This window comes from Mustela erminea, chromosome X (assembly GCF_009829155.1).
Source record: "Mustela erminea isolate mMusErm1 chromosome X, mMusErm1.Pri, whole genome shotgun sequence".
Lineage (NCBI taxonomy): Eukaryota > Metazoa > Chordata > Mammalia > Carnivora > Mustelidae > Mustela > Mustela erminea.
The window spans coordinates 17,410,094-17,522,357 of NC_045635.1; the positions used below are offsets into that span (position 1 = coordinate 17,410,094).

The 112,264-nt window shown below is 40.1% G+C and overlaps 1 protein-coding gene and 1 pseudogene across 5 annotated transcripts; both read left to right on the forward strand.

The window, feature by feature from the left end:
* Nucleotides 1-300: 300 nt before the first annotated feature.
* LOC116583510 lies at nucleotides 301-1,938 on the forward strand (annotated as a pseudogene).
* Nucleotides 1,939-16,512: 14,574 nt separating this feature from the next.
* On the forward strand, nucleotides 16,513-95,298 carry MBTPS2 (membrane bound transcription factor peptidase, site 2). 5 transcript variants are annotated; one of them, XR_004282497.1, is made up of 16 exons: nucleotides 16,517-16,739; nucleotides 19,804-19,952; nucleotides 23,155-23,389; nucleotides 29,680-29,783; nucleotides 32,329-32,456; nucleotides 40,644-40,762; nucleotides 41,657-41,837; nucleotides 50,307-50,401; nucleotides 50,745-50,940; nucleotides 52,325-52,400; nucleotides 53,948-54,166; nucleotides 62,988-63,085; nucleotides 74,088-74,231; nucleotides 85,959-86,062; nucleotides 88,251-88,326; nucleotides 95,183-95,298. XR_004282497.1 is itself a non-coding variant. In XM_032330370.1 (12 exons), exons 1-12 carry the CDS (start codon nucleotides 16,665-16,667, stop codon nucleotides 63,037-63,039), a joined length of 1,629 nt encoding a protein of 542 aa, XP_032186261.1. In that variant the 5' UTR covers nucleotides 16,517-16,664; the 3' UTR covers nucleotides 63,040-63,159. The 5 variants fall into 5 exon arrangements, 4 of the variants coding, with proteins under 4 accessions (XP_032186260.1, XP_032186261.1, XP_032186262.1 ...); XM_032330370.1 differs by lacking the exons at nucleotides 74,088-74,231; nucleotides 85,959-86,062; nucleotides 88,251-88,326; nucleotides 95,183-95,298 and having other exon boundaries at nucleotides 62,988-63,159; XM_032330371.1 differs by lacking the exons at nucleotides 62,988-63,085; nucleotides 74,088-74,231; nucleotides 85,959-86,062; nucleotides 88,251-88,326; nucleotides 95,183-95,298 and adding an exon at nucleotides 54,876-56,865.
* Nucleotides 95,299-112,264: the final 16,966 nt, after the last annotated feature.

Sequence of the window (112,264 nt, forward strand, 5' to 3'; positions counted from 1 at the left end):
GGTTGAGCATCTGCCTTCGGTCCAGGTCATGATCTCAGGTTTCTGCGATCGAGCCCCACATCAGGCTCCCTATTCAGTGGGGAGTCTGTTTCTCCCTCTGACTGCTGCTCTCCCTGCTTGTGCTCTCTCTTTCTGACAAATAAATAAATAAATAAAATCTCAAAATAAAATATTAAAAAAAGGAAACTGCACTGGCTCTTACATTTAAAAAATTAAAAAGTCCCCACATAGAAGCAGCTTCTTATGTCCTTCTCGAACCTCTCTCAGGTTTGCCTACTCGCCTCCACTCTAGCCTCCACCATGTCCATCAGGGTGACCCAGAAGTCCTACAAGGTGTCCACTTGCAGCCCCTGGAGCCTTCAACAGTCACAAGTACACAAGTGCACCTGGCAACCACATCAGCTCTTCAGCCTTGTCCCATGTGGGCTGGGCACTGGCGTGAGGATGGTCCGGAGCCACCGTGTGGCCAGGGGTGTGAGGGGCCTCACTGCTAGCTCAGTGCCTGCTGAGTCCCCTTAAGCTGGAGGTGGACCTCAGCATCTAGGCTGGATGGACCCGATCTAAGCTGGTGGACCCCAGGAGAAGGAGCAGTTGGAAACCCTTGACAAGTTTGCCTCCTTCATCAACAAGGTATGGCACCTGGAGCAGCAGAACAAAATTCTAGAGACCAAGTGGAGCCTCGTGCAGCAGCAGTGAACAGCTTGGAGCAACAATGACCACATGCTTGAGAGCTATCACGACAACCTTTGGTGGCAGCTAGACCCCCTGGGCCAGGAGAAGCTGACGCTGGAAGTGGAACTTGGCAACATGCAGGGACTGGTGGAGGATTCAAAAATAAGTAGGAGGAGGAGATCAAAGAGCATGCAGACATGGAGTATGAATGTGTCCTAATCAAGCAGGAGGTGGATGAAACTTACATGAACAAGGTAGAGCTGCAGTCTCACCTCAAAGGACGGACCAACAAGATCAGCTTCTTTTTTTTTTTAAGATTTTATTTATTTATCAGACAGAGGGAGGGGGAGAGAGCAAGCAAGCACAGGCAGACAGAATGGCAGGCAGAGGCAGAGGGAGAAGCAGGCTCCCTGCCGAGCAAGGAGCCCGATGTGGGACTCGATCTCAGGACGCTGGGATCATGACCTGAGCCGAAGGCAGCTGCTTAACCAACTGAGCCACCCAGGCGTCCCAAGATCAGCTTCTTAAGGCAGCTGTATGAAGAGGTCAGTGAGACACCGACTCAGATCTCAGACACATTCGTGGTTCTGACCGTAGACAACAGCTCCTCCATGGATCTGGACAGCCTCATTGCCAAGGTCAAGGTCCAGTACAGGGACATCACCAACCATAGCCAGGCTGAGGCTGACACCATGTACTAGATCAAGTACAAGGAGCTGTGGATATTGACTGGAAAGCACGGGGATGGCTGCTGTCACACGAAGATGGAGATTTCCGAGATGAACAACAACATCGGCCAACTCCAGGCTGAGATGGAGGGCCTCCAAGGCCAGAGGGCTTCCCCAGAGACCACCACCACTGCTGCAGAGCAGTGTGGGGAGCTGGTTCTTAAGGATGCCAATGCCAAGCTGGCCGAGCTGGAGGCCACCCTGCAGTGAGCCAAGCAGGACATGGCATGGCAATTGCATGAGTAAGAGGAATTCGTGAACGTCAAGCTGGCCCTGGACATCCAGATCACCACTTACTGCAGCTGCTGGAGGGCAAGGAGAGCCAGCTGGAGTCTGGGATGCAGGAGGTGACTCAGGTGGACTCAGCCTACAGTGGCCTCATGAGCCCTGGCCTCAGCTACAGCCTAAGCTCCTTCCAGTCCAGCTTCAGCTGAGGGAAGGCTCCAGTTCCTTCAGCCAAGTCAGCTTCTCCAAGACCATGGTTGTGAAGCTGGTGTGCACAGTACCTGATGTGCAGTCCAGTGAACAGCCACTGTGATCCCTTCCAGCTCTCTGCTTCTGAGGCTTCCATAGAGCCTTTGGGGGAAGGAGCTGTGCAAGGTTACATCAGGAACAAGAAACATACCTGAGGCTCAGCCTCAGACCTCAGCCTACCCTTGGAGGCATCTACTGCCTTGGGTACCCCCTCTTGCCCATGCCCCCAACCAAAAGCCAATTCGAGTGTCTTTTTCCAAATAAAGCCATCTGAGGCTCAAAATTTTAAAAATTTTAAAATAAAGAAATAAACTAAAAAGCAGAAACACACAAAGAGGAAACCTACTTAAAGAATAACCTAGGATCGGGACGCCTGAGTGGCTCAGTGGGTTGAAGCCTCTGCCTTCGGCTCAGGTCGTGATCTCAGGGTCCTGGGATGGAGACCCGCGTCGGGCTTTTTGCTCAGCGGGGGGCCTGCTTCCCTTCCTCTCTCTGCCTGCCTCTCTGCCTACTTGTGATCTCTCTCTGTCAAATAAATAAAAATAAAATATAAAAAAAAGAACAACCTAGGATCATAATGTTTAATATAAAGTTTCATTGACTAGACCCCTCCAAATATATCCTAAATCCAACAAGCTGTCACTTCCACTGCCTCTCACTGGGACATCACAATCAGGGACCTCAGTGGCTCGCACAGCACAGTGTGCTCTTGGGATCAGCAGTATGGACATCACCTGGAAACTGATTAGAAATACAGATTATTGGGGCACCTGGGTGGCTCAGATGGTTGGGTGTCTGCCTTCGGCTTGGGTCATGATTTCCAGGTTCTGGGATTGAGCCCCATGTTGGGCTCCCATCTCAGTAAGGAGTCTGCTTCTCCCTTTCCCTCTGCCTCTCCTCCTTCTTGTGCTCTCTCTCTCTCTCATGAATAAATAAAATCTTTTGTTTAAAATGCAGATTCTCCACCCCTTCTGCCACCCCACACCTGATTACTCAGAAACTCTGGGGGGTGGGAGTGGTGAGCTGTGGTTTAATGAGCTGTCCGGGGGCTCTGATGCACATGCGAGTTTAACAACTGGCCTGACAGAAAGATGCATTATCCCCTCTTCTGACATTATCTCCTCTTAGCCAGTCCTTACTGAACCATCTGTCTTTTAAGAGCCATTCTTCTATCTTCTATCTTTATAGAATAAAATTTCACCTTCAAGACCACAATGATCTTCATCAGTTCTTCTCAGATATATGCTTACTTCAACAGCTCAACTGGATCTGCACAAACCCAAAACCTCAGGTCTCCCATGACCCAGATAATTTTCAAGGCTTCATGTATCTGCCTACACACAGAATTCTTTACACTCAAGCATGGAGTGACTGGGTGACTCAGCTGGTTGAGTGTCCAGCTCTTTTTTTTTTTTTTTCCAACTCTTAATTTTAGCTCAAGTCATGATCTCAGGGTCGTGGGATCCAGTCCCACATCAGGCTCCATGCTTAGGATTCTCTCCCTCTCCCTCTTCCTCTGTGCCTCCCCACCCCTGCTGGTCTCTCCCTCTCTCTAAATAAAAAAAATAAATAAAATGAATAAATAAAAATAAGAAATAAATAAAAAAGAATTCTTTATACAGAAACAGAGTTTAACAACAAAAATAGTTAAAAAGGACTTCTAATCTCTGCTTGTGCCCCTCAAAAGAACACTAACGGTGACTAAAATTAAAGAGCTGAAAATATCAAGTCCTTATATGTCAATAATATCACAACGCAGCTGGACAAAAATATTTAAATATCAAGTCCAGGCAAGGACATGGAACAACCAGAACTCTCTCACGTTGTTGGTGGGAATGTACATTGGTACATCCCCTTTGGAAAAATATTTAACAACAAATACTAAGATATAAATATATCCATTCTATGACCCAGTTATTCCACATCTGGTTATATACCTAACATAAATGAGTGATTATGTCTACAAGACATAATCTACAAGTGATTATGTCTACACACACACACACACACATACATATATACATTATGTATACATACACACACACACACACAAACAAGAATGTTCATAGCATTTATAATAGACAAACTCTGGAAATATCCAGATGTCTGTCAAGTAGACAGAAGATAATTAATTTGTGAAATACTACAAAGAACCTGTTTCTAACTTTAAAAAAATAAAGGTAACTTTTGCTATCTACCAACAGTATTGATATCTTTTTCTTTAAAGAATTTATTTATTTATTTGACAGAGAGATCACAAGTAGGCAGAGAGAGGGGGAAGCAGGCTCCCCACTGAGCAGAGAGCCTGATGTGGGGCTCGATCCCAGGACCTCAGGATCATTACCTGAGCCACCTAGGCACTCCAACAGTACTGATGTCTTACAGACGTAATGTTGAGTGAAAGCAAACAGACACAAGAGAGTATATACGGTATGATTCCATTTTTAGGAAGTTGAGAAAATAGACAAAAACTAATCTATGGTGATAGAAACTAGAAGAGTGATTACTTCTTAGGGAGCAGACTGGGAAGGGGATGAGGAAGGCATGTGGGATGCTGGTATGTTCTTTATCTTGATCTTGGTGGTGGTTACACAGGTGTAGACATATGTAAAAATTCATCAAGCTCAATCCTTAAGATTGAGCTTAATCCCAGGTTTGACTTGGCTTTTCACTAAATCTTTCCCTCTTGCTCACCACCTCTCAGGTCCAGCTTCTCCTAGGTCCATATTATTCTTCCAGTTCTGCATCCTGAAAGGTCTCCAGTAGGATGGCAAAGACAAAATTCTCTTTACCAGACAGTTATGGGGAGAGAGGTAGAGAATCCTCAGCCAGTAATGTATCATATCTTCTCATACACTCAGCTATGAAGTTAATTAAAAGGTACCACTGAGTAATTATTTCTTTTTAATGATAATGGGTACCCGTACAGACAACAGACTCCTCGCTTAAAATGCGGTAAGCTTTGATCTCGCTCTTAGCAATATCTACTAGCCCATACCAGGACCTCCATGCCTCATGGGGTTTTTTTGGCTGAAGGTTATAAAGGTAAAACTGGGAAACAGCAGGACTTCTGTAGAAGGGCAGAAAAGCCAAATTGCAATTTCCTAAAATAGGAATATTGGCAGCACATGTCAACTTTAAAAGGAACTGGTCATTGGCACAGAGCACAGAAATAATCAATAGCACTTGCCTGGTATAAGTCCCCAATGTTAAATTTATAGTCTTTGACCCTTTTTCCCTCAACCTAGGGCCTGAGAATAGCTGGGGTTCGGCAGATATATTCTTAAAGATCTGCAGTAACTTACCCCTTTAAAAGAAGTCCATAGGGGGTTAGCAGGGGCTGGGAGGAGGAAGGAATAGAAAGTTATTATTTAATGGGTTCAGAATTTCTCTTTGGGATGATGAAAAAGTTCTGGAAGTAGTGATGATGATTATATACCATTGTGACTGTACTTAACGCCACTTTGAAATGGCTGAAACTGTAATTTTTATGTTTTGTATATTTTACCACTATTTAAAAAAAAAAAACAGGTCTGCAGAGACTTCCATTTCCAGTAATATAGCATGTTAGCTATCCTGGAAAACTTCCTAGGACAAAAATGCATAAAATATTAGAAAAGTATTTTAAATATTTCATAAATGCATGGTTGAGGTAGTGGAAAGTAAGGGAAATCCTCAAAGGTTTTGGGTTTTTTTTTAAGATTTTTTACTTATTTATTTGAGGCAGAGAGAGAGAGAGCACACACATGGGGAAAGGCAGAGGGAGAGGGAGAAGCAGAGTCCCCGCCAAGCAGGAAGCCCATGTGGGGCTCGATCCCACGACCCTGAGATCATGACCTGAGCCGTGAAGGCAGACACTCAACCGACTGAGCCACCCATGCACCCTTAAAAGATTTTTTTTTTTAAATTCAGGATGAGAAAACATGAATTCAGAGAGGGGAGTAAGCTTTAAAACCAGTGGCCGCCCTGATGTCATCTGCTGACCTTAGCTATTTGAATGTGTCCTCAGTAGGAACAGAAGGTGTAGAAACTGGACCCTTGGTGAGGGAATAGAGCAGACCAACCATCCCCAGAGTGTGACATTAAAGAAGAAACTCGCCCCTCCTGGCCTTGGCTATAGATGGAAGGGGGCGGGGGGAAATGTCTCCCTTGAAATTTTCTGATTACAAACTAGCCTCCAACAGCTTTGGAGCCTGCAAGTCTCTGTAACTCCTATTGATCCCAAATGAGGCTTCTTTTCAAATAACATCTTTCTTTTAGATGTGAAAAAAAAACCATAATAGATAAACTTTTCAGGTAGAATTCACTTAATTCGTTCACCTGTTCTCCATATGACGTATTTTCCAGACCTCTCACCCCACTAACAGTCTTTCTTTGGGTACTTTCTGGTTTGTTCCAGTATCCTCTTCAGGAATGATGGCCACAAGGGGAAATAATAACATGGATTTGGCTCAACCTGAACGGAGTGGAATAGGACTGTTACTGCTGGTGATTGGTGTGATACTTATCTACTACTTGATAACAAATTACACCAAAACTGAGTCCTCACCATTCTGTGGGTCAGGAATCTGGGCACAGCTTAGCTGGGTCCCCTGGCTCAGGGTCTCTCACAAGGTGACAGTCGAGTTGTCATCTGGGCTGCAGTCATCTCAAGGTTCCGTCCGGGAAAGATCTGCTGCCAGCCCTGCTCATGAGGTTGTTGGTCTGAAGGCTTCAGTTTCTCACTAGGCGTTAGGCTGAGGCTGCACTCAGTTCCTTGCCTCTTGACAGGACAGCTTAGGAATAGTAACTTGTCTCATCAGAGTGAGCGAGTGAGAAGAGCGAGAAAGAGAGAGAGAGAATAAGGAAGACAGAAAGCACGGTCTTTTTTTTTTTTTTTAAAGATTTATTTATTTATTTATTTGACAGAGAGAGATTACAAGTAGGCCGAGAGGCAGGCAGAGAGAGGGAGGGAAAAGCAGGCTCCCCGCTGAGCCGAGAGCCCATGCGGGGCTCGATCCCAGGACCCTGGGATCATGACCCGAGCGGAAGGCAGAGGCTTTAACCCACTGAGCCACCCAGGTGCCCCAGAAGGCACAGTCTTTTATAACATAATCATGGAAGTCACACCCCATCATTTTGGCAGTATTGTATTTGTTAGAACCACGTCACTAGGTCTAGTCCACACACAAAGCAAGGGGATTACACGAGGCATAATCACCAAGAGGCAATGATCATTGGGAGCCATTTCAGAAGCAGCTTATCACAACTGGACTCCACACCTCTAATCCATCTCACTGAGACCTAAAAAATTGATGATTTAGATTTAAGTGACCCCTCAGGTTAGTGGGGTCTTTAGGTACTTTAGTAAATGTTACTCCTCTCTGGAGGAACTTACCTTAAGCTCAGGCATTAATTACTTCTACCAGATAGAATTCCAACAAACATGAGTTTGCAATAAAAAGGTAAAAAAACACACATTATCATGAGCAATAATTAGCAGAAACAAAGGATCAGAACAGCCAATATTATAGATACTGGAATCACCAGATACACAGTATATAATGAGTATGTTTAATATGTAAAATTGAAAACATGACTAAGGAACAAGAGAAAGTAAAAAAAAAAGCAGCAAATCAGATTTGAAACAAAACCAAATGTAATTTCTAGATATTAAAAATTAAATAATTAAAATTGGAAAATCAACAGACTGGTCAGAACAGCAAATAAACACAGCCAAAGTAAGAAATAATGAACTGAAAGATGGATTTCAAGAAACTACCCAGCATGCAGCATGATAAAGACATGGAAAATATTAAAGAGAGGGGAAAAAGACATGGAGGATAAAGAAACTATTATATCTAATCGGACTTCCAAATGAAAGGGGTTAAAAGAATATTCAAAGTGAGAATGGCTAAGAATTTGCCACATTTGATGAAGATGACAAATCCTAAAATTCAGCAAGCTGAATAGTGCCGGATACTCACCTAGCTTTCCGCTCCACATTGATCCTTCTGTCCCCAGCAAGGGAGCCCTGGGGTTGGATGTCTGCAAAATGCTGTCCTAGGCTCCTTTAGCAGATACCTTCCTCCTGGATTCCACCAATAAGGGGCATTGGTACCTAATCATAAGTAGAAAGAGGGTAATAGTAGGAGTTCTTCTCTCACACCTGCTCTCTTATTTTTTCTCCTTCTGGCCACAAGCCCTTGGGCACAACATCTCCTCCAATCATCCAGCCCAACAATTCCTGGGATGGTGGCCCCCCTCTCCTCGCCTCCAAGGTTCTGGTAGCATAACCTCCTCCCTTTGGTGCCTTGAGCCCTAGAGATGTAATAGCTGCTTTATGCTTTCCAATCTCCCAGCTACCTCACCTTTGTTCCTCTTTCAACCTTCCAATATATGTGTAGCCAATTCCCTTATAAAATCCTGTTTTGAAGTACCTAGCATGGTTGCCATTTTCCTGCCTGGACCCTGACCCATATCCCAACAAACTCCAAGCAAGTTAAATAAAAAGAAATGCACATCTAAACAGGCCGAAGAGGAACACCATAAAGAAGACGCATTACCTAAAACAAGAGACAATTAAACTGACAACAGACTTTTTGACAGCAGCTAGAAGCCAGAAAATAAGTAACATTCTCAAAATGTTGCATGAAAATAACTTTCAACCTAGTATTATATGCCTTATGAAACTATCATCTAAAATAAGAGGGAAATCAAGATATTTTCAGACAAGCAGGAAGAGATTATTTTAGAGCCTGCTGGATTAGATAACAGGGATGCGCTGGAGTTTTGTTTAAACCTTAGAACTTAGTATTTGTGATTTTGTTTCCCCCTGAGCCTTGTCTTAGAAGTCCAAATGGCTGCAGCAGAGCAAAATATACCACCCCAGAATATGCCTTTTTGGCATATTGATTATTTTATACTAGTTTGGTGGGGGGCTTTTTGGTGTGTTTTTTGTTTTCTTAAACAACTGACACAGAGGATGCTCTGAAAACAATACAAGTTACCCTTTGTAAGAAAGAAACATTTACAAGGGGAATCTCTCTGTGTAGGGGTGTCTCCCTCTGCACCAGAAGGAGGAGGAAGACTCTTAATCTCTAGAAACTCTTATCTGTGCAGAAGGCAACAATTTAAATCAGCTTAACAGCCTTACCCTTGTTCGTTGTGCTTTTCCTGGTCACCTCCCATAACTGGCTTCCCCCACCAACGTCTTTTGTTCTTAGCAGAAGGTATTTAAGATAGTAGCTTAGGCCATTTCAAAGAGTTACTCAGTTTTCCTGGGTCTCTCCCCTGTATACAGGATGTGTACATTGTATTAAGTTTCTGTTTGCTTTTCTCTTGTTAATCCTTTATTATGGTAGGTGAGTCTCAGCCGAGGAACTCAGAGGATAGAGGGAAAATTATTTTTCCTTCCTTATATGGCCAAATGCCTACTTCAACATAATTTCTGGAAACTCTGAAAATTTGCACAACCAGTGATCATATGACAGAGTAGATATCATCATATATAAGTAGTGAAACAATGTAAATAATATGAATAAGGTATGTCACTGAATGTACTGAAAATATTTTAATATTCTTTCAAACATACACACTTGCAGAGACTAAAATAACTTGAGGTGAAAAAAATTTTACGTGCAAAGTTTATTTATTTATGTATTTATTTAAAAGGTTTTATTTATTTGACAGAGAGAGAGTGAGAGAACACAAGCAGAGGAAGCAGAGAGACAGGGAGAAGCAGGCTCCCCACCGAGAAGGGAGCCCAAGCCTGATGGGGTTACGCGGTACTCAATCCCAGGACCCGAGGGATCCTACATGCTATTTTAAATCCATCATTTGATTAGCAAATGTATACCCATTACTGAAGAGTAAAATGCTATGATAATTATAATTTTTAAAACCATTAAGCATATGGGGCGCCTGGGTGGCTCAGTCGTTCAGCAGCTGCCTTCAGCTCAGGTCATGATCCCAGGGTCCTGGAATTGAGCCCTGCATCAGGCTCCCTGCTCAGCTGAGAGCCTGATTCTCCCTCTCCCACTGCTTGCCGCACTGCCTACTTGTGCTCTCTCTCTGTGTGTCAAATAAATAAATTAATTTTAAAAAAAACTATTAAGCTTATGTAGAGAACCAATTAAGAATATGAATTGCTTGGCCTTTGCTAGGTTATGATGTAGCAACAAATTCTAAAATAAAGAACTGTATTTAATTTTTTTCTTCACTTCCACTTAGGTTATAAGCCTTATAAGAAAAAAATCTCACTAAGGAATTATTCACATCTTGCAAGGGTAAATTAGCAACAAAATGTCAGTTTACCATGTCAAAATTTCACAAGCAGGAAAAATTCCCAAGTCCCCTTCTATAGCATCCTTGATATATATATATATCTCTTCAGTTTATACATGAAGAAAGTAAAGTAGAAGAAGAATAAAAGAAAATGCTAAAGCAAAATGAGATCTCAAAACCACATTTTATTCTCACGTGCAAATCTCTAAATAATAGACTTCTTGAGAAGGCTTTAAAAAGAGAAGTCCTAGGGAGCCTGGGGAGCTCAGTGGGTTTGGCCTCTGCCTTTGGCTCAGGTCATGATCTCAGGGTCCTGGGATCGAGCCCTACATCGGGGTCTCTGCTCAGCAGGGAGCCTGCATCCTCCTCTCTCTCTCTCTGCCTGCCTCTCTGCCTACTTGTGATCTCTCTCTCTGTCAAATAAACAAATAAAAAATCTTAAAAAAAAAAGAAGAGAAGTCCTTATAGTTCTATTAGGGAAGCTAAAAGTTAAAGAAAATCTTATCAACAATATTACTACAGATCATAGGTCAGCACGCTTTTTCTTTGAAAGGCCAGATAACATTTTAGGCATTGCCGGCCATTAGGTCACTGTCACAACTACTCAGCTCTACCGTGGTGCAAAGGTAGGTAACAGGCAAACAGAGATCATGGCTGTGTTCCAGTCATTTACACAACAGGCAGAGGGCTAGATCGGACCCTCAGGCCATAATTTGACATCTACTACATACGATGAACTATTTTCAATAGTCAAAGATGAAAGGGGGTTTTTTGGTATTTGCTGAAGCTATGAATGCTAGTTCTTAAGTTCCTTCTAGAAAATTTCTTGAATAGTGTTCTGTATGTGGAAAGGCTACAATATTGTTAAATGTGCTACTTTATCTAGGACATCAGACATTTGGATATGCAGAAACAATTACAGGTCATATTTAAGTCAGGTGATATGGTAGATTAGTAATGAATTCCACTCTGCTTCTGTTCAGTAGTTCTGACTGAAGATCTACTTGTAAGATGGAAAACCAGTTGTAAAATGTGTCACTATTATTAATAATAGAACTAACATGGTAAAGGCTAAGAGTGATTTAGGAATCATAAGTATACAATGTTTTTTTGATACACACTTCAGTACTATAATCAGAAAGCCATTATCTCTGTCTATAAGCAGAAGGATAGTGGACCATATCATCACACTTCCGTCAAAGACGAAGGTACATGATGTCCAAAGATTTGGAATTGCCTTGTCATATATTTAACAAGATGTCTAAACGTGTTTAGAAGCCATCTTGAACAAAACCAAAATTATGTGCTTTTTGGATGAAAACAATACATCTTACTAAAACTGCTTTCAGAGAAAGTACTTTGCTTGCTGGAACCTGATGAAGGAACCAAACTGGTATTTTCAGAGTACACGTACGTGTTGCATGATAGCTGCTAAAAAGATTCTCTTCTCACTCCACAAAGATGAAGACAATAATGTACACGAAGTGAAACTGAAATGCAGGTGGAAAAACCTAGATGATTGGTTTCCTGAAAGCAATTATCTTGCTCCGTTAGCACATTTTTAGAACCAAGGTTTATACGATCTTTTTAAAAAAGATTTTATTTATTTATTTGACACACAAGTAGGCAGAGAGGCAGACAGAGAGAGGGGGAAGCAGGCTCCCGGCTGAGCCGAGAGCCCTATGTAGGGCTCGATGCAGGGCTCGATCCCAGGACTCTGAGACCATGACCTGAGCTGAAGGCAGAGGCTTAACCCACTGAGCCACCCAGGCACCCCCAGGACTCTGAGACCATGACCTGAGCTGAAGGCAGAGGCTTAGCCCACTGAGCCACCCAGGCACCCCAAGGACAAACATTATCTACATGACTGTAAAGCAGCAGTTGAGGTCAAAAAGTCTATATACATTAGGAATGAAACATAAGTGAAGACAGCACTTTCAGAGGAGATTCAGAAAATATTTTCTTCAACTGGCACTAGAAACTTCCATTTGTGGGACTGCTTCAACCAAACTGTGCCATCTTCAGCAACCATACCAAGACTGGATTTAAAATGGAGAGAAGGGGCACCTGGGTGGCTCAGATGGTTAAGCCTCTGCCTTCAGCTCAGGTCATGATCTCAGGGTCCTGGGATTGATCCCCACATCGGGCTCTCTGCTCAGCAGGAAGCCTGCTTCCCCCTCTCTCTCTGCCTGCCTCTCTGTTTACTTGTGATCTCTGTCAAATAAATAAATTTTTTTAAAAAGATCTTTATTAAAAAAATGGAAAGGAGTCTTTACCTTAAGTCGGTTCCTTTTAAATGGAAAAGAAAGACTTAGTAATTGTGTGGCAGCATCAACACTAGCAATATCCCATAATCACAGCACTAACCAAACCTTTTGTGCCACCATATCCTCCCTAGGTGAGAGTGAACGGCTGTTTAGGCTGTAGATTACACTACTGTGTATTTCCAGGTGTTCTTCTCTCTTTCCAGGTGATGACACTCCATCTGCTCTTCTTTTTTAAGATTTTATTTACTTATTTGAGAGAGAGGGAGAGAGCATGAACAGGGGGAGGGAAGGGAGAAACAAACTCCCTGCTGAGCAGGAAGCCTGATGCGGGGCTCGATCTCCAGGACCCGGGGATCATGACCTGAGCGGAAGGCAGACGCTTAACTGACTGAGCCACCCAGACAACCTCTCCCTCAGCCCTTTTTGTTAAGTACAACTATTTGACCACTTTTGGCTAATGAAACATGAACAGAAGCAACATGTGCACTTTGGGGCCATAGCACTTTACTGCCAGTGGTATATACTCTAGTCTTTTCTTTCTCTGTCCCAGTAAATGCTGAACCTCATATTGAGCATAATAAAATGGTCAAGTGTCCATCAGCATGTCAAACAATGATGGATACAGAGAACAAAGAAAAAAATAATTCTTTGCTATTTTTAGCCCTTGGGATTTTTTAAAAGATTTTTTTACTTTAAATTTTAATTTACTTTAAAGATTTTTTAATTGGGAGCACCTTAAAAAAAGAAATATTTCTGCACAAAACATCAGACTTTAAAAATCTAAATACTAATATTCTTCATAATGAATTTGTAATAGTATTTTAAATTAATATCTAATGTTATATCTCAAGTTGATCTGGTATCTCAGAAGTTTATTGAATGATGTTGATATTCTGCTTCAGCCAAATATTGATTTTTAATAATGAAGCTATTTTACATTCAGCAAAAATACATATCTGATGCCCCCTCTAAAAATGATAAAATTGTATGAATAATTTTATATTAATAGAGGCTATGTGTCCTCTATTTAAAATAGTTGCCTGACAGGGGTGCCTGGTTGGCTCAGCCAATAGAACATGTGATCTTGGGGTCATGAGTTCAAGTCCCAAGTTGGGTGTAAAGCTTCCATTAATCAATTAATTAACTAATTACCGACAGAAACCTGAAGCGACTTGTAAACTAGGTCACAAATTTGTTTTTAGGAAAAATACTTTGATCTTCTGGGATTCAGGTATTTTTTTTTTGCTGCCATCTTGCATCCTCTATCTTGTCTCATCTGCTGCCACCAGCTGGCTTCCACCACTGATAAATTCCAGAAAACAGCAGGATTCAATTCAGTGTTTTGTTTTGGCTGCTGGGTCCCTGAACATCAAGTCAGCTGAATAAGTAAATTTTTAGGTTGGGAACAGAAAAACACAATCAACTCATTTCCTACATATTTAGGTAATCAGATAGCCACACAGTAGCTGGTACTTGTCCCAGCAAGGGGTCCAGACAAGGCTCCAGGCTAACAAAAAAAAAGATCTTAAGTTCATATTCTCTTCCCCAGGAAGAACAGTGTTAAAAACTGCAGTCATTATGTAAGAGTGAACAAAGACCAATTCAAACACAATAGCCTACCAACAGTGTTAGTGCAGTTTTAAGTTTTAATAACTTCAGAAGTACAAATTCCACAAACTTAAAACATCTTTTAAAAATAAAAATACTATGGCAGCTGGATGGCTCAGTTGGTTCAGTGTCTGTCTTGGGCTTCGGTCATGATCCCAGGGTCCGGGACCCAGCCAGGACTGAGCCCCAGGGTCCCCGCTCATGGGCTCATCGGGGAACCTGCTTCTCCCTCTGCCCTCTTGTGAACTCTCTCCCTCTCTCTCTCTCTCTCAAATGAATAAATAAAATCTTTTTTTAAAAAAGTAAAAAAATACCTAAATTTCTTTCATGCTTAGTCTTGAAAATTTTTAAACAGTAATGTATTTCAATTTTTTTCAACATTTATCTTCAGTTGAGACTAAAACACTTGAAATTTAAAATTATCCAAAATTCAGAACGTGAAATAAGTATAAAAGAAATTTATTTTTTTAAGGTTTTATTTATTTATTTGGCAGACAGAAATCACAAGTAGGCAGAGAGGCAAGCAGAGAGAGAGGGGGAGGCAGGCTTCCTGCTAAGCAGAAAGCCCGCTGCGGGGCTCGATCCCAGGACCTGAGATCATGACCTGAGCCAAAGGCAGAGGCTTTAACCCACTGAGCCACCCAGGTGCCCCAGTATAAAAGAAATTTAAATGAACTTTCAAGTGATGGCTTTTACAAGTTTGTAGCAACTATACTTCTGAAACTATCAAAACCTTAAAATACACTAAGACTGTTGGGGCACCTGTACATGGAAAACTGTGGGGTCACAGAGTGCTTGAATATAAACTTTTATAATTTATACCCAACTACATCCAAAATAAGTTGAAACATTTTATAACAACATATATGCACACATGTATGCAAGGAGATGTAAAACTGACTTATGAGGTCTCTTGGAGCTGGAGGGACATGGTGTTAAATTATTAAAACTTTAGGAAAAGGATGGGAGAATGAGGCAAATTAGTAGCAATATCTGTAATACAGCTTTCTGGTATTATACTGTCATTTTTCAAATTGGAAGCTGTTTATATATGAGGGTCTATTTTTATTAGGGATACTTGTTCTTAAAATAGTATTATGTTCCCTATATTAATATTGATACTATTATTGCTAATGATGCTTCTTTGGAAAAGTTGGCTTACAAAAATATGAACATTAAGAGAATGCAGAAAAACATTCCATAAATAAGGGTTTTCTTTCCCTTTAGAAGTCATTTAGTTTAGTGATTCTCAATCTCATCTACACAGTGGAATGATGTAAGGACCTTAAAAAATAGTGACTCGGGTCCCACTCTGAGCTTCTGATTCAATTAATCTAGGCTGCAAATGGACATAGGAAGTTTTAGAAGCCCCGCGATAATCCTACTGTATAGCCAAGGCTGAGAACCACTACTCCAGGTCAACACTTAATCAAATATAGGTCAGCATACAAATATGTGCAGATATTTGGAGCTCCAATTTTTAAACACATCCATTTTGTAATGGATGGGATTGCCAAAAGAACCTAACTTAATCAACAACATGGATGAATCTCAAAAATATTGTGTTGGTGGATGGACCTAGAGGGTATTATGCTCGTGAAATAAGAGAAAAACAAATATACAATTTCACTCATGTATGGAATTTAAGAAACAAAACAGAGGCTCACAGGAGAAGGGAGGGAAATATAAGATGAAATCAGAGAGGGAGACAAACCGTATGAAACTCTTAATGGTAGGAAACAAACGGAGGGTTACGGGAGGGGAGGTGGGTGGGGGTTTGGGGTAACTGGGCGATGGGCATTAGGGAGAGCATGTGATGTAAAGAGCCCTGGGCATGATATGTAACGAATGCTTCGCTGAACTCAACCTCTGAAATTAACAGTACGCTATATGTTAACTAATTGAATTAAACAAAAATTTTTAAAAAGAAAAAAATTATGTTGAGCAAAATAAGCCAGACACAAAAGAGTATACTTACTGTATAGCTCTATTTATACAGTTTAAATACATTAGAACAAGGGTGGGTGGGGGGACGGCCTGGGAAGAGAAAGGAAGAAAATTCGTGAGGTGCAAATGTTCTCTATTTAGATTAGGGTACACAGATATACGCAGTTATCAAAACTAACTGAAATGGACAATTGAGACCTGCACTATGATTTCTCTTTATGTAAACTACACTCAAATTTTAAAAAAAAGAATAAACATAATTAAATCTGGATGCCTATGACAGCGTCTGCGAGACGGAGACATGACCCGCTGTCTTCACACGACCCCAAACTCTCATTGGCTTAAAAGGGAACAGCAAAGCCCGGACCAGAACTGGAGAGAATACAGAGCCAACAGCAGGGAGGGCCAGAGCCTAAGAAATCGCTAGAGGGCTGGGCGCGGGTGCCGAGCAGACGCACCCACCTCGGTTCCAGGGTGTGCCACGAAAATAAGCCCCCGCGCCCTTTTCCGGTGCGCGCATGGCTGGTTGTGTGCTTTCCGGAAGAGTCCGGGGGGAAACGTCGCCACCGGGAGAAAGGAACCGGTGACAGCTTGGTTCCTGCACGGATGCTGGGGCTGTAGGCGTCGCGCTTTCGGCTCGTTGCGGCTCACAGGGAGGAGGACGCCCGGGCTCGCTTATCCCTCCGCTGCCTCCGCCACTGCCATGATTCCAGTGTCGCTGGTGGTAGTGGTGGTGGGCGGCTGGACTGCCGTCTACCTGACCGACTTGGTACTGAAGGTGAGGGCCTCGGGCCTAAAGCCCAAGCCCGCGGTTTCCAGGGCCGGGCGCAAGGCCCGAGGCCTTTCCCCCTGGCTCGCGCCTCCCGGGCTGGAAGCCGCGGGGCCAGTACCCACGTGCGCCTTTCCGCGTGGCGCCCGGGCCCGGTGGAGTAAATAAAACACGGCGGACCGCGGGAGGGGTGTGGCGGTCTGCGCAGCTGCCGCAGTCATATTGCGGGGCGGTGCAGGCCCCGACGCCTTCGGGTCCTGCCAGGGAGGCGCCAGTAGTGGGCTAGGGAGGGCCTGGGCTTTGCCAGACCCCGCGGCAGCACCTGGGAGGAAAATAAAAAGCCCGCCTAGGAAAGGCATTGTTCTCCCTCATTGTCTTTAAGGCCCCGACCCTCCAAAGACTGTGGTACTGGAATGAATCTAAATCAAGTTGCGATTTAGACCAGCGGTCTCAAACTTGAAAGTGTATACAATCATTTGGGGTTCCTGTTAAAAATCGCTTTCTGAGTCAACAGGTTTGGGGTGGGGCCTGAGTCTGCATTTGTAAGCAGTGCCCAGGTGTTACCGGTGTATTTAGTCTATAGCCCATACTTCAAAGTAGCATACTCAGGTAATAAGCATTTAGATAACTAGTTTCTGACTACTTCAATTCTAGTTTGCACCCGCTTCTTCACACTACCCTCCTTCCCCACCCACACGTACATGCCCGGTGCACGGTCCACTGTTAAGCTATTTGGGAAGGGTAACAGAAATTAGGCACACTTGCCTGACCACGTGTTTCAAGCAACCTTTGGAATGGAATAGTGGCGGGTGGGCGAAGGTAACAATAAAGTCATTACAATATACAGATTTTATTCCATAGTACCTTTCTTAAGTGTTTAATAAGACCTTCATGTTACGAATACCGTTCTAAATAGAATATTAGAGTTTAGTATTGTGTGTTTTAGGTGTAACAGTAAAATGAAATGATACTTGTGCTGCTTTCTTGGATTTAAACTTGCAAGTGAATAGGTTTTACAGTAGAGTCCTTAGCGCAAGGGCTGGGTTCAGCCACTTCCCACCCTTTGTGACCTTGGCCAAATTACTCTCTGTGCCTGGGTTTCTTCATCTTCAAAATGGAGTTAATAATAGTGAGGATCTTCTGAGATTGTAGAGGGAATTACATTAGTTCGTGCACATAAGACTTTGCTACTCAACCTGAAATTCAAGCACCAGCAGCACTTTATCTGGGAACTCGTCAGAAACGTAGAATCTCGACCTACAGAATCAGAATCTGTGTATTTACAAGATCCATAGGTGCTTCCTCTCCAAGTACTTGGCATAGTGTTTAGCATATCATAGCAATACAGGCCACTGCTTCTTTAAACAGGGATTCTGTTGTTTAGAAAAAACAAAGCCACGTGATTTCTTCATGTAGCATATGTGACAAAAATCCAAAATAAAAAGAACTTTTCAAACCTCTACAGTCTCTGATCAAGTGTGTGAGGTGGTCAGGTTACTTCACTTTCAGTAATAACCCCTAGGTCCCCAACAGAGCACTACCCCTTGAGCAAAAAACCTAACTCTCACTCAGAATATCTGCCTGGGGAATGGAGAGACCTCAAGTTCAGGAGTCTGCACACCTTCGGCTCCTCTGCTTCCAGCTTGGTCTGCTGTTCCACGGTTGGTTCTTCTCGGATTTCCTCAGTAGACATATACTGAAGGAGTGTGTCACTCTACTTTCCCAAGTCCTGGGAAACAAGCAAGTTTTAAAAAACTTCACCTGAAGACTGAGAACAGAGAACATTAACGGGTCCAAAGGCGAACAGATACCTGTATTCGGTTAGATCATTTCTTATGACAGATAGGGCTGAGGTATCCTTCCTTCTAGAGGCAAATTTCTCAAATGGATGACAAAAAACTTACTGTAACTGAAGAGTAATAGGGGTCAGTGTCAGGATATATAAAACAACCTTATGTTATTCAAAATCCTACATTACTCAAGGACTTCAGACTTCCCTAAAGATAAAACTCTTGTTAGGCTGTGTAGAAGCAGATCCCCTCAACCCTGAAAAATGTAAGTTACAAGACCCAAGATGGCTTTACGTAGGTTTTGTACTTTTATATGATCAAAGGCAGCCTAGTTTCTTAGGGTTATTGCTCATAAGAGGATAAAAAGCACTGATTCCAACTAACTTGTTCCCTGTGTTGGATTAGTTGGGGGTCTTCTTAAATTATAATACAGGATCTCTTTTTGTTGTAAAAAGGCTTCTAGAACTCTGCTGTTCAGTGTGGTAGCCACTAACTACATGTGGTCATGGAGCATCTGAAATGGCACTAGTCCAGATTGAAATTGCAATAACACTGACACTGGATTCAAAGACTTACATACGAATAAGTAGATGGAATGTAAAGTATTTTAGTAGTTTCTTTTATTAATTACATGTTGAAACGATATCTTAGATATTTTTAGTTTAAAAATATATTTAAATTAATCTGCTTCTGTTTACTTTTTAAAATTGGGAAATTTAAAATTACATATCTGGCTTGCATTTGTGGCTCATGTTTCTATTGGACAATGCTCCTCTAAGCAGAGTTCAGCAAACTTTTTCTGTAAAGGGCCACATGATACATATTTTAGGCTTTGTGAGCCACATAGCATCTCTGTCACATATTCTTGGGTTTTTGTTGTCTTTTTTTTTTTTTTAACAATCCCTTGAAAATGTAAAAACCATCCTTAGCTCACAGGCTGTATTATGTGGCTTTGGCTGTCTCAATCAATAGTACATGTGACTTGATCTCAGGGGTTGTGAGTTCGAGCCCCACACTGAGCATAGAGTTTACTTGAAAAGAAAAGAAAAACAGGTTGTGGGCCACATTTAGCCCATGGGCCATAGTTTGCCAGACCCTGACCTCAACAGACCAGCTAGTCTGAGACCTTTAATATCCTGAAGAATAAGCATAAAGCTTTTAATTTATAAGTATTTGGACAGTCAATATCTTGTTTTCCTATAGAAAAGATTTTTTTTGATTTTCTTAAACTTCATACATGTTCTTCAAAACTGAGTGATATGGAACTTTTCTTTCTCTCCTAGTCATCTGTGTATTTTAAACATTCCTATGAAGACTGGCTGGAAAACAACGGACTGAGCATCTCCCCTTTTCACATAAGATGGCAAACTGCTGTTTTCAATCGTGCCTTTTACAGTTGGGGACGGCGGAAAGCAAGGATGCTTTACCAGTGGTATTCTTCATTTTCTTTTTTTGGCTTAAATCAGTCATAATCATGAGAAATGCTTGTTAAATGAACTATTTCCATTATTTTCCAATCTACTGAGTTTTAAAATGTCAGTAGTATAAAACTTTTCTGGTTTTATATGAACTTAGGAGATTACATCATTGTACTTTTGCATACATCAAAAATCAAGGTTCTGTATCTTGATCTGGGTAGTAGATGCATGGGTACACGTGTAAAAGTTCTGTAAGCTGTGTATTGGAGACTTGGGTACTTTACTGTGTAAGTTATACACTACTAGAAATGAAAAACGAAGAAGAGAAATGCAAAAAAGCGCTTTCCATCAGGAAACTAATTCTGTAGAATTCTGTCCCCTGTCATCACACATAGAAACGAAGGTCCTGGGAGTCATAGGATGTCCAAAAGTCTGCAGGCTTTTTCCTATACCTCTTTTGTGATCCCCCTCCAGGGGAATGATACTTAAAATATGTCACAACCAGTAAGGCATATACACACACCAACTGGGAAAATGGCCAGCCAGATTGAAGTCCCCTGGCCATGCCAGGCATACCCCTTTATTTTAACAAATTTCTTCAATCAAGGACCATATAGTGTTTATTGTTAAGAGGTTTATAAAAATCTCTTGGACACCTTAGAGACTGACACGTTTTATAGCTGGCAGAATTTCTAGTGTGGGCATAGGAGGCCTTTGTCTAAATTCCTTTTTACTAGAAAGTTAGCTCCAACTGGAATAGAGCTAAATGTAAAAAAAAAAAATCATTAAAAAGCAAAAAAAAATGCAATAGCAGATCAAACAAGATAGAAAGAAGAAAGTAATAAAGAGCAGAAATCAGTGCAATAAAAATTATACAGAAAGAGAAAATCAGCAAAGCCCAAGTGTTGGTTCTTTGAAAAGATTGATAAAACCAATAATCCCGTTCCATAATTATCAAGAAGAAAAGAAAACACAGGTAACTAAAAATCAGAATTGAATGGTTAGTATCAAAAAGATAAAAAGTAGCAGGCATTAGCTAGGATGCAGAGAAAAGGGAACCCTAGTGCACTGTTGTTGGTAATATAAATGGTGCAACCACTGTGGAAAACAATATGTAGGTTTGTCAAAAAAAAATGAACTAAAATACCACCAAATGGTAGCTGCACTTATAGTGAACACAGCATAATGTATAAACTTGTTGAATTGCTGTGTTGTACACTGAAACTAATGTAACATTGTGTGCCAACTGTATGTCAATTTAAAAAAATATTTTTTTAAAGAATACCATATGATCCAGTAATTCCACTACTGGATATTTACCCAAAAGAAACAAAAATACTAATTCAAAAAGATAGATGCACCCCTGTGTTTATTGGAGCGTTATTTACAATAGCTGTGATGTAGAAGTAGCCCAGATGTCTATCAATAGATGAATGGAGGGGCGTCTGGGTGTCCTAGTTAGTTAAGTGTCCGACTCTTGGTTTCAGCTCAGGTCATGATCTCAGGGTTGTGAGTTCGAGCCTTGTGTCAGGCTGTGCACTGGGTGTGGAGCCTGCTTAAGACTCTGTCTCTCCTCCTTCTGTTTCTTTCCACCCCCTCACCTTTACCCCCCCCAAAAAATAAATAAAAAATAATAAAAGCTTTAAAAAAAAAAAAAAAGATGAATGGAGGGGCTACTCGGTAGCTTAGTCAGTTGATCATCCTACTCTTGGTTCCGGCCCAGGTCATGATCTCATTGATGGTGGGATCAAGCCCTATGTCAGGCTCTGCACTTGGCAGGGAGTCTGCTCAAGGCTTCTTTCCCTTTGCCTGTCCCCCCACTGACTCTCTCGTTCTCTCTCTCTCTTGAATAAATAAATACAACCTTTTAAAGAAAGATGAATGGATAAAGAGGATGTGGTATATATACATAATGGAATATTAGCCATAAAAAAGAATGAGATCTTGCCATTTACAACAACATGGGTGGACCTAGAGGGTATTATTCTAAGTTGGGGAAAGACAAATAGTGTATGATTCCATACACTATGTAGAATGCAAAAACAAAACAAAAGAACAGCTAACAAAAACTAATCAGACTCTTAAATACAAAGAACAAACTGTTAGTTGCCACACAGGAGGTAGGCAGGGGAATGGCTGAAATAAATAAAGAGGATTGAGAGGTGCAGATTTTCAGTTACAAAATAAGTCACAGAGATGAAAAGCATAGGGAATATAGATGAAAAGCATAGGGAAGGGGCGCCTGGGTGGCTCAGGGGGTTAAGCCTCTGCCTTCAGCTCAGGTCATGATCTCAGGGTCCTGGGATAGAGCCCTGCATTGGGCTTTCTGCTCAGCAGTGAGCCTGCTTCCCCCTCTCTCTGCCTGCCTCTCTGCCTACTTGTGATCTCTCTCTCTCTCTGTCAAATAAATAAATAAAATCTTTTAAAAAATGCATAGGGAATATAGTCAATAATAATGTAATGATATAGAATGGTGACTACACTTAGCATGATGAGTATTTAATATTGTATAGAATCAATATGTTGTATAACTGAAACTAATACAGTATTATGTTAATTGCACTTCACTTTAAAAAAATCAGAATTGAGAAAAAGGCACATTACTGCCTATTCCACAGACTTTTTAAAAAATAAAACTATTGTGAACAATTCTGTGCCTATAAATTTGATAATTTAGATGAAACAGACAAGTTCCTTGAAAAACTTATAAAAAGTTCAAAAATGTAATAGATTATTCCCAATTATAGAAGGGTAATTTGTAATTATTAAAACAGTAGAAGGAAACTTGTTCAATTTTACCATGTTAATATTTAAGCTCATCACAAAATATAGCTAAAATAAAATGCAAACAAAAGAATTGGCAGAGGAAAAAAGATATGAATGTCTACAATGTCAAAGAGCTTTCATAATTATATGAGAACGAGATCAAAACAGTTCTTTGTAAATGGGCGAAAGACATGAGAGGAAAGAAGCTTTTTATTGGGAAGAGTATTCAGCCTCTTCAGTTATGAGAGAATCATAAATTATTACAATTGCTTGGAGAGATCCATGCCTGTGCCTCAGTCACATACCTAAAATTCAGATAAGAAAACGAGGCAGATATAGTGAAATTTTAGCCATTATTTTGAAGCTGTGAAATGTGGCTTGTCGATTAATTTGTTAACCCATGAGTTATATGGAATTGTATGTTTATGTGATTTTGTTTCCTCCCAACAGGTTCAATTTTGGAATGGTGTTTGGTGTAATTGCCATGTTCAGCTCTTTTTTCCTCCTCGGGAAAACACTGATGCAGACTTTGGCGCAAATGATGGCTGACTCTCCCTCTTCTTCAGCTTCTTCCTCTTCCTCTTCTTCTTCCTCCTCTTCTTCTGCTTCTTCCTCTTCGTCATCTTCCTCTTCATCCTCTTCCTCCTCCTCCTCACTTCACAATGAGCAAGTGCTCCAAGTTGTGGTAAGTACCTTGTTTTTGCTTTTTAAGTTTATCGCAACACAAATAGAAGGTATTTTTTCTAGCTAGCATAACTCCTCTCCATGTTATAAATATGGAAATAGATGAAAAGTCTCACGATTTCTCAAACTGCCTGCTTAAACAAAAATATTAATGGGAATCTAGGAAGGATTTGTTGGAATATGTGGTAGCAGGAGTAGTAGTGGTAGCAGTAGCGATGCAACAAATGCACCACCATCGACTGTCAGCAATTACACAGATACTTGATTTAATTCATGTTGTCTTCTTGAGGTCTTAAATGACTGTTTCTATCAAGAAATGAGCTGGCGTATTTAAGATCTCTATACTGAATAAATGCATTGCATTTTAGTCCTCTCCTCTTAATGGCTTTCAGACTCTAACCAGTAATATCCTTTTATTTAAAGATAAAAGACCTTGAATGGTCACTGTGATTTCCTGATGGGAAGAATATGCCGAATATTACTCCTTTGACTATAAGCTATTTATAATAATTCTCACTTGATAGCACACGTATATACCTTACTGACACATGTCTCCAGAGTGTGGAAGGGTGCTTTACCACTGAGTAACTTTTATTTCAGATTTTTTTACATATATGTTTTTATTTCCAGGAGTCACGGGTGTTATGTTCTTTATCATGCTTTTATTAATGGAATAAACGACTTAAGAGCTAGTTACCAATTTTTTTAACTCTTCTTTTTGTGGTTTCTACTAGGCTGGGCCACCGTGGGTAGATTTAGAAGTCATTTGTAGAGAATGATAATGAATCTCACCTATGGTCATAGCTCTTTTTTAGAGGTTCAAAGGATTTGCTAGGTGAGGCCTCAGAAGAGATGATTTATTTCTTCAACATTTACTGAATGTAGTCTGCCTCGTGGCCCTATGCTGAGTCCTGCTTGCATGGGGAACAAAATCCAATCCCAGCACTCATGGAGCTGTTAGTCTAGAGGGACAGCTGCTGTGATTGTGCTACAGTTCACAGAGTACCAGGTACTATGGTACAGGGAAAATGCATGCTGAGATGTCCCTGGCACTGGGAAGAGTGGAGAGGAGACCTTTAAGGGAAGGATAAGAAAAGTCCCCATAGCCTCTAAGGAAAGATGGCAGTTGAGATCCCGGTAACAGAGAGAAACATATTTGCCTATTTAAGATCTCTATACCATATAAATGAATTGCATTTTAACCCTATGTAAAGTGTTCCCCATTAGGGAGGGGGGAATAGTAGAATAATAATAAAACCTAGGTAATATACAGTGCTTCCTGTGTGAGGTTTTTGTGCCCATTTTATACTTTTTTTTTCCATTTTATTTTATTCTTATAACAATCTAGAGATAAGTATCTGATCACAGAGGAGAAAACCAAGGAAGACAGATGTTAAGCCACTTACTTGCCTGTAGTCACAGCTTGTAAATGGTGGACCCACCACTGTCCTCAGAGCCATTATGCTCTACTCCCTAAGGAAAGACCAGTAATTCTTCAAGGAACTAGAAAGTAACTTTCACCTATGTCTAGGTGGTATATGGTGTATGGCATATGGTGTAGAAGATAAGATGGGGAATACAGATAGGGTCTGGGTTATGAAAGACCATTCTAAGAAGTTTTTATTTGGGGGGGCATCTGGCTGGCTCAGTGAGGCTGGAGTCATCCTAAACTCGGCATTGGTTGTTGTGCGCTAAAGAAGAGGATAGTAGAAAAAGAAGCAGGTTGAGAGGAAATGTGATCATTCACCTGTCTGCCCGCTAGGATTAGAATAACAAAAGTGTTATTATTATTTCTTCTTTCTGCTTCTCAGTTTATTCATAGAGTTCACAAAAATACTGTCTGTGTTAGGAGAGTCATGCTGCGGAACCATGACAAAGTCAGCTGCCCTCTGTAGTCCACTGTGCATATTTATGTATACATTTAAGAATGTTAGGTCTCCTGGTTTTGGTTAGAGTTCTTGTAGCTCAGAGAATGTACTTTCTGTTTACATTATAATTCCCTGCAGCCTCATTCAGTATTAATTCCCAAAAACCTGGCACTGTGTGTCACTGAGAGATCAGAATTTTGGTACATCTAATACCCTGTGTGATCATGGCCAAAACAGATGGGCATTCACATACTGTTGCCAGCAAATAAGACCTACCATCTGTTAGTATAGTCACACACTCAAATCCTTACCTTATCTCATCATTACATCCATAAAACAATAAAGCAAAAGGGGTGCCTGGGTGGCTCAGTTGGTTAAGCATCCAACTCTTGATTTTGACTCAGGTCATGATCTCAGGGTTATGAGATCAAGCCCTGTGTTAGGCTGTGCACTCAGCATGGAGTCTGCTTGTGATTCTCTCTCCCTCTTCCTCTGTCCCTCCCCCTGCTCGTGGTCTCTCTCTCATGCACACACTCTGAAATAAATGAAATCATTTAAAAACAATAATAAAGCAAAAGGAACCAATGTCCTATTGAATCCAGCCTACTAATGTATTTGAAATGAAGGTAAAATAAGATAGATACTTTGTGATATAGAGAAAATGTATAAGAATTAATCTTGGGGTGCCTGGGTGGCTCAGTGGTTTAAGCTTCTGCCTTCAGCTGAGATCATGATCTCAGGGTCCTAGGATCGAGCCCCGCATCAGGCTCCCTGATCAGCAGGGAGCCTGTTTCCTCCTCTCTCTCTGCCTGACTCTCTGCCTACTCGTGATCTCTGTCTGTCAAATAAATAAATAAATAAATAAATAAATCTTTTAAAAAATTAATCTTAAGTACGTAAATTTAAAAGAGAAGTCAGAGAAATGGAAGCTAGTGATCTTAACAGGCAGAAGACCTCTGACAACATGGAAACGGAGCAGGTATGAGGAAGAGCATACCCTGATATTCTTAGAAAGAGTGCTTAGGGGGCACCAGGGTGGCTCAGTGGGTTAAAGCCTCTGCCTTCGGCTCCGGTCATGATCCCAAGGTCCTGGGATCAAGCCCCACATCGGGCTGTGTGCTCAGTGGGGAGCCTGCTTCCTCCTCTCTCTCTCTGCCTGCCTCTCAGCCTACTTGTGATCTCTATCTGTCAAATACATAAATAAAATCTTTTAAAAAAAAAAGAAAGAGTTGGCTAGTAGGGGCTGAGTAAAGAGAACTTCAGATAATGAGCATCAATAATATTCATATTTTTTGAATCTAGGACTCTAGTTTTAAGGAAACACTTACAAATATGCAAAAAAAGTGTTCTTCAAAATCTTACCTTAACATCATTTATTATTATGAAGAATTAGACACAACCACGGTGTATAATTAAGGAATGCTTAAGTTATGGGATTGTCATATAGTGAAATATTATGCATACATTAAAAATGAAGGTTATGAAAACTAGTTTCATAACTAGGGAAAGACACTTGCAATTAATGAATTTAGAAAGTGATCCAGGAGGTGCGCCTGAGTGGCTCAGTGGGTTAAGCCTCTGCCTTTAGCTCAGGTCATGATCTCAGGGTCCTGGGATCGAGCCCCACATCAGGCTCTCTGCTGGGCAGGGAGCCTGCTTTCCCCTCTCTCTCTGCCTGCCTCTCTGCCTGCTTGTGATCTCTGTCTGTCAAATAAATAAATCTTTTAAAAAAAAAAGAAAGAAAGAAAGTGATCCAAGCAACATGGCTTGAATCTCCTCTTCAGTCACTAAAGGAGACTTAAAAGTGAAACTCCTCTATGCACAAAAATAAATTTCAATTGAATTAAAATTGAAACACAAAATCATAAGAAATCAAAAGATAAAAAACAGGCTTCTGCTATATGAACACAGAATTAGGATGACATAAGCATAACACTAATGGCACAAACCATGAATATTGATAGATTTGATGACATAAAAATTCTTATATATCAAAAAACTAAAAGTAAAATTAAAATCAGAAGAACTTGGGGATGCATCTGTGATATGTATTACAGAGGACTGATCATTGATACTCGAAGTGATCTTCCACAGCAGTAAGAACAAAAGAATACTCTAGGAGAAAAAACTAGTAAGTCATGAGTAGACTGGCTCACAAAAGACCTGTCAGTGGTCAGAAGCAGGGGGAAAACTGAGCTTTAATAATCATCAAAGAAATACAAATCAAACAATGAGATACTTTTTATATCCCTCAAATTGCAGATTTGAAAGACTTGAATAATACAAGTTTGCCCAAGGTTATGGAAGGGTCTGCTTCTGGAGAACAGTTTGATATGTATCACAGTCCTTTAAATTTTGTGTAATGACAGCATTTATTACCCACATAATATTAAACATGGGGCAAGGATTTTTTTTTTTAGATTTTATTTATTTATTTGACAGAGAGAGAGATCACAAGTAGGCAGAGAGGCAGGCAGAGAGACGGCGTGAGGGTGGGGAAGCAGGCTCCCTGCTGAGAGAGAGCTCTATGCGGGGCTTGATCCCAGGACCCTGGGATCATGACCTGAGCCAAAGACAGAAGCTTAACCCACTGAGCCACCCAGGCACCCCAAGGATTCTTATATAATCCTCAGAATTTCCCCTTATGTAAGTGTGGTTATTTCCATTTTAATAGTGAAGAAATTGCAATGTTGGGGGTAATAATCCAAACTTCCTTAAGGTCACTTTAGCTAGTTAGAGATGGATCCAGAATGTCAAACCCAAGTGATATGTGTCCAGAACCTGAACCAACCATGTTTGTCTAAGAATTATTCACCCAAAATATTTGAATATATGTGCCCAAATATGTTCATCACAATATTTATAAGAGGAGAAACTTTTTAAAATGATTAAATGCCTAACAGTCTATTTTATAGAATGCAGTACAGCTATTGAAAATCACGTTGAACCAGAAAACACTCATGGAAAAATGTTGATGATATCGTTAAGTGAAAGGGGCAGGTTTCAAAACCAGAGGTGTAATAAAAGTATAATTTTTAAAAATGCATATATATATATATTTATATATATGAAAAGACTAGAAGGACATAAATTAAAACATCGAGAATGGTTTTTTGTTTTGTGTTTTGGAAGCAGCATTATAGGCTTCTGTTTTTCTTTGAATTTTCCTGTTTTTCCTGCTTTAAACACATTTTATAATTAAAGTAATAATAAGACAGAGGAGGAATTTCCTCTAGAAGGATATTTTTAGGGTCCAGCTCCTGGACTATGAGAAACAGATGCTCAGTGTGTGAATAATATTAAATGCGTGGTGTGTCCCACTTAACCTAATATATGGAATTTTTCCTTAACAGATGACATAACTTGGGAGTGGTTATTTACCTGACAAGATGATTCTTGGGTATCTAAAAAACTATACCATATAACACTTACAGCAGTAAACTTGCTTTGTGTATTCAGTGATACGTACATGCACATCATCTTGGGAGCATGTGCTTGCAGGACAAGTTCTGCTGCTTTGTAAGTCCTTGATATGTCTGTACATTCCAAAGGACTTCTTTCCTGCATTGAATGTTAATGTAAAAATTGTATGTATCATTTTGATATATTTTTCTGACCAATGTACTAGACAAATTATTGGCATCAAAGAAATGGAGGGCAGGGTGCTCCCACTCCCACACCAGTGAGGCACTTGATTACACTACCCTGATTGCCAGTGCTCATGTAATTTGAGAATACTAAAATGAAAACTCATTGATGGGAGGCAGGAATATCCTATATTACTCACCTAAGTACTTGGAACCTTGCAATAAAAATTCAGAGAAAGGACTAGGAATTGTAACAAGAATTTCCCAATCAGGCTTCCAGCTCCAGAGGGTAGAACAGTTGCTGACTCTGTCGCTGTCACTCCACATTCCCTGGCACTTTGCCTGCCTTCCTAATTCTTTCCCATGGTGAAGACTTCAGGACATGAAAGTTTTGACTTTTTAACCTGGTGTTCACTGTTATCTTTAGATTGGTGGTGTGCTTAATTCAAAAACTGCCTAGTTCGAAAAAACTGATGTTTTTACTTTTATTATGATAGAAGTAGAGAAGTAACCACTGATAGTCATATTACTTACTTTTTTTTAAAAAATTATTCTTTATTTGAGAAAGAGAGCACAAGCCAGGGTGGGGGGTGCGGGGGAATCTCCAGCAGATTCGGTGCTAAGCACTGAGCTTGAAGTGGGGCTCGAGGTGGGACTTGATCTCATGACCCTGAGATCATGACCTGAGCTGAAACCAAGAGTCAGATGCTTAACCAACTGGCACCCCCACTTTTAGTTTACAGAACCTTCAGCCTGGAAGTTTAAGCTTTAACATGGAGTGAACATCGTGGTTTCTTTGTGCCCACATGTGTATTTATCATTGTGTCTGTGAACAGGTTCCCGGTATAAATTTACCTGTCAACCAACTGACCTATTTCTTCGCTGCAGTTCTCATTAGTGGTGTTGTACATGAAATTGGACATGGGATAGCCGCTATTAGGTAATGATATATTTCTTTCTACTACATGTAATAACTTTTTACTTAGGGTTTATTACAAAAATCTGCTACATTTGATAGTTATTTTTTTCTTTCTGTGAATATTGCCTGGTGCATATCCACATTATTTTGAGGTACCTACTTTTTTATAAAGATTAATATGTTGATGAATACTCAGTTAACTATGCACATCTATAATCTAGGTCTTTCTATCCTTTGCCAGCCTTCTTATATCTTCATGGTGCTTCAAGATTTTCATCAAACCCTGAAACCCAATCTTTTTTTAAAATTTTTTATTTATTTTTTAAATTGCTTTTCAGTGTTTCAGAATTCATTGTTTATTGTACCACACCCAGTGCTCCATGCAATATGTCCCCTCCACAACACCCACCACCAGGCTCACCCAACCTCCCACCCTCCTCCCTTCCAAAACACTCAGTTCCTCAGAGTCCACAGTCTTTCATGGTTCATCTCCCTCTCCAATTTCCCCCAACTTCCTTCTCTCCATCTCCCCATGTCCTCCGTGTTATTCCTTATGCTCCACAAATAAGCGAAACCATATGATTATTGACTCTCTCTGCTCAACTTATTTCACTCAGCATAATCTCTTCCAGTTCCATGCATGTTGCTACAAAAGTTGGGTATTCATCCTTTCTGATGGAGGCATAATACTCCGTAGTATATATGGACCACATCTTTATCCATTCGTCCATTGAAAGGCATCTTAGTTCTTTTCACAGTTTGGCAACTGTGGCCATTGCTGCTATGAACACTGGGGTACAGATGGCCCTTCTTTTCACGACATCTGTATCTTTGGGGTAAATACCCAGCAGTGCAATTGCAGGGTCATAGGGTAGCTCTATTTTTAATTTCTTAAGGAATCTCCACACTGTTTTCCAAAGTGGCTGCAACAAATTGCATTCCTACCCGCAGTGAAAAGGGTTCCCCTTTCTCCACATCCTCTCCAACACATGTTGTTTACTGTATTGTTAATTTTGGCCATTCTAACTACTGTAAAGTGGTATCTCAATGTGGTTTTGATTTGAATCTCCCTGATGGCTAGTGATGATGAACATTTTTTCATGTGTCTGATAGCGTTTGTATGCCTTCACTGGAGAAGTGTCTGTTCATGTTAGACAAAGGGCTGATATCCAAGATCTATAAAGAACTCCTCAAACTGAAACCTAATCTTTGTATTTATCATTAGGTTAGAATAGTAACTGCTAAACTTGAGCCCACCTGTCTGCCTTCTTAGTACTTTGTTTGACTTACTGGCTGAAATGCTCTGCTTCTACTCACAGCCTATGCTGGTCAAAGCAAGAACACTGAAAGCTCTGGGATTGTTAACAAATATCATAGCCTGTCTAGAAACCCAAATAGAAGATAAGAGAGGATGAGACCTGGAACTTGCTCAAGTATCATACCATGTTCTTGTCTTCACTACACAAATATATCATTGTAATTATACCTGAGCATTTTAAAGGTTCCTAAACTTAGAAAGTTGTGATAGGGAAGCACAGTGCCCCCTTCACTCCCTCTGATAATTACTGCCATGATGAACACACATACTGATGGGAATGTGTTTTATCCCCTGGGTGTGTGTACCAGATAAAAGATTTTATAGAAGAAGATGAAATTTCTTCTTACTACTTTCCCATTGCTTATGAACACAAGTCTGTTGGCTGCCAATAAACTCTCATCTTGACAGAGCGTATACTGTTACACAAATGTGACATATAGTGGTTTAAGTAGGAGGCTACTTTTTTTCTCTCTCTCCTTTGCTTCCATATTTTTAGCATTGCAGCTTTTAGGGTTTTGCATATAAAATCATTGTTATTAACAGTTTAATACTTCAATGTATGTTTGTGAAACAGTGTGAGTAATCTTATAAAATCCAACTGACAAGTGAAAGTCAATCAGTACTAAATGACAGCACAATATATTTGGGGAATTTTTTTTTTTTTTTTAGCGTAGCTGTTTGGCCTTATGAGACTATTAGAAGTAATTCCATTTTTAAAGAATGAATTGATAAAAAATAGTCCTCTTAAGAACAATCTGAGCATTATGTATTATGAATTAACAATAATTCAGGAATATACTTCAATAAACCTACACTTTTATTAATAATGGCTAAAACAAATATAGATACTTTACATTTTTTGTGTCCTTCTCTGAAAATAATTCAGAGTAAACCATAAAAATGTTTTTCATTTAGTTTCTCACAGAAATATTAACCATTTCTTTATATACGTGACTAATTTCAAGTTATTTGCTCAGCCTGTTGGTTTCAAAAAGTTTTCAAAGTTTTAAGCCTATTTCAGAATGCCCTTGTTTTACATAATGCAGTTTCATAGATAACCAAACCCATACACTACTGTAAAATTATAAGATAAATATACATCATATATGAGTTTATTTTTCTCAATTGTCCAGAGAGACTTGTTAAGCAAGAATTTAAATCACAGTGGCAAGTTTTAAGATTAAATACATTATTAATTTGAAAACTGCAATACTAGTAGTAAATTCCTTTTTCTTTATGATTTCTTAGGGAACAAGTTCGATTTAATGGCTTTGGGATTTTTCTCTTCATTATTTATCCTGGAGCATTTGTTGATCTGTTCACTACTCATTTGCAACTTATATCACCAGTCCAGCAACTAAGGATATTCTGTGCAGGTAACAGACTTAAATTTCTTTATTCATATGTGTATCATTATAGAAAATATTCACATCACAAATGAAAACATCTCACCTTTTGGTTGATAAATTCAGTTTGTAAGATTCTCAGTTAAAAGTAACAAAACAAGGGGCTCCAGGCTGACTCAGTCTGAGAAGCATGTGACTCTTGAGCTTAGGGTTGTGAGTTCGAGCCCCCTGTTGGGTACAGAGATTACTTAAATTTTATTTTTCTTAAGTAATAAAGCAAAATAATTTACATTCCAGTATCTTCAAAAACAACAATTTTTAAAAGGTTGAAAGTAAAATGAACAGGACATACCATACAAATGTGAACAGGAACTATATCTACATTAGGTTAGTTAGACATAGGGGGTGACTTAATAATCAAAAGGTGTGTAATCCACAGTGAAAATGTAATCATTGTGAACTCACTGCATCAAGTAACAAACCAGCAAAACAAAAATGAAAAAGGTGCAAGTGCATGGAAAAAACAAAAATGTAATAAAGGAAGCTCATCTCATCTCTCAGTACATGGCAGAAAAGTATGAAAAGTCAGATCATCAAAACTCAAATTAGTAAAGTAAAATTCAATAAATAGATCAAACTATATATCAACACAGTTTCTTTTCAAGTGACCATGAAACATGAAAATTGGCAAATCTAGTTCAAAATATAATTGCAGTATATTTAAAAATGATAATGACATAAGTTGTAAAAGTTTGCTGAAAGGAAAATTCACTGCCTTATGCAGTTATGAAATAAGAAATGAAAATAAGTCAGGTAAGCATTCAACTGAAGAAGTAAGGAAAAAACTATAAAATAGTTAAGAAGCAATATAATTAATAAGAATGTAGGTAGAAAATTATAAATTAGGAAAAAAAAACAAACAAAAATTATAAATTAGGAAAAAAAAAGTCCAAGAGGCTTTTTGAAGAAAAAAAGGAGTAAACATGGTAAAAAGCAGTATAGACAGAATTTGCAGCCAGATTGGGGAATGATAACTGATACAGAAAAAAATTAAAATTATAAAATTGTTCTTTGTTCATCTCTGCCGAAAATTTTCTAAAACTGGGATAATTATTTAAAAGTATAAATGATGTAAACTCCAGAGAAGATAGAAAAAAAACCTAAATAGGCTAATTAATTACAACGGGAGAAGTTAAGAAAGTTGATGAAGAGTGCCCCTGAAAGTTTCATAGGTGTAATTCTTTCCAGTCTTCAAGGAAAGTTGGCTTTTTATTTAATTCCAATTCAGTATAGATTTTCCGTATCGCATGGAGAAGGAATTTTTTTTTAAAAAAATTAGGCTAATAGAACACTGATACATCCTGTAAAGTACCAAAAACTACATACGGTGTCTCTACACAACACAAGTATGGTTCAACAATAGGAAATCTATTTGAAACTGTTAAGCTTTATTTACCATTAGGGGAAAAAAATCTTCATCTCAGCAGATATCGGACTCGGTATTTAACAAAATTTACCATCATTAATGGCTAAAAAAAAAAAATTTCCTTAGTAGAAATAAAAATAGCCGGATACTTCCTAATGACATAACACTAACACGCATTCTTATTAAAGGACAAGACAAGCAGTCCCATTATCGGTTATCACTGATACTATGAAATGGGTCCCTAAATGTGGGTCAGTACAGGAAGAGGGAAGAAAAAGCAAAAATAATGTAAGCCTTTTTTTCAGGTACTATTACATGCTTTGGTGGGGGAAGGAAAAGGGAAAATCAACAGAAAGGAGAAAAATTCAGTGAAGAACCTGGTTTACCGAATTAATAGTCAAAAAACAATAGCGTGGCATTCGGAGTGGGGAGGGGAGGGTGACGTGTTCATGAGGACTGGAGCGTCCACGAGCGCGTAAGTGTGAACGTAAGCACGCGTTTGTTGAGGTAGTGGGAAGCGCATGCGCCTGGCGCTCCCAGAAGCACTCGCGTCTGCCGAGTCCTCAGCGGCTTCAGCGGAGGCTGCCGCGTGTCTTCCACTCCTTCCGCGTCTTTCGAATCTTTAGCGGCTTCAGCGGAGTCCTCCACGCGTCTTCCACTCCTTCTGCGTCTTCCGAATCTTTAGCGGCTTCAGTGGAGTCCCTCGCGCGTCTTCCAGTCCTTCCGTGTCCTCCGAGTCTTCAGCGTCTTCGTGCTCAACCGCCCACACCCGCCTCTGGCGCTTGCGCTTTCCTCTGGAGCGCTTCGCTTTTCTGTCAGCCTTTAACACAGCCTTCCAGCCGCCCGCTCGCTTTCCGGGAACCAGAGCCTTCATGGAGCTCCCAGCCATGGCTTCAAACGACACTCTCTACATCTCCACGGAAAGTTCGGAGTTCCTTACAGATATTGTGGAGCTGCACCAGATCCATGTGGAGAGCGCCCCAGTAGAGACTGTCCCTGTGGCGTCCATCCCCATGGAGACCATCCCTGTGGAGACCATACCCGTGGTGGAGGCCATTCCTTTCGAGACCATCCCTGTGGAGGCTATGGCGATGGAAACCATCGCAGAGTACGAGATTATCAGCGGCAATTGGGTCCACGGTGGCCACCACCATCCACCTCTGATCGCGCTGCAGCCACTCTTTACCAACAACCCGAACCAAGGGGACCACGACCAGGATATAATCATGGTGCAGACACAGGAGGAAGTGGTGGGCTACTACGAGTCAGACAACCTGCAGGCCCACAGCAGTTTCGAGGACCAGATGGTCCTTCCGGTTGATGAAGATGAATGCTTCCAGCAGACCCTGGCTTCCTTGTCTGCCTCCGCATCCTCATCAACGCACACCCGCAGCAAGAAGCGCAGCAGCCAAAGCAAGAAGGCCAGCGGTAAGAAAAATTACACGACCAGTGAGCCGCGGGCGGGAAGTAGCAACTCCGAGATGGGCGCCAAGAAATGGGAGCAGAAGCAGGTGCAGATCAAAACTCTGGAGGGTGAGTTCTCCGTCACCATGTGGTCCCCGAGCGAGAAAAAAGACGATGAGACAGGACAGATAGAGAGCTCAGCTCCTGATTATTCAGAGTACATGACCGGAAAGAAGCTTCCTCCCGAAGGATTACCTGGTATTGATCTCTCAGATCCTAAACAACTGGCAGAATTTACTAGAATGAAGCCAAGAAAACCCAAAGAAGATGCGCCAAGAACCATAGCTTGCCCTCATAAAGGCTGTGTGAAGATGTTCAAGGATAACTCTGCTATGCGGAAACATCTGCACACTCACGGTCCTCGAGTCCACGTATGTGCAGAATGTGGCAAAGCTTTTGTCGAGAGCTCAAAACTAAAACGACATCAACTGGTGCATACTGGAGAGAAGCCCTTCCAGTGCACATTTGAAGGCTGTGGAAAACGCTTTTCCCTGGATTTCAATTTGCGTACACATGTGCGAATCCATACCGGAGACAGGCCCTACGTGTGCCCGTTTGATGGCTGTAGTAAGAAGTTCGCTCAGTCAACTAACCTGAAATCTCATATCTTAACACATGCGAGGAACAAAAACAGCCAGTAAAAAGAGAAGACCCTTTCCAAACTTGGGAGGTGTCTTCTAGGAGTGTGATTGCAAATAAATATGCCTCTCTTGTGTATTGCTTCTAGGAAATAATTTTTTTAATGATTCCTACACATCTAAGGGTCATGTTTTAGTAGACTAGTAAAAGTGAAAGTAAAAATTTTAAAAAAGTATTCTTTTATATAAAATACATGGTTAAGATGTTATATCTTGTTCTGTAATGCTATTTGAAATACATGGTAGTTTTGTAAAGTTTGGTCCCAATAGGAGGATAATTTGTGAACGTCATATCAAAAGACAGTTCATTACACAGCTCTTCTAAAAATGGAACTTCTTTTCAGGGTTTTTTAAAATATGAAGCTCATGTATTGCTTGCAAGTTTTTAAAATTCTGTAGTTTCCAAATGTTCATATTTATACTTTTAGGAATATGTTTGGTAATTCTTTGTATGTTTTTTTCTGAAGATTGATAATGTTTTGCATGCAAAACAATGAACAATTACATACATATATAGTTTCCTGTTTAAAAAAAAACATAGGTTTTGTTTGCTATCTTAATTTTGGTTATATTCTTTGATGTTAACACAAAGCTAACTTTTAACTGCACTGTTTTCGTTGGTCTTGAATTAGATGTGACTTAAAAGTATTGGTCAATTTAAATCTATTTTAGTCATTTTATTTCCCCAAAATACTGCTGGCTGCTGCTGTTTAGTATAATTTCTTTGCATGTTCAATTAGAGAGTGGTGCTCAGTTGTAGAATATATTGTATATATATATTGACTTTTTAACACTTGATGTGTATATCTTGTGTAATAGAAAAAGCAAAAATAAAATACCTCTTCTGAAGAAGGAAAAAAAAAGTGCCTATATAAATACCATAGCTAGAAAACAGAGAAAATGGGGAGGGTGCTACTGTTATTGGGCGGGTAGAGGCTAGGGATGTTGGTAAACATCCTCAGGTACACAAGATAGTTCCCCACATCATAGAATGATGTGGCCTAAAATGCCACTGGTGTCACTGTCAAAACACTCTGCTCTAGAAAAAGTAAAAGTTATAACAAAGATTCCTTTGGTATACTTACAAACAAATCATTAATGGACAAGAGGTTGTTTAAATAAGGGAAATGTGTATGTTCTACCACCCTTATTGCCACTTAGCCATCATGGGCAAATCTGGAGTTTAGCGGGGTGATGTGATACCAGCTGCATCCCTAACAAGAGAAAAGAAGCTGCCCGGAGATTCAGGAAAGCAGTGCTGCTCTGTGCCCCGCCCCTGTTTGGATGGGAAGATGTTAGGGTCTATGCTATGGTTGTGTGGTGGAATTATCCTGATAAGGGAGAAATAGTGAGAGTGCAACTCTCATGACAATCTACTCGTGGACTGTCATCCTGAGGAGTTGGGGAAAAGCTGGATTTAACACATGTTAACAGTGGCAAATCTAATCAGTGTTGGGGATGGATTATCTTGTGAAATTGTAATGGGACTAGCAATTGACGGGGGATTATAACTGTATGCCTAAGTTCGTTTCACTAGAATAGATTCCAGTGGGCAAAAAAAAGTTTTGTTTTAATTTTGTTTTTTAAACGAAGCTATGAAAGCAGTATAAGAAAACACCAGGTGAGTATCTTTATAATCTTGAACTGGGAAAGACTTAACACAAAGGAGCAATTTGACCACACCAAAATGTAAAATGTCTGCATAGGCAAAACTATAAACCAGGCCAAAAAACAAACTGGAAGAAAAATTGTAATACCTCTTACAGAGGATCAAATTCAGGGGCGCTGGGTGGCTTGGTTGGATAGGATCTGCCTTACTCTTACTCTCTCACTATCTCTGTCTCTCTCTCTCTCAAATAAATAGTCTTTTAAAAAAAGGACCAAATTCTTCAATATATACATTCAGGCATAATATATACAAATTAGTAAAAAAATATATGTATAAACAGGTGAGGGATAGAAATAGTTCTCAACAGACATACAAATAGTCCTTTAATAAACATGGAAAATGTACAAGCTTAAACAAATCACAACAGATTTTACTTCAAACATAGCAGATGACAAAATCTAACATAGCATCCAGTGTTACAGAGTAAGGAAACCTATGCCAATTATGATAATATTAATGCAGACTCATTGGAGATCAATTGTTTTTTTTTTAAGATTCTATTTATTTATTTGACAGAGAGAGATCACAAGTAAGCAGAGAGGCAGGCAGAGAGAGAGAGAGGAGGAAGCAAGCTCCCTGCTGAGCAGAGAGCCCGATGCGGGCTCGATCCCAGAACCCTGAGATCATGACCTGAGCCGAAGGCAGCGGCTTAACCCACTGAGCCACCCAGGCGCCCTCAATTGTTTTTTTAAGATTTTATTTATTGGGGTGCCTGGGTGGCTCAGTGGGTTAAAGCCTCTGCCTTTGGCTCAGGTCATGATCCCAGGGTCCTTGGATCGAGCCCCACATCAGGCTCTCTGCTCAGCAGGGAGCCTGCTTCCCTCTCTCTCTCTGCCTGTCTCTCTGCCTACTTGTGATCTCTGTCTGTCAAATAAAATCTTTAAAAAAAGATTTTATTTATTAAGAAAGAGAGAGCACAAGCAGGGAGGAGAGGAAGAAGTAAGCTCTCCACTGACCAGGCAGCCCATTGTGGGGCTTGTTCCCCGGACCCTGGGATCAGAACCTGAGCTGAAGGTGCTCAACTGACTGAGCCATCCAGGCAGCCCTGGAGGTCAATTTCAGTGCACATTTTTTGACCCAACAATTCCATTTCTGTGTAACTTGCCAAACCCCCACAGATGCATACTTAGATACATAACAATATGAACAAAGCTATTTGTTGCAGCATTGTATGAAAAAGGTAAAACAACCTAAGTGATCATTAGTAGGGAAACTTATAAATAAGTCAGTATGTTTTTTTTTTAACATGGATTACTCTAATGTATATAAGAACTGGGCATTCTGATAAATTAGTAAAATAATGGATATAAGAAAATAAAGTAGTGGATTTAAGAAATGGGCTAGATATGAATATGCAGCTGAGGGGAAAGTCCAAAGTACATACATGGAAAAGCAAAACATAGTTTCCAATAAATGGTTTGATACCATTGGTGAATTTAAAAGATTTCTCTCTGTATAGAACAGAAAAGATTGTTTACCCATTGTGTCCTGGACTAGAATTACTCTGGATATTTCTGGAATTAAGCAGCTTAAAACACTCAAAAAGTGGAAGAACATCTTAACAGTGTGAATAAGGTACATGAAACATGTCTTAGCCAGTGTTTGACTACTATAATAGCTAAAAATAACAATGGCTTGAACTCGTAAAACTTTCCAAATGTAGGTAGTTCAGCACTGATAATGTTAATTCTGTTATTTGGAGGACTTGGGCCCTTTCTATCTTGTTAGCTCTACTATTCCCAACACGCAGCTTCTACATCATGGACTCAGGTTTATCTCCATCATAGCTCCAATGTAGCTGTAGTGCTGTCCCCATCACCTCCACTTATATCCTGTTAGCCAAAGTGGCATATGGCCATACTCAGCTTCCTGTGAGTATAGGAAATGACTTTAGGTTACATCTCTGTTGTTATAAAACTGATTCTCAACCACTGGTGCTGTTACCCTCCTGGAGACGTTTGGAATGTGTGGGGCATAAGGGTGCATTCTTTGGGTGCCTCAGTGAGGAGAGACTACTAATGGCATTTAGTGGATGGGAGTCAAAAATGCTAAATATCCTGTAATGCAAGGGACAGACTTGTACAAAGAATTGCGAGGTTCAGAGTGCTTGTAGAGCACCCACCCTGCCGCATGAGAAATACTGTAGAAGAAGGAAAGGCTAGGTATGGAAGAGAAGGATATCTAGTGGATATGCTAGTGATTGTTTAAGCCCTATCTCTAGAGGGGAGAATGAGGAGCTCTCATATGTAGCATTTGCTGGTTTCTGTGGTATAATTACTCCTGCCTTGGCCAATTTCAAGGTGCCAGCCCAAAGTCCCTGAAGGAGGAATTAGGAAGAGATGTACACAGTCAGCTGTGGCGAGCTGGTAGGACCAGCCTCCAGCCCACCACTGAGTTCACCTTAACCTTCTCTGTATTTAAAAAAAAAAAAAGAAAGAAAGAAAACCTCTGTATATACGGTACATATGGTTATAGTCTGTGACATGGTGTAAGTTACTGTGTTTGGTCCATCAATAGTAATTCTCCATAACAAATTAATTCTTAAAATACTCACTTTTTCCAAGTATCATTTGGATTTCCATAAACCAGCTCAGCAAGAATGTTTTTTAATTTCATCTTTCATTTGAATAGCTTTGAAATTTTTTTCAAAGATCACAAGTATGCTTTAGTTAATAATGTATACATTTTCTGAAAAGAGGATGAAGCAAGTAAAAGATATTAATTCACTTTATATTTTTACATATATATTAGAATATATAGATCCTACTAATGTTGAATCATATTAGTATATGGTCTTCCTAATGTGGTATTAACATGCTCATTTTACATTTCAGTATCTGAAATGGAAGAGGCCTCTAACTGAACATCTTTCCTTAGTACTAAAGTAGATCTATCTGCTTCACAGCTTCTTGTGATTACTTCGCTAATTTATCAGAATGCCCAGATGTTACGAAGTCACACACCTAGATCATTCCTGTACCCGGTTGAGCTTACTCTTTTTTTTTTTCCTCTCTTTTCAGGTATCTGGCATAATTTCGTCCTTGCACTCCTTGGTATTTTAGCTCTTGTGCTCCTCCCTGTAATTCTCTTGCCATTTTACTACACTGGAGTCGGGGTGCTTATCACGGAAGTTGCTGAGGTAAATAATGAGGATTTTGTGGGGCATTCATTTACCAGACTTTGTGGTATAACACTTGCATTTTATGTTAGGAACATAAATTCAAGTTTTCACATGCAGAATGTTCAGTTTCTCCTGAAGAAATTACTATAATCCTTTTAAGTTGAGCAAAAAAGTATTTTGAAACCCATTGGCTTTTTAAAATTACTTAAAATTGTTTCTGTTCTGAGTTATAAAGAGAGTATCAAGATTTTCTGCCTGTACTTTGTTGATAAAATGCATCATTTGCCTTTACTGTTTATTTTTGTAACTGTGGTTTTTGAGTCACATGTCCTTAGTCCTAAGTAAAAAGACTGAAACTGATGGCCAGAACATTTCATAGGAGTTTAAGTTACTTTCTTCAACTCTTCATTTCACTGCCTTAGGCAATAATTACTACAATGGCATCAAGTCTTCCATTCAGACCTTCCGAAGAGGAAAATTACCTTTGTGAGTCCCTGGCTCACATGTTGATTGTGCTGATGGTATTGTCTGCATATTTGGGAGTGTGTTTAGATAAGGACTTGTCTTATAATTTTATCCACTGAGGGTATACAAGATAACGAAGGCATTCTGATGACCTCTTACACAAAAAAATTTTAATAGTTTGGGAAAAACTTTATCATTTTAATCTTGATAGTTGGCAAGTGGGGTTTTTTTTTTCAGTAATGAAAAATTCGGAATCTTGGAAAAGTAGGAAAATTGTTAGGTATTTTGTTAATGTTCCAGGACTATACATCTTGGATTCAAAGCCAGCTTATTTTTTGCATTGGTGAAAATATTGTACCTAAGTAGCTCCGTGTCTTTATTATTTGGTCAGATTAATCATAGCTTGTCTTCATACGTTATCTGATTTGGTTGTACCCTCTTCCCAAGGACTCACCTGCCGTTGGACCCAGAGGCCTTTTTGTGGGAGACCTTGTCACCCATCTACAGGATTGTCCTGTTACTAATGTACAAGATTGGAATGAATGTCTAGATACCATCGCCTATGAGCCCCAAATTGGTTACTGTATTAGTGCATCAACCTTACAGCAGTTAAGCTTCCCAGTTAGAGGTGTGTATATTTCTTCAGTATAATATAATGCTTCAAGCAACAGTACTTGCCATTCATCAATTCTTAGACCATGTCTATAGATTTATTTTGTTCTAATTTCTTTAAAGCAAATCAGTAAAGTACTAGTAGGCCCAAACTAGGAAATTTTCTTCTTGGTAAGTTGGGTACTAATATTTTTAATTGTTACTGAATTTCTAACTAATTTCATAATACTATATTTGACTTCTAGGACTTTGGTATCTGATTCTTTGTTCATTTAGAAGAACTTGTGTTAAGTCAGCATTCAAGCTCAACCATAACCAATTAACTAAATTCCAGTAATTAAATACCCCCTTGCTGTATGGGTGGTATCATATCCAAAGCTATTTGGGATAGAGTTATTCTATGTGGCAGGCATCTAGAGGAAATCATTTTGGCATCCAGAAATACACTCTGAAGTCAGATCTTTTGTTCTGTGTAGCAAGTGACAAGGTGAAACAACTTTATTCTCAGAAGCTGCCAGATTTATTTCGAATTCTTTCAGCTCTGAAAAATCAGCCTCCCAAGGCTTTATACAAAATCATGAGGCCCAGATTATTGTCAGTGTTGAAAAACACAAATTTTGTTCGCAGACTATATTTTTAAGTCAAGAAATACCCTGGATGCTTGTCCACATCTGCTCGGGGCTAGGAAATATAAATAATCAAGAACACCTTAAGTACTGTGTGCAAGAATGGCAGAGTAGTAGGAACTGATTTTTAATTTTTTTCAAGTGTAATCTTCCATGTATAATACAATCTTAAGAACTTTTATTACTATAAAAAGTTGTCAAACATACATAAAAGTCAAGAAAGTAGTATGGGGGTGCCTGGCTGGCTCAATCGAAGGGGCATGCAACTCTTGATCTTGGTCAGGGTTGTAAGTTGGAGCCCCACATTAGGTGTAGAGATTACTTAAATAAATAAAACTTTTAAAAAACAAAAAGAAAAAAAAAGTAGTATAAATGAAACCTCCTGCATCCTTCTCCCAGCTTCAGCAATTATCAGCATTTTGCCAGCTTTTTTTTTTAATCTAATTAGCCCACTTTTGGGGGGAGTATTTTAAAGCACATCCCAGGCATCGTATCATTTCTCCACGAACTTTGCATGTCTTTAGCATATGATGACTTTTTAAACATGACCATAGTACTGTTATTCATATCTAAGAAAAATTAACACCAGTTTGTAAGAACTAATTAGCATTCACTTTTTCCTAATTGTTTTTCTCATAGTTGGTTTAGGTTGAATGGTATGCCCTTTAAGTGTCTTTGAACTTGGAACAGTTCCCCCTCTTGGGGGGGAGGATATCATTTAAGAAACCGTCATTTGTTTTGTCAAATTGCCCGTATTCTGAATTTGTCTGGCTCTGTGTTATCCTTATGATGTTGTTAATATGTTCAGTTATCTCCCAAATCTCCTATAAATGGCCATTAGGTTTAGAGGCTTGCTTAAATTCTGGATCCATCTTTTGAGGGGGGTGAAAATATTTCATAGTTGTTACTCACTACTTCCTATTGCATCATGTCCAGAGGCACATAGTGTTACACCCTGTGGTAATGTTAACTTTGTTCAGTGGGCTAACCTGATTCTTGAAGGTTGAAATATTTATCAATTTTTCTTGTTCTCAAGAACCATTTACCATCTTCCCAAACATTTCAGATGACGCAAGGTTGGTATATGTCCTATAATGCATTCTTCTCTGAGAAAAATGATACATTATCTCATACTTCTTAAGTCCTTTATAATTTTCCTCCCAATTTCTTTAAATTTGATATAATTTCTATTGAATTACAAAAGCCAAACTGACACAGTAATCAAGTCAAGTTCTTTCTAGTAGAAATGTTTTATTTAGGGTAACTGCATTTCAGAAATTTAAGGTATTGTCCTTTCCTGTCAGACAGAATGGAAATGAAAATCTTCCTGAAATACTCTGAAGCTCTTATTTACTTTCTGAGTATTTCACTTTTGTGGGTCATATGCTGTATTTTGGAGATGTTTGTGTAAACACCTAAAGCAGTGATTATTCTTTGCACACTAATAAAAAAAAATCAGCCCCCAAATAATTCTTCAGTATCCATTTTATCTCCTTAGAAGTGACTGTATTAGGATACAGGTTGGTTCTACATGATGACTGTGTCTGATAAACCTTTACCTCTATTTAACCATTTTAAAATGGAGTACATATATTTAGCTAGCTTATAGGAATCCTAATGACTGTAAATGTAACTTCAAATAAATACCAGATTAATTTTTAATGGCAGACTTGACCACTGGGGCTGTGGACATTTTTTAAAAAGCTATGGATTAATAATAGTATTTTAATATCTAGATATGGTTTTTTTTATCCTTCATTATAAACATTGGGGAAACATACAGCTAAATATGGTAATACAAAGTGGCCAGTAATCCAAAAGTGATGATTTGTGTTCATTTTGGAGTGGAATTTAGTATACATAATTAAAATTCTAGGAATTTACACCACTGCAGAAAAATAAAGCCACCTTAGAAAGATCTGACCCTGGAAGTGCATGTAAGCTGTCCCAACCAGTCATATCTGGCCACTTACCTCTCATGGTGTATTTTTTTAAAATATAATCAAGCAGACTGGAAGTTCTCCTTAAAAGTATTAACAAATAGGGGCGCCTGGGTGGCTCAGTGGGTTAAGCCGCTGCCTTCGACTCAGGTCAGGATCTCAGGGTCCTGGGATCGAGTCCCACATCAGGCTCTCTGCTCAGCAGGGGGCCTGCTTCCCTTCCTCTCTCTGTAATCTCTTCCCTTCCTCTCTCCTACTGTGATCTCTCTCTGTCAAATAAATAAATAAAATCTTAAAAAAAAAAAGTATTAACAAATAGATTTCTGTCAAGTTAGAAAAATGTGGTTAATCTACCTTGTGATTTAAATTGTTTAGACCTACTTTTTTTTTTTTAAGATTTTTATTTATTTATTTAACAGACAGAGATCACAAGTAGGAAGAGAAGCAGGCAGAGAGAGAGGAAGAAGCAGGCTCCCAGCTGAGCAGAGAGCCCGATGCGGGCCTCGATACCAGGACCCTGGGATCATGACCCGAGCCGAAGGCAGAGGCCTTAACCCACTGAGCCACCCAGGCGCCCTAGATCTACTTTTTCTTCTGTTAATCCTTTCCTTTTTTCTCTTTCCTGAAAGCATTATCTTGAGTAAGAAAGGCTGTACTAAACAAGTCCACCATTTGAACTACATTTTCAGGATCATGAGATTGAAAACTAAAGGCAGCTGGATGGCTCAGTTGCTTTATAAGTGACTGCCTTCAGTTCACGTTATGATCCCAGGGTCTTGGGATCAAGTCCCACATCGGGCTCGTTACTCAGTGGGGGAGACTGCTTCTTCCTATCCCTCTGCCCTTCCCCCTGCTTGTGTGCTCACTCTCTCTCTCTGTCAAATAAATAAATAAAATCTTTTTTAAAAAACAGCAACTGCTCCCTAAAATGAAGCTTTGAGCTCAGATTCAGACAGCCCCCTTGAATAGCCTGCATTCCTATTTGGAGGAGGCAAGAGTATATCCCTGTAACTGCCTGGCAATGAGAATATTGTCCTGTCCCACATATCTTTACCTCAAGTGAGAAAAGACCCTTTCCCACCTGGTTTAAGATGATAAGAGGAAAATTTCAGAAAGACTTTCCATATATTTTGAGTACCTAGATTGTTTTTATGCCTGAATCTTCTTTAATGTTTGGAGTAAAGTATCTGTTTTTCCATTGTGGACATCAAGTTATGATCCAAAGGTTTTTTTGCTATCCTAAACTGAAGAGATAATGTGTGTGTGTGCATGTGTCTGTGTGTGTAAGTTTATAATTTTTTAACTAGGTGATGCTGATAAAAATTCTACTGTGGAACTAAGAATAAATAACTAGGCTTGCCTCCCTATGTTGGAGCCCTAACTACATTTATATATTTAGTGTAAGAAAATTGTTCAGTTCATTTTAGTAATATAGAAAGTAGTAGGGGGGCGCCTGGGTGGCTCAGTGGGTTAAAGCCTCTGCCTTCAGCTCAGGTCATGATCCCAGGATCCTGGGATTGAGTCTCACATCGGGCTCTCTGCTCCGCAGAGAGCCTGCTTCCTCCTCTCTCTGCTTGCCTCCCTGCCTACTTGTGATCTCTCTCTCTCTCTCTCTCTCTCTGTCAAATAAATAAATAAAGTCTTAAAAAAAAAAAGAAAGAAAGTAGTAGGGACTATGAACTGTAGATTGAAAAAGTCTCTTCTTTCCAGTCTTATTCTAAAATTAACCTCTGGTAGGGTACCTGGCTGGCTCAGCCAGTGGAGCATGCAACTCTCAATCTCAGGGTTGTTAAGTTTGAGCCCCACATTTAGGTGTAGAGATTACTTTTTTTAAAAAAATTAAAAATATAATAAAATAAGCCTCTGGTCTAGACCAGTCTTTAGAGGCTAGACTATGTCAACAACTGTGTTGAGGCCCATCTTAGTGTATATTTAGAGTATGCAGATTCTCCCTGTAGTAGAATTCTGCCGCTGATCTATTCTTGAATTAACTAATTGTCTCCCAGACTGAGGAGATTTAAAGGACAATTCTAATCATCTAGAGTTAAATTCAACCTATGAATGCCTCCAGGGCCTCTCATTGCAGTCTTGAATTTTCGTTCTAAAGTAGAATTAGATTGGCCTCTCATCCTTAATAAAACTATGTACACTAATGTGAAAATTGTCTGTGGCATTCCTATCTTATAGGTTAAGAAATGAGTTACAAAAACTGGCTTAGCAACTTGTCCTTAAATGTGACCCAGTAGAAAAGATTATAAAATGGTTTTTAAAACTACAACTCCTTTTAATGGATAAACAGAAACATCAAATTTACTTCTCAAGTCACAACAAAATATTTAACTCTATATTGGAAAATTATGTTTGTCAGGAGGTATTTAAACTTGTCAGGATGGCCACAGCCATGGATTTATGTTTTGGTTGGAGTATTCATCATAAGAAGAAGTCACAACATAGAGGTTGAAAATTGATGATAGCCCAGAGGCCAAAGGCAACTTCAACAGATACATTTGGTTTGGTCTGTGTGGTATTTTTTTTAATATGAATATCAATTAGATGCCAATGATTAAAATTCAAGAGGTTTCACATGAAAGTACAGATTTCAGATTTCTTTTGGAATAAAATAGATGATCTGTGAAATCAGGGCCCCAAGTTGAGTAGCCTAGCTGCTAACCCCTTAAAACAGGATGTATGTTTCCTAATTCATCACAGTCCCAACACTTCCTATTTTTTCCAAACACTATGCACTTCCTTTATTTGCTTCCTGGTCAGCCCCTTTAAGCATTTGTGTTACCAGACGTGCTGTATCAAAAGTGGTATCAGATTCTTGACTTTCGATTCTGTATTGCATACATTCCTCCAAGAAAAGTTAGTGATCAAGCATCAGATGTAAATTTTGTAAATAATTACTAAAACAAAGGCAAATGGCATAGAACATCATTTATGTAGTCAATGTATATTGAGTTATGTACCTTATGTAAGATTGAGAAATTTTTTTCTCAAGGAGCTCAATCTAGTCAAGGATATAGACCATGTGATAGGGATTAAGGAGTGTACTTGTGATGAGCACTGGGTGAGGTATGGAAGTGTTGAATCACTATATTATACCTGAAACGAATATTACACCATATATTAACCAATTGGAATTTAAATACAAACTTTTTTTAAAAAGAAGCAGACCATAGCCATATTATTGCGATACAAGGTTAACTGTGGGTAATGACGGGAATTGGCAGAGTTATGGGAATTGGTGGCAATCAGTCTTGACTGAGAAGAGGAGGGCAGATTTCATAGCAGCAACCCCTGAGTTGGGCTTCAGCAGTGAGTTTAATTTCAGGAGGCCAAGATAGAAATGAACCTCGTAACCATAGACTAGAAAGTGGTCAGGGAACTGCTGGTAATTTGGTTCAGCAAGTTAATGGTATGAGATAAGATGATAAAAGTTTCTAGTCTCTCTATTTTAGTCTATGGAATTTAGTATTATTTGGGAGCAGTGCAATCTTTGGAAGTTTGGGATTAGAGGAATTATAGTCTCATAGTTCTACATTGGAAGGTTAATCTGAAGCATTCATTATGTAGGAAAGGCTTGCATGTGTTGGCTAGCTGGTGAGCAAACAAGACTTACTAGGATTCTTCAAATGGGTCACATGAGAGGAAATAGAATCTATACTCAAATGGGAATATGTATGGAGAAAAATAATAAGGAGGTTAAAATTGGTGGGACTTGGCAACTAATCAGAGAGAACATTGAAATTGTAGCCTGAATTGGTAAAAAATAAAAAATCCTAAACAACTTTTTACCTTATACTTTACAGTTAGGGCTGATGAATGATTACAGGCACACGTTTGTCTGTGCCATTAGATAGTCACAGTTTGCTTTCATATTTCAAAGACAACTCATCATCCAAAATTTAAATACCTGTTCAATTATGCTAAGAAAACAAATCAAAACTACCCACACACCCAAGCAATGCAGAGAAGAAACTGATTTGTCAGCTAGTTTTTGTCATCTCTGTTTGGTTCTTTGTTTTATGTTGGCCAAGGAAAGATGGTGACAGTCTAACCAATACAAGATGTCTTTTTTCCTCTCTTTTTTAAGTAGGATCCCCACTGGGTGTGGAGTCCAGTGCAGGGCTGAACTCTCAACCCTGAGATCAAGACCTGAGCCAAGATCAGGTGTCAGATGCTTAATGGACTGAGTCACCCAGGCACCCCTCAAATAACCTAGTTTTTTTTTAAACTGTTTTGGGGTGTCTGGCTGGCTCAGTAGTAGAGCATCTGACTCTTGAGCTCAGGGTCAGGAGTTCAAGCCAACCGTTGGGTATAGAGATCACTTAAATAAATAAAACTTTTTAAAAAAAAAAAAAAAACCTTAAAAGCAAACAACAACTGATGGCAAAAATAGAAAATCCTTATAAAATCACATTGCACATCGACTAAGATTTTCCTGCCAGTGCTCCTGAAGACACTCTTGTAATAGAAAAACTTCCTGTGGACTGGAAAAATGTACTTTTTTTTTTTTTTTTGATAGTTCTGTGGTAACTTTGCTCTTGAGTCTATCTTCCTCAGCACATCTGAGTATGGTAGTGCGAATATAAGATTCTAAGTTTAATTGGTCCCTGCTGTGCATCGATTTATGCTTTACAAGTTTGATATGCTGAATACAGGAAACCTTCCAAAATAAATACATGGAAATAATTTTTTATCCCACCTGTATCAATGACTTAGCTTTCTTATTCTGCCCTAAATACAAGTGAGGCAGTCTAGCAAAGAACTTTTTTTTTAAAATTAAATTTATTTATTTTCAGAAAAACAGTATTTATTATTTCTTTTTATTTTTTTACCACACCCAGTGCTCCATGCAATCTGTGCCCTCTATAGCAAAGAACTTTTAAAAATAAATGAATAATGGGAATAAGTAGTTGCCCTGTTTCCATTGTCTTCCAAAAACAGTAACTGGATTACTGGTAGGTAGTCAAATACTGCACATCTCTGGGGTCACATTGGGCTGCCCTGATTTTATGAGGAAAGCCCCAAGGTAAGCATGGAGGTAAGATAGATAGTTGCTATAATAGGGATTTTAGGGATAAGAGCCTCTTAGGCATCCTCTCACCCATTCTGCTAACACTGCAATGCAGGAACTGAGTAGTAATCCTAGATCAGTAGCATTATAGCTGCTAATAGTGGCTCATTAAATATTTGTGCTTGACCTGCTGGAGTTATTGCAAAACCTGCTGAGACCCTGGAACTCCAGCTTTATTTGTAGGTAAGTTTTTGTGAGTACAGGTAATCTAGGGTAAGTACTGCTTCTTTTTTAAAAATTTATTTGTTTGACAGAGAGTTCACAACTAGGCAGAGAGGCAGGCAGAGAGAGGGGAGGCAGGCTCTCCACTGAGCAGAGAGCCTGATGCCGGGCTCTATCCCAGGACCCTGAGATCATGACCTGAGCCGAAGGCAGAGGCTTAACCCACTAAGCCACCCAGGCGCCCCTATAGTACTGCTTCTTGATTCCAAACCAGACGCATCTCTTTTTGTAGTATCATGTCCTTTTTTGTACCATAAAGTCACTGCAGCAAGTAGCCTGTCAAACTGAACCCTCAATCATACAATTGTTTCCAAATTTATGTGCATTTTACTTACATTTTTTGTCTTGAAAGCAAAATTTTTATTACAGATGTACTTCTGGGGTAGCCTGGGTGGCTCAGTCATTAAGCATCTGCCTTCAGCTCAGGCCATGATTCCAGGGTCCTGGGATCAAGCCCCGCATCGGGCTCCCTGCCCACAGCAAGCCAGCTTCTCCCTCTTCCACTCCCACTGCTTGTGTTCCCTCTCTCGCTGTGTCTTTCTCTGTCAAATAAATAAGTAAAAAAAAATTTTAATGTATTTCTGTATAACAGATTCTAAAAAATTATTTCTCTTCAGCATACAAACGGCTAGATGGTTCGACCGAATGCTGTAACAATCACAGCCTCACGGATGTGTGCTTTTCCTACAGAAATAACTTTAATAAGCGTTTGGTGAGTTGTCCCTTGCTTGTCTGATACAGTCTTTACAAAATAATCATAGATCTAAAATGGAATCTCTGAAAACTTTTCCCTTTTGCTTCGTGTTGTTTTATTAACATTTCTACATTTCACTTGTCACATTTCAACTGAGACTTTTCAACAATTTACAGGTGTGATACCTTATTTGGCCAAAGTGGAATATTTGAATCTAATTTATAGTAGGTGCACATAAATGGCATTTCTTCTCTGTGAATTTGTTCCTTATATTCTCTGTGACATAAAAGATATTAAAGACCTATAACTTTCTTGTTAGTAAATTATTTTTAGTATTGACTAATTAATATTTTGTTCATAGCACACATGCTTACCTGCCCGGAAAGCAATTGAAGCCACGCAAGTTTGTAGAACCAATAAAGATTGTAAAAAAAGTTCAAGTTCAAGTTTCTGTATAATACCTTCTTTGGAAACTCATACTCGCTTAATAAAAGTGAAACATCCACCTCAAATTGATATGTTGTATGTAGGCCATCCACTGCACCTTCACTACACAGGTGAGTGTTTATTGTGATCGACCCCCAAAATCATTAAGATGGTATATATTCTCCATGGCAGAAACTCAGTACAAATCCTATGTTAATTTTATTTATATAAATGTGACCACTTTTCAAAGTCTTATTGACTTGTTCTTAAGTGTTGTATGAAATTTACCATTAGGAAAATAATCTGAATTTATGAAGCAAGATGGAGCTGATTCCCATGTCTGCCTATAGAGAGTAATGTATTTTCTTTTCACCACCATTTATTCCCAAGTCACATAGGTGCTCTCTCAGATGTTCTCTGAGAGCTTTTTACATCTCTCTAAACTCCCAAAACAGTGGCAAGAGCAACATATCCCAGAGAATCCAGGAGTTATCGAGTTAAGACTATAATTTGTGTGTAACACATGAATTTTATATGAATATAAATTTCAAAATTGGGCCAGCATAATTGTTTCAACAGTGGCTACATGATTGGACTAAATAGATAGCTTCTCCATATGGATGATGATCATATGATCCAACTCATTTTGCTCTTTTTTTTATAACAATTGCATTGAAATATAATTCACATACCATGTATTTGACCCTTTTAGAGTGTACAATTGAAGAGTTTTTAATATATTCAGAGTTGTGTCGCCATCACCACAATCTAGGTCTAGAATATTTTCATCACCCCAAAAAAGAAACCCCATATCCATTAAGCAGTCAGTTCTCATTTCTTCCCAACCCCGCCCCCCACCTCTTGGCAACCACTAATCTACTTTCTATAAGTTTGCCTGTTCTACACTTCATATAAGTAGAATATTTTGTGACTGACTTCTCTCACTTAGTATAATATATTTAAGGTTCATCCATGGTGTAGCAGGCAACAGTATGCCCTTCCTTTTTATGGCCAAATATTCCATTCTGTGGACATACCACATTCTCTTTATTCATTCCTCAGTTGATGAATATGTAGGTTTTATGTTACTCTTTAAAACGCTCTCCCATTGCTTCATAGTCATATTCTGAGTTACAACCTGGGTCATTCTTCTTTTTAATTAATAGTTAGAATTAATATGATTTTAAGGTTATACCTCTTTGAAGGATAAGGACTCTTGATAAATTCTGCCATAGTTTTTAAGTCAGTCTCTGTATTTGGTAGTCATACTTGGTATACAGTTGAATATAAGTACACACTGGGACATGAATTTCTATATTCCACTATATTTATTAGGTGTTCTAGAATAATTGTTTTGTATGTGGGGCATATAGGCTGCCTGCATATGTTTGGGAAGTGCTTTCTCAACCAATGTAATAGGCTAGCCTAATTTTTGACCATATAGAAAAAATTTTTATAATACTGTTACTTACCTGTATGAACAATATTCATTATTCCTTATTTTTCTTTTTTTAGTGAGCATCACCAGTTTTATCCCACGTTTCAACTTTCTAAGCATAGATCTGCCTGTGGTTGTGGAGACATTTGTCAAGTATCCTTTCTGGTGTGAAGAATGTTTTTAAAAGTGTTACTTGGAACATGATCAGGCTTACCTTGAATAGAGCATGCATGTACCTTATAATATCGATTGATTGCTAACAACTAAAAAGGAGACTTTAAAGTTGAAAAAGATCAAGTTGTAACTAGGAGGCAAGAAGTCACAGGAGAGAGAGAGAGATCTGGGAAGGAAAAAAGTTAAGATATGGAAGAAAAGGAACCGAGACTATAAATTGGGAGTTGAGAGTTGAATTTACTGATCTAAGGCCCCTTAGTAAGTTTATAAAGATTGAAAGCTTCAATTTCTACCACGGTGACGAATTCTGCCCTGTCTGAGCCTGTTAACTCTGACTAAATGGAGGAATGAGAAAAGGAGATCGAATTGGTTTCCACTATCAAAATAGCAATTCAGAGGACAATATCTTGAGTTCTTCAGCATATTTTGTTTGAATATAAAACTTGATTTTTTAAATCCATCATTATGAGGAATCTGAACAAACTGAGCAGTTTGTAAGGGTTCTTTCTTTTTGTCACTTTTTTAAAAACTTTCTAGATTTTAAGTTTGTATCTAAGTATGGATCTTTTTTTTTAATTCCATTGTAGTTAACATTACAGTGTTATATCAGTTACATGTGCACAATACATATTTTTGTCGCTTTTAAATCATCTTCATTTCTTTCCTCAATAATTTGCAGAAATGTGAAAGGGAAAACAAATGAGCAGTTACTGGAAAATATGTACAGTCAAGATTGTACCTTGTAGATTGTACTTTTGTCTCAGAGATTTATGATAGACATAACCTTATAGATGATAATAAAATAGTTATAGTTATATTTACTCTATCACCTCATAGATAATAGTAAAACAGAGTTGAAGGGGCCAAAATCTTCATGTTTCCTAAGATAAGTTAGTACTTTGTAAGGATCAAAAAGTGATTTTCCCTTATTTCTAATTAATTAATTTCTAATTAATTTCCACATTCCTTTCCCTCCTTGTGTCATTAGAAGATTGCAAAGACTCAGTCTTCCTCTGAGTTTGTTATTGATTGCTTTAGTTTGCAAATGGTTGGCCTTTATTTTTCTAGTCAAGGTTTTTGAGCTTTAAAATAATATAAATGATTTGTTTGAAATAGTAGAGATCTGGATTGCCTGGGTGGCTATCAGTTGAGCAGCCAGCTCTTGGTTTTTGGCTCAAGTCATTGTCTCAGGGTTGTGGGATTGAACCCCCCATGGGGCTCTTTGCTCAGTGAGAAGTCTGCTTCAGGATTCTCTCTCTCTCCCCATCTGCCCTGCCCCCTTGCTCACCCACGTTCTCTCTCTCTCTCTCTCTCTCTCTCTCTCTCAAATAAATCTTTTAAAAAATAAATAAGTAAATACCAGGATCTAAGAAGGAATATCCTATACTAGTGGGCAGAAATTTAAAGAAAGGAGGGAAGTCAAGTATAATCTCAAATGTAGTCCTAGTAAAAGATCTTCTTCTGATTACTAAATGTGTGTTTTCCACTCAGACTTCACAGTCGGCTCCTTAACCCATTTCAACCAGGTACCTGATTTCTCTCTCAGGAGCTCTGGCTATTGTTAATGCAGTGCCCTGCTTTGCCTTGGATGGTCAGTGGATTTTAAACTCTTTCCTAGATGCTACCCTTACCTCAGTGATTGGAGACAATGATATCAAAGATCTGATAGGATTTTTCATCTTGCTTGGTGGTAGTGTACTTCTGGCTGCCAACGTGACCCTGGGACTCTGGATGGTTACAGCACGGTAATGTTTGCAATCATCATGCAGAATTATACTTTATATGAAAGGGAAAGCATTTCCTTAAAATTACATTTTAACCAACAACTTTAAGCTCCTCCTGTATCCGAATATCCAAACTCTGGAATGGGGGATAAACAGAAGAAATGAAAGGCATAGTCCCTGACCACATCCTACTTTTAAAGATTGAACTTAACAAATTTCAAATGCTTGTGAAACAATTTCTAAACAAGTGAAAATTTATATTAAACCATTCTGTGTGACTGCATATCATACTGCAGTAGTGTAAAGGAGAAGAGATTTGAGTGGAATTAATTGGGGCAAACTTTCTGAAAAAGCATCATTAACCCAGATTTGAAGAAGACCAAACTCTGGCCAAGTGGAAGGGTGAGCATTTCCTTGGCCTACATCTCTTGTCTTTTTTCTTAGTTTGAAAAGTATTTTGAGATTTATTGATATATTATTTTGTACTCTGACAACTGAGGTCTGATTACAATTAATAAAATTCTATAAAAGCATCTGCTGACATGAAAGGGAAAATCTTTGTTAAATGATACCAAATAAGGGAACAAAGTAGGAAGTAGGGCTTACAGTGACACATGCTTTGCCCTACAAGAGTTGCCTCTTTGATAAAGTGTCCCCGTACGTACCCTCATAAAGCAGCACTGTGTTCTGACATTCAGAGTGAGCTATAAGAAGTATCTTCCACTTGCAGCATGTGAGCTGAGGAAGTTAAAGTTGAGCGTCAGAACTGAGCCTGGTCTTCTTACAGATCACGAGACAGATCTGCTGCAGTCCTGGTTACCATTCTCCACAAAGCTTTGAAGCTCAAAACCCTTTCAGGGTAGACGTTTTCTCTTGTGCTGCTGGGGTTATCTGGGGCCTCGGTCCTGGGTTCTTGCCTTCAAGGAGCAACTACCTTAAGCTCTCAACCATACTCTGTCCTCACCAGCAGCTTCCATGTTTCTCTGTATTGACTGTAAACACCCAGTCCTTGCTTTCCATCTTTCTCCTAAGCTACCTCTATGGGTCCACAGAAGACTTGGTAGTACAGTGAGAATGACTACACATGAGTACAGATGTGGATTTGCCAGAGCCTGGGAACTGACTCTTGAGCCCAAAAGAGCCCTGAGTAGTTCAAGGTCTTTTGGACTGGAGCTGGAACCCTGGAAGACCCAGGAAGTCAACAGGCCACTGTGAAGCTCTTGGTCTTCTAAGTGTCTGAGCGTACTGTTCTTTGTTGAAAAATACGTGCTTCCTTCATACACTCAAGAACATTAACAACTGTGTACCCAACTTTTTCACTAAGTGAGGCATTCCATGGGGTTCACCTTTTTCTGATTATTGAGCTGCTCTTCAGCAATAAAGGTTTTTAATTTTTAAGAAGTTCTTTAGACTGTATTGCAAGTTTGCCTGCCTTCTTAAATAGAAATTATTTATTGAGTATACTGTTAAGATTTTATGAATGACTTGATGTCATCAGTTATTACCACTACTAAAATCATACAAGTTATTCTTTTATCCCAGGAAAAAGGTGGTTGTTGTATTCTTAGGTAGATAGTCATTCAGGATCAAAGTCTGTTAGCAGAGAGCTCAGACCTGTTTAGATAGTAGAACTTGGAGAATAACATGAAATACTTGCATAATTAATTTGATAACATGAACTATGCAGTTTACTAATGAACATGTTGTATATGTGCAGGTCAGTTTTTTAAAACAGAAAAAAATTTTAATAGAGGAAATCCTACCCATTAACTTCTTTTTCTGGGTGGGGAAAAAAAAAACAACAGCTACAACCAAACACCTCACTTTCTTGTAGCATTTGAACATCTTGGTCTCTTGCTCTATAGGGTCGGGATTTGAGAACCACTCTTATTAGGATAATGAGCAGATCAGTTGCATTTGCATAGAAATGGCCTCATCGTGTAAGAAAGGAAATATTATCTGTTGTCTCTTAGCTTGATTGTGGGCACTTCTAGAGCAAGGACCATGCCATACTCAGCTTTGCATCCCTGGCACAGTGCATGAGACATCATAAATACTTAATAAACGTGGTCGAATGAATGATGAATACTGGTATTTATGGATTAGAAAAGCATGTTTCTATTTAAGTAAGCTATGAATAGTATTATTGAATATTTACTGTAAATATATGTTAACAACAAAATAACTTGGAAGGTCTTTGTGTCCCTAATATATTATCATCTTTATGAAAATAACCCATTTTGGTTAATATAGAGCAATTAGAAAAATGAATTACTTTGAGGATTTGAAAAAAATGTGCTTTCTGTGTTGTCACGTTGTTCAACAGTACTTTATTTTCAGTGTTCTGCTCTACATTGTTTACATTTTCCACAGTTTTTTAAATCACCTACAATGTGTAAAGAACGTATATATTCTTTTCATCTCAGTTGGAAAAGACATGCGTTTAAACTTGACCTTTTGATAATCGTTCTTATAGGGTCATTGTCATCTATTCTAACAGCAAATTTTAGACAGGCACTTCATGGATACATGGCTCTCCGTCATCAGTTTGTCCTGTGGTATTTATTGAATGTCCACATACTAATTAATGGTGCACAGGTATTTTTTTCTACGGATCTTTCTTTCAACTATGCTGTAATTCATTCTTAGTATTCAAGTTGAAGATACCATAGCCACTGGCATTTGATGTTTAGCAATAAAAGAATAAATGTGTACCAGCACTCTGTGTTTTATCATATCTATGTGTTGTCTTTTTTTTAAAAAAAAAGTGTTCTTCTCTACCAAAAGTGTTCCCTTTACATACAGTGTGATCTTCGTTTTTAAATTCTTGTTTCTAAAAGCAACCTTCAGTTTCCACTCAAGCAGTCCTTATATGAAAGTTGTTGCAGGCCACAGAAAGAAGTCTTAAAAAAATTGTATTTATTTGAGAGGAAAAAGATAGCGAGAGAGAGCATAAGTGGGGAGAGGAAGAAGCAGGTTCCCAGCCGAGGAAGGAGCCTGATGTGGGACCCAATCCTAAGACCCTGTGATCATGATCTGAGCCGAAGGTGGACACTTAACTAACTGAGCCACCCAGGCACCTGAAAGAAATCTTTTTTAAATAAGATTCCTGTGCTCCCACTACTGTTTTAGAGGACTGTTACGTTTCCTTTCAGTAGTGTCCAACAGAAGTCTTCTCTGTTTCTTAGGAATTCATGGAAAAGTATTTCAACTCTGACATTTGGTTCATCTTGAACTTTTGCTCTAGCACTCCCTCCCTTGTCCACAGTGACAGCCTCAATCTCTCTCTCCCTCTCTCTCCCCCTCCCCACTGTCTCTCACTTACCCTCTCTACACCTCCCCCCGCCACACACACACACACACACACACACACACACACACACACACACACACGGGCACATATTCTCTTTCTAGATTACCTAAAGGCCAGATAAAATAGACTGGGAATTTAGCCCAAATCCCGACTGGCTGGCATCATTTCCCTCCTCCTTTTTGCCTCTGATCCCATTGTGCTACGATTAAGAGCCACAAGACTAGATGACTATTATCGAAACCAGTTTTTTTAGCAGCTTAAGATAGAATTAAATACTATAAAACCTACCTGTTTAATATGTACAATTCACTGGGTAAACTACTTTTCTTTCAATGACTACTCAAAAAAACAATAGTATACATAAGCTTTAGTATAAACTAACTTTTAAGCAAATGAACATGTGATATAACACTGGAAAGTAAGAAAATGTTTCATTTATTTCACAGCTTTTAACTTGCAAGTGGTTTTCAATACTAGAATAGAGTTTAAATAAATCATTTTTTTAAAGATTTTATTTATTTATTTGACAGAGAACACAAGTAGGCAGAGAGGCAGGCAGAGAGAGAGGAGGAAGCAGGCTCCCTGCTGAGCAGAGAGCCTGATGCGGGACTCGATCCCAGGACCCTGAGATCATGACCTGAGCCGAAGGCAGCAGCTTAACCCACTGAGCCACCCAGGCGCCCTAAATAAATCATTTTTAAGGTTAAGCATGTAAAGGGGTACCTGGCTGGCTCAGTCAGTAGAGCATGCAGCTCTTGATCTCAGAGCTGTGAGTTCAAGTCCCATGCTGGGTGTAGAGATTACTTAATAATGCATGTGAAGGTGCCTTGGGTGGCTCAGTCAGTTAAGCATCCTACTCCTGATTTTGACTCAGGTCATGACTCAAGGCTGTGAGATTGAACCCCATGTCAGGCTCTATGCTGGGTGTAGAGCTTGCTTAAGATTCTATCTCCCTCTCCCTCTGCCCTTACCCCTGCTAAAAGAAAAAAAAAAAGATAAAGCATGTGGATATATTTTCTTTGAGAAAATACAGGGGTTTTTTTTAAGTTTTTTTTTTTTTTTTAATTTGACAGATCACAAGTAGGCAGAGAGGCAGGCAGGGGCCCGGGGAGTCAGGCTCCCTGCTAAGCAGAGAGCCCAACGTGGGGCTCCATCCCAGGACCCTGAGACCATGACCTGGGCCAAAGGCAGAGGCTTAACCCACTGAGCCACCCAGGCACCCCGAGATAATACACCTTTTTAATCAGTGTATTTGCAAGCTCCTCTTGGTGTTTTGGCCATATCTTAGTTTTATTTAGCTAAAGATTGATGGATATTCAATAATCATCCCTTCTTATTAACTGATCGTTTCTCAGATTTTTCTGCTGATGTGCTCTTGACACTCTTCAGAAGAGAGAAAAAATGTAGAAAGATCTAAGAATAGAACCCTCTAATTGGCTGTCCATCCTACAAAATTGAAGTCTTGCTTTATCTTAAGTTTATGTAAATTTTGCACTCAGTCTAGTATCTAAAACCAGTTCTCTTAAAGATATGAAACTCTAAACTGTGAAAGAATTAGATGCTAAGAATATTAATATTTTTTCCATATCTAAAACACATTGATAGAAGCAGTTTATAACAGCTGATCTGTAGACTAGTGACAGTCTATGATGGTGTTTTTGTCTATCTCTAGTGAAATGAGAAAAATATGTTAAATCTAATTACAAAATAAGGCAAATATATTTTTGTTGTTATAAGGTGCCTGCTACCCTTTATCAAGGAGTTCTCCTTTATTTAGATTATGGAAACATATACTTATTAACTTAGCACTTCTAGATTGCTCTGCAGAATGTCTAACTGACCCTCATCAGCAAGGCATGAGGGTTCCATGTTTCCCCATGCCCTTGCCTCCACCCGAATTGTCTGACTTTCATGTTCTCACAGATGTGTACAAAATGTATTTACTTTTAATTGGCATTTCTCGATTAATAAAGTTGGGCATCCATATACTTGTTTAGCCACTTAGATTTTTCATTTTGCCAACTGCTTATTGATATCCTTGGCTGGGCTGTCCATTGAGTTTACTAAATTTTTCTTATTGATCCTTAAGAATTTTTTGTATATTCTAGATTAGGAGTCAACAAACTGCAGCCTGCAAGCCAAATCCTGCTCACCACCTAGTTTTGTAAATAAGGATTTCTTAGAACATAGCCCCATTCAGGGGCACCTGGGTGGCTCAGTCATTTGAGCCTCTGACTCTTGACTTTGGCTCAGGCCATTATCTTGGGGTCTTGGGATTCAAGCCCCTCTTCAGTCTCCGCACTCAATGGGGAGTTTGCTGGAGATTCGCTTTCTCCCTCTGCCCTTCCCCTGCTTTCTCGGTCTCTCTTTCTCTTTCTCAGAAATAAATCAGTATTTTAAAAAAACACAGCTACATTCATTCATTTATATATTGTGTATGGCTCTGTTCATGCTACAACAGCAGAGCTGAGCAGTTCCAACAAAGAACATATGACCTCCAAAGCCTAAAATATTTACTAACTGTTTATAGAACAGCCCATGTTCTAGATATCAATCTCTTGTCCATCTTAGATGTTGCAAATAATTTTTCCATCTGTCACCCATTTATAAGTTTTATTCATGAGGTTTTGTCATTGAACAAGTGTTATCTTTAGTTTGATACAGTAAAATCCATTAATTTTTTGAGTCCTGTCCTTTCCCAAAGTCACAGTAATATTCTACAATTTCTTCTATTTACTTTAGAGTTGTACTTTCACAATGAGATCTTTGATTTCTACAATATATGGTGTGAGGTAGGAAATCCAGGTTCCAGGTTTATTTTTCTATGTAGCATGAACTATTTTTAAAAATGGATATAACAGGGGCACCTGGGTGGCTCAGTGGGTTAAGCCACTGCCTTCGGCTCAGGTCATGATCTCAGGGTCCTGGGATCGAGTCCCACATCGGGCTCTCTGCTCGGCGGGGAGCCTGCTTCCTTTCCTCTCTCTCTCTGCCTGCCTCTCTGTCTACTTGTGATCTCTCTCTGTCAAATAAATAAATAAAAATCTTTAAAAAAAATAAAAATAAAAATAGATATAACAGTATTTTCCTTTTTAAGATTGTTAAAGCAGTTTACATGAAATTCTTAATATGGTGCCTAGAATGTTCAAGATATTATATACTTAAATTACTTATTTTCATAATGCAGAATTATGACATAAATTTGCCTTGACATCCCTGATCACACAGTGGCAGATCCTGCCTCCTTTTGATATGCCTCCTTGGCTTCCACGGCCTTTGGGCTCGCTCTTGTTGTCCAGATGATTTCCAGTCCTTGATCCTTTAAAATATTTCTTCCTCCAATCAAAATGAGCCAAAAATCATAATACTTAAGATGTTGGCTAAAGATTTTGCTCAGTGAAACAATTCAAAATGACCTTTGTGGGTATGTGTACTGATAGTAACTTGGGCATTTAAACCTGCTCTTACCCAAACATTTTAACTCAGAAGGACACATTGTGATGAACCAATACGAGAGAGAATTTGAGATAGAATGGACTTTGAGGACTACATCAGATTATAGAAAGCTGTCTACTCTGTGCAAAGTTTAGGATATTGTATTTCAAAATAAGCTATTTTTTTTACGTGTTCATTTTATTTTGCATTAATTAATTAGGAAAGAGGCTAAGCTTTCTTTTTTAATGTGTGTTCTTATGTAGGTTTTTAAATCCACATCATTTGTCCCTCTTTCCCTGCAGTAATCATCACCTTCTTACTACTTTTCATTACTCAGGACTCACATTTGTTGCAAGAGTTTACAAATACATTTGACCATACCTTACCTTCTCTTATAGGTCCCTGACTTTAAAACTTTATTCCGAACATTGTTTTCTTCCCTTTCAGTCACTTTGTTTCCCTCCTTTAATGGCTTCTAATTTTCTTTCTAGGCTGTATGTATCACCAGAAATCCACAATGGGAAGTGGGTAGCACTTTGCAATTTACAGAATGTTCACTTCTCCAGTCCAGGGCATCCCCTTTTTTGTTACAGAAATACCTGGGAAAAAGAAGTTGATAATCAGTAATTTACTTGGAGAGTATAGAATTGGAACAGAAGGAGGGAGATAATGTGATTCCTTTGGCCTTTATAGAAAAACAATTTTCTTACTAAAAAAGAAATACACATTTGTTATAGAAAACACCTTAAAGTAAATTGTAATTGGAAAAATAGGATTATATTATAGATTAACTGGTAAACTGCTTTTTAAACTTTATCATGTATTATAAACAATTTTCAATGTTATTAATACTCTAGTGTTATTTAAATGGATATATAATATTGCAGCATTGAATGTACCATATTTTTTTCTTTTTTTTGTTGTTTTTAAAGTAAGGTCTATGGCCACCATGGGGCTTAAATTCACAACCCTGAGATCAAGAGTCACATGCTCTACCAACTGAGCCAGCCAGGCACACCTGAATATGGCATAATTAACCAACCCCTATTATTTCCAGTTTTGCAGTGTTATAAACAGAGCAGTTAGGGACATACTTATAACTGAGTCTTTTTGCATATCTATGATTTTTTGGATAATTCTAGAAACTCTTACGATAATCTTAAGAGAAAAATTACTGTCTCAAAATGTGAATGTTTTATATATACATATTGCCTTGTTGCGTTTACATTTTTTCTCTTAATTAGATATGTAAAATAGCATCTCATTTTAATTTGCATTTCCTTGATTAGAAAAAAGGTTGAACATTTTAAAATGTATTTATTGGCCATTGTGTTATTTTCATTTATTGCTATCCTTTGCCCGTTTTTCATGGGAATGATTATTGTCTTACTGCTTTTCACCATAAGCTCGGCTCTGCCATTTGATTTGTTACATGTGAATAAATTAAAACTACATTTAATTATAATGCTAATGCTTATTTTTACATTTTTATATATCCTGATGTGTCAACCTTTGCCTTATGTTTTCTACCTTTGGTGAAATGTTTTCAGAGTCTTCTCAAGATTTCATAAATATTCACAAACATTTTATGATCATTTTATGACTTCATTTTTTTCAAATATTATAATCTTTAATTTACAAGCAATGTATTTTGATGTTGGTGCAAAGTAGGAATATAACCTTGTGCTTTGTTATCCCCAAATGATTAGCCAGTCATCTGAAAGGAGATGGCTAGTCTTAAGAGATATTTCATGCCAGCCAAGAAATCATGAATTTATATCCTTTGGAGAGAATGGATATAATACGTGAAATTATCGCTCATTTAATAAACCATTCTTATTCATATAGGAGGCAGCTATTTATTATTAACTTTTTCAGTTTAGTAATACAGTGAATTGAGAATATGTCTTGTACTTTAATTGACAAGAGTCCTTAAATCATTTTTTTCCCTGAGGCATTTTTAGTTTTATTGAAATAGTGTTTCTCATTCCTAAGCAATATAGATTAGCAATCTGGAGATTATCCTTAATATATATATCATTATCTAAAAGGTATTGTTTTCATCATCTTCTTAATTATTTTTTTGCTTCTTAGATTTTCAAGCTTTAATTCCTCTCTCTGTGGATTGTTTAATATTAGTCTTTAAAGGTTAAAAAGAAAACTGTCTTTGGAATAGATGTCCAGACTTTAAAGTAAGTATCTTATCTTCATCTGTTTTAATTATATAATGATTAAGTTTGAAACACTGCATTCCTTGATTACTTGTTCACATTTATGCATTTTTAGTCATAATTTAAAATCATGAAAATAAGAGATAATGAAGATATTATGAATTTGTATTTTATTTCTTATAAAATTTGAATAAGGGTGCTTTTTTCCCCATTCAAAATGTTTTTCCTCTGAGATCATTGTAGTTGGTTTTTAAATTTGCCAAATTTTAGAATATGACTCTTGTAAATGCGCTATTCCAGGAGATGGTTATTGGATTTGAAATTTCCATTTTTTTGCTTATTCCCTTTCTATAGCCACTAGAACTGATACAAATATTCTTCCATTCATTTAAAGAACCATTTATTGCATACTTACTGTGTTCTTGGCACGGTTCTGGGCTCTGGGGATACAGCAATAAATAAGTCAATTTTTTTTTCTTTTGTATTTTGTAAGGAAAAAATACCATTTATTTTTAAAACAAAATATATATGCTAAGCATTACTAAATGTTGCAGGCACGGGGTGACAAGAGATTAAGCCAGGAAGGTTGGTAGAGGCCAGGTCCTACAAATATGTTTTGGACTTTAGCCTAATTGCAAATGGGAAGTGTTTGGAAGTTTCAAGCAAAAGAGTGACATAATCATATTTGCATTTTGTGGATCACCTTGACTAAGGCTAAAGCATAGATTGGAGGGAGGCAAGTCCGGAGGCAGGGAAATTAGTTAGGAGACTATTTCACTATTTTTGGCAAGAGCTGATGGTGATATAAAATAGGATGGTGATAGTAGAGGTTGAAAGAGAGAAAGACAAATCAAAAGTAGGATCCACTCTATTTGATGGTTTCATGTGGTTTAGATTCAGGAAGGAGTCAAGAAGACTTCAGGTTTCTGGCTTGGACAATTGAATGGTGGCTAGGGAACACCAGACACGGAGCAGTTCAATTTGGAACTCTTGAGTTTGACTGCCTGGGAGAAGTTCAAGTAGTTTGTTGGACTGACAGGTCTGGAACTCTGTAGAAACTAGTTGGAGACACCATGTATAAGCTGATTTACCCCAAATATGTGATTAAACCCATGAGAATGGATAGTCTAGGAGAGAAGAAAAGGAAAAGGAAAGAGTAGGTGTCCTAGGACAGAGCACTCAGGAACACCAGCATTTGGGTAAAAAGGGTACAATGGAAGAGGAAAAATGAAATTTAGAAAATTAGGAAGAAAATCACAAGTGAGAGTTTGGTATTAGAGAAACAAAGGGAAGAGAATGTAGCAAGAAGATGTCGATAACATGAGATGTTACTGAGAGAGGCTGCCAGATGTCCATTTAGCAGTTCATAGGTGATCTTGAGAGAGCAGCCCCAATGCAGCACAGAAAGCTGAGCCTAGCTGTTGTGGATGGAGGGGTGGGGAGTGGGGGTGCAGGGAGAGACTGTAAATGCAGAAAACGTACCCAAGAAATTCCATTGGGCGGGGTGCCTGGGTGGTTCAGTTGATTGGGCATCTGACTCATGCTGGGACTATATGTTTTGGCACATGTTGTGATCTTGGCGTCGCGGGGTAGAACCCTGGGCATGGTGCAGAGTGAACTTGAGATTCTCTCTCCCTCTTTCTCTACCCCTTTCCCTGCTCATATTTGTTCTCTCTCCCTCACTCTCAAATAAATAAATAAATATAAATAAAATCTTAAAAAACGAAGTTCTGTTTGGAAGGGGTGGGGAGAAATGGGACTTGGTAAAGGATATAGAAGAAAGTGTCAGTGTTGTTACTGTTTTAGCAATAGGACAATCATGGGCATGTTTTTGGTGCTGATGGGAAGAACCTAAGAAAAAGAAAGCAGATCGTCAAGGGAGGAGATGGGCTCTAGAGCACAAGTAGAGCAATAGCCTTCAGCAAGAGAGATGCCCTGTGTCAGCGGGGGGAAGAGGAAACATGGATGCAAATAGAGTTATCTTGAATCCTAAGTGTATAGTACAGGCTTGGCACAGAGTAGGCACTCCAGAAGTCCTTGTTGAGTAAGATAGAGTTCTCCTATAGCTGCAAGGAGCAGTTGAGCCAACCCCCCTTCTAGATAAGACACACTGGCAGAGGTAATTGAAGAACAGGTACAGAGTACTCAGCTCTGGGATGATAGCACTGAATTTCCTGATTTTGAGAATGTTCTATGTTTACCTAAGTTCTCGGAAAACACAGGGCAGAAGTTTAGAAGTTGAAAGGGTCCAGAATAAGACAGTCTGGCATAAAAATGATTTTGAGCTAAAGACATTTGAGTTCCTAAAATGCCTTATCTGCCTAAAAGCAGGGCTTCCCAAAGGAACTCAGTTGTCATGAATCTCCTACCAGGAGCCCCTCAAATCTTTTCAAACAGGCATTGACACAAAACTATCATATCTCCCACCAGTTCTTTTAGGAGCCCATTTATCTTTCCGAAAAGCCATTTGTTCTTTCATAAGTGCCCTTTCTCCCCTCCTTCTGAGAAGTCATTTATTCTCCCATCAGTGACTCTGTGCTCCTATCTGCCCCCTGGTAGATGCCAGAGAAGCCTCAAATTCAAAGTGCCTTGAGTCACATTTCTTTGTGAACTCCTGTGCTGTGTGTGTAAATAAATTTATTTTTTTCTCTTGTTTATCTGTCTAGTTTAATTTGCAGACATCAAAATATTAACCTAACAGAGTAGAGGAAAAGTTTTTTTTTTTTCTCTGATAGACTGAAGGGGCATGATACGTGAAACTTACTCTCACATGGTTCAGAGGGAGAGATAATAAAGCCAAGATGGCAAAATGTTGTGTTGCCTGTGTGGCTCAGTCGCTTAAGCATCTGCCTTGGGCTCAAGTGATGGTCCCAGCGTCCTGGGATCCAGTCCTGAGTTGGGCTCCCTGCTCAGTGGAGAGCCTGCTTCTCTCTCCTTCGTTCTGCCTGCTGCTCCCCCTGCTTGTGCGTGCTTTCTCTCTATCTCTCTGTAAAATAAATAAATCTTTCCAAAAAATGGAAAATGTTAACAATTGTTGAAGCTCGTTGAAGGGCATGAGGGAGTCATTTGTATTTTTTTTCCTTTGTATTCTTGAAATTTTTGTTTGAAGTTACTTCAAAATAAAATGATTTTTTTTAAAAAGAACCAGCTTCTGCATTTATTGAATCTCCACTTTTTAACTTTCTATTTTATTTGATTCCCAATTTCAACACTTTTTATTTCACAGCTTCCTATAAATGGCAAGCATGAGGGATTTTAAAGACAGAGCTGCTTTTTGGATTTGGGCAAATTATATCCTTGTGTTTTAATTTCTTCTTTTTGAGAATGATACCTTCAAAACTTTGTTGTGTTAACTGAAATAGTCACAAAGTTGGCACTCAATAAATGTTTTCCCCTACCTTTCCAGGACCAGTTCAAATTACAGTGCCCTATGGAACCTTCCCTCATCACCTCCAAGATAAGTTATTTTGTATCACCCCTACACTTAGCTAAGTGGCTCTTTCATACATTACATCTTTGAATTCTCCCAATAACCTCACAGTCATTTTCTTTGCCTTATAGATTAGGACACTCAGTGAAGTTAAATGACTTGGCTAGGCTCACACAGTCAGTCAGTAGAAATGTAAGGATGAGAACTCAGGTTCTTTTAGTTCCAACTCTTGGGTTTTTTGTTATACCATAATTTGATATTTCTCCTCAAGTGTTGTTTTTAACTGTGGTAAGACATACATAACATAAAATTTGCCATTTTAGTTGTACAGCATTAAATACATTCATATTGTTATGCAACCATCACTACTGTCCATCTCCAGAACTCTTCATCTTGAAAAACTGAAACTCCATACCCATTAAGCAATAATTCCCATTCCCCCCTCTCCGCAGCCCCTGAAAAACTACCATTTTACTTTGTGTCTCTGTGAATTTGACTACGTGGCTACCTCATATGAATGGAATCATAAAGTATTTGGCCTTTTGTGACTGTCTTATTTTACTTAGCCTAGTGTCCTCGAGGCTTATCCATTTGTAGCATGTGTTTTATAAATATCTGTACTCATGGCATTTACCTATGATCTCATGTGTCCTATTTCATTTCCTGGTTATAAAGTCCTTGAGGGCTGTGACTCTTTGTTTCCCCTTGGTATGGCCACCCTCAAAGGGCCTAGGTCAGTGAGCTCTCTTGAGCAGATGGCTAAAGCCACTCTATAAGGTAGAAAATGAGTCTCCTTCTTATATGGTACATTCCAATTTCACACCTACCCTCAGCTACTGGAGACAAGAAGACGGATGAGCAGAACTGTTCTCTCTACTATTACAGTGGAAGGCCAGACATAACATAAAAAATTTCCCCAGGTTTGGAAGGATGGCACAGGAATTTTACTCATGGATTTTTAGCTCCCTGCTTACTGTAAAAATCATATATGCAGTAGTCTTTAAAAAGAGGAAAAAATCTTGTAGTCCTATGAGTGAAAGTTTGGTAATGTTTGTTTTCTCCCCTGAGAAAAATAAAAGTGGCTTGCCACATTCTGGTAAGAATGAACTCTTTGGATGATTGGTCATCAATCCTTGATGTCATCGGAGTGGAGTGTGCTGGGGATACATTTGCCTTTGCCATGCTATTTGATTATTACATAGTTCCTATACATATTAAAGGATAGAAAGAGGAGAAATGGAGTAAGAAATATTTTGAGTCCAAGTTTTAGCTCTGCCACCTACTCGTGACTTCAAGGAGGGGAAGACTTTGCAGTCCCTTCTCACTAGTACACCCATGCCTTCACCCCTGTGGAGTAACAGAACTTCAAGGGCCAACCTGGCCTCGGAGACCAGAGAGACTGTAGTCTTGTCAGGAGCAGCCCCAAGAAACTCGAAGGCCTTCATCCCTTTGTCTAACAGAAGATGCTGCGGGACCACATGCCACCAGTCCTACTCCTGAAGCAGACCTCTCAAGGAGGATGTCCAAAAAGCAGAGGCCACCTGCTCCTCAGGAAGAAAGGCTCTGCCCCAACCAGCCTAACTCTTCTTCAAGAAAGGGTACTCAGAAGAGACACAGCCTGAGGCATTCACCCATGTGTTTCTGAGCCAGGATCTCTACCACACTTCAGACACTGGAGGCATAAAATAATTGGATTCAACCTGAAAAGTAAAGTTGTTCAGTATACTAAATGACTTCCCCCTGGGTGTCTGCAAAAACACAAGTTTCGAACATGCAGGCTCTGTGGAGATCAGACAACACACACTATCTCAAAGGATCTTCCTTCTTTTTTTTTAAATTTTCAAATCAAAATGGGAAGTACAGGGGCACCTGGGTGGCTCAGTCGGTTAAGCTTCAGCCTTTGGCTCAGGTCCTGGTTTTGAGCCCCACATCGGTCTCCCTGTTCAGTGGGGAGTCTGCTTCTCCCTCTCCCTCTGCCCCAACACCCCTACTTGTGCTCTCACACACTCTGCTCTCTCTCTCAAATAAATAAATAAATAAATAAATAAATAAATAATCTTAAAAAAAAAAAAAAAAAAGATCTGCCCGAGCCAAGAGATAAGCCAGAAAGAAGAACACAGCTAGAAAGTTTGAGGTCAAAATGGAGGCAGCCAAAGTCTTTCATTTTCTATTGTGTCGTATAATCCATGTTTCCAGCTGTGTCCTGCTACAAGGAAAACAAATTCTTATTGAATTTATACAAATATATATTGCCATAAAAATATAGAAACTCTCGAGGAGCCTGGCTGGCTCAGTCAGTGGAGCATGTGAACCTTGATCTCAGGGTTGTGAGTTTAAGCCCCATGTTGGGAACAGAGATTACTTTAAAAATAAAATCTTTTTAAAAAAAGTTTAAAGTCTAAAAAAAAAATAACACTGACAGTTTCTGAATTCTGGGATCATGTAGGGACAAAAGATAAATGTTTCAATCTGTTCACAAAAGTACATTTTATCAAGTTGTTATATATCAATAAGCTTAAGAGTACTTTTTTTAAAATCTGGAAAAACAAAGCATTTTTTTAAAAGCTCAGCAATGTTTTAAACAAAGTCATAAAAATTGTAATTACCCTCCTCAGTTCATGTGGTTCCATGTTAGTACTTTTTGTTCTACTTAAATCCAGTTTTCCCTGTTTTAGAAATTCTTACTCATTCAGTTTTAGGATCTTAAGGTTATCAGAAACCTATACCCAGAGGTTTTCTATGAGTATTTTTGAATATGAAACACATTTGTAACAGCATCAGAGTAAAGTACCTGTAAAAGAACATTTCAAGTTAATTACATACCAGGACGTCAGATTTTTGGCATTTCATACGATTTTTAGAACACTCATCTTAATAACACATATACTCACAGTCTAAGAGGGTTTAGTACCACTTTTGAGAATTTGCTCCTCATGTGATTTAACATACCAAATAAGTCTAATTAGTTTAATGTCTCACAAAAACTTTAAAATGTTCCATGGGTCCATTTTAACACCACAGATCGTGGCCAAAAGACTTTATTTTAGAATTTTGATTTTGTGGGGCACCTGGGTGGCTCAGTTAGGTGTCCGCCTTCGGCCCAGGTCATGATCCCAGGGTCCTGGGATTGAGCCCCAAGTCCGGCTCCCTGCTTAGCGGGGTATCTGCTTTTCCCTCTCCCTCTGCCTCTCCCTGCCTCTCATGTGTTCTCTCTCTCACAAATAAATCTTTTTTTAAAAAAATAATTTGATTTTACGAAGTATGTTAAAAATATTTAAAGGTTTGAACATGTGATTAAAATCACAAATTATTACAAAATGGTATTTATCTATTTAACCAAAGTGACAATAAAATATATTAAAGGCAAGTACAGAAGGTTATATAATAGTAAATAAAATTTAGCTTTTTTAATGTTAAGACTCAGGGTTTTTTTAAAATTTTTGTTTTGACTTTTTTTTTTCAAATAATCAAAGACTTGACAAAAAGGAAATTATTTTGGCAAAACATAGAATACTTGTTTTTTAGGCAAGTAACTTTAATTAATTAATTTATTTATTTACTTACTTAATTTTATTTGACAGCGGAAGAGAGAATGAGAGAAAGCACAAGCAGGGGGAGAACAGAGGCAGAGGGAGAATCAGGCTCCCCACTGAGCAGGGAGCCCAGTGCGGGACTCCATCATGACCTGAACCTAAGGCAGATGCTTAACAGAGTCACCAAGGCACCCCTAGGCAGAAAACATTAAAGGTAAAGAAAAACTTTCGTTTATAATTTCTTATTAAGAACGATAGTTCTTAAGAATTTCTTATTAAGACCAATAGTTCAAGAAAACTCCATCCTTTTAGTAAAGAGAAAGCACAATTCTCATTTTTGATATTAAAATTCATTTACTTTCTTAAATATATCTTAATCTTAGCCAGTATTGACCACACAAATTCCTTTCAAAAGATTCCTTTTGTATAAACCTTCTGCAATTCTTTTTACATTCCCATTTGTCCTCAGTTTTCCCACTTTATTTTTTTTTAAGATGTATGTATGTATGTATGTATGTATTTATTTATTTATTTATTTATTTGACAGACGGAGATCACAAGTAGGCTGAGAGGCAGGCAGAGAAAGGGCAGGGGGGGAAGCAGGCTTCCTGCGGAATAGAGAGCTCTATGCGGGGCTTGATCCCAGGACCCTGGGTTAGGGTTGACCTGAGCCGAAGGCAGATGCTTTAACCCACTGAGCCACCCAGGCGCCCCAGTTTTCCCACTTTAAATGATCAGCCTCATTTTAGGACAAAATCATTTTCTTTCCCTCAACTCAACAAAAATGCATTTCTATTCCCTATACTACTTGTTATCAAAAACAAATGTCGTATTTTCCTTGCATACAGAGTTATTCCCCTTATTATTTCCAGTAGTCTCATTTACATTTATTAGAAATCATAACTTTTTGAAAACTTAGTTTCTAGTGAAAACTGGTAAGCAGTTCTGAGCCATCTGCTACATAATTATTCTTTACATTAGCAAATTTATGAATACATTTAATATTTCCAGAAATGTGCTTTTTCATAGTATAATATTTCAATAAAACAAAGCCAAGTTTACTAATAGACCCGTATTTATCTTTAGTTTCTCTGTATAAGAGAAAAACAGATAAATTTCTGTTTAGTACTTGATGCTTTATTATTTTGTCTTATTTGGAAATGATTTAGGTATTCAATAAATGTAACTTAACTCATCATTTAACTTAGCAAAAGTTTTTAAGTTTTAGGTTACCAAAGATTTTGAAACTACTTACAAGTTTACTTATAAGCCTTTGTACATCTATTTAATCTACTTGTTCTTAACAATTACATTTAGATTACCCACAAAACTTTATGAGCCATTGGACAAAGTCAACCATTACTCTGGGGTTTTTTGGACAAATTTTCCAGCAGAAATGACAGACTTATTTGACTTTCAGTGAACACAGGCAGACTATAAGTTTTATATTTAATGCTGTTAACTCTAAAAATGTGTGTTTTAATTTAATCAACAACCTTAAATTAGCTTTCATATTGAATACTTCCCCAGATTATGTGAAAGTGAAAAACATTTGGGTTAGTTTTTGTCATTCTGAGTTTTATATGCCTAATCTTACAAGCTCTTGCCTTCAAACTGGCTACATACATCCCTTTTACAAGTTAATTTTAGCAATACTGTTGGGAGTTAGTTGGACAGGTAGGTAGTCAGGGCCAGAGTCCCCAGCAAGAAAATATGGAGTCAGGACAGCTAAGATAAAACACTAACATCTCATTTTACAGCTTAGACAGGACCACACTAGCATTCTGCTTTGCAGCCTTTGCAGAAATGACTTCAGCAAAACGTCCTAAAATAAGGCAATTAACCACAAAGCATTTGTCTCTATTATAGGCAAGAGGCAATTAAGACATAAGCCTCCAGATGTGAGCAAAAAGGACCATCAGCTCAGAGACATTAACCTAATAGGTAGACAGATATGTGGCCAAAGCCCTGATTGCTTAAGAAAGTTCTGCAAGGGGCACCTGGGTGGCTCAGTGGGTTAAGCCTCTGCCTTCGGCTCAGGTCATGACCTCAGGGTCCTGGGATCGAGCATTGGGCTCTCTGCCCAGCAGGCGCCTGCTTCCCCCTCGCTCTCTGCCTGCCTCTCTGCCTACTTGTGATCTCTCTCTGTCAAATAAATAAATAAAATCTTAAAAAAAGAGAGAAAGTTCTGCAAAAGAATTCATAAAAACCCTTAACCTTAGAAACTCTGAGGGCAACCCTTTTGGGCCCACTTCTTCTCCGGGAGCTTTATACTCTTGTTCAACAAACGTTGCTTTGCTGCCCACCACTCTGCATCTGGTCTACCTCTTCATTCTTCGAAGCAGTGTGACCCAGAACCACAGGCACTAAGGGGACAAAAATCATATAATATTTACATGAACAACCTATATACTTTTTTAAAAGACTATTTATTTATTTGACAGAGAGAAACACAGCGAGAGAGGGAACACAAGCAGGGGAAGTAGGAGAGGGAGAAGCAGGCTTCCAGCGGAAATGGGAGGCCAATGCGGGGCTGGATCCCAGGATGCTGGGATCGTGACCCGGGGCCAAAGGTAGATGCTTAACAACTGAGCCACCCAGGCACCCAACCTGTATACTTTGAGCCTATGGATTAGGCTGGAGTGCTCCCTGTAAGTCTTGTAGGGAAAGGGAAGTTACAACAGGCAGGTGAAGCTGGGTTTTAAGAAGGGGACTTTACAGGGCACCTGGGTGGCTCAGTGGATTAAAGCCTCTGCCTGCAGCTTGGGTCATGATCCCAGGGTCCTGGGATTGAGCCCCTCATTGGGCTCTCTGCTCTGTGGGGGGCCTGCTTCCTCTCTCTCTCTCTCTCTCTCTCTCTCTCTCACTGCCTACTTGTGATCTCTGTCAAATAAATAAATAAAATCTTAAAAAAAAAAGAAGGGGAATTTACTTTGGATGTGGATTTATTTTTTTCTATTTTTTAAAAAAGATTTTATTTATTTATTTGAGAGAGCTAGAGAGAGAGCACAGGTAGTCAGAGCAGCAGGCAGAGGGAGAGGGAGAGGCAGGCTCCCTGCTGAGCAGGGAGCCCGATTCGGGGCTTGAGCCCAGGACCCTGGGATGATAACCTGAGCCGAAGGCAGCTGCTTAACGGACTGAGCCACCCAGGTGCCCCTAGACATTTATTTTTAAGTCATAAGTCTAATTTCTGTTGTTTCATCTTGTCAAGGAGATCCTTAAGGCTAGCCACTATAATAATAAGACAGTTGAGAGCTGTCTATTAAAAAAAATGTTCTTTTTTTTAAGATTTTATTTATTTGACAGAGAGAGACAGCGAGAGAGTTAACACAAGCAGGGGGAGTGGGAGAGGGAGAGGCAGGCTTCCTGCTGAGCAGGGGGCTCCATCCCAGGACACTGGAATCATGACCTAAGCTAAAGGCAGACGCTTGACAACTGAGCCACCTAGGCACCCCTAAAAAATGTTTTTAATATAACCAATTTAAAGGCTCCATCCTTCAGCCATTGATGAGTAGGATGTATTAATAAACCAATAAGCCTTAACAGTTTAACTGGAGATGCAAGGCATCCAAAGAGGGGTTAGATGACACAGCATTCATGATTCAAAAGTTAACTTCTAGAATTCATCTGAGAAAGCAAAGGCCTTTCTTGCATATGAGGGAAGGATGGTGTAGGGGAAACGGTCTCTGGTCCTCACAAAATCGTGAGAAGCCTTCAGTTAGAGACCTGGTCATCTGTGACATGGGGCAGGTGTTACTGGAATGGGACTTTCCAGCACTGACAAGCAAGGAAGGTTGAGAAGACAGGGTTTCCTCTGGGCGGGAACCTCTTATGACAAACTTCCCACGGCCGGACAGAGAGAGTGAGCCTTGGATCTCCGTGTATTTGACTGGCCACCCACTGCACTCAAGAAAGTGCACCCTCTGAATGGTGGAGACCAAGAGAATATTCTCACTGCTCACAAAGCAAGGCTCTTAAAAGAGGACTTAAACTACCTCCATTTGACCTCAAACTTTCTAAATTGATTAAGTTCTTCTTTCCTGTTTATCTCTTAACTCAGGCAAAAGACCTTGTGGGCAAAGCACTCCTGATGGGAACCAAAACTACTCCTTCAAGCAAGAAGGACTGTCCTGAGCCAGCAAGACCCTGCCCGTGCTTGACTTACAGGACAATGATCCACTTGACCTTCACTGCCTGCCTGCAGGTACCGACCACCTTTGCCCCACATTTTCCTGATGTAAACCTGGAAGTATTTTTAGCACTTTGGTGATAGTCTCTGAGATGCTAATCCACTGTCCTCTTGGTGTTGGCCTCACTGAAATAAATTCCATTCTTGTTTCACCACCACTCCCTTCTCTGCCTTTGGATTTTCAGTGGCAAGTGGCCAAACCTGTTTGTTCTGTTTGGGAGCCCCAGAGCCAGGTGCTTTTGCACTCCTGTGCCCCGGCTATACTCTTAGACATAGAACACGTGACTGGGCACCTGAGTGACTCAGTTGGTTAAGCATCTGACTCTTGATTTCAGCTCAGGTCAGGATCTCAGGGTCATGGGATCCAAGCCTATGTTCAGCCCATGTTGGGCTCCACACTCAGCAGGGAGTCTGCTTGGCATTCTTTCCCTCTCTCCATCTCCCACTCATGCTCCCTCTCCCTCTCAAATAAACAAATAAATCTTTAAACACACACACACACACACAGGACAAGAGGGAAAGGACAAATCTCTTACATGCACATTAACAGCCTTGGCTAGGCTTTGGGTCTCTTGGAGCCACAGCCACACTAATACTTAGGAGGGAAGTGCAGTGAGGTTAGGAATTATGTGTTGTTTTACAGTATATCTCATTGCATGGATGTTTTCTTGAGGTTCAGGGGTGACATAGTGTTGATCTAACCTGTTCTGTGACAACTTACTGGAATCTTCTTGAGGTGGTAAACACTCTAACAGTTTTTAAGTGTTTGACTTAAAACACTTAAAATTTTGCAGCTTCGGCTTCCAACACGTTCCTTAGCAACAGCCTTTACCTCAAGCGGGCATTAAGGGACACTGAAGACAAGACAAAGGGAAACAAAAACCATCTCTGGGAGGAAATGGATCAGGGACCAAAGAGTACTCTACCAAATATAGCCAAAGAGTAACCTAGCGCAAGGAACTGGTTCCATAAGTATTTTCTCCTGCTAATCTAAACTTAGAGAGAAAAAGGCCTCTCACCGCTCTGGTTCCATTTGCCTCCACAGATAGCAATTCTAGGAGACGTACGTGGTAAGAAATCTTACCTGCTACTGGCTGAATGTCAGATGTCCCAAGGGTCTCTCAGGGTGACAGGTGCTCAGCGAATGCAAGTTTCCTGCAGATTGCATCAGCTGTTGGCGAGGAGGAATTTCCTCTGCCTTTCAAGACCCTCTAGCTGGGAGGTGCCTGGGTGATGCAGGTGATGAAGCACCCTACTCTTGATTTTGGCTCAGGTCGTGATCTCATGGTTGTGAGATCCAGCCCAGCACCTGGCTCCACACACAGCATGGAGTCCACTTGAGAGTCTCTCTCCCTCTACCCGCCCCTACCCTGCTTGCTCATGGTCTCTCTCTCAAGTGAATAAATAAATCTTTTTTATTTTTTTATTTTTTTTTAAGATTTTATTTATTTGACAGACAGAGATCACAAGTAGGCAGAAAGGCAGGCAGAGAGAGGGGGAAGCAGGCTCCCCACTGAACAGGAGCCCGATGCGGGGCCCGATCCTAGGACCCCGAGATCATGACCCGAGACGAAGGCAGAGGCCTTAACCCACTGAGCTACCCAGGTGCCCCAATAAATCTTTTTTAAAAAGACCCTCTAGCTCATGTCAAAGTGACATGAGACAGATCAGTAGAAGAAAGTCAAATTTAATAGTAAACGTACAGTGTATCCACACAGATAGAACATTTGAGTTGTTTCTACTTTTTTACTAAAAAACCATTAAAGTCATTTAAACTTTTTTGCTTAGTGATTAATTTTCTTATACCAATCATGTCCCTAAGATCATCTCTTAGAAAGGGAATTTCTGGGTAAACAGTTTTGATGATATGAGTTTATAGGATTTTGCTTGATTTCTTTCTTTCTTTCTTTTCTCTTTTCTTTTCTTTTTTTTTTTTTTTGAGTCCCTGGGTGGGTTCAAATGATTTATTTTCTTATGCTGTTATAGTCATGCAGCAAATGATGTTTCATATCCTGTATTATTTTTAATGAAAATACTTCCCCATGTTATCACATGTGTTCTGTAAAACAATTTTTAAGCTTATTTCTTTTAGTAATCTCAGTACCTAATGTAGAGCTTCAACCCACGACCCAGAGATTAAGAGCCAGACAGGTCCCCAATTTTTAATATTGTTATGTGGACATAAAGCTGAGTCAAGTTAGTCAATTTAATCTACTATTTTAGTTGTGGTACAGTTAGATACTTTCTACTTTTTCACTGGGGTAAAACACACTTTTAGGAATATCTCTTTGTAGAAAGGCTAGTGTATATTTAGGATGACACTTCAGGATAAATTCTCAGAAAAGGAATTACTGCCTCAAACGCCATGGATATTTCTTTTCTTCTCTCTTTCTCTCTCTCTCTGTAAGCTCCATGCCCAGTGTGGAGCCTAATGCAGGGCCTGAGCTCAGGGCCCTGGAATCAAGACCCGAGCTGAGATCAACAGTAAGTGCCTAACCTACTGAGCCACTCAGGCACCCTGGAAGTTTCTGAGGTTAGTTGATAAATATTGTCAAACTGCTTTCCAAACTAGTTATATCAGTCTACATTGTAATGTGTCATATCTTACATAGGTTAGATATTAGAACAACCGGATAACTACAGAATAACTTTCCTTAGAGATCTTTAAAAACAAAATAAATTTGGGGTGCCTGGGTGGCTCAGCTGGTTAAGCAACTGCTTCAGCTGAGATCATGATTCCAGAGTCCTACGATCAAGTCCCACATCAGGCTGTCCACTCAGAAGCAATTCTACTTCTCCTTCTCTCACTGTGATCTCTCTTGCTTTCCCTCTCTCTCAAATAAATAAATAAAATCTTTTTAAAAAAGAAGAAAAGAAAAGAACTTTCCTGGAGTGCCTGGGTGGCTCAGTCAGTTCGGTGTCCAACTATTGGTTTTGGCTTAGGTCATGATCTCAGGGTGGTGGGATTGAGCCCCACATCAGGCTACACACTCAGCAGGAAGTCTGCTTCTCCCTCTTCCTCTCGCTCTGCCCTTTTCCCTGCTTTCTCTTTCTCTGTCTCTCTCTCTCTCTGAATCTCTCTGAAATAAATAAATAAACCTTAAAAAAAAAAGAAAGCAAATTTCCTTCTCTGTGTTGCAGTTTAAACTTTCACAGACATAAGAAATGTATGCCATCTCTCAATTAAAAAGAAAAGATGTTTAGGGGCTGCTGGGTTGCTCAGTCAATTAAATGTCTGACTTCTGGTTTTCAGCTCAAGTTATGATCTCGGGGTCCTGGCATCGAGCCCCACCTCAGGCTCCCCGCTCAGCAGAGAATCTGCTTGCGGATTCTTTCTCTCTCTCTCCCTCTGCTCCTCCCCTCAACTCACATGTGTGTATGCTCACGCTCTCGCTCTCTCTCAAATAAATATATAAATCTTTTTTAAAAAGACATCTAAATTACAAACACCAGGAAGGTTAACATGGACTTGGTGTTCTTGACCTGCTCTCTTATATCAGATCTTAGATTTGGATTGTGACTTTCTTTCCAAATAAAATGTTACCACATTATCTGTATAAGCAAAGTGGGTATCTATTCTATGGACAGGGAAATACTGAGACACAAAGAAAGTTTTTAGGGGTGCCCAGGTGGCTCAGTCAATTAAGCAGCTGCCTTCAGTTTGATCATGAGTTCAAATTGGGTCATGAGTTATGATCCCAGGGTCCTGAATCCAGCCCCGCATCAGGCTCCCGGCTTAGTGGAGAGCCGCTTCTCCCTCTCCCTCTCCCTGCCACTCTGCCTACTTGTGCTCTCTCTCTGCAAATAAATAAATAAAAATCTTCTTTAAAAAAGTTTTTAAATTGACTTTCCTATAGCTGTATAATTTACGCTAAATTCACATCTATAGTTTCATGCCTTGGTGAGAAATCTTTGCAATGTTAGTAACATTCAGGTTCACCTCCAGACGGACTAGAAAAACAACAGATTTTTTTTCAAAGATGGAATTCCAGGAAGGAAGGTTCCATCTAAGTTCCATCTTTACATGAAAGAAAATATTATCACATCAAAGGAAGGAATTTCTCATACAAAACAGGGGCCCTCGCTGACTCAGTCAGTAGAGCATCTGAGTCTTGATCTTGGGGTCATGAGTTTGAGCCCCACATTCAGTGGAGAGATTACTTGAAAAAACACTCACACAAAAACCAAAATAATAATAATCATACATACATACATAATACAAGCTAGACTTCAACCTAATATTTTGCAGTGTGTAAGAATCAAGGTTTCCCCTGACAGTCTCTTAAGATGACTTTAAAATGATAATAATCTATTTTTTCCTTATCAAGAGCCATTTTGTGTTATATTTTATTTAATTTTTAATTTTATTCATTAAAGATTTTTATCTTTATTTATTTTAGAGAGAGAGCAGAGGAGGGGCAGAGGGAGAGGGAGAGAGAGAATCTTAGACTCCCCACTGAGTCCAGAGCTCGACACAGGGCTGGATCCCACAACCCTGAGATTATGACCTGAGCTGAAATCAAGAGTCAGATGCTTATCTGACTAAGCCACCCAGGCACCCCTTACTTAGTTTTTTAAGTAAACTCTACTCCCTACATGGGGCTTGACTCATGACCCCAAGGTCAAGAATCACAGGCTCTATTGACTGAGCCAGCCAGGCAGCCCTTTTAAGCATTTTAAACATCAAAATGCTTGGTGTAGTCCAGAGTTTCTCAACCCTATTAACATTTTGGGTCAGGATCATTCTTTCTTTTGGGGAGCTGACCTGTATATTGTGGGATGCTTACCAGCATCCCTGGCCTCTGGCCCCCAGATGCCAGCAGCACCCTGCCTCCTTCCCAGTAGTGACAATCAAAAGTGTCTCCAGACATTGCCAGAATTATCCCGGTTGTGGTACATATGGTATATTTAATAAACTCTGGTTACATCTAGATGAATGACAGATGGAAAAGGTGGACAGCTTGGATACTAACATCCTTTAATAGATATTTTCATATTAATTTCACTTTTTCAACTTGATCTAATACATTTTAGAAAAATTATATGCCTTGTCACAGCAAATGGAAAATGAGAGTCAGTTGCTAAGTGTTCCAAATCTGTAAGTAGAATATGTGTGTTCCATATAAATTACAGTAAATCTAAACATTTTTAAGGGTTTTATTTATTTTTTTGAGAAAGAATGAACACAGCAAGGAAAAGGAGCAGAGGGAAGGGTTGAGCAGGGAGCACAACGTGGGGCTTGATCCCAGAACCCTCGGATAATGACCAGAGACAAAGGCAGATGCTTAACTGACTGAGCCACCCCGGCACCCCAAATCTAAAATTTTAATGAAGAAAGTTTTCTAGCAAAATGCTGGTTAAAAACAATGTAATTCATAATATAATTATCTATAATGTAATTCATAATGTTATGAATAACAATTTTTTTAGCAAATGGCCTTTTCTGTTTCATTAGGTAAAATACCAGGTCAGAAATCTGGGTTTTCTTTTTTTAAGATTTTAATTAATTATTTGACGGAGAGATACAGAGTGAGAGAGGAACACCCAAGCAGGGGGAGTGGGAGAGGGAGAAGCAGGCTTCCCACTGAGCAGGGAGCCGGATGCAGGGCTCACTCCCAGAACCCTGGGATCATGACCTGATCCAAAGGCAGCCGCTTAACCACTGAGTCACCCAGGCGCCCCTATCTGGGTTTTCTAAGACATTTCAGAAACAATTTCAAAGCTACTTTGTTTATGAATTCTACTTTCAATCTTGAGAATTCATATGGCATTTCAAATAGGACAATTCAAAATTCCTGTTACAATCAGAATAAATGACACATTTGAATTAAATCCTTAAGAATCTCAATTAAGATTAGCAGTCATATCTTTGCTCTTAAAGTTTAAACCAATTATTTTTGAATTGTATTCTAATAATTGTGCCAATAAATTTAGCCAAAAAATTTCCCTAACATATATTTTCACTGTGATAGTATGTCTTTTCTTGGACATTATGAACAATTATTTCTGACACCATAAAATTTGACATGTTACCAGGTCAACCCTTAGGGCTCTGTGCTGGGAGCCTCCCTTTATCCCAATGTTAAAAGGACTTTCTCATACGCTTATGTTCAGTAACATGCCTTCCCAATATCTGAGGGAAAATTGGTAAATATTTGGTATAAAATAGATTTCTCTGGATTATGTTTAAAATCTTGAATCAGTTAAGATGTGTTTGCCTGTGAATAAGAATATCCAACTAAAAGTGGCATATATAACAGGAAGTTTCATTGTCTTACCTAACAGGAAGTTTAGAGGTAGACAGTCATCCCAAGCTAAACAGTATTGTTAATGACCCATGCACTTTTGTCTAGTGCTTAATGGCTGCAATATGGTTTCCACAGCTCCCATAGCCTATGAGATGACAGGAAGGAAGAAGTGGGAAAGAAAGCTCTCCTTGAATATCCTGCTTTCATCAGTATGGAAAATCCTTCTAGAAGCATCTAAAGAGAGTGCTGCTGAAGGCCTCACTGACCAAACCTGGTCCACATGGCCTGGCTACCTGCAAGGAGAGTGGGAAAGAGAGTATCTGGCATTATAATCCTCTATTATAGGATGCAGACCCTTCCAGAAGGTAAAAGAGAGAGAGGAATAGGTTTTTGGTAGACAACCAAAAGTGTGTGCCATTTCATATTTTGGGAGAATGTTCCTCAGTCTAAAAACCTGTGATGTTACCAAAGCTCTATGAGCATTCTAAATAGCTATCTCTTCTCTATATTTCCCGTTTTTTAAAAAGATTCTATTTATTTATTTGAAAGTGAGAAAGAGAGAGAGGGCGCATGTGAGGTGGGGTTGGGGGGAAGGGCAGAGGGAGAGGGAGAAGCAGACCCCCTGATGAACAGAGAGTCCACATGGGGCATGATCCCAGGATGGAATCATGACCTGAGCTGAAGGGAGACAGACGCTTACCTGACTGAGCCTCAATAGCTCACATGTAGGCCATCTACATGTCTATTGCTCTTTGGGCCATTCAAAAGATTAACACAAGCACCTGGCTGGCTTTCACTAGAGTGTGTGACTCTTGATGTCAGGTTCATGAGTTCAAGCCCTGCATTGGGTGTAGGGCTAACTTAAAAAAGAAATTAGGTTTCCAGAAATATGTAATTCTAATAGAAATAATGTTAAATAAACCTCCCCTTGAAAAAAAAAATCACCACAAACATTTGAACTACAAACCAAGAAAATCTATCAGACTGACACTGCCTGCTGTCACGCTCTCCAAAGATGATTCAAGCTTGGCATCCAGAAATCTCAACTGGCTGGCTAGCCTCAGAACTCAGAAACTGGTTTATAATTTGATCCAACCATTAACCATTCTTTTTCTTTTGTTTCCATAGAAATGCCTCTTATTTAAAACCTGATTGCTTGGGGGCGCCTGGGTGGCTCAGTGGGTTAAGCCTCTGCCTTCGGCTCAGGTCATGGTTTCAGGGTTCTGGAATCAAGCCCCGCATCGAGCCCCACATCGGGCTCTCTGCTCAGCGGGGAGTCTGCTTCCCCCTCTCTCTCTGCGATCTCTGCCTACTTGTGGTCTCTGTCTGTCGAGTGAATAAATAAAACTTTGAAACCTGATTGCTTGAACCATAGGCCAACTTTGAGAACACAATTGCATCACTGCCTCCTGAAATGAGTTTAAATGAACTAACTTATTGCAGGGGCTGGTTCAACAAGACAGAATGATCTACCTGATTAAATTTTATATGTAAAACTTAAAAGAAGTTTCAGAGGAGGAAACTAGGGTCAAGGAATTATGTCCCAAGATGGGCCACTTTGGCATTAATGTTAGTTTGAGTCAAAAGCAATCAGAACCCACCACATTCAAGAAAAACTCTTTACCTCTCCCTCAACTGCTTGTTGGTCCCAGGAAGAGAGCTATTTACAAAGATTCCTCTCTACCCAAGAGACTTCACCAAATAATAGAGCAACTTTGTTTTCCAAATACCTCTCATCTTTCTGCTAATGGTTTTCTCCCCTTTGTATCCAGACCCCTACCGGGTTCCTGAGCTCATTTAAGGCTCTTGTTCCTTTACTATCTTCCTTGTCTGTGGATTCCCCATACTCATGAAATTAAATTTGATTTATTCCTGTTAATCTTTCTCATGTCAGTTTGACTCTTGGTCCAGTTGGAAGGACCTTGAAGGGCAGAAGAAATTTTTCCTCCTTGACACAACCTTTCAAATTTATTCATGATATACCTAGTTGGGCTAAAAATGTAGCTTTCTTATTTCGGTAAGTTTGCCCTCATCGACCTTACAAGCTCTTGTATTCTGTGTGGACACTGGTAGGAGGAAGAAGATCAAGTCTAATTTATTTACCTGAATTCAATCCTGTAAAATGTCTTTGTAGGTAAAGAGTCTCTACTCGGATGACTCAGTGAAGAACTCAGTCCTTCAGATTTCCTCTCTCCCTCTACTCCGCTCCAAGAAGACACCCAGGTGTGTGAGCGAGGGGTGTGGCTGTCATGACCTCAAAGAGGCAAAGGGCATATGTTAATCCTCCCAAAGAAAAGCAGAATCCAGATGGCCCCACTTCTGTCTTCTGCTTTCCCAGGAGCCTGGCTAACCTACTTCCTGCCCCAGTACTTCAGCCCGGAAGGAGGAGATCAGGATAATTATGTCTTGTGACCTTCCTCCCGAACTCCACTCCCCCCCAACCCCATTTCCCTGTAACTGATCCACAGTTGCTTTTCCCCTCATTCTTTACAGCCTGGGGGGTCTCCCTTCTACTGTGCACACAGACCCTATGTATTTAAAAGGAAGCTTTGTCATTTAGAAAGCCCTTCCCCCCCAAAGCCTGAGTTTTCTGTACATTGTCTTACTAAAAAGAGGTGAAGGGCCTCTCTCTTATGAGAGCACCTGTCCATCCTTCCTTTCTTAGGACAGTAAAGTTGATGACTCTGTCAGAAGGCTATCAGGACCTGGGATCTAAGGGGGGGGGGCAATCAAAATGCATTGGTTTAGTACCTATAAAACATGTCCCCCAGGGAGACAGGTGAAATTGGATGAACTAAAGAAAGGAGATTCATTTTCTTGGGTGTCTTGTAAGCACCATCTCTTTTTCTTCATAGAGACAAAGTATAACTTTCAAAAACATGACCCTAATGAAAATATAGAATGAATACATGTCACAGGTTTTATGCATTAATGAGAGAAGCGGGAGAATGGTAAATATGGTACAAAGGAGAATTCGAAAGACAGATGTATACATTCCTAAAGGAAAAGCATGCTGAAATTAGTTTACTAAATTAGAAGCAAAATAGGACAATAAATCCAGAACCTCTGCACAGAAATCTTTTGCATCTCTCCTGGACAAAAATCTACAAGTTAACATGTCTGAGGTTTAACCAAGCAGCAGTGCATTCCTCTCAAGAACTAAATATTCCTTGGGTGGGGCTGTTAGATAAAGGCCTTGAAATAAAGCTTTAGTCCAATGTTCAAAGGACAAGCAGTCATCCTTTTCCTTTGGTTCCAATGTTAGGTAACTTTTCCTCACATAATGAAATGTTGCATACATCCCACTCACCTTAAGGGTTATAAACCCAGTACAGTGGGAGCTGATGAAATAAAGGGCCATGAATGGATTTATAAAGAGCCTATAGAAGTAAGAGATGTGGTTTATTTAAAGCAAGGCCAGTTTTCTGCCTTAGAGGTACACGTGAAGAGGTATTTTTAAAAACCTAAAATTGTGAAGTTGCTCCAAACCTGCAGGTTTTAGAGATATCTTTTTAGGTACAAATTACCCTTTCCTTAGAATCATAATCTAGAAATATTTATTTATGCATAAGTGATTCCATTACCAAAGCAGATTAATCTGGTTAAACGAAACCATAAGGACATGTGATTATTTTTCAATCATATGTTACGTAGGTTACTATAGCCCATGTAATGTATGCTAGCCTATTCGTTTACTGAAGTGACAAATATTATTTCCTCAGTCAAGCATATTCAGAGTTGGCTTAACTTTAAGGAATTTAGCACAGTTCACGTATCAACCACTCTTCAACTGATAGTAGTTTCCAAAACAGACCTGATTTTTAAAAATTCCATAACGGCTCATTTGTAATACCATCCTCCCTATTCAAATGGTTGGTGAAGTATCCTCTTGGTTAGAGAGCAATGAAAGAAAATGAATATTATAAAAGAACAAAGCCTACTCTGAGTAGCAGTTTCCCCCATGGAATTTCATTTTCTGAGTAGAGCACAAGATCATCTGATTAAAAAGCTCAAATTTTCTAAAAGTTTCTCTTGATGTCTATGGTGTGTGTAACATGAGCACGTTTCCATATTAAGGTTATTCAGCTGTGGAAAACACAAGAATGCACGCAAAGCTTTTCCTTTAAAAGTTGAAGAAATCTAAGACCACACATTGGTGCAGCAACGAGAAATCTTTAAATGTTGGTCGCCAACTGCTTGGCAGTGGGTTTTGTTTGGTTGTTTTGTTTTGTTTTGTTTTTCTTTTGTTTTTCTTTTAGTCTTGCAAGAAAGCAAAGACAAACGTTTTTGAAAGCACTCTAACTTAAAGGCATGACCAAAGCTAAGAAATTTAAGTAAGTGTGTGACAGAAATGCAGGAACATAGATTTTTGTTGGCTGATCCTAATAGATAATTAATCATGTTCCTGACAGGGTGGAATGCAGATTTGCCTGCTATTTGCAGAAACTTTAGCAGGCAGGCTAAAAATACTGGACTCTAGAGTGGCTTGAGGAGCTGTAAGACAGTGATTTAAAGATCTACAGAGTTCTTGGACCAGTAAAGTTCAAAATAAAGTTGAAGGCCAATATGGTGTTAAATAATTTTGGCAAACAATAATATTGGGGGGAAAATCTTAATATTTTCACTTTGTAATTGACATCTAATTATGAACTAGTCTCAAAAAAACCCATTTTGGGGTTCGGTTTGGGGTTTTTTTGTTTTGTTTTTTTTGTTTGTTTTTTGAGGCTAGTTCATAATTGGATTTACAATTATGAACTATTATTTACAATTTACAAATATTTACAATTATTTACAAAATAGTAGATTTGGGGTCAAGATATCTGTAGGGTAACTTAGGTTCTTTCTCAAACCTTTCATTAGTGACTAATAAGCACGCTAAAGTATCTGCCATCCATGACTGATCGAAACAAATGCTACTCCTGAGAAAGGGGAGTGTGATGGGATTGGACTTTGGCTCTAGATTAAGGTCTTGGTTCTTTAGAGTTCTTCTTAGAGATCATCTTGTCTTAAGGAGGATTTTTCTCAAAAGGTGAGGAGATGGGAGATTTCAACATTGACCAAATTCTGACTGGGGCATTTATTTGGCTTTCTTCTGACCTACATGACCCTTAAACAAACAAAAAACAAGTCAAATTCCTTGAATGTCTATTACTGTGCTCTGGGGCAAAATTTCTCAAACTTAAAGTCTTAAGAAATAGAGCCTGAGAACTTACCCAAAAGGCAGACTTCTGGGTTTAGGACAGTAGGTTCTGAATGAAGTCTGAGATGGCAGCTCTGGAATCCCAGTTTTTTAATGCATATAATGTGATTTTGATACACATGGTCCATGGACTCCCATCTGAAGAAACATTGTCCTAGAACTCTAAGGAAGTCACACATCCAATTTCAATAATGGCACACTAGCTAATTCAGATCATCCTTCCTGCTGAACATAATTTACTGACAATATTTCTAGAAGCATAAAAACACTAACAAAATATTGACAAATTCCTAGGGTGAGACCCTGACCAGGATGGAAGTCCAGAGGAGTGAGCCTGGTCATTTTTGGACGTGTTCACCTTATGGACATTAGCTGATCCTGAAGAGACAATTGAAAGGGTAAGCTGTCTTTTTATCAACCTTTATGGGATAAGCAGAACAAAAGTCAGATCACAACCTGACAAGGGTGGAGACCTGGTAAACCATTTCCCATTCCACACGCACACATTCCCCCAGAAGGAAAGGTGAACTGGAAGTGGCTTGCTTAAAAAAAATCTCAAATCTTGTTTGTGAACTAAAGTGATCCTGGAAAAAAGCAAATGACTATTTTGTCTAGAAGGAAACATCAACCTGGGCATCCACTTTTTCTATAAACTATTTTTCTACCACACAATTAAAGATAACTAAGCCTTAATAGGAGATGGAAAACCATAAGCCACAACCACCAGGAAAAAATTAACAGCAAAACAGACTCCGAGGAACTCCATATACTGGGTAAATTTAAATGATCATTGACTATGTGAAACAGTTGTTATGATGTCCAGTGGAAACAGATATTTAAAATGCCTGCCAATGATAGCCTAAAAGGTTAAGAGGAGGTTAAATCTTTATTTCTCACATTTAGAGGGAGGAAACATAGCAGTTCGCATTTGATATCTCTAAGTGAAGTGTGCATGTTGTAACTAGGATAGCCACCAAAAGAGTACATGATACCTAAACTACACGAGACTTTAAAATTTAATGATAAAAAGCATCAATCCAAAAGAAGGCAAGGAAGGAAAGAAAACAGAACACAGGACAGAAGAAGAGTCGTGCATAAGAAGATGGTAGATTTGAATACAATTATACCAGCAATTACATTGACTGTAAGTGGAAGAAGTTTTCCAGAGAGAAAACAAAGATTGTGAGATGAAAAACAAACAAACAAAATCCAGCTATGTGTTTAAAGAGCTATATTTAGGGGCTCCTGGGTGACTCAGTGGTTAAAGCCTCTGCCTTTGGCTCAGGTCATGATTCCAGGGTCGTGGGATCGAGCCCTGCATCGGGCTCTCTGCTCAGCAGGGAGCCTGCTTCCTCCTCTCTCTCTGCCTGCCTCTCTGCCTACTTGTGATCTCTGTCTGTCAAATAAATAAATAAAATCTTAAAAAAATAAATTAAATAAATAAATAAATAAATAAAGAGCTATATTTAAAACATAATGATATAGAGAGGTAGAAACATTTTCCCCACAATGACTAATGAAAAGGTCTACCTATATTAATATCACACAAAATAGACTTCAAAGCAAAAGGCATTATTAGAAATAAAGCAAGTAATTTCTTTTTTTTTAAACATTTTTATTTATTTATTTAAGACTTTATTTGAGAGTGAGAGACGGTGAGAGAGAGCAAGAGCAGAGAGGAGAGGGGGAAGCAGACTCCTCGCTGAGCAGGACTTGGGCTGAAGGCAGCCGCTTAACCAACTGAGCCACCCAGGCATCCCATAGTGGGAGTTTTTAATACAACTTTCTTATTAACAAGTAAACCAACAGACAGAAAGAACAGGATACTCTCCACAGCCCATGTAGTTATGACCATGTAGAATAATGAACAAGGACAAAGCTAAACTCCAGAGAGGACAAGGTTCAAGACATTCCTCCCAAAATGCATCACCAAGGTCTGACACAAGGACTTCCTTTACTCCAAGACAGGGAATCTGCCTTTCTTGTTCAACACAATATATCATTGCTATGAACCTGTGACTGCTAAATGCTTTCCACTCTTCCCCTTACAAAACGGGAATTCTCACTGTAGCTAACCTGTTCCCACTCCACATTATGTACTGAAAGTTGAGTAATGGTGGAGGAATTACATTCTGTTAGATATACTGCTGGTGCTAGACCTGATGGAGAGGACCAAACACTACCCAGAGATGCTAAACTTTATTTTACATTCAATGAATGGATTATACTTTGGGCTATCTCTTTAGGGGAGAGATGAATGCATTCTATGTGTGTAAATAAGGGTGTGCATGAATATTTAGATAGCCAGGGCTTTAGAAAAGTCACTTTGCTGGGGCACCTGGGTGGCTCAGTGGGTTAAAGCCTCTGCCTTCGGCTCAGGTCATGATCCCAGGGTCCTGGGATCGAGCCCCACATCAGGCTTTCTGCTCAGCCGGGAGCCTGCTTCCCTCTCTCTCTCTGCCTGCCTCTCTGTCTGCTTGTGATCTCCGTCTGTCAAATAAAAAAATAATAATAATAATTAAAAAAAAATAGAAATGTCAGTTTGCTAATTGTTCCCTGTATCCATTTTTGCTTTCTACATTTTAGTATCAGGGCCTCTCTGAGTATGAGCTCACCATCTGGCTACCAGGGAAGATACTACATTTCCCAGTCTCCCATGAAGGTAGGTGTGGTCACATGACTGAGTTTGGACCAATGGGATGTGAGCAGAAGTCATGTGTATTTATCTGTAATAAAGATGAAGTTTTCCTGGAGTACCTAGCTGGTTCAGTTGGTAGAGTACTCTACTCTCCTGGTTGTGAATTTGAGCCTCACATTAGGCAAAGAGATTACTTAAAAAAAATTTTGAGAAGGGACGCCTGGGTGGCTCTGTGGGTTAAGCCTCTGCCTTCAGCTCAGGTCATGGTTTCAGGGTCCTGGGATGGAGCCCCGCATGGAGCCCTACGTCGGGCTCTCTGTTCAGCGGGGAACCTGCTTCCCTCTCTCTCTCTGCCTGCCTCTCTGCCTACTTGTGATCTCTCTATGTCAAATAAATAATAACAACAACAATAATAATAAATAATAAATTTTAAAAAAATCTTTTAAAAAGATGAAGCTTCTTGCCTGGATTCTCACCGCCACCACCCCCTGCTGCCCCAGTTGAAATGACAAGGATTGGAACGATTCCTTGAGTCCTAAGTGGGATGCTGAGAACCAAGAGCTGACCATCAGTCTAGGTTCCTGTGTATCCTTAATGGAACAGAGCTGGCCTGTGGGCCCTGAACTGTTACATAAGAAAGAAAGAAGTTCCTGTCATGTATCAGCTATTGTACTTTGGGGTTCCTTTGCTACAGTGATTTTGCTTGTATCCTAAAGAACACAGAGATGTGTTACTGAGTAGCAACAGTCAATGGGAAAGGTGAGAAAGAGGAGGAAGCAACTGTTGCAAGCCTTAATAGCAAGCTCAGGACTCAGACTGGAGGGGTTTGGTGAGGTGAGGCACTGCAGAGGGGCTGGATGGGTGGTGCTATTGGTAGGGGGCAGGGAGGAGCTAATTGAATGGCTTCAGCTACCTCATGTGATTTTTATAATTCTTTATCTCCAGGAACAATAAATAATTCTACATCTCCAGGAGTATCTTTCTCCAGAATTCCATGCTCTCATTTCCAAGGGCTGGCCAGAATTTTTCTCTCTGGAGGTCTAATAGGCTTCTCAAACTCAACATTTCAAAGCCTAGCTTTCTTCCCCAGAGAGCCTTTTCTTCTGGTATTCCCTATTCTGGTGAATATTTGCTCCCTTAATACCACTCTTCACTCAGGTGTTCTCACTAGAAGCTAGGGTCACCCTAGATTCTTCCTTCATCATCACATCCAGTTTCTCATGAGATCATTTACTTCCATTCTTTTTACTCATTTGACTATTCTTTCTCATTGCCAGTGCCTTGATTTGAGTCTCCATTATCTCTTACCTCAAATATTGCAGGATCCTCCTTTCTAACTGATCTTTCTGATTTCAGTTTCCCCTTTGCTTCTCATTGCTCTCAAGGCTGTTTACCCAAAACACAAACTTGACCATGTCACTTCACCTGTTTGTACACTTTCTCCCATTTCCTATAAGCCAAGGAGGCCAGGCTTGTAAGAAAGATACTGTACAGATCTGGTACCCTTTGACCCCCTGTAAAGCCCTTCAGTGCACTGTGGACACTAAGCACACTGGGCCTTGGCAGTGTTCTCTGCCTAGAAAGTTCTTGTCCTGTCCTTGCTTAATGGACTCATACTTAGCCTTCAAAACTCAGCTTAAATATGGCTCATCGGAAAAATTTTCCAGGACCCTCCGGTTTAGTTGCTTAATTAGTCCCACCAATAACTGATAAGTGAATGAATTAATTAAAGATAGAATACTAAGAACTGAATGCCAAAGAACACACCTAGCAGAAAATCAGACAATTTCAGAAGTATAAAATTTTACAACTGAAAAGAAACTTAGAGATTTTATTTTTTTAAAGCTTTTGTTTATTTATTTGAAAGAGACAGAGAGTGAGAGAAAGAGGGTGAGCTGGGGGATGGGAGAGAGGGGCAGAGGAAGAGGGAGAAGCAGACTCCCCACTGAGCAGGGTTAGGGTTATGTGTGGGGCTTCATCCTGTGACCCGGGGATCATGACCAGAGCCGAAGGGAGATGCTTAACCAACTGAACCACCCAGTTGCCTTGGGAACTTACAGATTTTAAAGATGATCTAAATGTGTTTATAGATGAGGTTCAGAAAAATTACATGACTTTCCCAGGATCGGAGAGCAGAACTAAAAATAAGACATGGGTTTTTTGGTTCCATTTCTCGTTCTGTTTTTCCCACATTTTGCTGTGAAAGTGTTAGAGAGTAATTGAAGAGAAGGGTTTGTATGGAAGATTGAGTTTAAAGGTTTCGATGTTTTGGCTTGGGGACTAGCTTGTATTTGAAGTCAGATATGGAATGATCAAAATGTCAGTGTAACCTTGTCACAGAGATAATTATCTAAATTATGGGCAGTGTTCCCAGAGAGACAGATAGAGATCCTGTGTACATACCAATGTGGACATCAAAAACCAGAGTGTCCTGTTCAAGGGCTCTAAATATTTTTTGACCCAGCCAGGGGCCCTTTCAGTCTGGCTTCTCAGAATAATGTCTGGTTTTTATTTTTATTTTTTAAAAGATTTTATTTTTAAGTAATCTCTATACCCAGTGTGGAGCTCAGACTTAGAACTCCAAGATCAAGAGTTGCCATGCTCCACTGACTGAGCCAGCCAGGTGCCCCAGAACAATGTTTTTGGATGCATAAAACATCTCACATAGGGCTACAAAGGAAACCAATTACATTGAAAATATGGTTACTGAAGTATAAAAATGTATAAATATGTGATATATGTAGATCTCTATTTAATCCACTAAATACAAGATCTAACAGCAATCTAATAACTACCATGGTTTTGATGTAATATTGATCATAAATGATATTTTAAGATATCTGCAAGAACAGTCATGTGATGTGAAAGTACTTGTGATTTCTACTAGTGACAAGTCACAGTTCCTGCTAGCGGGATTGCGGTTTGATACTTATATTTGCAACTGAAGGAAACACTTTTGGTAGGGTTCATTGAAAAGGAAAAGCAGATGTTTTTCTTTAAAAGTCACTGATCTGCCAAACCTCAGGTTAATAACCCCTGGGTCAGTCCAATCTCTTCATTTTAAGGTGAGGAATCTTTTATCTGAAATACGCTCAATGAGTTCAAATAAAATTAATTCAAAGAAAACCATGGGTCATGATCTCAGGGTCCTGGGATGGAGCCTCATGTTGGGCAGGGCTCCCTGCTCAGCAGGGGAGTCTGCTTCTCCCTCTGCCCCTCCCCCACCTTGTGCCCTCTCTCTCTCAAATACATAAATAAAAGCTAAAAAAATAAAAACACTTAGAGCACCTGGGTGGCTCAGTCATTTAAGCCTCTGCCTTCAGCTCAGGTCATGATCCCAGGGTCCTGGGATTGACCCCCATGTTGGGCTGCCAGCTCAGCGGGGAGCCTGCTTCCCCTCTCCTTCTGCGGCTCCCCCTGCTTGTGCTTGCTGTCTCTCTGTCAAATAAATAAATAAAACTATCTTTAAAAATAAATAAATACAATTTTTAAAAAAAGGAAACCATTGGTAGAGTCTATGCCGTTGGCCTCTCTCAACTCAACATAACTTCTTTAAGGAACTTGGGTTAAAAACAAACACTTGGAAAAGGGAAGTTGCCCTTAAACAACTTCAGCTTTTTAAAAAATTGAAGTATAATTAAAATATAATGTTACATTAGTTTCATGTGTATGGCATAATGACTCAACAATTCTACACATGGCTCATTGCTCGCCACAGTAAGTGTGGTCACCATCTGTCACCAAACAGCGTTATTATAATATTGTTGACTATATTCCCCATGCTGTACTTTTCATTTCCATGACTTATTTTTTTTTTATAACCAAGAGTTTGTACCTCTTAATCCCCTTTATCTATTTTACCAATTCCCTCTAGCCCTCTCCCCTCTGGCAGCCACCAGTTTGTTCTCTGTATTTAAGAGTCTATTTTTGGGGGTGCCTGGGTGACTCAGTCGTAAAGTGTCTGCCTTTGGCTCAGGTCCTGGGTTTGAGCCCTGCTCAGTAGGATCCTGCTTCTCCCTCTCCCACTCCCCCTGCTTGTGTTCCCTCTCTCGCTGTCTCCCTCTCTGTCAAATAAATAACATCTTTTTAAAAATAAAATAAAAGGAACCAGGGATCCTCGGAGAAATGGCCAACTTAGGATAGGATAAGCCTGGATCATCTTGTGCCATCAAAGAAGGGATGCTCGAGAAATGGTGCGGACATGTTACTAGGTCACAGAATACAGGTCAAAACACTGGAACAGTTTGAGCATAAACATAAATAACATTAAGGGTTATATTTTATTGAATAAGGTAAGAATATATGAGTCCACATTTAAATGAATGAATGAAAAAACCACAAGTAAATAAATATGTGTGTGATAAGTTCCAAGGCAAAAATATATTTCTTGCTGTTGCTAGTACTCAAAGAGGCTTGAAAGATACAGCGGCTCAGGATCTCTGGATGGCAATAGTTCAGTTCAAGGCTAGACATTCTGTTGTTTAACAGGGCATTTTTGAACACTTCTTTTAAAATATTATTTTATTGTTATTATTATCGTTCAAATGTCCAAAATTTCAGAGGTGTAATTAGATGAGTCGACATATAGCACATGAGTGGAGTGGCATAAGAATAAAAGAATTATGTATTCAAGACGTATATACTAGTACATTTAATAATCTAATACATGATAAAGGATTATCATAAATCAATGGTAGAGACATGAATTCAATAAGTTGTTTTGCTACATTAAGTCAATTATTTGGTTTCAAAATGGTTTTTTTTAAAGATTTTATTTATTTATTTGACAGAGATCACAAGTAGGCGGAGAGGAGGCAGAGAGAGAGGAGGAGGCAGGCACCCCGCTGAGCAGAGGGCCTGATGTGGGGCTTGATCTCAGGACTCTGAGATCATGACCTGAGCTGAAGGCAGAGGCTTAACCCACTGAGCCACCCAGGAGGCCCCAAAATGTTTTTTTAAAACGTTTTTTACTCCACGCCTTACAAAGTTTGTTTTTATTTATTTTTAAATATTTTATTTATTTGAGGGAGAGAAAGCACACACGAGAGAGCTAGTCGGGGAGAGGCAGAAGAAGAAGCAGACCTCCTGTTGAGCAAGGAGTCCAATGCAAGACTCAATCCCAGGACCCTGGAATCATGACCTGAGCCCAAAGCAGGCACCTTGACCTACTGAGCCACCCAGGTGCCCTGAAAATGTATTTTTTTTAAAGTCGAATTAAAAATAACCAGAATAAGAGCCCTTAAGCAGCAGACAGAGCTGGGAAATAGATGTATATATACATATGTGTGTGTATACACACATGTACACACATATGTGTTGAATACATACATAACAGCCACATGTATCTGTACCATTTCTATATCTAGCTATCTCTACATATTAAAACTGATATCATTGGGGCACCTGGGTGGCTCAGTGGGTTAAAGCCTCTGCCTTTGGCTCGGGTCATGATCCCAGGGTCCTGGGATCAAGCCCCGCATCACATCGGGCTCTCTGCTCAGCAGGGAGCCTGCTTCCTCCTTTCTCTCTGCCTGCCTCTCTGCCTGCCTCTCTGCCTATTTGTAATCTCTGCCTGTCAAATAAATAAATAAATAAAATCTTAAAAAAAAAAAAAAAAACCACAAAAGCTGATACCTTTGGTTCCAATCCAACACAGCAAAGTTCAGTCTGTTCCTCCCCGTTCCTCTCCTTTTCCATAATGGTTTCTACCTTCTCCAACAATGAAAATCGGGATCCCACCATTCACAATATATTGACTTATTCAATTAATCCTAGAATGCATAGAAAGTAGTTTCAGAATTGTGATCTCATGCCTGTGCTAAAAGGATCTTCTTAGAGTTCAATATTTGTCTGGAGTTCTTTTTAGCTTGAGAGCATGTAGTCCAAATTCTGAATATCAGAATTACTTGTATTAACGACCCCTTCCCCGATGGGACTATGTTATGTGTTTGAAAAATGCTTCTGTTCATTTGTTTGTATTTGATTTGAAGATTCCCCTGAATTGTTATTTTAAGCCACTAAATTCTGGAATGGTTTATGTCGCAACAGTGGATAACCAGAGACCACAGCATCACACCATGAGACACATGATGTCAGTTTGTCCTGTTATCCATGTCGAAAAGTTGGATCATTTGGTTCAGGTCGCATCTCCCAGATCACTCCATTATAATTAATAAGTTATCCCTGGGGTGTCCCATCTTGCTACGTGAACGTAAGAGCACCATAACTACGATCAAAGGACCCTACTTCAGAGTTAGATTTTTCTCTGTGGAAATAGTGGCCTTGATGCCATAGGAATACAGAGAGAAAGCGAGTGCCTTTGACTGATTACCCAGCAGGTGGACTCCACGGCTTGCAGAGAAGGTGGAAGTCCAACTGTGATGAAAACACTTAATTCTATTTGTAGTTCACCAGAGTCTGTGCTTGAAACAGAATGCTACAAACTCTGTGTAGGTTTGCCAACTTGTGATTCTGATCCCGAATCACGAGATTGGGAGAAAGAAAAGAAGCAAAGAGCTGTCCTTTTCTTCCAGGCTTTTCATAAGGTGTTCGGATGGGATGCCCACTGAGAAAGAAGTCTATTAAGGACACTACTTCTCACTTTCAGAGCAATGCAGTTGATTCCTAGATGGGACGAAGGTCCCACTTTGTAAAGCTAGTCTGGTCTATGTTGCCTTCTTGGTTATATCTTTTGATTTCTGCTTTGAAATCCATTGTCTGATCATATCCAAGCGGTTAAATCATGGTCCTTTTGTATTCCGAACTTGCAAACGTTCATGGCTTTATCCCTGGTGCCTAGGTTGGCACATAGTAGGGGCTGTGTGCGTGCACGCGGAAGTGAATACATGGGCGTTCTCATTCTTGCCCTCATTCCTCACAGATGATAGCCTGCCCAGTCTCCTGCTCTATGCTGGGAAGTATCCTAGGCATCGAACCACAGAGGTTAATAAAACAGAGCCCCTGCTCCAAGGGCTCACAGGCTAGCGGGCAAGAGAGAAACATAAACAGTGAGTTACAAAATTTGGGAGGGGACAGGGACTGATAGAAACATGTGCTGCATTTGTTGTTGTATGTACAAGGCATTGTCAGTCAGTTTATTCACAGTTTGGGCACATGGAAGGATTAGTGCAAAAAACCCACAGAGGCAGTGGAGAAGCAGGCTCCCCGCTGAACAGGGAGCCCAATGTGGGACTCGATCCCAGGACCCTGGCATCATGACCTGAGCCGAAAGCAGCCACTTAACTGACTGAGCCACCCAGGCACCCCGTCTTATCAATATTTTCTACAAGTTAACAAGCATATATGTAACTTCATGATGTCTCAGCTCCAGCCAATAGTAGTCATTAGGTTGAGGTTACATTTCTCTGGATCTGCACTAGGCAGTATGGCAGCCACTAGCCACATGTACTGAGTACTTGAAAGGCTAGCGTGCGTATGATCTCCCTGATATGAGGAAGTTGAGAGGCAATGTGGGGGGTTTGGGAGGTAGGAAAGGAATAAATGAAACAAGATGGGATCGGGAGGGAGACAAACCATAAGAGACAACCTCACAAAACAAACTGAGGGTTGCGCGGGGGGGGGGGGGGGGGGGGGGGGGGGGGGGAGCAGTAGTGGGGTGACGGACCTTGGGGAGGGTATGCGCTATGGTGAGTGCTGTGAAGTGTGTAAACCTGGCGATTCACAGACCTGTACCCCTGGGGCTAGTAATACATTATATGTTAGTAAAAAAATTTAAAAATTAAAAAAAAAAAAAAAGGAAGGCTAGTGGGACTGAGAACCTCAAGTTATTTGGGTTTGGTTTTTTGACTTTTTTCTTTTCTTTTCTTTTTTGATATCATACGTATGCCTCTCACCATAAATGATTTATTTACTTATTTTTATTCAAATATAATTACCATACAGTGATATATTAGTTACAGGTGTACAATATGATTCGAAAGTTCTCTCCATTTCTCAGGGACCATCATAGAGAGTGTCCTCTTAATCCCCTTCATGTATTTCACCCTCCCCACCCGCCCACCTCTCCTCTGGCAACCACCAGTTCGTTTTTTGTAGCCAACAGTCTGGGGTTTTGTTGGTTGGTTGGTTTCGTTTTGGTTTTGGTTTGTCTCTTTTTCTCTTTGTTCATTTGTTTTGTTTTTAAATTCCACATATGAGTGAAATTATATGTTGGCTTTCTCTGACTGACTTAGAATTATACCCTCTAGATCCATCCATGCTGTTACACATGGCAATATTTCTTTTTCTTTTTCTTTTTTTTTTTTTAAGATTTTACTTGCTCATTTGCCAGAGAAAGAGAGAGCACAAGCAAGGGGAGCTGCATGCAGAGGGAGAGGGAGAAGCAGGCTCTTTGCTGAGCACAGAGCCTGACATGGGGCTCGATCCCAGGACCCTGGGATCATGACCTGAGCTGAAGGCAGATGCTTAACCGACTGAGCCACGCAGGAGCCCCTTCTTAGCTTTTCTTAAGGTGAGTTCAGGAAATCTTTTAAGTTTTATTTTAAAATTGAAATGGTGTAAAATATTTTTCCATGAAACTCAACTGCATTGTTTAAGTAGGACTGCATTTCACTTTAACTGTTAGAGCTCATAGACATTGCCGTACTGTAGGCCTGTGCTGAGTACCTGAGTCATCTCCAGTATGACACAAAAACACATCATCACTCTAGTTAGTGTCAAAGGTCTATTCAATTCAGTAATTCAGTAAATTCCTATGCACTAATTTAACACTGAAATGTGTTTACTTGAACCTTTTGTACAGATTTTACCATTTACAGGCATACCTGGGTAAATCATAATTTGTAACTAAACTGATTTTTTTTTAAGAGACACAGAGAGGGGGGTTGGGAGGGACAGAGGGAGAGGGAGAAGGATGCTGAGCGTGGGGCTTCACTAGGGGCTCAGTCTCACAACCCCAAGATCATGACCTGAGCTGAAATCAAGAGTTGGATACTTAACCGATTGAGACACTCAGGTGCTCCTAAACTGAAATACCTCTTTTTTTTTTTTTTTTTAAGATTTTATTTATTTATTTGTCAGAGAGAGAGTGCACGCACAAGCAAGGAGAGCAGCATGCAAAAGAGAAGCAGGCTCCCTGATGAGCAGGGAGCCCAGTGCGGGGCTTGATTCGAGGACCTGATCTGATCTGAGCCAAAGGCAGATGCTTAACTGACTGAGCCATCCAGGTGTCCCCAAAATGAAATACTTCTTATGCTTTCGATTATAATAGAATTAAACTATTTTTTTAAGATTTTATTTTTTTATTTGACAGAGATCACAAGTAGGCAGAGAAGCAGGCAGAGAGAGAGGAAGAAGCAGGCTCCCTGCTGAGCAGAGAACCCGATGCGGGGCTCAATCCCAGGACCCTGAGATCATGACCTGAGCCGAAGGCAGAGGCCCTAGCCCACTGAGCCACCCAGGCACCCTGAATTAAACTGTTTTAAAAATAAGACATAAGTATGGTCTAATTTTAAGTTTAAACTGAAGGCATGCTCCTGAGGCAGAATTGAGTGGAGATGGAGATACTTGTATGGTACCAGAAGAAGAAGACAGAGATTTGAAGTAAGTATGTTGTAAGTGTCATATAATTTGCTGTAGCTAACCAAAGCAGAAAAGCTGTTTGTTGTATAAAAATTGAATAAAGATAATAAAGTGAACAATTAATAATGGACTTTTTGGCAGATACAGAGTGAATTTGATGAGAATAATCAAGAAAAAAAATCAATAAAATTAGTTGCCTACATTCAAAATTGAACGTACAATAAAAATTGTTTCAAAAATGATAACAGGCTCTGAACTTGCCACTTTGGCGGGTTTGATAATGCCTTGGATTTCTGCACACAAAAGAAAACCTGTTTCAGATTGCTCAGTCCTCTGAAACAACGTATGAAACCATCATGGATACAGTTGTTAAAACTATGCAGCATATACAAGTGCTGTGACTCATCACCAGTGGTTACAGAACCGCTGAAAGAAGTAGACAATGATTTTAATGATCTTGTGTTTGCTGCCAGTGCTCTTTGGTTGAGCCACAAAAAGTTTTGCAAAGTTTTACTGTGCTGTTGACAGCGATTGAATATATTCTTGAAACAAAAAGAATGCTTGCTAAATATTAATTTTAAAAATGGCATTGTGATTTACATGTTTTCTCATGGATAAGTTCAAAGCTCCTAGGAAGAGAAAAGCTTATTTGTCATTTAACTAGACAGGTAGAAGAATTCATGTTAAAATTGACACTTTTCATGATTCAAATCAATAATAATAATATTACACCTTTTTCTAACATGAATCAATATGGGGAAGATTTTCATTGTAATAGTGTTATGTACATTAGTTGTAAAAAGTAAGAAAAAAATTGAAGGATGCTTTGTTTATTTTGATAAATTTAGCATTGCTTTTCAAGTAGCATAATACCCCTTTGAAACTAATACAGAATTGACACTAATTAATGAATTTACATAGCTTCAACAGACATAGTTTTGAAACTGCCATCCCTTTTACTTCAAAGACAAATCACGTCTTCCAAAAAATCAACTAGTTTTGTAAATGTATATGTAAATATTAAAAACAATTTTTTGGTACTCAGGAAAATTTTTAGGTATGTTAAAAACAAGTTGGTTTTATGAACTAACTTTTTTATGAACTAAATTTTTTCATAACTTGTATGAAATCTAAATGCAAATTAAATACTTCTCTTGCAAACATAGCATACAAAGATATGCTGTAAGGGTAAAATACATACTGAATTTCAGGGACTTAAAGTAAAAAAAAGAATCTAAAATACATCATTAAGGGGCACCTGAGCACCTGGGTGGCTCGGTCGGTTAAGTATCTGCCTTTGGCTCAGGTCATGATCCCAGGGTCCTGGGATTGAGCCCCACATTGGGCTCCCTGCTCAGTGGGGAGCCTGCTTCCTCTGCCACTCCCCCTGCTTTTGCGCTAACACATATGTGTGCTCTCTCTCTCTGTCAAATAAATAAATAAAATATTTTTAAAAAGTTAAATATCTCTTTAATAATTTTGTTGGGCTGCCTGGCTGGCATAGTCAGTAGAGCACGCAACTCTTAATCTCGAGGTTGTAAGGTCAAGCCCCACACTGGGTGCAGAGATTATTTAAAAAATTTTTTTAATTAAAAACAATTATTTTGTTACACATTGAAAGGATAATATTTTGAATATATCGGGTAAAATAATATGTATTAGCATCGAATTCTCCAGTTTCTTTTTATTTCCTTTTTTAATGTACCTACTGGAAACTTTAAAATTGCATTTGTGGTTCCAGTAAACAGTGCTGCTCAGCATCCGGTAACACAGTAGTCTAGTATGACATTGAAAGAGCATGGACTAACCTTTTTATTATTTGATAAGTAATCTTATTTCCAAATTTTGGACAATTTTTTTTAACATTACTGGCTCCTGAAAGACCATGAGGTAGCTGAGACTAAGGCTAAGATCAGAACGTGGTGTATCTTTAAAGTATAGGTAGCCCTTGATCTTTATTCTGCAGGCATTTAGCAGCCATCGTTGGGTTTTAGCAAGAGGGTTATTGTATCATTAGATTTGTATTCTAGAAAGATAACAGTTGAAGCCAGTGGGGCATGAATTGCAGGAATCTACTTATTATTGTACAAGATAGTAGGAATAAAGGCCTGAATTTAGGAAATGGGAGATAGGGGATAGGAGGACACAATGGGACAGAGTTAAGAAAGATTTGATGGTCAGGGCACCCGGGTGGCTCAGTCGGTTAAGCGTCCAGCTCTTGATGTTGGCTCAGGTCATGATCTCAGGGCCCTGGGATCAAGTCCGCTTCAACCTCTGCACTCAGCACAGAGTCTGCTTGAGGATTCTCTCCCTGTACGCGCGCGCTCTCTCTCTCTCTCTCAAATAAACAAATCTTTAAAAGAAGAAGAAGAAGAGAAGATGAAGGAAGAAAGATTTGATATTTGGTGGAGTGGGAAGGGAAAGGAAAGACTCAAGAATGAGTCTACAGTTTCTGATGTGGTCAACTCAGTGGACGGTGGGACAGTCTGTTTTTTATTCTCCATTTACTAACATGTGACTCTTTTAGGTTTGGGATTACATGAGAAAGATCATGTTGGGGAAGAACATAAAGCATTCAGTTGGGTCATCTAACTTTGACTCTGTAGGGGTAAATATAACCAGAGACAGGTGCAGAGCTCAGGGGAAGAGGGGGAGCCAGGGACAGAGCTCTAGGAGTCTTCTGCATATAGGTGGCTAGAATTGTAGGAGTAGATAGGATCACCTGGAGAAAGAAGCTCCCCACTTTTGCTGCACCTTACAGTCCTTTGGAGGGATTGAAAAACCCCTATGTCCAGGCCATACCACCAGCCAATCAAATCAGGGATGATGAGCCAGGCATGACCATTTTTTTTTAAGGCTTCCCAGGTGATTCTAATATGCAGCCAGGTTTGAGAACCCTTGGTGCATGATAAGAAGAGCAGACATGCCAAGGATGGAACCCTGCAGAAACCCAGCATGTAGACAGAAAACAGGAACCTATGAAGAAGTTAGTGAAGGAGCTGTGAAGTCAAAGAAGTAGCAGGAGCCCGGAGATAGTGATATCATAGCAGCCACGCGATAAAGAGGTTTCAAAGATATAAAATAGCCAAGAAAGATCACGTAACAAAAGAACCAAAAAAAAAAAAAAAGGTGAACAAAGATTGCCAAATGTGGTGAGAGCCCAGCGTTGGGGGTAAAAGAACACACATGTGCACACATGTATGCGCGCGTGTGTGCACACGCACATGCACACTTACACGTGTGTGTGTGTGTGTGTGTGTGTGTGTACCAGTCGGCACCAATGTGAGGTTTTCCTCGTTATCCTGAGCAACAAGTAGAAAGGACAGGAGGAGGCCGGAAGCTGGACTGATCCAGGGTTGGGAGTGCAGAGGGACAAAGAACTAGGGCTTGAGGGGCTGAGCATGTGAGGACCAACCATAGGGAGGGAATGGAGATGAGGAGAGTGAGAAGGGGCAGGAAATAGTGCGGGATGAGGGACTGAAGGGCTTCGTGCAATCTAACATCAGGGACAGCACACAGATCGGAGCGGCCCTCGGCCTGTACCTGGCGCCGGATCCAGAATTACTGGAGATCCGGTGATCAAGGAACTGCCCATAGGGCTTTGGCTGAAATTTTCCACCCAGAAGCCCAGCCCCACCCAGGATGAGGCGGGCATTGAACGGAGGTTATACAGGTGTCAAAGCCAGCAGTGAAGGTGAGCGGCGACCTGGAGACCTCCTGGAGAGGCTGGAGAAGGCACGAACCTACTGGGTATTTTTATTAGATCTGTGAACAATGAGCTGAAAGTATCCAAAAGGAGACCTTCCTATTTTCCTCAACCCTGCATTTAATTTTTTTAAAAGATTTTTATTTATTTGTAACAGAGAGAGAGAGAGAGAGAGAGAGATGGAGAGAGAGAGCTTGCACAAGTAGCGGGAAGCAGCAGGCAGAAGGAGAAGCAGGCTCCCAGGACCCTGAGATCATGACCTGAGCCGAAGGCAGAGGCTTAACGGACTGAGCCACCTCCTCAACCCTGCACTTTAAAAAGCAGACTGTTTCCCTTAAGTCAAGCTTGCCTGTTACCAAGAGATTCAAGCATGTCTTAGATGCTGCTATGTTATCTACACTTCAGGAGCCTTAGGGATTTTTTCCTTCTTCTTTTTGACATTCTTATGTTTTCTGTACAGTCACTGTTTTCAGTAGCTTTATTTTTCTTTAAGATTTATTTATTCATTTTAGAGCGAGCATGTGGGGTGGAATGGGGCAGAGGAAGAGGAAGAGAACCTTCAAGCTGACTCCCTGCTGAGCAGGGAGCCTGACTCGGGCTCAATCCCAGGACCCTGAGATCATGACCTGAGCTGCAACCAAGAGCCAGGGCTTTACCGACTAAGACACCCAGGCGCCACTTTACTACCCTTATTTTTCTTTTAAGATTTTATTTATTTATTTGAGAGAGCAAGACAGAAGAGAGAAAGAGCACAAACTGTGGGGAGGGGTAGAGAGAGAAACAGACTCCCCACTGAGCAGGAAGCCCCATGCAGTGCTCCATCCCAGGACTCCAGGATCATGACCTGAGCCGAAGGTAGAGGCTTAACTGACACCAAGGTGCCCTGGTAACCTTATTTTGATAATTATTTCATTTTAAAGTCTATTTGAGAGAGAGAGAGAGAGAACACATGCACGGGGGAGGGGGAGGGCTGGGCTGGACAGAGGGAGAGAGAAGCAGAAGCAGACTCCCCACTGAGCAGGGATTCCAACATAGGGCTCCATCCCAGGACTCCGGGATCACAGCCAATCGGAGCCAAAAGCAGACACTTAACTGACGGAGCCATCCAGGCCCCCCAATAATAATTCTAAATGCCCGCACAGAAAAGTTGCAAAAAAGGGTACAAGGAGCTCTTGTTTATCTTTACTCAGTTTCAACCATCATTGACATTTTATCCCATTGGCATTATCGTGTCCCTCTCTTTCCCTGTCTCTCGCCCTGCATGTGTATGTGCATATACATATTTATACGTGCATCTATAATTTTTTTCCAAACCATGAGTTCATTGGAGACATTATGCCCCTTTACCCAAAATGCCTCAAGGTGTAATTCCTAAGAACAAGGGCATTGGGTTATGCAGTCACAGTACACTGATCACAGTCAGGAAACTTAACATTGACTACAAAGCGATTGTTCAATCCACAGTCCCGGTTCCACTTTTGTCATTTGTCCTAATAATGTCTCGTATGGCTATTTTCCTTTCCTAGTCCAGGATCCAATCCAGAATCACATGTTGTGATTTAACTGTCACATCGTCTTAGTTTTTTTTCACCTGGAATAGTTCCTCCACTTTTCATTGTATTTCTTGACTTCGACATTTTTTGAAGAACATGGGCCATTCGTTTTGTAGAAGGTCCCTTAGTTTGAGTCAGTCTGATGGTTCTTCATGATTTGATTCAGGTTGTGTGTGCATTTTTGGCAAGAAGATCACAGAAGGGACATTGAGTCCTTCTCCGTGTCTCGCGGTGGGAGGCATATGAGGTCAGTTTGGCCCAGTTGTTGATCTTACCTTTGCTATTTAACAGCAATGGAATGTTCTTTTAGCTTTATTTTTCCCATTTGGCAGACGTCTTGCATTGCAGTAAAAATTTCTCTTTTGCACAAGCATGATAATGCAAAGTTTCTGAACTATTTTTAATTAATCACAAATAACCAAAATGCAATAAACTAGTATTTTTAAAGGAAGCATGTTTAAAATAATATATGTTAATTTTTACTTGTGGAATTTTAATGTCAACTGGTATATGTAGATTGAAACAATATCTATTTCAGACAAAAATGAGAAAACTATGTATTTGTAAATGATTTTGAAAATGTGCAAGTTAAGATTAAGAAAAAACTTATGAACTTATTTTTTATTTTTCTAAAGATTTTTATTTATTTATCTGAGAGACCAAGATCACAAGTAGGCAGAGAGACGGGCAGAGGAGCAGAGAGCCCGAGGCGGGGCTTGATCCCAGGACCCTGAGATCATGACCTGAGCTGAAGGCAGAGGCTTTAACCCACTGAACCACCCAGGCACCCATGAACTTATTTTTTTAAATAGTAATGTGAGTATATCCTTACAGTGCAAGACCTTTATGAGTAACAAGTTGGTGTGCCTTGGCAATACAGTATGAAACCGAAGAGACCTGTGGCTTAGTGGGGAGGAAAGAAGTCTCCTTTGCAGTATGGATCTTAACAGTAATTGCTGCATAAGGATTTTAGGTAGAGTCTCAGAGCCTGACAGAGGGGAGTCATGGGACTGGTTGTGCCAAAGGGAAGAAGCTGAAAACGGAGCCAAAGCAGATTTTTAAAAGAAGAGCTGTGTCAACATGCATAAATTCACTTGCTTTGAAGAAGCTGCAGTGGGATCCAGGAACAGGAAAAAGAATATTTATTGTTTTGCCTTTGCATGCCAAAATGTAATCTCTCTTTTTCTTCTTCCTTTTCCTTAAAACAACAATTGTCTGCATGCAGAATGACTATATTTTAAATGAACCGTTCAGCGCTTTTATGTGCTCTCGTTTCTAGTCCTGAGGGCAACATGATAGAAGAGAAATTCTCCTGACTTTGGACTCAATCTGACCCACATTCCAGACCTTACTCTGTGGCAGCTGACATGTGGCCTTGAGCAGGTCACTTGGCCTCGGTGTCTACGTCTTTAAAGATTTTATTTTTAAGCAATCTCTATACCCAGTGTGGGGCTTGAACTTACAACCCCGAGATCAAGAGTCACATGCTCTATGGAGTGAGCCAGGCACCCCATTACGTCTTCAAACGGAATAAATTTTGCTGAATTGGAAAGATTAGAAATGACATACTTTACGAATACTGTGGCCCATACTGAACAACATTCAGTAGTGGGAGTTGGACGTAACAGCAATATAGTTTATTTTTTAAAAGACCTTCTTTTAAAAAAAATGTATTTATTTATTTGGCAGAGAGAGAGAAAGAGAGAGAGAAAGAGATCACAAGTAGGCAGGGAGGCAGTCAGAGAGAGGGGGAAGCAGGCTCCCTGTTGAGCAGAGAGCCTGACATGGGGCGCGATCCCAGGACCCTGAGATCATGACCTGAACCAAAGGCAGAGGCTTAACCCACTGAGCCACCCAGGTGCCCCTAAAAGACCATTTTTAACTTTATTTTTTCTTAAAGATTTCATTTATTTATTCGACAGAGAGAGAGAGAGTGAGCACAAGCAGGAGGAGAAGCAGAGCCCAGGGAGCCCGAGCCAGGGCTCACCAGGATCATGACCTGAGCCTAAGGCAGACGCTTGAGGGACTGAGACACCCAGGAGCCCAAGGGCTTTTTTCTTTAAAAGAAAAGAAAAGAGCCCTGGCCTGGAAACTGGGGCACCAGGATCCTGGTCCCTGAGCCTTCATTTCACTAACAAGCACCTGACACCTGACCTTGGGCTGGTCACTCAAACTTTCTGGATTTTAGCTCCAGTAAGGAAGGAGTGTTAGCTGGAGAGAAACACAGGCCAAGTACAAGGGGCTCTAACACGCTGCCACTAATGCAAGGTGGAAAGTTCTTCATTGGAGATCTGACTGCTGACCTATGGGAACTCGGCTGAGCAAATGAGGGGGCTGCGGCTGGCATTTGATCTGGGCCTCGAATGCTCGTGTGTGGGCTTCTCCAGTGGGTGAAGGATGTTTCAGGTGAGGGCAAAGACCCAAAGTTCTGGTAGGTAAAACGGCAAAACCCAGGGGCACCTGAGTGGTTCAGTCAGTTAAGTGTCTGAGGCTAGATCTCAGCTCAGATTTTGATTTCAAGGTCGTGAGTTCAAGTTCCGCACTGGGCTCCTGCTGGGCCTGGAACCTACTTTAAAAGTGGGGGGGGGGGCGGGTAGGGGCTGCCATGCTGCAAAAACGGCAGCTCCACTCCAAACCCACTGCGCCTGGCATCTGGGACTACCTCTGACTGGCGGGTTATATCAAATACAATTTTTTAAAGATTTTATTTATTTTTGACAGAGAAACACACAGCGAGAGAGGGAACACAAGCAGGGGGAATGGGAGAAACCAGGCATCCCACTGAGTCAGGAGCCTGATATGGGGCTCTATCCCAGGACCCCGGGAATCATGACCTGAGCCAAAAGCAGACGCCCAACAACTGAGCCACCTGGTGCCCCGTATCAAATACATTTTAAGACAAGTGGCCCCTCTGTGGGCTTTGGAAAACTTTTGGCTCTGCTGCAGGGAAATGGCAACTGAAATGGGAGTGCGCTGTAAGTGCCCAGGTACTCCCCATTTGGACAAGGGAAAAGAAACTACCAGTTAAACATTAATCGCAACTCATTAATAATTAGTAACTAATCCTTCTGTGGGGCTTTCTATGCACTAAGCACTGTTCTAAGTGCTATACTTCTACGAATTCACTTAATCCTCCCCGCAACTGTGTGAAACAGGTGCCTATAGTGACACACACTTGACAGGAAGTTGAGAGGCTTTGTCAAAGGTCACCCGCAAGCTAATGGGAGAATCAAGGTTAGGATCCAGGCTGGCTGACGAAGGCCCTGACCCTAACGATTCTGGGAACTGACTCTCTAGAGGCTTTAGGCACTAAGGAATCATTCTTACAGAAAAATAGATATGGAAGTAGCACTAATAATTGAGAATGTAGACCCACCTTCAAGTACAGCTGTAGCAGATGCCGCACTCAGACAAGAAGCCAGGCCTTACTTTTTGAACCCAAATACACTCTATGTTCTTTGGTAACACTTTGGCTTACGTCACTACTTGGGCACAGGCCCTTAAGGAATGCATTGCAGTAATTAAGTCTCCCCTCCCCCAATGCCCTTCTTTGCCGGAAGTGAGAGGAAAGGAGGAAGTGGAGTGGGTCAGACAGCGTTTCATGTGGGGGCTTTGTGTCAAGTGCAGGTTCTCTCTCTCTCTCTCTCTCTCTGTGTATCTCTCACACATAAATAGATAAGATCTTTTAAAAAGTGAAAATAAATAAATAAAAAATCAAAGAGTCAGCCCAAACACAGATGAGGATTATGGATGGCACCCACAACGTTGTCTTGAAATGTCTTGAGGAAAACCCAGTTTGTCATTTACCTTTCTTAAATAATTATCCAGAGAGTTCTACCAACAAACTTTTAGAGGCTTCTGAATGGGCCGTGGTCTGCCTCTGCACCCTGGGGGTTGGGAATAGGAGTCAAATGATAAAGAACAGAGTGGGAAATTGCACGGGTTGCCTGGCATCCACATCTCCCTTCTCCAGCATCTGAACTCAGAGAACCTGGTCGCTGCTTGGAGTTCTTTGGGGCGTCAAGCATGATGATCTATTCCTCAGTTCATTCCAAAGACACAGATGTTGAAGACCTACTGTGTTTAGGCCCCGTGCCAAGCACTGGGAGCGTAAAGGTAAAAGGTCAGGCGTCCCGAAGGAGCACAGGGCCAAAAGTAGATGGTGCCTTAATAATGACATCAACAGGGAAGCCTGAGTGGCTCAGTCTGTTAAGTGTCTGACTTCGGCTCAAGTCACGATCCCAGGATCCTGGGATCAAGTCCTACATCAAGCTCCCTGCTCAGCGGGGAGCCTGCTTCTCCCTCTTCTGTTCCCCCTGCTTGTGCTCTCTCTCTCTCTCTGGAAAATAAATAAATAAAATCTTAAAAAATAATGATGATATCAATATCCTCCTTATCACTGCTATCTACCATTTCCTGAATACTCATCATGTGTCAGATATTGCCCTCTGTGCTTGTCATCTATTGACTCATTTAATTTTCACAACAGCTCTGTGAGGTGGGTACTATTATTAGCTCATTTTATAGACGTGGCGAAGGAGGCACAGAAAACTTGCTGAACCTGTTGACAACTGTCACATAGTTGGTGGGAGGTGGGCTAGGAATTCACCACAGACCTTGTTTGGTGGAGCTAGGCTGGGAGCTCGAGAGAGAGAGATAGAGAGAGAGATAGAGAGAGAGAGAGGCAGAACAGCCTCTTGATTACATACACACCCTGATGGGGAGGCAGGTGGACTCATACACCTTGGCTTTGGGGACCTGTAGGAAAGCGCAGATGCCTCGAGCCAGCAGGCAGGGCAATCAGAGGCAGTACCATGAGGAGGTGAACAGCCCAACCCTGGAGCTTGACTGTTTCTCTAGCCCTTGAACCTCTTCATGCCTCAGTTAACCTGTCTGTAAAACAGGGATAATTATACCTACGTCTTACAGCTATTGTTAGGATTAAGTAAGTTAGCATTTGAGGCTTAAGAATGCCTTTCTCTGGGAAAACCATGACCATGAGGATGGTTTCCTACCAACCTTCAATTTTGCTCTTTTTTGTAAATACCTCACTTCAACTCCATCTGATGGGTCATGTACTTAAAATTTGCTTCAGGGAATCAAGCTCACTTAAAAATTCCTTTACAGCAGGGGCATCTGGCTGGCTTAGTCCCGAGAGTTGGTGACTCTTGATCTTAGGGTTTTCAGTTCAAGTCCTACACTGGGCATGGCACCTACTTAAAAAACAAAAAATTAAAAATTTCTGTATGGAGCAGCTCAGCTGGGTAGCTTGGTTGGTTGGTTGGGCATCTGCCTTTGTCTCACATCATGATCCTGGGGTCCTGGGATGGAGCCCCAAGTTGGGCTCCTACTCAGCGGGGAGCTTGCAGCTCCCTCTCCTCCCTGTTTGTGCTCTCTCTTGCTATCTGTGTCTCTCAAATAAATAAAAATAAAATCTTTAAAAAAATTTCTGTATAGTTTCACCTTACCAACTTGGTAAGTCTTCAAGTCTTTTTTTTTTTTTTTAAAGTTGAGGTAAACTTTACATAACATAGAATTAACTCTCTAACAGTGAAAAACTCACTGGCACTTAGTACCTTTACAGTATTAGGCAACCACCACTTGTGTCTAATTCCAAGATGCTGCATCACCCCAAAAGGAAACCCCACACCTATTAATCAGTCACACCTCACACTCAAACATTAACTTGATTTCTAAATCTATGGAGTTGCCTATTCTAGACATTTCAAGTGGAATCATGCATGATTTGTCCTTTTGTCTGTCCTCTTGTGCTCAGTGTAATGTTTTTGACGTTCGTTTATGTTGTGGCATGGGTCAGAACTTCATTCCTTTTTATGGCGGAATAATCTTTTGTTTATCCATTCATTGATCAATGGAAATTTGGTTCTTTCTACTTTTTGGTGATTGTAAATACAATTGTGTGCAAGTGTTTGTTTGGACACCTGTTTTCCATTCTTTGAGGTACATACCCAAGAGTGGAGTTGCTGGGTCATATGGTAACTGTCTGTTCAAATTTTTGAGGAATTGCCCAACTGTTTTCCAAGGCAGAGGCAGCATTTTACATTTACACCAGCACTTTCTCCCCATTCTTGTTGACACTTGTTATTTCCTGGCTTTCAAAATCTGTTTACTTATATCAGAGCTAGCCTTGTGGGTGTGGCCTCGTATGGCTCGTGGTTCACACTACTTTCTGGCTTTGCAGGGACACAGTTTTATTATGTTGGACTCTCCTGGGTTTTTGGTTTTTTCTAACAATCCGGATGTTAAGATTGCATCCCTGTCAGCAGGATTTAAAGCTCCGGGGGTGATTCCACTGCGGAGGCAAAGTTGGGAATCACTATGCCAAAGATCCTAAAATGCTCTCAGTTACACGGTCTTTTTAATCAGAAATTCAAATCATGTTCAACTTATTGGGCCAGGCCCACTTCTATCTGAAGAATGGCAGGGGAGCGATACAGGGTTCTGTCAGCCATTCCAACCCTAATAGCTAAGGCCAGGTTTTTAAGTTTGTTTGTTTGTTATTGTTGTTTTTTAAGAGAGGAAGTGATTTCACCACAGTGGCACACAGGGGGCAGGGAGGCAGAGTGTTTCCAAGGGACCCAAGTGAACTGCTGAAAACAGAAAAAACAAAAGGCCCCTGGCTTTGATGGCAGGTGCAGCTGCTAAGGGCTGCTGGTCCCCACCCCGCCCCCCACCTCCCTTCACAAGAAGGTTTGGAACAGCAGCACCGTTGTTGGCCTCTGGGTTCTTAGACCCTGGCGAGGTTTCCACTTAGCACCTTGCTTCCCTGCCACCACCTTCCCCTTGCGAACAGCCTTTTTCCATTTTCTACTTTGTTCTTCCCACTAGAGAGTTACTGTTGCTAACCAAGCTGGACAGACATTATGGCTATTCCTCTGAATTTATAAAGATTTTATTTATCTGTTTGAGAGAGAGAGACAGAGCAAGAGGGGGGAGGAGCAGAGGGAGAGGGATAAGCAGACTCTGTGCTGAGTGGAGAGCCCAATGTGGGGCTCAGTCCCACGTCCCTGAGATCATGACCTGAGCCGAAATCAAGAGTCAGAAGCTCAACCAACTGAGCCACCCAGGCGCCCCTATTCCTCTGAATTTATAAAAACTCCTGTTGCAGACATCTAAATTGGCCTGACTGTGAAGAAGCAGGTGGGACCATGTGAAGGTGAGTTTTGGCTAAGAGTAATACCTAGCATCAGTAGCATTTGGCTATAAAAGAGCCCACGGTTTTCCCTCTAAGGTTATTGTCACTGTTGTTACCACCCTCCAGCCGCCGCCCCTCCCCCGGCCCCAGGAGCGCACCTGGCGTGGACCAGGCGGTTCTCCTCTCGTGGCAGCGATGGACGACGGGGAGCCGTGTGGGACGGAACCCCGTGGAGGACTGGGCCCGTGGCAGGGGCTTTAGGGGAGCGTTCGAGGAAGCTGGGTGTTGCTCTGGTTTGGATGCTGGCCGGGAGCGAAGTAAGTCCAGGGTCAGGGGTCCCCCTCAATCTTCTCCAGAAGCAGGGAGGACCCGACAAGGGCTGTGACTGGTGAGGAAGCAGCAGTCCCTCCTGTTAGTCAGGATGCGGGCATGTGTGGGGACATTTGTGATTTGGACAAGGTTCACTTGTTCTCCGTGTTCACACAGGATTACAGAGTGGTCTTGTTTTTGTCTTGTCCCATCCTGGCCACAGAGTGGCCTTGTCTGATGCTGGTGTCCTGGGGAATTATTTATGTTCAATGGAAGACTGCCTGGCCAGTTCCCAGATGGCAGGGGCTGCTTTTCTGTCTCGGGCCTCAGTTTTGGCCAAGAGCAGACAAGGTCAGGCCAGAGGATGTGAATCCATGAATATCCACATTTTCACCATTGCCAAGATTCTGTTGATTAGGAGGCTGTTTTGAGAGCGCAGGCTGTAGTTGGGTAAATTTCTCCTGCTTCTCTGCTGCAGGATAGGCTGCTCAATTATCTGGTGTGACAAAAGCTGCACAGGACACACTGGTCAACTGTAGCACAAGCAATTCCCACAAACAAAATGATTATTCATCCTGTAACAGGCCTTGAAGCCAGGGGCCTGGATTATAAAACCCAGACAATGAGAACACATTCTAGAGTCCAAACAGGTACTTACAGCCCAGTTGGAGATGCTTAAAGAGGGCTGAAGACCTTGGTTCTGCACATGACTTACCTTTAGCAATTCTGCCAGGATTCTGTCATTGGCAAATAATAACTCCCAAAAGCACCTCAACAGTGTGGGCTCCCTTTCGAGGCCTATTTATCACTGATGTTGTGCTGACGTCATGAACCACTTGTGTTAAACTCCACTTTTTTTTTTTATGGCAATCTGATTAGCTCATGAGAAAGCATCTCAAGGAAGTTCACCTCTATTTTCCACCTTGCAGAAGTAAGGGGAGACACCTTCACTGGCCACTGCTGCTCGTGCTTAAGGACACAAGCTGCTAAGCTGGCCGGGCTACATATTTTGCAGGCTCAGTGCAAAAGGAGAGCCGGGGGTTCCTTGTTCAAAATTGTTAAGAATTTCAAGAAGGAGCAGAGAAACCAAGTTCAGGGCCTGTCTGAGCTCGAGGCGCTGTGCCAATGCGCAGGTTACATGCCCTAGAGGCCTGCCCTGCGACTGTGTGACAGTGACAGGAGGTACACTTGAGACCTTTGGAGTCTTGCTGTCAATGCAGCATGACTAGGGACAACTGTGTCCCCCTGACAGGACTTCAGAGAAGTGGCGAGTACTGGAGAATGTCCAAGGATGAAAGCAGGAGCTGCAATCTAAGGTAGCTAGACGCACGCCTGAAATAACAGAATAGCTCGAGAAATTGAGACCCTGGGATCCCAGAAAGGAACATACACAGAGCAAGTGCGAAAAGGGAGATCCAGTTCTTTACAGGATGGGCTGTACTGTTCAGTTCTTGTAGAAAGGTGAAAGACTCCGACAAACAGCCACTAGGGACTGGTCTCGGGAGAGGCGAGTTCAATACCTAGGTTCTTTATTCTTTCACGAGGGTACAGAAGTTCAAGCAGTTAAAGTTTGGCCATTACAGTGATTCCTGTGGAGCTTCCGGACGCGGAGGGACGCACGGAAGACCGCTGGCATGATGGAACCGTTTGCTCAGTGCTACTCTCAGTGGACTAAAGGAGGGCTTTAGGGCGCGCTGA

Excerpts from the sequence above, each read along its gene's own strand:
- MBTPS2 (XM_032330369.1), top strand. The coding sequence starts at position 16,665 with ATGATTCCAGTGTCGCTGGTGGTAGTGGTGGTGGGCGGCTGGACTGCC. Across the intron at positions 19,953-23,154 it reads GCAAGGATGCTTTACCAGTG|GTTCAATTTTGGAATGGTGT; the intron begins GTATTCTTCATT and ends TCCTCCCAACAG. Across the intron at positions 23,390-29,679 it reads AGCAAGTGCTCCAAGTTGTG|GTTCCCGGTATAAATTTACC; the intron begins GTAAGTACCTTG and ends GTCTGTGAACAG.